This window comes from Phyllobates terribilis, unplaced genomic scaffold (genome assembly GCF_046119375.1).
Source record: "Phyllobates terribilis strain yellow unplaced genomic scaffold, ASM4611937v1 Scaffold_11__3_contigs__length_659146591, whole genome shotgun sequence".
In the NCBI taxonomy this organism is placed as follows: Eukaryota; Metazoa; Chordata; class Amphibia; order Anura; family Dendrobatidae; genus Phyllobates; species Phyllobates terribilis.
This window is the reverse complement of record NW_027362771.1, coordinates 281,522,703-281,643,334: the sequence shown is the minus strand read 5'-3', so window position 1 is coordinate 281,643,334 and position 120,632 is coordinate 281,522,703. Positions and strand designations below refer to the sequence as shown.

Below are 120,632 nucleotides of genomic sequence, written 5' to 3'. Positions count from 1 at the left end.
AAAGAAGGGAGGGAATTACCCATGCTGTCGTGGAGGGTCTTAGAAACCGAATTACCGATGCGTCTAATTCTATTCTCTCCAATCCTCTCCACGACAGCACCACCAGAGTAATACCAAAGAATGATTTTTTTAGGGAGGGACAATAGCCTGAATGACTTTCCTTCCAAAAGATAGGTCTCTATTTGACATAACATCTAGCCTATAATATTTAGCAACCTGACAGATGACCATGTAGCCGCCCTGCAGATTTGCTCGATGGAAGCACTGGCCTTTTCGGCTCAGTAGCCAGACATAGCTCTGGTAGAATGAGCTTTTAACAATCTTGGAGGAGATAAATCTTGAATCTTATATGCCTTACAAATTGTTTTCTTGATCCAATTTGCTAGTGTGTTTTTTTGACATTTTCTTCCTTTTGTTGGGACCTCCATATTGCACAAAAATATTCTGATCCTTGCTCCAGGTTTCAGTTTGACTGGATGTCGGAAGGATTATCCTCTATTACTTAAAAGTATGGAATTCCTCTTCTCCGCTATTTGACGGATTCTGACAAAAAGACAGGAGGATTATGGGCAGAGACATATGAAATGCTGTCGTGACCTTAGGAGGAAATGAAGGTTCCAACTGGAGGATGATCCTATCTTCCAGAATTCTTAAATATGGTTGGTTCTCTGATGGAAAGTGCTTGGATTTCACCTACTCTTCTGGCTGTAGTCACAGCTACTAAAAATGCTGCTTTCCATGACAGCTTATCTATGTATGCTTCAGATATTTTCTCAAAAGGTTGCATAGTAAGACCTTTAAGAACAATATTTAGGTCCCAAGGTGGAATTGTTTTTGTTCTTGTTGGATTTATCTGCGATGTTGCTGTCATGAATCTTTATCCATCTGTGTTGAGCTAGGTTCATATCAAAATCGGAGCTCAAGGCCGATATCTCGACCTCAAGTGTACTCTGTCTCAATCCCTTAGACAGCAAAACACTGGACTTTTTGCAAGACTGTCTATGTCTGGCCGAAAGGGATCTAATAAGTGAGATCCATACCATAGTCTGAAGGTTTTCCAGATTTTCCAAAATAGAGTTTGCAATCTGCTTCTCTGCAGGGTATGGATTACATCCTCTGAAAAGGCCTCTGGCTCTTAAGATGGAGGCTTCAGAAGCCAGGCTGCTAGAGATAGATTTTTTTTTTGGGGGGGGGGGGGGGGGGGGGGTCAGATGGTAAATTGGACCCTGATGCACTAGATTGCGGATTTGAGGAAGAATCAACGGACCTTCCACCTTCAGACTGTTCAATGTTCCAAACCATGCTCTCTTTGGCCACATTGGTGCTATGAGAATAGGTTTGACGCGTTCTGCTCTGATCGTTTCTAGCATTCTCGTCAGCAATGGAATTGGAGGAAATTTATACGAGAGTCTGACTTTCCATGGATGGGCGAACGCATCTACTCCTGCTGATGGATCTTTGGAATCCAGGGAGAAGAATATTCTTACTTTTGCATTATTGTGGTTCGCAAATAGATCCACTTCTGGATAGCCCCATTTCTGTACAATTATGCGGAATATTTCTAAGTTCAGACTCCATTCCCCAGGATGTATATCCTTTCTGCTCAAAAGATCTGCCTGAGAATTGTCAGGGCCCCTCAAGTGGAGCGCTGATAGGGACAGAAGATGCTCCGCCCAGTAGAAGATTCTTTCTGAGATTACTTGCAGCTTTTTGTTCCTCGTACTTCCCTGATGTCTCAGGTGGGCTACTTTGTCATATTGTCTGAATATTCTTTGACATGTGACTCCTGGAGTAGAGATTCGACTGCTCTGAGGGTCTCTTCTACCGCCTTTAATTCTCTGAGATTCGAGGATTGACTGGAAATTTCCTGTGACCAGATTCCCTGAAAGGCCACCTGGAAGATTACTGCTCCCCATCCTCTCTTGCTGGTGTTAGTCTTTACCGATATCAGTGGATGTTGAATCCATGGTGTTCCCCTCTACTAGCTTCTCTGGACATAGCCACCAACTTAAAGATGTTTTTACATGATCTGGCAGGTGGATTTTGTTGGCAAGAGAACCTAGAGATCTGTCCCAGCGGGAAAGAATATAGTTTTGCAGGACTCTTGTATGGGCTTGAGCCCATGGTTCGGCTTGAATGGAGGAAGTCATAGACTCGATGACTGACATGGCGATTTTATTGAGACCATGTTACGGTTCTTCAGAGCATAGATTTTTGACCTTAACAGAATTTGTTTTTGTTTAGGCGAAAATGAAGTCTGCTGTTAGGAGTCTAGAAGAATTCTTAAGAAGGTCTTCCTGGTGGGGGGAATTAGCTCTGATTTTTCATGATTTACCAGCCATCCAAAGGATCCTAGAATCTGGAGGGTCAGCTGCAGGTCTTTCTCCAGTATTGGAACTGAAAAGACGTTATTAGAAAATCATGTAAATAGGATGATACAGATATTTAGTCGTCTTAGGAAAGTTACCACAGCTTTATGAAGAGTCAAGGTGCCGATGAAATCCCAAAGGGAAGCACATTGAACTGGTAGTGTGACTCTTACAGCGAATAAAAGAAATTTCCTGTAGGCAGGATGAAATCGGCACGTGGTAGTTCGCCTCCTGAAGGTCTATCGTTGCCATGATGAAATTCTTCCCAATTAGCGGAATCGTAGATTTTATAGATTCCATCTTGAACCTTCTATATTTGACATTGATTTAGATGTTTCAGGTTGAGAATTATTCTGTAGGCTCCTGGAATACCCAAGAATAGTGACCTGCCCCGTGTTCCACGTAAGGTACTGGTGATATTACCTTTGAGTTTTGCAGATCTTGAAGACCCGATATTAGTATCTGTTGTAATTCTGGAGATGACAAGGTTGTTATCTCTAGCCTTTGTGGAGAGTAGGATGCAAAGACGATTTTTGATCCTATACTGACCATTTCCAGGATTTTCAAATCTGTTGCCACTGTGGAAGAAATTTTGCAATCCTGCCTCCTACACTTTTGGCGTCATTGTCTGTCTGGTCTCGTATTCTAGAAAATATTCTTTCCTCTCTCACCCTTGGGGTAACTCCAGCAACTGGCTTTACCCTTGCCTTTATACTGAAATGCTTGCTATTGCTGAGGTGGAAGAAATGGCCTTTTTTAAAAATTTGTAGGATTCTTGGGCTTCGGCAGTGACTTCTTATCAGATGCCTTCTCCAACAGATCATCCAAGGCTGATCCGAATACATATTCTCCTTTAAACAGGATGGAACAAAGTTTAGACTTTGGTTAAAAATATGGAGTTTCAGAGTGCTCTTCTCACCAAATTAGACAACACTGATGATCTGGCCACAATACTGGCTGACTCTACCGAAGCATCAGCCAGAAATCCTGTGGCTTTTTGAAGGGTAGAGATGTAAGCAGGTCTTCTCTAGGGGTACCTTTCCAGAGATGTTCTTCCAATTGCTGCAACCAACGGAACATGGATCTTGCTACGCTTGTTGAAGCTATGTTTGTCTTTAGAGAAGCTGCAGACGTCTCCCATGCCTTTCTTAGCAAACTGTTCATCATTCAATCCATTGGATTCTTTAGTTGAGAGGAATCTTCAAAAGGAAGAGTCATTTTTTTGCCACTTGTACATCCACTTCCGGAATTTCCTACCAACATCTAGTGGAAATATATCCTTCATCTCTCCCGAAATAACCAATCTTTTTATGGGTAATTCCTATTCGTCCATTATTAGACATTGAATATTGTCATGAACAGGGAATACTAGTTTTTTTATTTTTGTTTTATTTTACTCCCCCGAACATCTCGTCCTGCACGGTCTGGGTTTTCTTTTCTTCCTCCACCAGCATAGTACCTCTTACTTGAAATAAAATTCCTCATTTTCCGAGGAAAACTAATATTTTCTTATCTTCTTTCCCTTCCTGATTTGCCTTTAGTTCACCTTCTAACCACTCATCTGCAATAGATACACTCTCCTCTGAGTCAGAAGTATCCCTAAGGTTATGCTTCCTCTTCTTCGGGGAAGATGGACCTCCAACATTAGGATTATGAGGAGGTTAGGGAGGATTGTATCTCCTGCCGAACCATTCCCCTGACTTAAGTAAGGAAAGGCTGTTCCTCTTTAACAATGCTCTCTGTTCACTTCTGGCATAAAGGTTTTTTATGGACAGAAGCAAGCTTTTTGCTACAGATGGCACACTTGCATATTGTAGTATTTTCTCCCACTCTCGGTGCAGGATCCTTGTCTCCCTAAAAATTTAAGAAAGAGATGAGATTTTTAAAATTGGATCCCGCTCAAAGAGAGTGGGAAATTATGCCTGGAATGGGTTCTTACTGGGCCTGGGTTCGCGCTAGGCTCTGCAGATGCAGATTTAGAACCAATACCTTCCATAGTAAAAGATGTTTTTTGTTCTACCTTAATGAGGTCTTCTTATCTGGATCTTTTATACACAACTCAAAAAAATAAAGGGAACACTTAAACAGAATATAACCAAGTAAATCAAACTTCTGTGAAATCAAACTGTCCACTTAGGAAGCAACACTGATTGACAATCAATTTCACATGCTGTTGTGCAAATGGAATAGACAATAGATGGAAATTATTGGCAATTATCAAGACACCCTCAATAAAGTAGTGGTTCTGCAGGTGGGGACCACAGACCACATCTCAGTACAAATGCTTTCTGGCTGATGTTTTGGTCACTTTTGAATGTTGGTTGTGCTTTCACACTCGTGGTAGCACGAGATGGACTCTACAACCCACAGAAGTTGCTCAGGTAGTGCAGCTCATCCAGGATGGCACATCAATGCGAGCTGTGGCAAGACGGTTTGCTGTTTCTGTCAGCGTAGTGTCCAGAGGCTGGAGGTGCTACTAGGAGACAGGCCAGTACACCAGGAGACGGGAGGGGGCCGTAGGAGGGCAACAACCCAGCAGCAGGACTGCTACCTCTGCCTTTGTGCAAGGAGGAACAGGAGGAGCACTGGCAGAGCTCTGCAAAATGACCTCCAGCAGGCCACAAATGTGCATGTCTGCACAAACGGTTAGAAACAGACTCCATGAGGGTGGTATGAGGGCCCGACGTCCACAGATGGGGGTTGTGCTCACAGCCCAACACTGTGCAGGATGCTTGGCATTTGCCACAGAACACCAGGATTGGCAAAGTCACCACTGGCGCCCTGTGCTCTTCACAGATGAAAGCAGGTTCACACTGAGCACGTGACAAACGTGACAGTCTGGAGACGCTGTGGAGAGCGATCTGCTACCTGCAACATCCTTCAGTATGACCGGTTTGGCAGTGGGTCAGTAATGGTGTGGGGTGGCATTTCTTTGGAGGGCCGCACAGCCCTCCATGTGCTCGCCATTGGTAGCCTGACTGCCATTAGGTACCGAGATGAGATCCTCAGACCCCTTGTGAGACCATATGCTGGTGCGGTTGGCCCTGGGTTCCTCCTAATGCAGGACAATGCCAGACATCATGTGGCTGGAGTGTGTCCGCAGTTCCTGCAAGATGAAGGCATTGAAGCAATGTACTGGCCCGCCCGTTCCCCAGACCTGAATCCGATTGAGCACATCTGTGACATCATGTCTCGCTCCATCCACCAACATCACATTGCACCACAGACTGTCCAGAAGTTGGCGGATGCTTAAGTCCAGGTCTGGGAGGGGATCCCACAGGAGACCATCCGCAATCTCATTCTGAGCATGCCCAGGCGTTGTAGGGAGGTCATACAGGCACGTGGAGGCCACACACAATACTGAGCCTCATTTTGACTTGTTTTAAGGACATTACATCAAAGTTGGATCAGCCTGTAGTGCGTTTTTCCACTTTAATTTTGGGGGTGACTCCAAATCCAGGCCTCCATTGGTTAATAAGTTTGATTTCCATTGATGATTTTTGTGTGATTTTGTTGTCAGCACATTCAACTTTGTACAGAACAAAGTATTCAATGAGAATATTTCATTCATTCAGATCTAGGATGTGTTATTTGAGTGTTCCCTTTATTTTTTTGAGCAGTGTAGATGAGACCGAAATCCAGCGCGGATTCCACCAATCAGGTGGAAGATTCCGCCTTTTTGCCGGAAACCGGAAGTGAAGTCGTCGGCTGAAAATACTTGGACTTCCGGTGTGCCCTGCATGCGCTTCAGACGCGGCCATGGAGAATGGAGGAGACACAGGCTGGGGAGCTGTGGGAGGCCCCCAGCCTCCAACCCCACTCAGCTTTACCACCAGGCGCAGGAGAGTGGGGAGGTCCTGCTCCAGATGGAACGGGAGCTGTCAGAGAAGGAAAGCTGGAGGAGATTGATCTCTGCCGTCCGACTTCCAGGTATTTGCACAGGGAGCTGTTTGCCGGCCACAGTCACCTAAGATTTTCATGTCCCTATAGGAACATGAAAACACTGGGGATAGATGCGGAGGGGCTATTTAACCTCTTGTGTTTCCTGTCCCTAATTAGGATGGGGAGGCAACCTCCGGTAGTCCTGTTGTTTCTCCAATCGCCTTCACGCTAGGTAATCTGTGTGCCAGCTAATGCAATGACAATCCTGAAGTGCTGTGCGCATGATCAAGAATTTTTCTGTCAGGATTGTCATTGCGTTTAAATCCGCAGCATGTCAATTCTTTGTACGCTTATGCGGTGTTTGACTCAATTGAAGTCAATGGGTGAAAGTCAAATCCGCAGCAAAAACGCAGGTATAAAAATATTTGCGAATCTGCTGCGGATGTTTGCTGCGGATTTGACTGATTCAAATAAATAAGTCAAACACGCACAAAGAATTTCCCTTGAGGGGTACTCCTCCCATCATCCTACGGCTGCACCCGCTGACAATAGCGGGAGCAGTCGCGACTGAGGGGAGAAGTAGTCTCCTCAGCTAATGTCTGGGCGCAGTGAAAAAAAAAAAGTTCAAATAAATCAATATTAAAATAAAAAACACCTTATATTCACCTGTCCGTGGTAATCCTGAAGTCCCACAGCGATGCGATAACCCAGCAGCACACTATATACTGAAAGGAGTGCGATCGCTCTCGGCCGTGTATAGTGCTGTGCTGCCGAGAGTGAGGTCACTGGAGTTCATCAGCTGAAGATCAGCTTAGCGCTCCGGTGACCTCACGGCATCGGTGTTGCGTGAGAATTTTCCCACGCAACACTGATGCAGTAAGCGAGGTCACCGGAGCTCTCAAACTGATTGAACTCCAGTGACCTCAGTCCCAGCAGTGTTATACACTGACAGGAGTGTAATCACTCCTGTCAGTGTATACAGTGCTGTCCTGTACAACAGTCACATCAGTAATTGCGGGTGTGACTGCTGTAGAAGTGAACCAGATCGTCGTGGGACACTGGCTAGATTTTATAGGGGGGCCTTACGTCAATTTTTTTTCTGCGGTCCCCCTGTAATCTAGCCAGTAAAGGCTATGCAAACAGCTGTGGGCTGTTATTAATAGCCAGAGAACATTTTTGGATGATGGCCCCTTCCCCGGCTAGTAATATCAGCCCCCAGTGGTTGGCTTTCCCTCTGCTGGTTATGAAAATGACGCGGGAGCCCACGCCATTTTTTTAAATTTTAGGCCATGTGCCCATGACAAGGATATAGCAGCGCTTTGGACGCAGGATATTTTTGCTGGGTCCAAAACGTTGTGTTCTATTGAACGCAGGTAAATCCACGTGTTCACTGAACCATGTGGATTTACCGCATTCAATACATTCTAGTGGTCAAATTTCTGTTACGGACACTAGCGACTCCTCAAGTGAATTTCATATGCTGCGGTCCTGAAAGACGCGCCGCATGTCAGTGTCCGCGGGTGATCCGCAGCCTCAGATGCATGCATAGTGGACATGGGATTTCTAGAAATCTCATCCACTATGCTCTAACATCTGGCAGCTGCAGGTTAGACACTGCATAAACAAGCAGCGTCAAACCCACAGCATTTCCTGATCATGCGCACGTACCCAAACTCGCCTGCAGCATGTCAATTTCTGTAGTGGAGACGGTCCTTGTTTGACAAAGCCAACGTGAAACGCGCGTCACAAGGTTCTTTCCTCGGATCTCTGCAGCCGAATCTCACCATGGGTAGGTGGTTTACATCCTTTTGATAGTGTAATTTTATGCCGAGTACAGTGGTAACTGGGTTATACTTGCATTGTGCACAATGAGCTTTTTGCCTGTGTGTGTTTCTAGCCTGATATCTATGTGGATTGTACAGTGTTTGATCAACCTATTTCTTACCTTTGTAATACTGTGTTCATCAAAATAATAGTTATTTATTTCCACCATATACTTGTGTGTAGGTGGCAAACAGAATTTGTACTATTTAGTGGATGGACAGATCACAAGAATATACATTGTCATCCTTATACATTAGTGCTGCATAAACCTAGGGACTATATTTTGATTAATTCTTGGTTTTATCTCTGTACTTCTAGTACTCTATGTATTTTTTAATTGTATTGTATTTCTGAATAAAGTGAATAATTCTTATTGAGGGCATAGCTCCCAGTGTTTTTTGTAGGTTACTTTGCTGAAAAGCAGAGCAGACTGGCTGGTCTTGGAGCTAAACAGAGAGATGGGCCAGAGCCTCTCCCTGAGCTGAGTCTGCAGAGACTATATGCAGAGAACTGCAAGTATCTGTGGTAGTTATGGACAATTGCTGTTTCGTTCGATCGACCTGGGGCTAGCTCAGCTGTTGTTGAGTAGCCAGGGTCTGTCCTCTTTAGTTAGCACCTGGACAAGGCTAGGAATTTTATGCTCATGATCGCTGTGCAACCTGTGGAAAGCAATAAAACTGCACTTGTTTGGACCAAACCCGCATTGGATTGTGAGCCCCAATGGAGACAGTGCTTATGTTTGTAGATTGTCTGAATTGTAAAGCGCTGCGGAATATGTTGGCGCTATATAAATAAAAAGATTATTATTATTATTATTGGCTATATGTACACTACCTATTGCCTCCTACCTTTTGAGAGTGAATCCCTACAAGGTTTATTATTGACCTGAATGTTGCATCCAGAACTAAACAGAGGGGACAGTAGCACCTCTCTCTTTCTTGTTCTGGACCTCTATGATGACCAATTCTTCTTACATGATGGAAATGCTAAATTAGGGAAGCCCTCTTTGTCACCTGCTTTTCCCAAGATATCATCCAATACTGTTCCAACATTTGAGGATGAGGGTTAGAAAACCTGTTTTTTATGAGGGAGGAGAACTTTATCATTTACAGGAAGGGTTCACCACTCCTCCAGATAGTCCTATATATAAAAGACTGACATAACCTCTCTTTGCATTAAACGGAACCAGGGATTCCCAGCCAGTCTTCCAGGCTGGTACTCGCCCCACCTCAACTGCGTAGCGGCTACAATCTGACAAGGGCGGGTCCATTCAGTTTAGAATGGCTGTTGACCCCCTGAATTTGGTAACCTTGCCTTTCACTGTGAACATTCCCTGAACTTGCTTTTGTCAGACATTAACTAGTTATGCAACGGGTACTTTTACTATGAGGCACAGAGGAGCTATGAGGCACGAGACCAGACTCCAGACTTCCATTTAGGCCACGGTCCCACTATCAGTATTTGGTCAGTATTTTTTCTCAGGAGTGGGAGACAAAACCAGGAGTGGGTGATAAATGCAGAATTGGTGACTTGTTTCTATTATACCTTTTCTCTGATTGTTCCCCACCTGGTTTTGGCTCACACTCCTGAGAAAAAATACTGACCAAATACTGACCAAATACTGATAGTGGGGCCGTGGTCTTAAGACCGTGATCCATCTGAATTCAGGATAAACCTTCACTTTGAGTAGTACACCTCAATTGCCAGACTAGCCCCACCCAAAGGAGCCAATTAACCCCTTTCCGACGAGGTCAGTAATAGTACGTAGCTGCGCCCTGGGACTTATGGACCAGCTACGTACTATTACGCGTGCAGCGATCGCGCCCGCACACAAGCGGTGCGGGTAGATCGCCGCCGGGTGTCAGCTATTTGTCACATGTGCAGGGAGCGGATGTTACATGCAGCTGATCAGGCTGCAAAAAGTGAAAGTCCCATAGTAGGACAATGTGTAAGAGTAAAAAAAAAAAAAAGTGAAAAACAATCCCCAAAAAATGAAAATATATTGAACCTATAATATTTATTTATTATGAAAAAAAACAAAACAATAAAAGTACACGCCACGTCCTATAAAACGGTCCCACTAGTTAACCCCTGTAGTGAACACTGTATAAAAAAAAGCAAAAAAACAATGCTTTGTCATCATACCGCCAAAGAAAACATGGAATAACACGCGACCAAAAAGACAAATGTAAATAAAAATGGTACCGCTGAAAACGTCAACTTGTCCCGCAAAAAAAAAAGCTGCCATACAGCTCCATTATCCGAAAAATAAAAAACGCTATAGCTCTCAGAATAAAGCAATACAAAAAAATTATTTTTTCTAGAAAAAAAAAGTTTTTATTGTGCAAAAGCTCCAAAACATAAAAAAACTAAAAAGATGTGGTACCGCTGTAAACGTACTGACCTGAAGAATAAAGCTGCCTTATCAATTTTATCACACGCGGAACGGCATAAAAAAAAACCCCATAAAAACAATTCCGGAATTGCTGGTGTTTGTTTATTCTGCCTCCCAAAAATCGGAAAAGAAAGCGATCAAAAAATGTCACATGCCGAAAATGGTACCAATAAAAACGTCAACTTATTCTGCAAAAAACAAGCCATCACATGACTGTCGGACAAAATATGGAAAAATTATAGCTCTCAAAATATGGCGATGCAAAAACTAGTCTTTGCAAAAAAAGCGTCTTTTAGTGTGTCACGGCTGTCGGTCATAAAAACCCGATATGAATCTGGTATTGCTGTAATTGCACTGACCCGAAGAATAGTCTAATCACTTATACTGCACGAGGAACGGTGTAAAAAAATAAACTCTAGGGTTAGAGTTGTGTTAGGGTTGGGATTTTTTCAAAAGGAAAGAAAAAAAAATGACTATATGGCGACCAGTGTTGAGCGCAAGTACTCGCTACTTGAGTTTGCATCGGGTGCTCGTGTATGCATTGAGTATCGTGGGTGTTCGAGTGACATGCTCGAGTCTCTGCCCCATATGCTTCGCGGCCAAAAAAAACGTTGCTGGGATCGCCTGCCATGCACGAGCAATCGCCGCATGTTTTTTTTTGGGTGCCTAACAACTGCGAAACATGCAGGGCAGGGACTCGAGCATGTCACTCGAGCACCCGTGATACATGGTGCAAACCCGTGTACCCGATGCAAACTCAATTAGCGAGCACTTGCGCTCAAGACTAATGACAAGTTATTCAATATGATGACCTAATGTTATCAAATTCTGTGTTGTACCTCTGGGTTCAAAATGTTCACTATACCCCTTGATAAAATCCTTGAGGGGTCTAGTTTCCAAAATGGAGTCAATTGTGGGGGGTTTCCACTATTTAGGCTCATCAAGGGCTCCCGAAATGCATCATGGCATCCGGTCTTGATTCCAGCCAATTTTGCGTTCAAAAAGTCACACAGTGCTGCTTACCTTCTGAACCCTGACGTGTGCCCAAACAGTGTATTTTCCCCACATATAGGGTATTGGCATACTCAGGAGTAATTGCACAACAGTTTTTAGGTTCCATTTTCTCCTCTTACCCTTGTGAAACTAAAAAATTTGGGGCTAAAAGATCATTTTTGTGGAAAAAGTTATTTTTGTATTTTCATGGCTTCACGTTATAAACTTCTGTGAAGCACCTGAGGGTTAAGGGTGCTCACCACACATCTAGATAAGTTCCCTCCTAAGGGGTCTATTTTCCAAAATGGTGTCACTTGTGGAGGGTTTCCACTCTTTAGGCACATCAGGGGCTCTCCAAATGCAACATGGCGTCCACTAATTATTCAAGCAAATTTTACATTCAAAAAGTCAAATGGTGCTCCTTCCCTTCCGAACCCTGCCGTGCGCCCAAGCAGTGGTTTTCCCCCACATATGGGGTATCGGCTTACTCAGGAGAGATTGCACAAGTTGCATGGTGCAATTTCTCTTGTTACCCTTATGAAAATGCAAAACTGGGGGCTGAAAAACATTTTTGTGGGAAAAATGTGAAAATTTTATTTTCAAGGGTCTATGTTAGAAACTTCTGTGAAGCACCTGGGGGTTCAAGGTGCTCACCACACATCTAGATAAGTTCCCTGAGGGGTCTAGTTTCCAAAATGGTGTCACTTATGGGGGGTTTCCACTGTTTAGGCACATCAAAGGCTCTCTAAACGCAACATGGCGTCCGCTAATTATTCAAGCAAATTTTACATTCAAAAAGTCAAATGGCGCTCCTTCCCTTCTGAGCCAAACAGTGCACCCAAACAGTGTTTTTTCCCCACGTATGGAGTATCTGCGTGCTCAGGGGAAATTGCACAACAAATTTTGAGGTCCATTTTTTCCTGTTACCCCTGCAAAAATAAAAAAATTGGGGTCTAAAGTAACATTTTTTTGAAAAAAGTTAAATGTTCATTATTTTCTTCCCCATTCCAAAAATTCCTGTGAAGCACGTGAAGGGTTAATAAATTTCTTGAATGTGGTTTTGAGCACCTTGAGGGGTGCAGTTTTTAGAATGGTGTCACTTTTTGGGTATTTTCTGTCATAAATGCCCCTCAAAGTCACTTCAAATATGATGTGGTCCCTAAAAAAATGGTTTTGCAAATTCTGTTGTAAAAATTAAAATCGCTGGTCAACTTTTAACCCTTATAGCTCCCCAATAAAAAAAATGTTGGTTCCAAAATTGTGCTGATGTAAAGTAGACATGTGGGAAATGTTATTTATTAACTATTTTGTGTGATATCTCTCTGATTTAAGGGCATAAAAATTCAAACTTTGAAAATTGCGAAATTTTCAACATTTTTCACCAAATTTCCAATTTTTTCACAAATAAACGCAAAGTGATATCGAAGAAATTTTACCATTATCATGAAGTACAATATGTCACGAAAAAACAGTCTCAGAATCAGCGGGATCCGTTGAAGCGTTCCAGAGGTATTACCTCATAAAGTGACAGTGGTCAGAATTGTAAAAATTGGCCTGGTCATTAATGTGCAAATCACCATCGGTGTTAAAGGGGTTAATGAAGCAAAGCTGGAGGGCAGACTTCACAGAAATGTTATCATTTATTTATATAGCGCCATTGATTCCATGGTGCTGTACATAAGAAGGGGTTACATACAATACAGATATCACTTACAGTAAACAAACTAACAAGGACAGACTGGTACAGAGGGAAGAGGACCCTGCCCTTGCTGGCTTTAATTCTACATAATGTGCTGTATTAACACCATGTGCCCTCCTACGGATGGAGCAGTCAGATTGATACTGGTCTAGAGGACAACAGTGAAAACATCTGAGTGTCATTCAGCCAAAAATAAAAAAAAATGAGGATAAAACATGTTAAACTCTGAAGCCCAATCATAAGGCCCTGTGCTGCCAAGACATGCGGCTAACTTTAGCCTAGAGGTCCAAGGCCCAGCTTCTGTACCTGAAGCCAAGCAAGCACGAGGCCCTTGGCCCAGACGGGGTCTTGCAAAGCGCACACTCACTATTTTTGAGAAGTTTTGTGCTAACTTTTAGGCTTTTCCTAGTAAACAAAACAAGAAAAGGGCCCCATTAACAAGGTAAAGATTCACAAAGATCACTCACCACCAGCTGTTTTCTTAAGGGTACGAGATTCAGAGTCTGGACGAAATCACAAGACTGTTCCTCTCTGGAGGCTATGGACTCACGACCCACTGCTCCACTGGCTAGCCTTACTGTTGCTTATTCTGCCACTTGTGCAACTGCCACGGCTACACCCACTCTGACACTGCATCTGCTGCTATTCCGCTATTACACATGGGAAGGAAAGCCAAAGCAAAAACGCTCTTACTGCAGTCAGACCGGACCAGCTACAGCATCTCCTCCATCATAGACGCCTCCTCCAGACTCCCCCGGAAATGAACTTCTGGTTCGCTCGTTATCAAGGTGCGCCACTCCCAGCGTGCCCCACGTATGCGTAGCCCAGGACGACGTGGCAGACACATGGGAAAAAAGGCCTCCACCGCTCACATACGCACGAGCCCACACTGGACCAGCGCTGGCGCCTCCACAACCAGACACCGCTGCTACAGGCAAGTAAGCCGTTCTTTCAGGCAAACGGGTCAGACCTGGTTTGATCTCCATATCCCACGAGGATTCTTCTGCTGGACAACTGCAGGATGTAGGTTCCCTCTTCAAGGACAGGAAACCAAACTGATGTGGTGTAGAGGCGCCGCCCTTTTATTCAGCAGGTTTCTTGTCCTTGAAGTGCAGATCCCCTCTATCAGGTGATGCTGTCATGGGTGATAGAAAAAAAGAAAAAAAAAAAAAAAAAGACACCTTAAAAAGTGGTGAAAAAGGCACAAAAAATAGTAAAGCCACTAAAAAGGAGCAAATTACTGCAGAAAAGTGGAGAAACAGCAATAATGAATCCAGGCCTTAATTGGTGTTTGTACACTTACTGTATATGAAGCTAGGGAAAAAAATATACTGGAGACTGTTGCTTACCATTACACTAAAAGTGGTTGGAGGTCAGAACTCCTGTGGAGATCGGAGGTGAAGCTACAGGACTAGTAGTGGCATGTATGTATGGGGAAAGCCTTAGTTACTTACCGGTAACGGAATTTTTCGGAGCCCATGACAGCACCACGAGAGAGGATCCGCCCATCAACGTCAGGAAACCTACAGGTTAAAAAGGGCGGCACCTCTCTCCCACCTCAGTTTAGTTAACAGAGCATGAGAGGACCGCCAAGGTTAAATACAACAAAACAAATTCAATTTAAGCCAATTACTTTAAGTAACTTCCCCCGAAGGTGCAAAAAAGGAAAATAACTGTATGGGAGTGCAAAAACCCAGTGTAGGGAGGGAATATAAGGGTGCTGTCATGGGCTCCGAAAAATCCCGTTACCGGTAAGTAACTAAGGCTTTATTCGTACTCCCATGACAGCACCACGAGAGATTTACAGAGACGAAAGGAGATTAGGGAGGGACCACAACTTGAAGCACCCTTCTCCCAAAGGTGAGATCAGAAGAGTCACCCAAATCCGATCTATAATGCCTATAGAAGGTGGAGGGAGAAGACCAGGTGGCAGCCTTACATATGTCTTCTATTGAAACCCCCGTCTTCTCTGCCCAGGAAGTTGCTTCTTCTCTGGTGGAGTGTGCCCTCAACCCTTCCGGTACTTCCTTATCCCCCGAGGAGTAGGCGAGGGTGATTGCCTCCTTAATCCACCTCGCAATTGTAGATTTTGAAGCCTTACAACCCTTCCTAGCCCCCTGATGGCATATAAATAAGGAACTATCTTTCCTAAAACTCTGTGAAACCTCCAGATATTTAAGCACGCACCTTCTAACATCTAATGTATGTAGTTTCTCCTCTTTCTGATTTTTCGGGGGGAAACAAAAGGTTGGAAGATTTACCTCTCGAGTCCTATGAAAACGTGAAAAGCCGGATCAGGCTTTAACACAATTCTATCATCCATAATTTGGGTAAATGGTGGGGATATAGAAAAGGCCTGTATGTCACTTACTCTTCTGGCTGAAGTTAGGGCCACTAACAGGGCTGTTTTAAGAAGAATAATTTTATGGGTGACAATCTAGAGGTTCGAAGGGGGGGGGGTAGTCAAGGCATTTAAGACCAGGTTTCAATCCCAGGGAGAGGGTCTGGATTTAAAAATAGGTCTACATCTGAAAGAGGCCTTTATAAACCTTGCTACCCAATAACTAGCTGCTATATCAATAGCAAATAAGGCTCCTAAAGCCGAAACATGTACCTTCAAGGTGCTAGTGGTTAGGCCCTGTTCTAAACCCCGCTGTAGAAACTCTAGTATTCTCCCAATAGGGATCCCATCCTCTAATTTGAATTCTGCAAAGGACAGGAACTTTCTCCAAGTTCTGGCATAGATGCGGGTAGTAACAGGCTTTCTGCTACATAGTAGAGTGTTTACTAAATTTGAGGAAAACCCTTTGCTAGTTAACACTGCCCTTTCAAATTCCATGCCGTTAAATGGAGATTTGAGGCTGGAGGATGGGAAACCGGACCCTGAGTAAGAAGGTCCGGAATTTCCAGAAGGATCCAGGGGTCTGAAATCGACATTCTGCGGAGACAAGAGAACCATGGCCTCTTGGGCCAAAAGGGGCATATGAGGATCATTCTGGCCCCGTCTGCCCTGATCTTCCTTAAGACTGACGGAAGCAGGACCATGGGAGGGAATGCATATGCCAAAGGAAACTCCCAGGGAATCATGAAGGCGTCCACCGCCAGGGGCTTTTCTCTGGGGTTCAGAGAACAAAATGTTGTCACCCTCCGATTGGATTTCGTCGAACAAGTCCACTGCTGGACGACCCCACATTGCCACAATCTTGGAGAATATTTGAGTGTTCAAGGACCATTCTCCTTCTTTTAGGGAATTGCGGCTGAGAAAATCCGCTTTGATGTTTTATTTTCCTCTTAGGTGAACCGCAGAAAGGGAGAGAAAATGATCTTCTGCTTTCTGAAGAAGTCTGTCTGCTACTCTCATTAAGTCTTTTGAACGGGTTCCCCCTTGATGATTTATATAAGCTACTGAGACTTGATTGTCCGAGAGTATACGGACATCCTGGCCCTGTAAATATACAAGGAACTCATTGAGCGCATAATCAATTGCCAAAAGCTCCTTAACATTCGAGGAAAACTGTACCTCATTTTGTGACCAGGTTCCCTGAATTAAGCTATTTTCAAAATGAGCTCCCCAACCAGTAGTACTTGCATCTGTAGTCAAAACTGCAGTAGGTTTATTATCCCAAGGGACTCCCCTAGAAAGATTAGTGTATACCAACCACCAACGAAGGGATTGTAAGGAGCGAGGGCTTAAAGTAAACTCCTGGTCTAAACATCCATCTAGAATTGAGTCATTATATAATACATCCCATTGAAGAGTACTTGAGTGAAATTGGGACCAGCGCACCGGAGTAAAACTTGAGATCAGGGTCCCTAATAATGACATGGCTTTACGTAGTGTCATAGAGGGTCTATCCATACAATGTCTCACTAGTTCCTGGATCTTTGCAATCCTATCATCTGATAAATGGGATAACTGTTTTTCTGAATCTAAAATGACCCCCAGAAACTTGAGCTTTTTGTGGGGTCAACCTGGATTTTTCCAGATTTAGAAACCAACCCAGGCCTTGTAGGACAGAAATTGTTACCTTAAGGTGGGCCTCGCATTGTGCAAAGGAATTTCCTACTATCAGGAAGTCATCAAGGTAAGGGAATATTAAGATATTCTTTTCTCTTATATGGGCCATAACTTCTGCCACCAGTTTGGTAAAAACTCTCAGAGCTATAGCCAACCCAAAGGGAAGAGCGGTATACTGGAAGTGTTTTACTACCCCTTTTATTTTGATGGCTAATCTTAAATACTTCTGATAATCCCTATGAATGGGAACATGGTAATAAGCGTCTTTAAGATCCAGGACTACCATAAAACAGTGGGGGAAAAGTAATTTTATTATTGTTTTTAATGATTCCATCTTAAAGGTGTCTATTTTAAGAAACCTATTTAAGGATTTTAAATTTATGATGGTCCTGATACACCAGTCTGGTTTGGGGACCAGGAAGAGCGTGGAGTAGAATCCGTGTCCCTCTTCTGTTTTCGGAACCTCAGTCAGGACGTTTTTTCTTGTTAGGTCTTGAATTTCCGATATGAGGGCAGATTGCCGCTCTGGGGAGGAACTAGAGGGAATAATTACGAATCTTCTATAAGGAAGGGATCTGAATTGAAATTTAAGACCAAATTTAAATCAGGCTCAAAATCCAATTGCTATGTGAAATATTTTCCAAAGCCGGCAAGAACAATGACAATCTCCCTCCCACCTGGGCCGATTTGTGATTCCCCTGGCTTCTGCTCATCTCTGGAAGAAGAACCAAAGAGTAGGCCTCTACCTTTGCGCCCTCTTTCCTCGACTTTCTCCTGTGCTCTAAAGAATCTTCTTCGGATAAACTTCTTCTTCCGAAAAGATCTCTTAAAAGAGGGTAGAGGTACAGACGGAAAGCCCTTTTTTGGATCTCCAGCTTTCTCCAACAGATCATCCATGGTTTGGCCGAAAAGATATTCACCCTCACAGGGAATTGTACAAAGTCTAGATTTTGTTTGTACATCTCCAGGCCAGCACTTAAGCCAAGGGCTCGCCGAGCAGCATTTGAAAGAGCTGACGATTTTGCTGCTAGTCTGAGTCCGCAGATAATTAGAAACAAAGCTCAAACATCAACATTAAGGTGTAAGCGGGGAAACACACTTCCCCCAGACACCCCTATATACCGACTCACTAAAGTCATTTTTTATAAGAAAGAGAGAGTCATCATGGCTAGAAAAATGTACATATTTTATTAGAAATAAGTTCATGCAAGAAAACACAATACAACAAAGTGACTAATGACAAAACAGACCAGACCGTCCACAGCCCACAGAGTAAAGTGCTTAGTACATATTTAAATTGTGCAAAGTTGCAAAGAAATAGCACCAAAGATACCATAAAGGTAAGGCAAGACACACACACCCCTAGTCACTAGGTATCAGGTAGTCAATTAATCACTGCTGGAGTCAGAATATATCAGATAAAGTGCACCTGTGACTCCAACAGATTTTTGAGGGTGATAATGTTACCTAAGTTTAAAGGCTGAGGACAGGCTGGCCAGACAAAGGTCGCAATGGCATACCCCGACGCGCGTTTCGCGGCGTCCAAGGCCGCTTTCTCAAGGGGCAGTAATAGCTTCATCAATAAAGTCAGCGAGAAACGCCGCTGCACCCTGGACTAGAGGTAGAGAATAATCTTCCTGGAGACACCCTCCCTTAGTTGATTGTTTAGCTGTTCCAGCCAGACCATCAGGGCTCTGGAAGTGCAGGTGGCAGCCACTGCTGGCTTCAGGGCTCCTGTAGCTGTCTCCCAAGTACCTTTCAAAAAGGTATCTGCTCGTCTGTCCAGGGGGGTCTCTTAAAGCTCCCATGTAGTCGAAGGGGAGGGAAGCCTTTTTTGATGCCTTAGCAATGGCAACATCAAGCCTTGGTGCTTTTGACCAGGAGGAGCATGCGGTATCAAACGGGTACTTTCTTTTGAAAGAGGGAGAAATGCTGCCTTTCCTGTCTGGCTTCTGCCACTCTCTATTAATGAGATCCTTAATCTTTGAATTCATGAGGAAGCATTTTTTCTTTTTTTGACCTAATCCTCCGAACATTACATCCTCTAGGGACTTTTCTGGTCTAGTGTCCACAATGCCCATGGTAGAACGGACAGCTTTCACTAAGGCATCCACCTCATTTAGAGGGAAACATTGTCTCTCAGATTCGCTATCAGAGGAAGATAGGGAAGAGGAAGAAATGTCCGAGATATCGGAGTTTGAGCCCGGTCGAGGGTCCTGAGGAGAATGCCTGGCCTCAGAATCCCCTCGCAAAGCCTTGCCTACTTCTTCTTTAATTAAATTTTTTAGACCCAAAGAAAACCCTGGGGTTTCTTCCGTCATCACTTTCTCAATACAAGGCTGGCACATTTTTTTAATATATGCATCAGGGAGCGGGCTGCAGCATAGGGCACATTCCTTATGCTTTGATTTAAAAGAACATTTCTTGCTCTGAAAAAATTTCATAGACAGAAAAGTAAAAGAGAAAATTAGTAGAACTTTCACGAAGATTCCACTTACCCTCCCTGGCATATGCGGTACCGTAGAAGCAGAGGAATCCTTCTTAATCGGCGGAGGATCACGCCGAACGACAGGAACTTCCTTCCTGCTTTTAGCGGTGAATTTCTTAGTTGAACGGCTGGACCCGGTCCGGGAACGACGTTGCACCGCCTGTTGTGAGGGCTCCCCAGAGGGCTGCTCCTGCAGCAGTTGTTCTTGCTCAGGTGAAAGCTCCTGTGTATCTCCCATTGTCATGAAAAAACAAGGGGCTGGGAAGCACCTCTGTATGTAACCAGGTCTTTTTTATACTGGCCATACAGGTACCAGTGTGGAAAGGGGCCTCCCCCTCACCCCCCCGGGGTGGGCAGAACACCCCAGCAGCACTGGCGGGACGCCATCCTGATCAATGCTCCGGCGTCCCCCTCTGCTTGCATGCGGCCCGTACTTCCTGGCCGCGCGTGAGCTGAGCCCACTTCCGGTTGAGACCGGCGCACCGGAAATGTGTCACAGGGCCGCGCATGCACGTTCCCCGCCGGCGCGGCCCAGATCTCCGCATGCGGTCCCACCCATAGCGGACCATCCGGCTCCACCGAGGGGATATCACGTTGATCGCAACGCACACGGAGGTGCCCCAATGATCCCTGCCGTGGCGTCTCCAGAACGAACAGGACCGACCAGGGCAGGAACTTCACCGCTCCAGGCACCCTGTCTATCCATCTGGGCAAGAGACCGGTCTTCATTGCAGGTACCTGACAGGTCTCCCATCATGGACAGAAAACCTAAAACTGAGGCGGGAGAGAGGGGCCGCACTTTTTAACCTGTAGGTTTGCTGTCCTTGATGGATGGATCCTCTCTCTCGTGGTGCTGTCATGGGAGTACGAATAAATAATATCTATGTGTGTTACCAATCTTTAGCTTTGTCCTCAAAATCAGCGATTCTCCTGGGTTTTTGAAGGCAACAGGGTAGTTTGCAGAACTAGTGCTGAACCACTAGAATCCTAATGGAAACCTCACAGGTTCCATTCAAAGTAATTTTCAAAACAGATCCATCCTACCCCTCATGGACCACCTAAAGAGGTATTCCCACCTCAAAGATTTTTGGCATATGCAAGCACACTTGAAACCCACATCTAAATTTGAAATTGGGTAGCCCTGACCCCTTTCAATGGAAAAGTGGAAACACATCTCTATTCACTTCCATGGAATCCCAAAAATAGCTGAGCATCAGTGGCTGCGAGACAATAATCCAAGGACTCTTTTCTCAAGTGTGTATTGTCACATGACTGCCATAAATGTCTGAGATGAAAATAACTTTTTAAAGGGAATCTGTCACCAGGTTTTTCCCATGTAATCTAAAAACAGCATAATGTAGGGGCAGAGACTCTGATTCCAGTGAAGTGTCACTTACTTGGGTGGTTACAGTTTTATGCAATCACCGTTTTATCAGCAGGCAATTATCACTAGAAGACTACTAAACCTGCTATCATTAGCTCTGTATAACTCAACCCACACCACTGATTGGAAGTTTGCTGCCTACGCACAGTGTGCACAGAAAGCAGCCAATCAGTGGTGTGGGCGGGGTTATACAGAACTCCGCATCATGCTACTCTCAGATGGGGGTAACAAAAATTTAGCAACAGATTCCCTTTAAGATTGGAATCAATTTCAATGGCAAGAAAAGAAAAAACAAACACAGGTTGTACAAGAGCAATAAAAAAAATTAAATATTTATTTGAATAACAAGTTTGGAGTTTAAGCTGCAATGTTGGCAATGTCAATTTTCTTTTTATTAGATCACAAACTCATGCACCAAATTGGAAAAGGAAAGAGCTACCAACTACTTAACAGCTGCTGATTTATAAAGAAAAAAATATAAAGGCATGTAATCACTATACAAAATATAAAAATGTATGAAACACTATCAACCACAGAACAGAAAAGTTATTGATTATACTTAAAGTGTTGTGTACTTGCTGTATGTGTGCGCACATTTAGAATTACTGAAGTGACTTAAGTTACCTTTAGATTTCTTTGTATGTGGTCTGCAATAATGTTGTACTTTAAACAGATCTAACCACGCGGCAATTTTATGTGCTACTAATAAAAAAGAACTTTGTTAATATGGTAAATATGAGATTTACAGAGGAAAAAAAAAATCTTCTTAAACAGAAGTGCTTTAAGCTAATGGTGTACCCTTAAGACCATTCAACGCTGCAGTAAAAGGTGTACCTGGCGTAGAAATGATAAGAGAGCACTACATTAAGGAGGAGTGGAGGGTACAAGGCTATAAGAGCGCAAGCCTAAACAAGTCTAGTCTTTTTAATAATTAAAAAAAAAAAAATCATGCACCCTCCTGCTATGATCCACAGCCAATTTATTTATTGCCTCTCCATAATAACCTCCAAGCCATCCAACATTGTCAGATCAATAGTGATAAATACACATATATAAATGAAGACACCAACTGCTTCTTTGACACTACGAATGGCAATGTCTGTGCTGAGTGAAAGCACCTTTAAAAAAAGAGCCTATGCGGCAAGAGATAAGTGTCTATAGATTCAAAATGAATCAACTGTATCGGATAACAATTCTTCAACTTAGAAGCTGCCTCAACATTAGATGCATCTTCAGTTAATGTAACAGGAAGGAGGGAAAAACAGACAAGATTATAAAAAAAAAAAAAAATACAAACAAAAACAAACAAACAAAAGGCAATGATTTTTTTTTTTTTTACTTCTTAAATCCTACCCATTCGCATAACTGACTCAAGGCCACAAAATGGGCAGACACAATGATATATATTTATATATATATTTTTCTTTACAATTATTTAAATTGTATGATGGTAAAGTATAAGGTCTATTTAAAAACAAAACAAAAAAAAGCTAGGTAAACCTAAATTAAGAAGTGGCGCCAGGCGTTGGGTTTACATTTTGAGTAGCAACTTGGGGGGCAACTTCTATGATTCGTGGCTTATCTATGATTCTGGCAGTGCGGTTGCCCTTTTCTACAATTCCAATGATCCATGCTTGATGACCTTCTCCATACTTTGGTGACTTAATCTCAGCACAAAACCGTGCAGCCTGTTCTCGTGGTAGACAGATTAGGAGACCACCTGCAAATAGAAGAAATTGTGAATATTGCAGGGTAAACACTAATTGCATGGTTTTAAAAACGGACGCAAAAGAAAATAATAGATCATTGTTCCTGAATGAGCACATATTTCCCCTTTTATTACTGAAATTTATACATTCGAGAGATTACCAATGGATTCCAAGTGTGTTCTTTCCAACAAATCTAAATAAAATTATTATCAAGCATGCCAATATAATATCTGCCAAAATGTTAAGCCATCAGGCTACATTCTCAGCAGCTACCTAAGGGGTTGCCGGCCTTAGAGTGACTGCAGACCTGTGAATCCTCAGATTGCACACACTGGGTGCTGTGGGGACTCTCTGGTGCCGGAGCGGGCGGTTATGTGACCGCAAGCATGCAATTTGCATACTTCTGCCCACATTCTGACTAAACGTGTCTGGCCTTGCTAAATACGCTTACATTGAGAGAGGCCGCACGTCCAGTTGGCATGTGACCGCATGTATGTAAATCGCAAACTTAAGGTCAGGTACCTGGCGCCGTAGAATGCTCACTGTGCGCGCCATGAGAAAATTCACAAGTCTGCAGTCACACAGAGTGACAGCAGAATTGTACCCAAAGGTCGGGCAACCCCTTTAATCCCTTCACAACCTTGGACGTATCCATATCTCCAGGTCGCTGGTTACTTACCGACATTGGACGTATGGCTACATCCAGGCGATTTTGTGCACTCGGAGAGGCTGTGCACGCGAGATCGCCGCTGGGTGTCAGCTGATTCTGACAGCTGATACCCGGCACTCACTACTGCCAGAAGCGGTGCTTGCATCGCTTCTGGCACTTTAACCCCCTAAATGCTCTGATCGCTAGCGCTCCCAGCATTTAGAAGGCATGCAGAGGTAGGGAGCACCCTCTGCACTCCAATAATAAACACAAAAAAAACAATATTATATATTTGCATATAGCGGTGCAAATATTATAATATATTATTATAGTATATATATAATATATTTTGTACTCAAATATTTATATGAAAAAAAACACGAAAAACAAACACTACATATATTTGGTAACACTGCATCCAGAACAGCCTGACAAACTGTCCTGCCAGTTAACCCCTTCAGTGAACATCGTAAAAGAATATAAATAAAAAAGACAAAAAAAACAATGCTTTTTCATCATACCGCCAAACAAATAGTGAAATAATAGGCGATCAAAAAGACGAATGTAAATAAAAATGGTACCGCTGAAACATCATCTTGTCCCGCAAATAACGAGCCGCCATACAGCTCCATCAGCCAAAAAATAAGAGTTATAGCTCTCAGAATAAAGCGATGTAAAAATAATTATTTTTTCTATAATATAGTATTTATTGCGTAAAAGCGCCAAAACACACACAAATGTATCGCTGTAATCATACTGACCCGAAGAATAAAGCAAATTATCAATTTTACCACATGCGGAATGGCATTAAAAAAAAAAACAATTCCTGAAATTTTGGTTTTTGTTCATTCTGTCTCCCAAAAATTGGAATAGAAAGCGATAAAAAAAAGTCACGTGCACGAAAACGGTACCGATGAAAATGTCAACTCGTCCAACAAAAAAAACAAACAAGCCCTTACATGACTCTGTTCGCAGAAATATGGAAAAATTATAGCTCTCAAAATATGGCAATGTAAAAAAAAAAGTGTCTTTAACCCCTTAACAACATTTGACGTACTAATACGCGTCTGTGCCCTGGGACTTAAGAGCCAGACCCGTATTAGTAAGTCATGGCGATCGCGAGCGCACACAGGCTGTGCGGGCGCGATCGCCGCCGGGTGTCAGCTGATTGTCACAGCTGACACCCGATACTATGCGTAGGGAGCGGCCCTGCACCGCTCCCAGCACATTAACCCCCGCGATGCTGCGATCGAAGTCGATCGCAGCATTGTGGGGGCAAGGGGAGGTGATCGCAGATACTCACCTCCTCTTCCGGCTTCCAGCGCTGTCTGCAAAGGCTTCCCGGGTGTTGCCATGACGACCCGATGTCGTCATGACAACATCCGGGTCACCAGACAGCAGGAAGATTGTTTGGACATGCGCAGTGCGCAAGACACCTATCTAGATGCATAGTGAGCACTTGGAACCCCCAGGTGCTTCACAAATTGATTCATAAAAATGAAAAAGTGTTTTTTTTTTTCACTTTTTCATTTTTACGAATCAATTTGTGAAGCACCTGGGGGTTCCAAGTGCTCACTTATGCATCTAGATAGGTGCCTTGGGGGGTCTAGTTTCCAAAATGAGGTCACTTGTGGGGGAGCTCCAATGTTTGGGCACACAGGGGCTCTCCAAGCACAACATGGCGTCCGCTAATTATTCAAGCAAATTTTACAATCAAAAAGTCAAATGGCGCTCCTTCCCTTCCGAGCCCTGCCGTGCGCCCAAACAGTGTTTTTTCCCCACATATTGGGTATCTGCGTGCCCAGGGGAAATTGCACAACAAATTTTGGGGTCCATTTTATCTTGTTACCCCTGTGAAAATAAAAAAAAAAATGGGTCTAAAGTAACATTTTTGTGAAAAAAGTTAAATGTTCATTTTTTTCTTCCACATTCCAAAAATTCCTGTGAAGCCCCTGAAGGGTTAATAAAGTTCTTGAATGTGGTTTTGAGCACCTTGAGGGGTGCAGTTTTTAGAATGGTGTCACTTTTGGGTATTTTCTGTCATAAAGACCTCTCAAAGTGACTTCAAATGTGATGTGGTCCCTAAAAAAATGGTTTTGTAAATTTTGTTGGAAAAATGAGAAATCGCTGGTCAACTTTTAACCCTTATAGCTCCCTAACAAAAAAAAATTTTGGTTACAAAATTGTGCTGATGTAAAGTAGACATGTGGAAAATGTTATTTATTAACTCTTTTGTGTGACATATCTCTCTGATTTAAGGGCATAAAAATAGAAATTTTGAAAATTGCAAAATTTTCAAAATTTTCGCCAAATTTCCGTTTTTTTCACAAATAAACGCAAGTGATATCGAAGAATTTTTACCACAATCATGAAGTACAATATGTCACGAAAAAACAATCTGAGAATCAGGGGGATCCGTTGAAGCGTTCCAGAGTAATTACCTCATAAAGTGACAGTGGTCAGAATTGTAAAAATTGGCCTGGTCATTAACGTGCAAACCACCCTCGGGGCTTAAGGGGTTAATGTGTGACAGCAGCCAAACATTAAAAACGATATAAATCGGATATCGCTGTAATCACACCGACCCGAAGAATAAAGTCATTTAATCACTTATACCTCACAAGGAATGGTTTAAAAAATAAATAAATAAAACAAATTCTTCACCTGCTGTTGATTTGTTCATTCTGCCTCCCAAAGATCACAGTAAGGCTCTGCTCACATGTATCCTGCGCTCTGCGCTGAGCGCTTATTTCCGTGTAAATCTCTGAAATACGTGTTTCAGACGGAACCTCCGGCAGAAGATTCCCTATAATGAGGCAGATGGGGACACTGAACGCCACCTGACCTGTGATCCGGTGATGTCCATCTTTTTAATAGTGCATAAAAGTGCAGTCTTCCACAGTTTTGTGCACTTCTGAAAAGGACACCGCTGAACAGAGGCCAGATGGACTCCAGAGTAACTCTGCTGCTTCATTATAGTGAATGGATCTCTCGGGGGTTTCATCTGAATCACGTCACTCAGAGATTTAGATGGAAACCCTGAGTTAAGTGCTGGATAAATGTGATCCCAAACATTAATGTAAAATGTTCCTAACAAAAGCTTCAAATCAACCCACAATAAAAGCCCCCACTTGGGTCAGTCATCGGTCAATGGAAATATAGGGGGCTTCCACGTTACTGGTAGTACAAAGGATCAGGAAAAGCTAAATGGCTCCCCGAACCCAAAATAAATCCAGTAAAATTATGCGCTCCCAAATCCAAATGCATCTTCCTTTCTGAGCCCCAGTGTGCCTAAACCACATTTAGCGTCCACATGTTTGTCATTTGTCATTTCTGTAGCAATGATAGCCTGCCTAATTTACTGGTGGGTGTCTCCAGAATCAGGAGCTGGGCACAATATATGGGCCCTACAATGTACTGATCACTACAACGGCAGTTTGCAATTTTCACTTAGTAACATCCACTGCTGCTTGTTTCTGGAAAACATCCACGGAGTCAAACGTCACTTCACCTGTAAAATTCCCAAAGAGGTATAATTTCCAAAATGGGGTCACTTGAAGGGTGATTCTGCTCCTCTAGCATTTAGGGGCTCTGTATATGGAGTTTGCAAACCATTCAAGGAAAATCTGCGCTCCAGCAGACAAATGGCGCTCCATCCCCCAGAGTCTCGCCGTGTGGCTAAGCATTACTGTACAGCCACATATCACATATTTCTACATTCAGCAGAAATTGTGGGCCAAATTTTGGTGCCATTTCTATACATTTCCCAGTGTGAAAATGTAAAATCTGGGGCTACAACAAACTTTTGGTGGTAAAAATGTAATTATTTTTTTTCTTCACTGCCGAATGGTATAAAATTCTGTGAAACACCTGTGCTGTCAATATGATCACTACTAGTGTTGAGCGAACATGCTCGGGATGTTCGGCGAGCACCGAGCATTTCCGGGTTACTCGGGCGGGAGCTCGGGTCTCCGCCCTGCATGTTTGGCGCTCTTTACAAAGCCAATGAACATGCAGGGATTGCCAGCCAGTCACTGTAATGCCGCAGCCATGTTGGTTGTGGGCATTACATTGATTGACTGACCGCACAGCGTCACCTCGAGTATTTAAAACCGGGCGCCGCCATCTTGGACACAGTCGCTCCGGAATCAGCTAGTGTAGGGAAAGTGCTGCTGAGCTAGGGAGAGATGTATACTGCAAAATAGTTAGTGTAGGGTCTGTAAAGGCTGCCAAATCAAACAAACAGTCCTTCTCAGGACTAATATCCATCCCAAATATCAGGCAGGCAGGCTGTATAGGAGACGCAGTGGTTATACCAGCAAACGCTGCATTACAGTCCTGTGTGCTCCTGTTGCTGAAATTTCTGGACTTAGCTCCAGGTCCTGGGGGGCCAGGAATATTCCTTTTTTTTTTTCATCTAAATCCTCTCCCCCCCCCCCTTCGCACTGTACAAATACCCGTCTTATTAACCTTTTGGTTAATGCCCCCTCCTCTCAGTCTTCACTTGTTATGGCAGTTTCTCAAGAAACAGCATCAACGTCCACGTCCCACAGCAGCATTCAATTGTCCATATCCCAGACCTTTGAACGTAAGCGGAGATTCGCAGCCAACGCCCCACAGGCCATAGTCCTAAATTCGCACATTTCACGACTGCTTGCGTTGGAAATGCTGCCTTTTAGGCTGGTGGAGACGGAATCCTTCCGCAACCTTATGGCGGTGGCATTCCCTCGGTACTCTGTCCCCAGCAGACACTATTTTACCCGGTGTGCCATCCCCGCACTACACAAGCACGTGTCCCAAAACATCTGCCCTGCCCTCAACAACGCAGTTACTGGGAGAGTCCACCTGACAACGGACACGTGGACAAGTGCTTGTGGCCAGGGACGGTACATCTCCCTGACGGCACACTGGGTAAACATAGTGGAAGCCGGGACCCAGTCGGACCTTGGGACGGAACACATCCTCCCCACACCGAGGATTGCGGGCCCTATGTCAGTCATAGTTGCCCCCACAGTGTACAGCTCCTGCGCATCATCCTCCTCCTTCTCCTCATGTTCATCCTCCATCTCAGATATCACCACATCAGTTACAAGCTGGAAGCACTGAAGTACTGCCTCCGCCAAGCGGCAACAGGCTGTGCTGAAACTCATAAGCTTAGGTGAGAAACCTCACACTGCTTGTGAGTTGTGGACAGCTGTGAAAGAGCAGGCAGATCTGTGGCTGAGACCGCTGAACCTACATCCAGGCATGGTCATGTGTGACAATGGCCGTAACTTGGTGGCGGCTCTGAGGCGAGATCACACACGTACCATGGCTGGCTCATGTGCTTAACCTCGTGGTTCAGCGGTTTCTTAAAATCGTACCCCGAGTTGCCAGATCTGCTCGTCAAAGTACGCTGCCTGTCAGCTCATTTTCGCAAGTCGGCTACAGCTTCCGCCGCCCTTGCTGTGTTGCAGCAGCGTTTGCAGCTTCCGTCACACCGACTGGTGTGTGATGTCCCCACACATTGGAACTCTACCCTCCACATGTTGCAAAGCATTTGTGAGCAGAAGAGAGCAGTTGTGGAGTACCAGCTGCAACAAGGCCGTCAATATTCAGGTCAGACTCCACACATAAGACCTCAGGAGTGGACCTGGATGTCTGACATATGTACCATCTTGACAAACTTTGAGGAGTCCACCAAGCTGGTGAGTGGCGATGACGCCATCATTAGCATCAGCATTCCACTTGTCTGTCTTTTGCAAAGCTCTCTGCAGAGAATTAAAGAGGAGGCATTGCAGCCAGAGTATGGCGAGATGGATCAAGAAGCCGTAGCGGTCGATAACACCCAGCCCAGCCTCATCTCATCCCAACATGCATTGGGGGACAATGAGGGAGAGGAGGAGGAGGAGGAAGAACAGGAGCTTGTATCATGCGCTGTAGACGGTAGTACCTGTACAACTGTCATACCGTCGGTTCAGCGTGGATGGCCTGAGGACAGGGGGGAGGAGGAAGAGGAGGAGACAGTTAGGGTGATTAATGAGTGGAACAGGCTGCCACGAGAGGTGGTGAGTTCCCCTTCAATGGACGTCTTCAAACAGAGGCTGGACAGACATCTGTCTGAGATGATCTAGTGAATCCTGCTTTGAGCAGGGGGTTGGACCAGATGACCCAGGAGGTCCCTTCCAACTCAACCATTCTATGATTCTATGAGAGCATGGTCAGTCGTCATCTTGGTGAGGACACGGAAGTCTTGCCCGTTACCAGTCTGGCACGCATGGCTGACTTTATGTTACGCTGCCTTAACCGTGACCCTCGCGTTGTCAAAATGTTGGGTGACAGTCATTACTGGTTGGTGACACTTGTAGACCCCCGCTACAAGGAGAACTTTCACTCTTATTCCTGAGGTGGAGAGGTCTACAAAAATGGGGCAGTACCAGAAGGCCCTTGCTGCAGAACGGTTAAAAAAATTCCCCTCTGAACACGCTAGCGGCAGAGGTCACAGTTCGTTGCCCAACCAAGGCGTAAATGCGAGAGAGACGCAACTCCAATCCAGCAGAGGCAGGGGACCACTGTCAACGTTCTGGGACAGTTTTCTCAGACCCTCCCTTCGGACAGACCCTGAAGCGCGGGGTACTCTCACAAGGAGTGGAAAGTTTCAAAAGATGTTGAGGGAGTACCTTGCCGACCGTACCAGCGTCCTCCGTGATTCCTCTGTGCCTTTTAATTATTGGGTATCCAAGCTGGACACTTGGAATGAACTCGCTCTGTACGCCTTGGAGGTCCTGGCCTGCCCTGCCGCTAGAGTGTTATCGGAGCGTGTTTTTAGTGCCGCTGGGGGAATTATAACTGATAAGCGCACTCGCCTGTCAACTGACAATGCTGACAAGCTGACCCTTATCAAAATGAACAAGGGCTGGATTGGGCCAGACTTCTCATCACCACCAAATGACAGCAGAGTAACAAAGTCAAATCCACTGTGTTATTTCGGGAGGTGTATTCACATGCACCACTTCACACCCACACATGGGTATACGCTTCCTCATTTCGGCTGTTTTATGTTCTTCTCCTTATCCTCAGCCTCCACCACCACTATACCACCAGGGTGACCGTGGTCCGTGTTGCCATTATTGAAAGTTCCTCCATCCTTATTTTTGTCAGCTTTTGCTTGGAAGGCATAAGCAAAGACTGTGGGAGACCCACTCCCCAATAATGGGAATAATATTTTTCAAGATGCTGTATGGCTCTAGTAAGGGGCATTAAAACCATCTTGTTAAGCTACTGCGACCTCCACCACTTTTCCAAGGGGCATTAAAAACCGTCTTGTTAAGCTACTGGGACCTCCACCACTTTTCCAAAGGGCATTGAAATGTTGTTTTTAATTAACTCTAACCTCCACAACTCTTCGAACGGGCATTGCATTTCCTCCTAATTTTTGGCAGCTTTTGCTTGGAAGGCATAAGCAAAGACTATGGGAGACCCACTCCCCAATAATGGGAATAATGTTTGTAATATGCTGTACTGCATGGCTCTTGTAAGGGGCATTGCAAGTTCCTCTGTCCTAATTTTTGGCAGCTTTTGCTTGGCAGGCATAAGCAAAGCCTATGGGAGACCCACTCCCCAATAATGGGAATGTTTTTAATATGCTGTACTGCATGGCTCTTGTAAGGGGCATTGCAAGTTTCTCCGTCCTAATTTTTGGCAGCTTTTGCTTGGCAGGCATAGGCAAAGACTATGGGAGAACCACTGTTTTTAAGATGCTGTACTGTATGGCTCTTGTAAGGGGCATTAAAACAGTCTTGTTAAGCTACTGCGACCTCCATCACTTTTGCAAGGGGCATTCAAACCGTCTTGTTAACCCCTTAATAACATCTGACGTACTAATACGCGTCTGTGCCCTGGGACTTAAGAGCCAGACCCGTATTAGTACGTCATCGCGATCGCGCGCGCACACAGGCTGTGCGGGCGCGATCGCCGCCGGGTGTCAGCTGATTGTCACAGCTGACACCCGGTACTATGTGCAGGGAGCGGTCACGCACCGCTCCCAGCACATTAACCCCCGCGATGCTGCGATCGAAGTCGATCGCGGCATTGCGGGGGCAAGGGGAGGTGATCGGCGATACTCACCTCCTCTTCCAGCGCAGTCTGCAAAGGCTTCCCGGGTGTTGCCATGACGACCCGATGTCGTCATGACAACATCCGGGTCACCAGAGAGCAGGAAGATTGCTTGGACATGCGCAGTGCATCTCCAAGCAATCTTCACACTGTGCACTTCTGACAGCCTTCATGGCATAGGGATGGTGCTCCATTCCTGTGCCATGCAGGCGATCAGAAAAAAAAAAGTGAAAGTCCCAGAGTGGGACAAAGTAATAAAGTGTATAAACTGTGTGAAAGTGGAAAAAAAAAAAAAAAAAATGTGCAAAAATATTATAAAAAAATAAAAAAAATAATACACCAAAAATAAAAATATAATGTACCCATCAATAAATATTATTATAAAAAAAATTAAAAAAAACAATAAAAGTACACATATTTGGTATCGCCGCGTCCGGAACAACCTGACCTATAAAACTGTCCCACTAGTTAACCCCTTCAGTGAACACGGTAAAAAAAAAAAAAAAAAAAAACAAGCAAAAAACAATGCTTTATCACCATACCGCCAAACAAAAAGTGGAATAACACGCGATCAAAAAGACGCATATAAATAAAAATGATACCGCTGAAAACGTCATCTCGTCCCGCAAAAAACAAGCCGCCATATAGCTCCATCAGCCGAAAAATAAAAAAGTTATAGCTCTCAGAATAAAGCGATACTAAAAAATATTTTTTTCTATAAAATAGCTTTTATTGTGTATAAGCGCCAAAACATAGAAAAATGATACAAATGTGGTACCGCTGTAAACGTACTGACCCGAAGAGTAAAGCTGCCTCATCAATTTTACCACACGCGGAACAGAATAAAAAAAAAAAAAAAAAAAAAAATATCCTGAATTGTTGGTTTTTGTTTATTCTGCCTCCCAAAAATCGGAATAGAAAGCGATCAAAAAATGTCACGTGCCTGAAAATGGAACCAATAACAACGTCAAGTCATCCCGCAAAAAACGAGCCGTCACATGACTGTCTGCCAAAATCTGGAAAAATTATAGCTCTCAAAATATGGCGATGCAAAAACTAGATTTTACAAAAAATGCGTCTTTTAGTGTGTGACAGCTGTCAGTCATAAAAACCCCATATGATTCTGGCATTGCTGTAATCACACCGACCCGAAGAATAAAGTCGTCTAATCACTTATACCGCACAAGGAACGGCGTCAAAAATAAACTCTTGAGTTAGGATTGGGCTAGGGTTAGGGCTGGGTTTGGGGCTAGGGTTGTGCTGGGGCTAGGGTTGTGCTGGGGCTAGGGATGTGCTAGGGTTAGGGCTGGGGTTGGGATTTTTTTCAAAAGTAAGAAAAAAAGATGACGATATGGCGACTAGTGTTGAGAGCAAGTGCTCGCTACTTGAGTTTGCATCGGGTGCTCTGGTATGCATTTAGTATCGTGGGTATTTGAGTGACATGCTCGAGTCTCTGCCCCATATGCTTCGCGGCCAAAAAACTTTACGGGGATTGCCTGCCATGCACGAGCGATCCCCGCATGTTTTTTTTTGGGTGTATAATAACCGTGAAACATGCGGAGCAGGGACTCGAGCATGTCACTCGAGCACACGCTGTACATGGTGCATACCTGAGTACCCGATGCAAACTCAAGTAGCGAGCACTTGCGCTCAAGAATAATGACAACTTATTCAATATGATGACCTAATGTAAACAAATAATGTGCGGTACCTCTGGGTTCAAAATGTTCACTATACACCTTAATAAAATCTTTGAGGGGTATAGTTTCCAAAATGGGGACACTTGTGGGGGAGCTCCACTGTTTAGGCACATCACGGGCTCTCCAAACGCGACATGGTGTCCGCTAACAAATTGAATGGAAAATCGGCTCAAATTGTTAGCGGACGCCATGTTGCGTTTGGAGAGCCCCTCTGTGCCCAAACTTTGGAGCTCCCCCACAAGTGACCCCATTTTGGAAACTAGACCCCCCAAGGCACCTTTCTAGATGCATAGTGAGCACTTGGAACCCCCAGGTGCTTCACAAATTGATTCGTAAAAATGAAAAAGTGAAAAAAAAAACACTTTTTCATTTTTATGAATCAATTTGTGAAGCACCTGGGGTTCCAAGTGCTCACTATGAATCTAGATAGGTGCCTTGGGGGGGTCTAGTTTCCAAAATGGGGTCACTTGTGGGGGAGCTCCAATGTTTGGGCACACAGGGACTCTCCAAATGCAACATGATATCCGCTAACAAATTGTCGGCTCAAATTGTTAGCGGATATGTTGCATTTGGAGAGTCCCTGTGTGCCCAAACATTGGAGCTCCTCCACAAGTGACCCCATTTTGGAAACTAGACCCCCCAAGGCACCTATCTAGATGCATAGTGAGCACTTGGAATCCCTAGGTGCTTCACAAATTAATTCGTAAAAATGAAAAAGTGTTTTTTTTTTTCACTTTTTCATTATTACGAATCAATTTGTGAAGCACCTGGGGGTTCCAAGTGCTCACTATGCATCTAGAAAGGTGCCTTGCGGGGTCTAGTTTCCAAAATGGGGTCACTTGTGGGGGAGCTCCAAAGTTTGGGCACAGAGGGGCTCTCCAAACGCAATGTGGCGTCCGCTAACAATTTGAGCCGATTTTCCATTCAATTTGTTAGCGGATACCATGTTGCATTTAGAGAGTCCCTGTGTGCCCAAACATTGGAGCTCCCCCACAAGTGACCCCATTTTGGAAACTAGACCCCCCAAGGCACCTATCTAGATGCATTGTGAGCACTTGGAACCCTCAGGTGCTTCACAAATTGATTCATAAAAATGAAAAAGTGTTTTTTTTTTCACTTTTTCATTGTTACGAATCAATTTGTGAAGCACCTGGGGGTTCCAAGTGCTCACTATACATCTAGAAAGGTGCCTTGGGGGGTCTAGTTTCCAAAATGGGGTCACTTGTGGGGGAGCTCCAAAGTTTGGGCACACATGGGCTCTCCAAACACAACATGGCGTCCGCTAATTATTCAAGCAAATTTTACAATCAAAAACTCAAATGGCGCTCCTTCCCTTCCGAGCCCTGCCGTGCGCCCAAACAGTATTTTTTCCCCAAATATTGGGTATCTGCGTGCCCAGGGGAAATTGCACAACAAATTTTGGGGTCCATTTTTTCTTGTTACCCCTGTGAAAATAAAAAAAATTGGGTCTAAAGTAACATTTTTGTGAAAAAAGTTAAATGTTCATTTTTTTCTTCCACATTCAAAAAATTCCTGTGAAGCACCTGAAGGGTTAATAAAGTTCTTGAATGTGGTTTTCAGCACCTTGAGGGGTGCAGTTTTTAGAATGGTGTCACTTTTGGGTATTTTCTGTCATAAAGACCTCTCAAAGTGACTTCAAATGTGATGTGGTCTCTAAAAAAATGGTTTTGTAAATTTTGTTGGAAAAATGAGAAATCGCTGGTCAACTTTTAACCCTTATAGCTCCCTAACAAAAAAAAATTTTGGTTCCAAAATTGTGCTGATGTAAAGTAGACATGTGGGAAATGTTATTTATTAACTCTTTTGTGTGACATATCGCTCTGATTTCAGGGCTTAAAAATTCAAATTTTGAAAATTGCTAAATTTTCGCCAAATTTCCGTTTTTTTCACAAATAAACGCAAGTGATATCGAAGAAATTTTTCCACAATCATGAAGTACAATATGTCACGAAAAAACAATCTCAGAATCAGGGGGATCCGTTGAAGCGTTCCCGAGTAATTACCTCATAAAGTGACAGTGGTCAGAATTGTAAAAATTGGCCCGGTCATTAACGTGCAAACCACCCGCGGGGCTTAAGGGGTTAAGCTACTGTGACCTAGATCACTTTTCCAAGGGGCATTCAAACCGTCTTGTTAAGCTACTGCGACCTCCATCACTTTTCCAAGGGGCATTCAAACAGTCTTGTTAAGCTACTGCGACCTAGATCACTTTTCCAAGGGGCATTCAAACAGTCTTGTTAAGCTACTGTGACCTCCACCACTTTTGCTACACAAAGCCCAGCAAGCGCCGATGTTTATTTACCATCGGCGGACATGAAGGGGATAAATTGTTTTTCACTACTACAGAAAATTCTCAAATCAGAGCCACATTTTACTTTTAAATTCCCACATAGAAATTACATGAAGGGGGAAAAACAAAACCAAAAGCATGTTTGAGGAGATAAGCTAAAGCAATATTCAGGAGTATGGAAACATTTTCCTGTAAGTACTTTCAATCTGAAAATCTATTATATTCTTTGTACTTCTTTGCATCAGCCAACCTCTTATAGTGGAGTGGGGCTTTCAGAGACTTACCTGACGTCTCAGGGCAAGATCCATGCATAAGTCCAAACATATTCCCACAAGCCTTGCTAACAGCAGCCATTTTGGCTAAGACAGGAAGGTTATGGATAACAAAAGAAACTTCATTTCGCTGCTGTTTGGCCAAGTTTTGTGCATGTCCTAAAATCCCGAAACCTGTTATATCAGTAGCTGCATGTGCATTAAAAGTGTGCATTAGACCGGCAGCTAGAGAGAAGGAAAAGACAACAATATTAATAACGCGCGATCATTTAAAAGTGTAATTAGAAAAGAAACTGGAAATATTGACATAATAAAGATTAATACATACGAGTACGCCTTTTTTTTTTACAGTATAGTCTAATACAATACCAGTGATAATTCAGCATGAGGACCCATTGTGGAATTACCAATCTCCTTGAGAACTGCTTGGTTTTTCTGTGTAACTGGTTTACAACTAAAGCTTGGCAATAGAACACATTTTAGCAAGTGTTAGTAAAAGTATAACCTGTCCCATGTTTTTTTACTTATGGCCTGTGGTCTAAATAAATACGGCTTAGTGTAAGGCCTCCTTCACACGTCTGTATAAAAAACGGTATTGGTGTCATCAGTGTTTTCAATCAGTGTGTACCATCATTTGTTTTCCAGTATGGTTAAAGAAAGAATTAAATTACAAAGCTTTTCCTATACTTTGCAATGTTAAACACGGATGGCACATGGGTGACATGCAGATGCTATACGTGTTTTTCACGGACCCATAGACTTGTATTGGCCCTGGTCATCTGTGCTGCCGGAAAAAAAAACGGACATGTGCATAACTTAATAGGTTATAATGGTTACATGTGGCATCCGTGAAAAAAATGGATACCACATGTACTGGAACCACAGACATGTGAAGGAGGCCTTAGGTGTGTTCTCCACAGACGCTGCACCATTGCAGTAAAATAAGAACAGTATGTTCAACATAAAGGATAAACTGGATTTTCCAAGAGAATAATGTGCAGCATATTGCAGTAGCAGAAAAGTTTATGAGATTTTTCTATTTTGTGAAAAAAATCTGGATGGAAATAGACCTACGGTGTGGATTTTTATTTCACATTATATTTAAGCAGCAGCGCGATGGCTTAGTGGTTAGCTCAGTTGATTTTCAGTGCTGGGGTCAAATCCCACCAAGGATAACATCTGCAAGGAGTGGGTATGAGTTTCCCCCATGTTTGGTTGGGTTTCCTCTAGGTGCTCAGATTTCCTCCCACACTCCAAAGACATATTGGTAGGGAATTTAGATTGTGAGCCCCAAAAGGGACAGTGATTAGAAAGTCTGTAAAGCGCTGCACATATGATGGCGCTATATAAGCAAGAATAATAAATAATAATGTATGTTGTGGATTTTGATGCAGATTACTCATAGATCAGCAAAAAAACAAGAGGAAGGAAAAAAAAAAAGACACTTTGTAAAGTTTAAAATAAGAAAACCTGCCATGTTTACCCTACCGATCTGTGTAACCCAGCCTCAGGGGCCATGGAACAAGACATTATTGCAGGAGAATGGTTTATACAGCGACATGTAGAGGAAGGCACGGAAGTGCCTATCTGCAGAAGAAAGTTCACAGAGCGCTCCGCACTAAAATCTGCATTTGTGAATTCTCCGCTGTGAATCTTTTGCCAGTATCTGATAGAATTGCTCCAGAATTATTTTTAAACAATTTTGCTTTGTATAAAATTCCTATTTCCATGAACATTTCAGAATTTATTTATAATTCTCAAGTTGGTGACAAACTGCCACAGTAATTTGTCATTTTACTGCACACATAACTTGCCATGGAGCCCTAGGCTTAGTGGATATTGCCAATGTACATCCACTACAACAACAATGTTATGTTCAACAAATATAAAATAAAATCAGCATTTAAAAACATAATAATCTACAGTCATCACCCCCACCCAAAGCACTGATAAGATTAAGTATCTTTATTACCCCACGTAACTAGAGTAAAGGTTAGCTGTTAAAACTGATCTTTATACATACAGTAGAAAAATACTTAATCATTAAACCATTACATAAACAGTTGCTTATTGATTGCTGGAAAGACTACAAAATAATACTGTAAGGTAGACACATAATTAAAAATTTTGCTTAAAAAGTGATTGTTCTCCTTTGGACGCTACTTTTGAGTTCACTGTTGCCACTATGGTCATTTGTCCACTATGATGGTCCAGACTGGTCACTAGTGTGTTAAACCATTCAGCTCAAGGGACAGATAGAAATGAACAACTCATGGATCCTGCTATCAGAGAACTGGTATTCTCTACAGGTATTAGATTGCAAGAAAATTGTACAGAAAGACATGAGATCTCACATGTACAGTTAGGTCCATATATATTTGGACAGAGACAACATTTTTCTAATTTTGGTTCTAGACATTACCACAATGAATTTTAAACAAAACAATTCAGATGCAGTTGAAGTTCAGACTTTCAGCTTTCATTTGAGGGTATCCACATTAAAATTGGATGAAGGGTTTAGGAGTTTCAGCTCCTTAACATGTGCCACCCTGTTTTTAAAGGGACCAAAAGTAATTGGACAATTGACTCCAAGGCTATTTCATGGACAGGTGTGGGCAATCCCTTCACTATGTCATTCTCAATTAAGCAGATAAAAGGCCTGGAGTTGATTTGAGGCATGGTGCTTGCATTTGGAAGGTTTTGCTGTGAAGTAAACATGCGGTCAAAGGAGCTCTCCATGCAGGTGAAACAAGCCATCCTTAAGCTGCAAAAACAGAAAAAAACCATCCGAGAAATTGCTACAATATTAGGAGTGGCAAAATCTACAGTTTGGTACATCCTGTGAAAGAAAGAAAGCACTGGTGAACTCATCAATGCAAAAAGACGTGGGTGCCCCTGAAAGACAACAGTGGTGGTTGATCGCAGAATAATCTACATGGTGAAGAGAAACCCCTTCACAACAGCCAACCAAGTGAACAACACTCTCCAGGAGGTAGGCGTATGAATATCCAAATCTACCATAAAGAGAAGACTGCATGAAAGTAAATACAGAGGGTTCACTGCACGGTGCAAGCCACTCATAAGCATCAAGAATAAAAAGGCTAGACTGGACTTTGCTAAAAAAACATCTAAAAAAGCCAGCACAGTTCTGGAAGAACATTCTTTGGACAGATGAAACAAAGATCAACCTCTACCAGAATGATGGAAAGAGAAAAGTATGGCGAAGGCGTGGTATAGCTCATGATCCAAAGCATACCACATCATCTGTAAAACACGGCGGAGGCAGTGTGATGGCTTGGGCATGCATGGCTGCCAGTGGCACTGGGTCACTAGCGTTTATTGATGATGTGACACAGAACAGAAGCAGCCAAATGAATTCTGATGTATTCAGAGCCATACTGTGTGCTCAGATCCAGCCAAACTAATTGGTTGTCGTTTCATACTACAGATGGACAATGACCCAAAACATAAAGCCAAAGCAACCCAGGAGTTTATTAAAGCAAAGAAGTGGAATATTCTTGAATGGCCAAGTCAGTCACCTGATCTCAACCCAATTGAGCATGCATTTCACTTGTTAAAGACTAAACTTCACACAGAAAGGCCCAGAAACAAACAGCAACTGAAAACCACCGCAGTGAAGGCCTGGCAGAGCATCAAAAAGGAGGAAACACAGCGTCTGGTGATGTCCATGAGTTCAAGACTTCAGGCAGTCATTGCCAACAAAGGGTTTTCAACCAAGTACTAGAAATGAACATTTTATTTACAATTATTTAATCTGTCCAATTACTTTTGGTCCCTTTAAAAACAGGGTGGCACATGTTAAGGAGCTGAAACTCCTAAACCCTTCATCCAATTTTAATGTGGATACCCTCAAATGAAAGCTGAAAGTCGGAACTTCAACTGCATCTGAATTGTTTTGTTTAAAATTCATTGTGGTAATGTCTAGAACCAAAATTAGAAAAATGTTGTCTCTGTCCAAATATATATGGACATAACTGTATGTCATATGCAGGTCAATGACAAACTCACAAGGAACCTTTCACATGTAAGCATCTTAGAATGCTGTATACAGTATGTCCCCAATGCGCTCTGTATAGCACACTAAAAAGCTTTGATTATACTCACCTAAGGCACGGTCCGGTCCGATGGGCGTCTGTTGATCCAGCGCCTCCTCTCTTCTTGCTTTGCCTGGATGACGCATCTTACGTCTGCCACACCGTGTTAATTGCGCTCCTGAACAGGCGTACTTCCTTATGCCCTGAAGAGGGCAGCACAAAGTATTGTAGTGTGCATGCGCCGGCACTCTTTACCCTTTCCCAGTGCATGAGCATTACAGTACTTTGTTCTGCACTTAGCAGGGCAGAGAGAAGGGCATCTGTGCAGGAGCGTGATGGGCGTAGGACACGTCATCCACACGAAGCAAGAAGAGAGGATCAGGGGCGTGGCCTGGCCGGGCATGTGAGAAGACGTGAGGCAGAAGAGCTCCTATAACCCTGTCCTATAATCCTTCCTGCCCGAGGGAATCATTGCTTCTAAAAGATCTCACCAGGTGGCCTGGGGTCTCAGGAGTGCGGGGGAGCAGTCGGTGGTGCAGAACGAGATGACCCGGCGAGATAGCAAGCAGAGGCAGGCGACTGGCTCATCACAGCACGAGGGCCAAAATGGAGCCGTGGCCTCTGAGGCGGGAGCTGAAACTCCAAGACAGCGGGAGAAGCGCATGGAGGTGGTGAACAGGCTCTCCAAATATGCGCATGGCGGAGGAGCTGAGGAGCTTACACCCGACCGGAATGTGCAGACATTGAAGAGCACGGTAACTGAAGGGGATGTGGAGAGGGCAGCGGGGGAGACACATGAGAGGAATGTGCAGGCTGCTAAAACAACAACTCCCCCCAGCAGAGAGGCTCAGGTTACCAGTGGTGCTGACTCACTGGCAGAGGATGATGAGCCTACTTTAAAAGACGTGCTGCTGGCCATCTCACATAGTAAGGCAGATCTTACTGAACACATAGGGTCTGTGAAAGTGGACATATCTCATATACGCCATGACATGCAGAAAATGAGGGAGCGCCTCACTGCAACAGAAGGCAGAGTGGGGGATTTGGAGGATACTGTGTCTCCTATGACTAAAACGCTTAAAACAGCTACTGATTATTAACTATTTACTCAATAAAGCGGATGATCTTGAAAATCGTCTGAGAAGAAATAACTTGCGTATTGTGGGTGTGCCTGAGAAGGCGGAGGGCAGGGAGATGGTGGACTTTTTTGAGAAATGGCTGCTGCAATCCTTTGGAAAGGATAAATTCTCTAGAATGTTCGCTATTGAGAGGGCACACAGGGTCCCCACCAGACCTCCGCCGCCTGGGGCAATGCCGCGTACAGTTCTAATCAAAATGCTGCATTTTCGTGACAGAGATAAAATCCTACAATTGGCGCGGTCTGCTAATGACTTATGTATAGAGGGGGCGAGAGTGTCCTTTTATTCTGATTTTTCTGTGGAGGTTCAAAGGAGACGCGCCCAATTTCAAGATATCAAGCGCAGACTGAGAGCACTTCAAGTACCCTATGCAATGCTATATCCTGCACGGCTGCGGGTCACAGCACTGGGTGAAACTCATTTCTTTGATTCACCAAAGGAGGCTGCAAAGTGGATGGACTTAAAAGAGACAAATCCAGGCGGGCTGACACCAATTTTGAGAAGATTCTTGACAGATTATAATATAATAATTCAAGAAATTTGAATTCTAGTGGATAATACTCCGCTGTTGGCTAATGAATCTCTGTTTATAAATGTTATGATTATTATTTTTCAGTTTTTGTATACTGCTTATAACCTGGCTTTCATATATACCTCGGGCAGGCCAATATACTTATATGGTTGTTGAGGTGCTGGTTTCACCTACAATGTATAGGCAGGGTTAAGACATTCTGCTGTTTGAATGTTCTGGGAACGTTGTGTAAGGGGGAAAGTGAGGGAGTCTGTGATGCAACTTATGTCGGGGCGCCTCGTGTGCTTAAGGCCTACTAGGCTGCATGAGGCTAAACACCAGACTCTTCATGTTAGGGCTGTTGGTATTCATTTGATTAAGGGGGGGGGGGTGTTAAATGAGGTAGTGAAGGGGGGTAAAAGAACAGAATTTACTTTGATTGGTGCAGACTGTGTATTATTACAATACCATAATCTTGATGATCAGACACACGTGTGGGTACAGAGGGGGGCATGTGACAGTTCATCTTCAATCGTTAAAACATGGTTAAGCAGATTAATGTAGTATCCTGGAATATTAGAGGTATGGGAGATCACAACAAAAGATTTGCGGCACTTAAATATCTTAAGGAATATCGGGAGTCGATAATCAGTCTGCAAGAAACGCATTGCAATACGGAGGCCGCTGCGGCACTGAGCAAGCTTTGGAGGGGGCCGGCCTATCATTCTATACATAGTACTTACTCTAGAGGGGTTAGTATATTGATTCATCCAAATTTACCCTTTGAATGTGAAAGAAGTATTTGTGACAGGGAGGGTAGGTATGTATGTCTAGTGTGCAGAGTGGCTGGGCTTAGAATTTGCCTAATTGCTCTATATGTTCCTCCACCTTTCTCTATACAGACTCTGCGACAACTATTCCCGTGGATAACGGAATTTGCTACCATACCCCTGTTAGTTATCGGTGATTTTAATATGTATCTACACGCTGAGCTTGATAAGTATAGGGGTAATGTGGGGGGAGGGGCTGCTCAAGAGACATCGTTGGCAAGGGTCCTACAGGAAATCAATCTGGTGGATGTGTGGCGGGTTCGTTTCCCTAATGTTAAACAGTATTCGTGTTATTCAGCATCCTATTCCTCTCTGTCCAGAATTGACCTGGCTCTGGGAAATAGTCATCTGGTCCCTCTAGTCACTAAAGTAGAATACTGCACAAGATTGTTATCTGATCATTCTCCATTATTGGTTGTTCTGGGGATAGATCCTGGCATCATAAACAGAAGGGCACTGTGGCGGTTTAATCCCTACTGGCTGGACGTATTTGGGGAACAGTTAGATTTAGCAGGTAAATTGGAGCATTTCTTTAAAGACAATATAGGCTCTGCTCCTTTAGATACGGTATGGGAAGCCATGAAGGCGTTCTTAAGGGGGATCCTGATTAAGGAAATTTCCGTGATCAAATCCAAAAATAGGGCTCGTACTCAGGAGTTGCGGAGGGAAGTAGACATATTGGAACAGAGGTATGTTGAGTCTCCAATCATACAGAATAGGGAACACTGGACACGGGCACAGGCTACACTAAATGACCATATATTGAAACAAGCGGAACATAAACGATTCTTTCTTAAACAACAGTTTTATGTGGAGGGAGAGAGTGCAGGGCACTTGCTGACCACTATAGCCAAGGCCCAAACTGGGGCTCCTATGATTGCAGCTATCAGGGATACTAAGGGTGCGGTAATTACTGATTCAAAGGATATAATGGAAGAATTTTTTCAGTTCTATAGACAATTATATGCGTCCAAACTGAGTAAGGCGCAAAGGGACATATCTATACCTTCATGATATGCAAATACCATGCCTAACAGATAGCCAGAGAGAACAACTAGATGCACCAATCACCCTGGAGGAGATGCAGGAAGCTTTAAAAGATTTTCAAAATAACAAAGCCCCTGGTGCTGACGGGATCCCCGCGGAAATTTATAAGGAGGCTGGGGGGGTTTTACTTCCCAGGTTACTGGAAGTGTTTAAGGAAGCGAGGGAGGGGGGGGCCTTGCCGACTTCAATGAGGGAGGCTAACATAGTTCTTTTGCCAAAACCTGGAAAGGATGCACTAAACCCCGAATCATATAGGCCAATATCCTTACTCTCGGTAGATGTTAAAATTTTAGCTAAGGTCTTGGCTACCAGATTGGTGGCGGTTATTACACATCTGGTTGCAGAAGACCAAACTGGGTTTATACCGGCCAAGTCGACGGCAATTAACTTGCGTCGGCTTTTTCTTAATCTACAAATGCAGTCACAAAATACGGGTGGTAGGGCAGTACTATCACTTGATGCCGCTAAGGCTTTTGATAGTGTCGAATGGGAGTATTTATGGGCTGTTTTGCGAAAAATGGGGTTCGGTACTGGATTTCGGGCCTGGGTACGGCTTCTATATAACAATCCGCTAGCTCGGATTAGAATTAATGGTAGTCTTTCTGGTAGCATCGAAATGGGCAGGGGCACGCGTCAAGGCTGCCCGTTGTCTCCCCTACTGTTCGCCCTGGCTGTGGAGCCATTGGCTGTTAAGCTTCGTTCCAGCAGTGAAATTCAGGGTTTCCGCTACAAAACACTGGAGGAGCGGGTGGCCCTATATGCTGACAGACCTTCTGTTGTTTTTGGGTGACACGGAGCAATCTCTGACGACAGCTATGAATTTAATAAGGAAGTTTGGAGATCATTCCGGCTTACGGATTAATTGGGACAAATCAGTTCTTATGCCGGTTGATGGTTTGTCTCAGAATACTAGGGTAGGGAGTACTTGCTTGAAGGTGGTGCGAGAATTTAAATATCTCGGAGTTAAGAGTGACCGCATCTATCGGAGATTATATTTCTTTAAATTTACTTGAACTGCTTACTAAATTTCAACAAAAGGCCAATACTTGGAGCAAACTTCCCCTATCAATGGTAGGTCGAACTAACTTAATTAAAATGGTGTTAATGCCCCAATTATTATATATCCTTCATAATTCACCGGTTTGGATCCCCATGAGAATATTTTATAAATTTCAGGCACTGTTTCGGGAATTGATCTGGAAAAAAGGGGTGGCCAGAATCAGCTTGGATACACTTCAAAGGCCCAAAGATCAGGGGGGACTAGCCGCACCTAATCCATGGATATATTTTCTAGCTTCTCAAATGCAACAGCTCTGGTTAATCCAGGGGAACCTAGATAAACTGATACGTCTATTATCACACAATCTGCCAATTACCTCCTTTCTAGAAACAGGAATCTCGGGGTGGGATGCTAGGAGACACCTCCCGACCCTAACACTTATGGGGAAAACGTGGCAGAAAATCAAATTGTTGTTGGGAATAAAAGGCTTTACCCAGTTTACTCCGCTGTGGCATAATGCGGGCCTTCCAGAGATCCATAAACTGAAAGGATTTGGAATATGGGAAAAATTGGGAATAACTAATGTGGCGCAAATATTAGAGGGGGAAATATTTAAATCGTTCCAACAGATAAAAGAAGAATATTGTATTCCACAAACTAGTTTTTATTTTTATCTCCAATTGAGGCATGCATGGTTTGTACAGCCGCGACATATGCAAAGTAAAATCCAACATCATCTACTGTTTAACACATTATTATGCCATAGAGGTGGGAAGGGATTAATTTCCAGAATTTACGGGATACTTATGCAGCAATTTCAGTGGGACAGACCCTTAAATGTTAAGGAGAGGTGGGAACGCGACATCGGTACTATATCCTCAGAGGAGTGGGAAGATGTGGTGGGGAGCGTTCCGATTCTATCTACATGTGAGGCACATAGACTTTCACAGTTGTATTTATTACATAGGGTATATAGAACCCCCAAATTTCTACAGCGCATTGGGGCAAGGAATGACAGTGCGTGTCCAAAATGTGGAGAGGAAGGAGCAGATCTTATGCATATGATGTGGACGTGTAGAAGGGTCGCTGTATTCTGGAATGAGTGTGTGCAATACATTAATGATGTGTTTGAGTGTAATTTACCCCTATATTCTAAAGTGTGTGTATTAGGCCTTGTAGAAATAATAGGATGTGAAGAGGATGAAATAATAGCTGTTAAGAGGACTCTATACCAGGTCAGAAAGCTTATAGCTGCACATTGGTTGGATCCCTCCCCTCTCAGGCTCCAGGAATTTTTGGATAGAATGCGCCTTTTATTGAGATTAGAAGAGGGAGTGTACAAAAAGCGGAAGGCTATACGTAAATTCGATAAAATCTGGGGTAAATGGAATATGTTTCATGGTTATCATATTAGGTCTATTTTAAATATCACTTGAATTTAAAATGTTGTGGTCTCTCATGTTCTGTATAACTAATTACTGATTATCAGACACTAAGCTCTGTACCCATGGATCAAACTAGTAATGCTTTAACAGACGGATAAGCTTTATGATGGTATACGGTTTGTAACAAAATTTGTTTTTTGCCATATGGTTCTTGGGGCTGTTATGGGTGGGGGGAAGGGGAACGGGTGGGTCTTGAGAGGCACTGCTAGTTTAGTGATGCTTCACTGTTGTTCATGTATAATGTTATAAAAAGTCTTTTAATAAAAAATATCTGATTTAAAAAAGAAGAGAGGATCAAAAACAGACGCCCATCGGAACAAACCGCGCCGTAGGGGAGTATAATAAAAGCTCTTTTTTTGTGTTATCTAGAGAGCATTAGGAACATATATATAGCATTCTAGAATGCTGTATATGAAGGCTTACAGGTGCTGGCCCTACTTTATATGGGAAAAACCTGGTGAAAGGTTCCTTTTAAAACAAACTTGGTAGATTGGTAAAATGAAATAAATCACTAATATCACTAATCCCCGACAATTATGTACAAGAGCTACATGTGTACACCACGGTGGATCAGCGGATGATGGCTCTATATAGGAGAGTAAAATAAATAAGTTTCATCTTTGAGGAGTCAAATAGTTTCCAACAATATTTCGCAGAAAATAACTGGTGTTTTTTTTTGTTTTTTTTTTAAGAATGATCTGTCTCGAAACCCAGTTATTTAGCTAGCGCATAGGGATTACCCAATATATATGCCAATAACAAACAATGTAAGCACTTTGTTCGCAGGGACAGCAATGTCTGGTTTGCTGGGAGGTTTGGCTTAGGATGAACCCTCTTTTCTGATTGGTTGATGAGTGACATTGGTCTAATAAAAGTGATTGAAATGTTCTGTATACACAACTAAATCAGGTTAGTATAACCTTATTTAAACACCTTTATCTCCCTTGGATAAAAGCCTGTTGCGCTGTTTTTCCTCCTAGCTTTACTCCATTTTTTTTTTTTGCAATTGTTAAAATGTAAAGCATTTTTTTTTTGCCTAAAATATGAAGAAAATGTGTCACCTTTAACTTTAGCCCTTCTAGAGATCATTTCATCTTCAACTTGCCTGTTCACAATAACAGTAATTTTAACCGGGATACCCAAACTTTTACATGCCACTGTATTTTACTAAGCTACATTGCTACTCCCCTCCCTTTCTTTCAATTATAGGTGAAAGGCGTAACAGAAAGAGTAGAGTAGTAGTAACTCATTTCAGGACAGCAGCTTAAACTAATGGTTACAATAGGGTAATGGACTGTTTAATTCTGTTTCTGGGATAGCAGTTGTTTCCACTATACATAGAGCTCAAATTCTGGAAAGACAGGGAAATAAGTATACAATTTAAAGAAGGCCTATCACCTCCTGAAAAACATCATGAAATAAAAGACCAAAAAAAGAAAAACAAAAAAAAAAACCTCTCTTAAATAAATATAGTTAGGAAAGCTAATAAAACCCTGTCCTAAATTAAAAATCTCTCTCTTAAAAAAAAAAAAAAAAAAAAAAAAAAAAAGGAAACTGAAGTAGCCCACTCCAATCTCACCATTTTGAGAGCTGTGTGAGACTTTACGCTTCTGGACTGGAAGATTCAAGTTCTGTCTCCTTCTCCATGCGGATTGTCATTATAAAGAAGCAATAGAAGATGGATTCCTGTGTATCATAGATCAGCAGGAGGCAGCTAGAACAGTAACTGTGGTAGATCCTGTCACAGACTCCTATGGCTGTCTGTCTACAGAATATAGTGAGAGACTGAGTAAACCTTTACAGGCTGCTGATTTTTTCTTTTGCAGATTAACAATTTACAATCAGCCATGTCCTCTTATTACAGAATAACCCTTCAGATGCAGCCATGTCTTCCTTTTGCAGATTAACCCTTTAGAAGCAGCTGCATCTTCCTCCTTTATCTGAGCTGTGTAATGCACAGGGATATGTTATTGTAAATAACAATATTCAGTGTGAAGTAAAGTTCTGGCTCCAAGCAGGGGGTGAGGAAAAAAATATCAGCCAACTCACTGCCCATTGAAATGCATTAGGGAATTAATTAAACCATTTTTGGGAGTTTGAGAAAAATAAGGAAATAGATTCTCTCACTGTATTCTATGGACCAGCAAGTTGACAAAACTGCCAGACCCTAACGCAAAGGTCCACTTTGCCATTCAGGTGCTGTATAGAGTCAGCTTCCCCCTTACAGTTGGGAGCATCTCACCAGATTTTGAGCTGTAGACAAATTAAAGTAAATGTCCACTCCTGTAATACTGAAAGAAGTCTTCTAATTTGCTAAAGATATACAGTACAGACCAAAAGTTTGGACACACCTTCTCATTTAAAGATTTTTCTGTATTTTCATGACTTTGAAAATTGTACATTCACACTGAAGGCATCAAAACTATGAATTACCACATGTGGAATTATATATTTAACAAAAAAGTGTGAAACACTGAAAATATGTCTTATATTCTAGGTTCTTCAAAGTAGCCACCTTTTGCTTTGATGACTGCTTTGCACACTCTTGGCATTCTCTTGATGAGCTTCAAGAGGTAGTCACTGGAAATGGTCTTCCAACAATCTTGAAGGAGTTCCCAGAGATGCTTAGCACTTGTTGGCCCTTTTGCCTTCACTCTGTGGCCAGCTCACCCCAAACCATCTCGATTGGGTTCAGGTCTGGTGACTGTGGAGGCCAGGTCATCTGGCGTAGCACCCCATCACTCTCCTTCTTGGTCAAATAGCCCTTACACAGCCTGGAGGTATGTTTGGGGTCATAGTCCTATTGAAAAATAAATAATGGTCCAACTAAACGGAAACCGGATGGAATAGCATGCCGCTGCAAGATGCTGTGGTAGCCATGCTGGTTCAGTATGCCTTCAATTTTGAATAAATCCCCAACAGTGTCACCAGCAAAGCCCCCCCACACCATCACACCTCCTCCTCCATGCTTCACGGTGGGAACCAGGCATGTAGAGTCCATTTGTTCACCTTTTCTGCGTCACACAAAGACACGGTGGTTGGAACCAAAGATCTCAAATTTGGACTCATCAGACCAAAACACAGATTTCCACTAGTCTGATGTCCATTCCTTGTGTTCTTTAGCCCAAACAAGTCTCTTCTGCTTGTTGCCTGTCCTTAGCAGTGGTTTCCTAGCAGCTATTTTACCATGAAGGCCTGCTGCACAAAGTCTCCTCTTAACAGTTGTTGAAGAGATGTGTCTGCTGCTAGAAATCTGTGTGGCAATGACCTGGTCTCTACTCTGAGCTGCTGTTAACCTGCAATTTCTGAGGCTGGTGACTTGGATAAACTTATCCTCAGAAGCAGAGGTGACTCTTGGTCTTCCTTTCCTGGGGCGGTCCTCATGTGAACCAGTTTCTTTGTAGCGCTTGATGGTTTTTGCAACTGCACTTGGGGACACTTTCAAAGTTTGCCCAATTTTTCGGACTGACTGACCTTCAATTCTTAAAGTAATGATGGCCACTCGTTTTTCTTTACTTAGCTGCTTTTTTCTTGCCATAATACAAATTCTAACAGTCTATTCAGTAGGACTATCAGCTGTGTATCCACCAGAGTTCTGCACAACACAACTGATGGTCCCAACCCCATTTATAAGGCAAGAAATCCCACTTATTAAACCTGACAGAGCACACCTGTGAAGTGAAAACCATTTCCGGTGACTACCTCTTGAAGCTCATCAAGAGAATGGCAAGAGTGTGCAAAGCCGTCATCAAAGCAAAAGGTGGCTACTTTGAAGAACCTAGAATATAAGACATATTTTCAGTTGTTTCACACTTTTTTGTTAAGTATATAATTCCACATGTGTTAATTCATAGTTTCGATGCCTTCAGTGTGAATGTACAATTTTCAAAGTTATGAAAATACAGAAAAATCTTTAAATGAGAAGGTGTGTCCAAACTTTTGGTCTGTACTGTATATTCTTATAATTTAATTTACTGTCACTTATTTTGCTGCAAACAGACTAGCGTATGGCATCCGTTGCAAAAGCATCGGATAAGATATGCTAATGACACTCAGCTCCAGCTCTGCTGCAAGGGTGAACAGGGTGTCATGAGACTGTGCTCCCATCCTCTCGCATTAAATAATCGCAGCACAGCTGCAGAGGAGAAAATAATTTCTCCATCTGATTCATGGCCTGTCTCGGGCTGCACTGGGATGACATCTGAGTGCAGCCCCAGTGTTTCACTAGCACCCATAGACTTGTATGGGTGCGAGTGAAGAGAGTCTCACTGCAAATCGCAGCATGCTGTGATTGCTCTGTCATGCTGAATCGGCATGAGAAAATAATCGCTGATCTGAGCTGCCCCATAGAATAACACTAGGCAGAGTGCTATGTGATGTTTTATCACACAGCACTCGGCCATGTTATACGTTAGTGTGACTCCGGCCTTAAGTCTACGGCGTCAGTTAGCATGGTTGCTTCACAAGTTGTTTTTTTTTTTATCCAGTTTTATATTAAGTGCAAGTTTGGAGATTAGGAATATTTATATCTTTTAAAGCACACAAATATAAGCTATAATTTATTTTCATTTTTCTCTGGGTTCTCATCTTGTCAATGTTAAATTTAGAAAACAGATTGGGAACACATAAAATAAGCCGTACCTGTTCGGTTAAGCCGTGCCATGTTCATCATTGCCTCCTGATATGCCAACTCCACATCTTCTTGTGTAACGACAAGCTTTATTTTATTCCATTTTTCTGGCTGGTAGTATTGAAAAAAAAAATATAATTAGAAAATTCATGCAAAATATAAAATATTACATTGTGTCTCAATTTTTGCATGTTTCACATAGAACAGTAAGTTGGTGGGAAATTACTTGTAATGTAAATTATACAGACCGTGGGAACCCTCAGTATCTGGTGTTTGTCTCTTTAGAGCTCTACTTGAATGGAGCATAGATGCCCATGTTTGGCTTCGGCTGCATTGTCAATGGGATTGTCGGAGTTAGCAGAGATCTGTACTCTGTTTACTCTAAGGCTGTGTTCACACGATGCGTATTTCATGCGTTTCCGCGGCGTTTTTGCAGTTGCGTAAACGCCGCGGAAACGCATGAAAAACGCATGGTAGAAGGGAAGCAATGTTCCCCAATGGAAATCCGCATGTGCTGTGCCCATGATGCGGATTTTTCCGCAGCGTTAACGCTGCGGTCAAAAATCCGCAGCATGTCAATTAATTTTGCGGAAACGCGGCGATTTCGCCGCCATTGACTTGCATTAGAACGCGCCAATTCCGCAAGACAGCATTTGTACTTGCGTAATTGGTGCGTTCTAATGTGCGGATGGTACCCGGGTGTGGAGGAGAGGAGAGTCTCATCCACACCCAGGTACCATTAAAAAAGCTGTAAAAGAAGAATAAAATAAAAAATAAATGTATTCTTACCTTCTGTCGGCCCGCGCACCGCTCCCGCTTGATTCCCGGCACTTGCAGTGAGTTGTAGGACCTGCGGTGACGTCAGAGTCATGTGACGGGTCACGTGACGCTGACGTCGGCAGGTCTTTCAATTCAAAGTTGCCGGCAGCCGGGAGAACGGAGTGTAAAGCAGGACAGCGCGGGCCATCGGAGGTAAGTATATACACTCTCTCGGTTCACACTGTATAAATCCATGCTGTTTGCATGGATTTATATAGTGTGACCTAGTTATCAAGCACTTTCCAGGTGATGCTAACATCGCCTGGAAAGCGCTTGGCAATCTGCATGCGGAAACGCATGTGAATCTGCATGTGGATCCGCATGTATTCTGCAGGAAAAACGCATGCACAATCTGCATGCGTTTTTTCTGCCAGGGAGATGCAGAAATGATGCAGAAATTTTCTGCTTCATTTCTGCATCGTGTGCACATACCCTAACAGTCTCGTAGACAATGAATGGACTGGAGGGCAAGCATGCGCACTTATGCTCTATTTAAGATCAGGCAGTTTTGGGGTCCTGGATCGCAGTTCTCAGGATCATTGGTGGGACCAGCTGTTTGGCCAGCAATCAGAAAGGTATCCCTTATAAGATGAATAGGGTATAAATTAGAATCTTGGGAACATCCCTTTAATGTGATGGTCACTTTTATTTAAGGTATGGAGAGTTAGTACTAATATATCCTGTATTGGTCCTATAGTTTAATTTAAAAATGGAATAGTTCTTTAGTAGCGCAGCAGTATACAGAGATCAATATCATACTACATAGTCCTGTGTCTTAGCAGGGCAGTGAAATGGACTGACTGACCACAGTAATATAACACCTAGAAATTATTATTATTTTGCATAAGAATGAGGATATAGAGAAGCTTACTTACAATATCTAGCCATTGATGAACTGCTACTGCAACTTGGGTCCCCAAAGGCTTGGTCAATACAAGGACATCCCCGGGTACTGCATTGTCTGGCCTGTGTGGATACACGAGCAGACAATGACCATGCATATAAATGTATCTGTCAAATTCTAAATTTGTATCCTGCTTGTTAGCGCAGTTTTGCTTACACATCCTACAGCAATCCGGTCTCAAAAATGCCTTCTGATGGAGGACCATGCGAGGGGACCTGTCCATCAGTCTCCTCAAACAGACAGAAAAGCTGGATTTCAATTGGAGGAGGCTGATGGACAGGTCTGGTCACATGCTCCTCTATCGGCAGCCATTATGAGAGCAGAAGAACTGTACTGCCTGTGAAGAAGACTCCACTGACAAGTCCAGGAGGAGAACCTGTAATACTAATATATTAGAATAATATATACCCGTTAAAGTTCCTTATTAAAAGGTTCCTTGCTAATGAAAAGAAATGTTTCTTGTTATCAGCACAACACTTCGTAACATTTTGTGTGATTCTATGGGTTAAGATTCCGTTTCTATAAACAGTTCACGCGCTGTGTGATCCGATGCATGAATGTGCCCAAGTCTACTGAAACAAGCCAGTCCACGGGGCAATCCACAAGGACAGACCCGTGGCTCTCTGCAAGCAACATGGGCAGGCAGCTGTCAAAAGGCACAATATTAAAGGGAACTTGTCATGTCCCAAAACGCTGTTAACCTGCAGATATAGGGTTAATCTGCAGGTTAATGGAGTTCTAAAGCCATGCTGCCTCAGCACTGAAAGAACCTCTGCTGGGAGGAAATGAACTCCATTCCTCCTGGCAGCATAGAGACGCCGCTTCAGTTACTGATCAGTACATGGTGAACGGCAGCTGTAACCATATCCTGGGATTGACTGACAGCAAACTTTACAGTGATGCACTGTGGTTACAGCGGCCGTTCACCATGTACAGAGCAGTGACTGAAGCTGCGCCTCTATGACTGAAAGCCCGATGCTGCCGGTAGCCAGGCTTTCAGTGCAGCAGCCACACAGCTTTAGAACAATATTAACCTATAGATTAACCCCATATCTGCAGGTTAAGTGTTTTTTGACATGACCGTTCCCTTTAACACAAGCTATATAATGTGCTGACACTTCACATTAGTACAACGCCCTTGTTTGATAACAATAAATGCAATCAACATATTCTTCCAGTAAGACCTATAAAGCACCATTTGTTTGTTTTCTAAATATATTGTGAAAAATTATGGATGATACCAAACAAATTATTCTAAATTTTTTACAAAAAAAAAATACATGGTGACTCAGTGGATAGCACTGCAGCCTTGCAGAGCTGGGTTCCTGGGTTCAAATCCAACGAAGGACAACATCTGCAAGGAGTTTGTATGTTCTCCCCGTGTTTGCGTGCTTTTTCTCTGGGTTCTCCGGTTTTTCTCCCACACTCCAAAGTTATACTGATAGGGAATCTAGATTGTGAGCCCCAATGTGGACAGTGCCAATAATGTCTGTAAAGCGCTGTGGAATTAATGGTGCTATAGAAGAGAGTAAAATAAATACAAATAAATATGTAATGTGCTATGAGAGATCTATGGTCCTATACTTGGTACAACATCTTTCAAGAGCAATTTGATAAGAATAGTATGCTGGGACAGTATTATGAGGGAACCTTTTCAGGTCATTTCTCCTTTTGGCTTGATTGCGGTTATGTGTGTAAATGTATCAGTCTCGCATGATGTAGGATTTTGGAAAAAAGTTGCAATTCATAAATCTAACCTGCAGCTCATTTACAAAGCTAACTGGACACACTTTTCCCAAAAGTGTCCAAGTGGCGTAAAATTGAGAAAAAAATGCAAATTGATCCTCAAAAAAAAGGTCATGTATCAAAATGCGAGACTTTGATGCCAGAAAACTGATGCAAAAGCCTTTACACATTTTTCCCTTTCTGTTGTGTTTTTTCAAATACCTAGATATGGATGTATTAAACTAGTCACAGGTGAGCACCTTATACTTTCACAGATTCCCTTTTCTTCTCTAAACATAGATGCAAGATACTTATTTATTTTGTTACAGCAGTATAACTCATTGCCTAACTTACAGTTTGTGTCTGACCAATGCATATCTACAAAAGATACAAAGGTAAAAAGTGCAAAGGTAAAGGAACTACTTTCCTCTCTACTCAAAGCCAAGTGCTGGTAATAAAAATTATGAAGCTGATAATGTTTTACAACATTACATGTGTCTGTAACTTTTAAGCACATATCTGACTTTATCCTTATTCTGTGCTTCTCACATAAAAGTTTTTTATGAGCAAACAGAGAAAGAAAAAGTGAACCAATAGGAGAATGCAAATTCTACTTAGAATTAAGGTATTTTTAAAGTCTGCTACACTGCCCTCTACTGGTAATGAATTCGTACATACACTTCTATTTAAATGCTGTTTTTACACCTTCAATAAACCTCAATTCAAAATTTGGGAACATTTTATTTGTCTTTTTAAAGTGTTTCTTTTTTCATAAAAGTACTATTTCAGCCAGTAAACTATAAAGTCGGTACAATTCCTGATGCTTGTAATGCCAATATATTAGGATGCAGAGTACACAGTTCTGTCCCAAATGGGGCTCACATTAGTTTCAAACACACCCATACACTAGGGCCAATATATTAAAGGGACTTTGTACACTAATGAACAACCCCTGCTTAATCTCTTCAGGGCCCCATGTAAAACAAAAACAATAGATACTCTCCTCCCACAGCGGTGCCATTCTAGTGATGTCAGCATCGCTATTTCCATTATTGTTTCATCTGACCACTGCCGACAATCAGCAGAAAACGACCAGCTGCAGCCTTTAAAATTTCGTCACAGTGGACACCCTAGACTGACGGAATATTGATGATATTGATACAGTTGATCAGAGACCGCTGATTGGCTGCTGCAGTCACGTGACAACAACCAGCTGTAACTCATTAATATTCCATCAGCTCAGATGTTGTCTCTGATGAAATAGTAAAGGCTGGAGCTGGTCACCTGCCACTGATTGGCTGCAGATGCAGAATAGCAGTAACACCACCATGGGAACAGCGCCGCTGTGGGAGGTGAGCATCCATAGCTTTTAATTTACATGGAGCCCTGAAGTGATTAATCATAGGTTGTCCAGTAGTTTTAATGTTTTTGAACCCCGGGTGAGACCACCTGGAGAAAATTCACGCAAACATGGGAAGACCATATAAAGCTCCATGCAGATGTTGTCCTTGATTGGTTTCAAGCTCAGGACCCCAGTGCTTAAAAGCAACATTGGGGAAAAAAATAGATTGTGTGTACACAGCAATTGTTAGTAATTACGCTAAACTAAGTCACAAGTAAATGATTACAGATTTTTAGTTCTGGGTCCTTCCCATTAAAAGGTTTGTCCCTCGATCAAAAGTTCATTTTAATCAATAGATCTTGGAACAATGATAAATACATCCAATTGTGGAAGTTAAATAAAATATTCCTGTGATGAGATAATCTTATAAATGTTCCTCTGTGTAATGGCTGTGTCTGACCGTGCAGGAACATGGTCTGATCATACCACATCTCCTGGACAGGGGGAGAAGAAAAAGAGTATACAGACAGGATAGCTGGGGATTACAGCTGATTTTTTCTTTGAAGTAAAACAATCTTTAAAAACAGGCAGGGAAATGTTTTACCTCACAAAAAGAATCAGATGTGATCCCCTGATGTAATGTCTGTATACTCTCTTGCTTCCTCCCCTGCCCAGGAGATGTGGTATGATCAGACTATGTTCCTGTACGGTCAGACACAGCCATTACACAGTACACAGCCGGGGTACATTTATAAGATTATCTCAGCACAGGAACATTTTATTTAAACACATTCAATTGTGGAAATTATTATTCCAAGATCTATTGATTAAAATGAACTTTCGTTTGTGGGAAAATCACTGTAAGGACAAGAAATGAATATGTGCTAAGCCTTGGAATTTGATGGCGCTGTAAATACACCTGATTTCATCTTGGCACAGGGTACTGAATATACAGTCCTGTAATACCGTATGTTTCGCAACTCACATTATGAACTCATTAGGCTGACATACAGTTGTGGCAACTCCTCCTAGAACTACCCAAGGATTTAATACAGTCTGTCCTCCCGTAACAGAAGTCCCAGCTTCTTCTGCAGCATCCTTGAATCCCTGAATGATGAGGGGCATTACCTTGTCTCTTTCCTACAAAACAAAATATGCAAAGTATGTTACTAAAATGAATACAGCTCCTTAGACGATACTGCATGCAAATCAATATTCATAGTATATACAGATGCTGAACTGATTGTTTCCTCCAGGTTTCACCTTCTACCCATAGTGGTAAACCTATCCTTTTTTCCCCATGTCCCTATGTTTGTCCAGTCTCCTCTTTTTCACAAATTTCTCTTCTCTTTTTCCCTCACTTTATCATCAGTTAAGGAACACACAGAGTTAATCTTTGAGGTGGACGAATTTGACATGGTTATGAGAAATTCATGTCAGAAATCCATGCAGTTTTGCAAGGCAATTTTCAGGGTTGTTTTTTTTTTTTAAAGGAGGAAAAGTTCCAGTTTCCGGTAAAATATTGACGATCAGTCCACCTTTATTTAATAAAAAGTCCATATCAAAATTGGCATAGTGCCGTAGACAGAACAGGCGATGTGCTTCGAACGCAATCCAGCATTCTGTGTCAAAGCTTTGACAATACGGTTTTAAGACCTCAGTAATGTAGTTTTTCAATTTAAATCAATAGGAACTTTATATAAAGAGTACAGTCAAGGCCGAAAGTGTTGGAACCCTTCAAACTGTTCCAGAAAATGAAGTATTTCTCCCAGAAAATTATTGAAATTATACATGTTTTGTTATACACATGTTTATTTCCTTTGTGTGTGTTGAAACACCACAAAAAAAAGAGAAAAAAGGCAAATTGGACATAATTTCACACAAAACCCCAAAAATGGGCTGGATAAAATTGTTGACACTCTTAACTTAAATATTGGTTGCACACCCTTTGGAATAAATAACTGCAACCAATCGCTTCCTATAACCATCAACAAGGTTCTTACACATCTCAACTGGTATTTTGGACCACGCTTCTTTTGCAAACTGCTCCAGGTCTCAGGGACAGCGCCAGAGTGGGAGGTGAGTACATGGGATTTTATTTTAAATGTGTCCCAGTTGCATTCTTGAAGGTTTTATCCACATAGTGGACACCCCCTAAAAGAACGTGGCTAGCAGTTGTTAAAAGACTATATCTTTTTCTGCGTCTTTATTAGATACTATATGTGCAGAATTATGTATCAAACTAAATGGCTTATGGTGTACCATTTAGTTAGCTTTTTTAACTTTAAAACTTTTTTTGGGCTGTTAGGTAAAGGTACAGCAGGCCATCCATATAAGAGAGCTGTCTCTCCAAAACAGGAGGGTTGCACTCACCAGAACCTGCCAGACGTGTAGCCTCAGGCCCAATGTCTATAGCCTTAAAGCGATAGTATACAGACAAAAAAGACATTCATCAATTTCTTTAGATAGATTTCCTTTGCAGTTATTTTGGCATGTTCATATTGCCCACGAATTCTTCTCAGGACAAATACTAGGCATAAACGTTTGCATGTGCTAAGTAATACGTACCCGATCGGTCAGCTTATTACTAACACCAAGAAGCATCAGCATGTTGTCACATTCAGTTACTCCCATTGCATATAGGTCACTCAATACATTTGCACAAGCTATTCGTCCCTGTAAAAAAAAAAATTAAAAAGCACATTATTATTATTTCCTTTTAGAGCACCACTGATCCCATAGTACTCTATATGCGAAAAGGGGCTCACATACAAAATACAGATATAAATTACAATGAAGAAACTAACAATGACTGACTGGAACAAACGGCAGAGGGCCCTAAAGTAATATGACAAGTTTTATTTTATTTCATTTGCCATTTTTATAGCTGGAATACATAAACTAATAAGCATTTCTTGTTATTATTATCATACTTCATAGACTGGAGAATTCATTAAAAAAAAAAAAGTAAATAAATCAGAAAGTGTGTTCGCGTATTGTTGTTACACATGACAACATAAGTTTTATATAGAATAATGCTACTTTTTTAACATTGGAGTGTATGGGTGATCGATGCCACAGTATCACAGCTAAGCATTCATCAGAGGCCCAAATACATTGGGAACTAGTCTCTCCATATACACCAAACTCAGCCATGTAACACGGTATGAACAGAGCTTAATGTAATTAGACAACAGAATTAAGGCGGTCTAGAAGAGAAAAATGGTTGGTTGCCAATAGCACAGGACTGTGATTGGCTATTTTGGGCAGCAAATTCAGTTATTCTTTTGGACAGTTTTTAATATTCGCCTCCAATAGGTCGATAAATATATGTGCACACAGCCTACCATCATGTAAGGGTCATCTACGATAGGATATATGTAGTCTGTAGTTTGTACCAGAGAAAGGCCACCATGTCTTAATGGGATGACGCATGTGTCCATACCAATACCTACAAAAAAAAGAGAAAACCGATGTTACATTATTAAATATATTTGCTTCTAGAAGAGACATTTTCTTATGTTTTCAATGTCCATATTCACTAATTGGATATATCTTTTGCCAAAGTCTATACAAAGATACCTGCGCCCCCACCACACATTGATATTACATCATACAGAATGATTTTAAGTTTACATTATGTACACCACTTATACCAGGAAATGACAACTTCATTTCCTTTCACAGATTGCTAAGGAAGGGGAGCTGGTATTGGGTTTAGACCTGCTGTTATCCCTTGTAGAAGGGGAACCTAATGTTTATGGGGCTGCTGTGACTTATATAACTGGGGTGAAGGTGCAGTGATAATGAGGGAAAATGAGGAGCCATAGAAAAGAGAACATGGTCACACTGCTATGTACACACGTGGTCAAAATTGTTGGTACCCCTCGTTTAATGAAAGAAAAACCCACAATGGTCACAGAAATAACTTGAATCTGACAAAAGTAATAAATTAAAAATCAATGAAAATGAACAAATGAAAGTCAGACATTGCTTTTCAACCCTGCTTCCACAGAATTAAAAAAAAATTAAACTCGTGAAATAGGCCTGGACAGAAATTATGGTAACCCTGAAAATAATGTGACAAAAGGGACATGTTAAATCAAGTTGTGTCCACTAATTAGCATCACAGGTGTCTACAATCTTGTAATCCGTCAGTGGGCCTGTATATAGGGCTACAGATAATCACTGTGCTGTCTGGTCACATGGTGTGTACCACACTCAACATGGACCAGAGGAAGCAAAGGAAAGAGTTGTCTCAGGAGATTAGAAAGAAAATTATAGACAAGCATGTTAAAGGTAAAGGTTATAAGACCATCTCCAAGCAGCCTGATGTTCCTGTGACTACAGCTGCACATATTATTCAGAAATTTAAGATCAATGGGACTGTAGCCAACCTCCCTGGACGTGACCGCAGGAGGAAAATTGATGACAAATCAAAGAGACGGATAATATGAATGGTAACAAAAGAGCCCAGGAAAACTTCTAAAGAGATTAAAGGTGAACTTCAAGGTCAAGGCACATCAGTGTCAGATCGCACCATCCGTCGTTGTTTGATTCAAAGTGGACTTCATGGGACAAGACCAAGGAAAACACCATTGTTGAAAAAAAAAAAAATCAAAAAAGCCAGACTGGAATTTTCCAAACTACATGTTGACAAGCCACAAAGCTTCTGGGAGAATGTCCTATGGACAGAGGAGACAAAAATGGAAGTTTCTGGCAAGGCACATCAGCTCTATGTTCACAGACGGAAAAATGAAGCATATCAAGAAAATTACACTGTCCCTACTGTGAAACACTGAGGAGGCTCTGTAATGTTCTTGGGCTGCTTTGCTGCATCTGGCACAGGGTGTCTTGAATCTGTGCAGGGTACAATGAAATCTCAAAACTAAGGGATTCTAGAGAGAAATGTGCTGCCCAGTGTCAGAAAGCTTGGTCTCAGTCGCAGGTCATGGGTCTTTCAACAGGATAATGTTTTAGCTGTGTAACCCAAAACACACAGCTAAAAACACCCAAGAATGGCTAAGAGGAAAACATTGGACTATTCTGAAATGGCCTTCTATGAGCCCTGACCTAAATCCTACTGAGCATCTTTGGAAAGAGCTGAAACATGCCATCAGGAAAAGGCAACCTTCAAATACGAGACAACTGGAGCAGTTTGCTCATGAGGAGTGGGCCAAAATGCCTGTCGAGAGGTGCAGAAGTCTCATTGACAGTTACAGGAATCGTTTGATTGCAGTGATTGCCTCAAAAGGTTGTTCAACAAAATATTAAGCTAAGAGTACCATCATTTCTGTCCAGGCCTATTTCAGAAGTTTAATTTTTTTTTTAATTCTGTGGAAGCAGGGTTGAAAAGAAATGTCTGACTTTCATTTGTTCATTTTCATAGATTTTAAATTTTTTATTACTTTTGTGAGGTTCAAGTTATTTCTGTTACCATTGTGGGCTTTTCTTTCATTAAACGAGGGGTACCAACAATTTTGACCATGTGTGTATGTTATTAAAGGGATTAGCTTAGCCATTTATTATTTTTATAGCACACTTGGTCTTGATTCCATGGTGAAGGAAAGAACCGAAATGCATGTCGGGGTGAGCGCCACACCAGTGATAGGACTATCCAGCCCAGGGCATGTGCAATACGCTTCTGTCTCACAAACTACAGTGGTGGCCAAAAGTATTGGCACCCCTGCAATTCTGTCAGATAATACTCAGTTTCTTCCTGAAAATGATTGCAATCACAAATTCTTTGGTATTATTATCTTCATTTAATTTGTCTTCAATGAAAAAACACAAAAAGAATTGTCCTAAAGCCAAATTGGATATAATTCCACACCAAACCTAAAAAAGGGGGTGGACAAAAGTATTGGCACTGTTTGAAAAATCATGTGATGCTTCTCTAATTTGTGTAATTAACAGCACCTGTAACTTACCTGTGGCACCTAACAGGTGTTGGCAATAACTAAATCACACTTGCAGCCAGTTAACATGGATTAAAATTGACTCAAACTCTGTCCTGTGTCCTTGTGTGTACCACATTGAGCATGGAGAAAAGAAAGAAGACCAAAGAACTGTCTGAGGACTTGAGAAACCAAATTGTGAGGAAGCATGAGCAATCTCAAGGCTACAAGTCCATCTCCAAAGACCTGAATGTTCCTGTGTCTTCCGTGCGCAGTGTCATCAAGAAGTTTAACGTCCAGGGCACTGTGGCTAACCTCCCTAGATGTGGACGGAAAAGAAAAATTGACCAGAGATTTAAACGCAAGATTGTGTGGATGGTGGATAAAGAACCTCGACTAACATCCAAACAAGTTCAAGCTGCCCTGCAGTCCGAGGGTACAACAGTGTCAACCCGTACTATCCGTCGGCGTCTGAATGAAAAGGGACTGTATGGTAGGATACCCAAGAAGACCCCACTTCTTACCCCGAGACATAAAAAAGCCAGGCTGGAGTTTGCCAAAACTTACCTGAGAAAGCCTAAAACATTTTGGAAGAATGTTCTCTGGTCAGATGAGACAAAAGTAGAGCTTTTTGGGAAAAAGCATCAACATAGAGTGTAGAGGAAAAAAAAAATGCATTCAAAGAAAAGAAGAAGGTCCCTAGAGTCAAACATGGCGGAGGTTCCCTGATGTTTTGGGGTTGCTTTGCTGCCTCTGGCACTGGACTGCATGACCGTGTGCATGGCATTATGAAGTCTGAAGACTACCAACAATTTTTGCAGCATAATGTAGGGCCCAGTGTGAGAAAGCTAGGTCTCCCTCAGAGGTCATGGGTCTTCCAGCAGGACAATGACCCAAAACACACTTCCAAAAGCACTATAAAATGGTTTGAGAGAAAGCACTGGAGACTTCTAAGGTGGCCAGCAATGAGTCCAGACGTGAATACCATAGAACACCTGTGGAGAGATCTCAAAATGACAGTTTGGAGAAGGCACCCTTCAAATATCAGGGACCTGGAGCAGTTTGCCAAAGAAGAATGGTCTACAATTCCAGCAGAGCATTGTAAGAAACTCATTGATGGTTACCAGAAGCGGTTGTTCGCAGTTATTTTGGCTAAAGATTTTGCAACCAAGTATTAGGCTGAGGGTGCCAATACTTTTGTCTGGCCCATTTTTGGAGTTTTGTGTGAAATGATAAATGATTTGATTTTTGCTTCATTCTCTTTTGTGTTTTTTCCTTGCAAGCAAATTAAATGAAGATAATAATACCAAAGAATTTGTGATTGCAATCATTTTCAGGAAGAAACTGAGTATTATCTGACAGAATTGCAGGGGTGCCAATACTTTTGGCCACCACTGTAGGTATGAATTACTATTAGACTATATACTGTTAAAGTATATACTATACATTAATATACATGTGTATAGTCAGCATACAGCATGACTAGTGATCAATTATAGATGCTATTGTTATATCATTTTATATTTCTGGATATATATCTATATACTGCTCAAAAAAATAAAAGGAACACTTAAACAACAGAATATAACTCCAAGTAAGGCTAAGTGCCCACGATGCAGAAATGCTGCATATTTTTTCCGCTTCTCCCTGGCAGGAAAAACGCATGCGGATTTTACATGCGTTTTTCCCGCCAGGTAGAAGCGTTTGTCAAGCGTTTTTGCATGCATTTCCGCATGCGGGTTATCAAGCGCTTTTCCAAGAGATTTTAGCGGCACTTGGAAAAGTGCTTGACAACTTGTTCACACTATATCAATCCATGCAACCCGCATGGATTTATAGTAATATGACCAAGTTAGTTAAAAAAAAAAAATAAAATAAAAATGAATAAGAATGGTAAAAAATAAAGATTATACTTACCTTCCGATGTCCTCCCGCTGTTTTCTCCACTCAGTCTGGTCTGCTGTATGGCTCGCGGTGGTGTGAAGGACCTGCGGTGACGTCATTGAGTCATGTGTCAGGTCACATGACTCAATGACGTCATGGCAGGTCCTTCACAACACTGCGCACTGCGACCCATACAGCAGACCAGACGGAGCGGAGAAAACACCGGGAGGACATTGGAAGGTAAGTATAATCTTTATTTTTTATTTTAAATTCTATTTTTTACAGGTTCTATGGTACCCAGGTCTGGATGAGTTCTCCAGACCTGGGTACCATCCGCACATTGAACCGTGTGATATCCGCATGTGCAGATGCATTGGACCGCGTGACATCCGCAAGTCAATGGCGGCGATTACACTGCGTGTCCGCAAAATTAATGGGCATGCTGCGTATTTTTCCGCAATGATAATCTGCAGCGGAAATTTCCGCAGCATGTGCACAGCACATGCAGATTATCATTGGGGACCATGGGGCACGTATTACCAAGTGTTTTTTAAGCGTTTTTGCTGCGGAAATTCAGCTGCATAGTGGGCACGCAGCCTAAATCAAACTTCTGTGAAATCAAACTGTCCACTTAGGAAGCAACACTGATTGACAATCAATTTCACATGCTGTTGTGCAAATGGAATAGACAATAGATGGAAATTATTGGCAATTATCATAACCCACTCAATAAAGGAGTGGTTCTGCAGGTGGGGACCACAAACCACATCTCAGTACCAATGCTTTTTGGCTGATGTTTTGGTCACTTTTGAATGTTGGTTGTGCTTGCACACTCGTGGTAGCACGAGATGGACTCTACAACCCACAGAAGTTGCTCAGGTAGTGCAGCTCATCCAGGATAGCACATCAATGCGAACTGTGGCAAGAAGGTTTGCTGTGTGTCAGCATAGTGTCCAGAGGCTGGAGGCGCTACCAAGAGACAGGCCAGTACACCAGGAGACGTGGAGGGGGCCATAGGAAGGCAACAACCCAGCAGCAGGACCGCTACCTCCGCCTCTGTGCAAGGAAGAACAGGAGGAGCACTGCCAGAGCCCTACAAAATGACCTCAAGCAGGCCACAAATGTGCATGTGTATGCACAAACGGTTAGAAACCGACTCCATGAGGATGGTATGAGGGCCCGACGTCCACAGATGGGGGTTGTGCTCACAGCCCAACACCGTGCAGGACGCTTGGCATTTGCCACAGAACACCAGGATTGGCAAAGTCGCCACTGGCGCCCTGTGTGAAAGCAGGTTCACACTGAGCACATGTGACAGACATGACAGAGTCTGGAGACGCCGTGGAGAGCAATCTGCTGCATGCAACATCCTTCAGCATGACCAGTTTGGCCGTGGGTCAGTAATTGTGTCAGGTGGCATTTCTTTGGAGGGAAGCACAGCCCTCCATGTGCTCACTAGAGGTAGCCTGACTGCCATTAGGTACCGAGATGAGATCCTTAGACCCATTGTGAGACCATATGCTGGTGTGGTTGGCCCTGGTTTCCTCCTAATGCAGGACAATGCCAGACCTCATGTGGCTGGAATGTGTCAGCAGTTCCTGCAAGATGAAGACATTGAAGCTATGGACTGGCCCGCTCGTTCCCCAGACCTGAATCCGATTGAGCACATCTGGGACATCATGTCTCGCTCCATCCACCAACGTCACGTTGCACCACAGACTGTCCAGGAGTTGACAGATGCTTTAATCCAGGTCTGGGAGGAGATCCCACAGGAGACCATCCGCAACCTCATCAGGAGCATGCCCAGGCGTTGTACTGAACAAAAGTATTCAATGAGAATATTTCATTCAAATCTAGTATGTGTTATTTGAGCGTTCCCTTTATTTTTTTGAGCAGAGTGAGTGAGAGAGTGAGAGTGAGTGAGTGAGTGAGTGAGTGAGTGAGTGAGTGAGTGAGTGAGTGAGAGAGAGAGAGAGAGAGAGAGTGTGTGTGTGTGTGTGTGTGCGCGACACACACACAGCTCAAAAAAATAAAGGGAACACTCAAATAACACATCCTAGATCTGATTGAATTCATTGAATACTTTGTTCTGTACAAAGTTGAATGTGCTGACCTCAACATCACCCAAAAATCATCAATGGAAATCAAATGCATTAACCAATGGAGGCCTGGATTTAGAGTCACCCCCAAAATTAAAGTGGAAAAACACACTAAAGGATGATCCAACTTTGATGTAATGTCCTTAAAACAAGTCAAAATGAGGCTCAGTATTGTGTGTGGCCTCCACGTGCCTGTATGACCTCCCTACAACGCCTGGGCATGCTCCTGATGAGGTTGCGGATGGTCTCCTGTGAGATCTCCTCCCAGACGTGGACTAAAGCATCCTGGTGTGCATGGCACCCCTCATCCTGGTGTGCATGGCACCCCTCATCCCTCTTCCTTGTATGCATGGCACCACTCATCCCTCTTCCAGGTATGCATGGCACCCTCATGCCCATCACACTATACACAAAAAAAACAACAACTATACACTACTAATTTTCCTTGTCTCTGCTCCAGCGCTACTTCCCATTCTGGGCCAGCACTCATTTCACAGTGTGAGCCGCGCATAACGTCACTGCCATGCGCCCTCACACGGTGAGATGAGCTGCCGGAATAGTCACTGCTCCCCATGCCAGGACTATGGACGTGGGGAGTAATGACTATTCAATCACCTTAATGGCACATACAGTGTAAGCCCAGCCACGGTTCCTGACACTGGGCGTGGAGAGGGGTGAATATTCATGCTCTTTAATAGCAGGCACGAGTGGCCGCCGGGCAGCTGCAGGAGCCGCGGCCGCTGCTGACACTGTGCGCCCGCTATTAAGGAAAGTGAATATTCTAAATATTTAGGCATCAATATATCGGCAAAAATAAATGATTATGAGAAGTTGAATCTTGATCCAGTCTTAATTAAATTTAGAGGTAAACTAGGCGCCTGGTCTAAGTTACCGTTGTCGGTTGTGGGCCGTGCTAACCTGGTCAAAATTATCTGGATGCCACAATTGCTGTATGTTCTACACAACTCCAAAATATGGATAAATGAGATGTTTTTCTTTAAAGTCAGTCAGGAGTTTAGAAAATTAATATGGGGCAAACAGACTCCGAGAATTAAACTGGAAACATTGCAAAGAAAACAATGGGAGGGCTTGCAGTTCCTAACCCATGGGTATATTATGTGGCATCTCCGCTTCAATATATCTGGGGATGGGACGACCCTGGGGGAGGGGGAGCTCAGCGTATGATGCTACAGCATTATTTCCAATCAGATAAATTATGAGGTATTGGAGGCGCATAAGTTTGGGACACTTGGAGGCAAAATACCGACTATGCTTTTATGTCACAAACTTTGGGGGACGGTGAAAAAGGAATAGAAGGTGTTTCGCAATTTACTTCATTATGGAACACTCCATGGCTTCCAAATCTATACCAACTGGTGGGATTTGGCTCCTGGAACGCCATGGGTTTAAACAGACTTAATCAAGTGCTGATAGGTGATGTGATTAAGGAATTCTCACAGCAACAAAACGAATATGGGTTACCTCCCTCTGAATTCTACAAATACTTACAATTTAGGCACGAATATCGGGCGAAAGGCATTGTTTTGGAAGGAGGGGTACCCCGAAACTCAATAATACAGAGAATAGCTAATCTACACCGTTCTCGTGGACTGATCTCATTACTTTATAACATTCTCTTAGACATTATATTGACAAACCAGCCGATGCGATCAAAAGAGAAATGGGAGAGTAATGGGACCCATAGAGGAAAATCACTGGTCAGATATACTGGAAAGAGTTCCACAGCTGTCTTTAAGTGAATCCCATAGACTGTCCCATATATATGTGATACACCAGGTATACAGGACACCTCAATTCTTATTTAACATAGGATTTTGTTCAAGTCCCCACTGTCCTAGATGCAAAACTAACATAGCAGATATGCTTCATATGATGTGGAACTGTCCTAACTTGGTGTCCTTTTGGAGTGTTGTAGCAATGATTAACAGGGTTTATTCAATTGACGTAGAGCTTTCACCATTAGTATGTATACTGGGATATGTTGAAGATCTGACTATTGATGAGTACGGCAAAATTGCTGCGGCACGCATGTTATATATGGCAAGAAAATTGATAGCCCAAAAATGGATAGCAGATCAGGAGCCTAGGATATCAGAATCTATTAATAAAGTTAACGGGCTAGTAAATTTGGAAAAAGGCATATACCTAAAAAGATGCTGCTATCTCTTAGGCTGCGTGCCCACTATGCGTTTTTGAAGCGTTTTTTGCCGCGGAATTTCCGCAGCAAAAACGCTTGGTAATACGTGCCCCATGGTCCCCAATGATAATCCGCATGTGCTATGCACATGCTGCGGAAATTTCCGCTACGGATTATCATTGCGGAAAAATCCGCAGCATGTCCATTATTTTTGCGGACACGCAGCGTAATTGCCGCCATTGACTTGCTTTGAATCGCTTAATATCCACATGACTACATGTGAACATGCGGATATTAAGCGATTCAATGTGCGGATTGTACCTGGGTTTGGAGAAGAGGAGACTCTCCTCCAGACCCGGGTACCATAGTACCTGTTAAAAAAAGAATTTAAAATAAAAAATAAACATTATACTTACCTTCCAATGGCCCCCGGTCTCCTGTACGGCTCGTGATGGTCTAAAAGGACCTTCCATGACGTCATTTAGTCATGTGACAGGTGAAGCGACTGCTGACGTCGGCGTTGCTGCAGGGTGTCAGCTCTCATATAGCTGACATCTGCATTTGATAGAAGGGCACAATCAAATGCTGGCACTAAGTCATCAATATGGGCATGTAGGTCACAGAAATTGAATAAAAGGATACCTTGAGATCTGCAATCCAATGTCTACAAAGAAATTCACGTTTTTCTTAATATGTTAAGATCTATGTGCTCAATATAGTTCTCTCCAAGAATCTACCTCCAAAGCTTATTTTAAATGAAAGGGGTCATTACCAGTATGAGACATGTAATGACTGACAGTCAGCTCTCCTGATCTGCATGTATCACACCTCCCTTAATAATAAGAACAATAATTTTTATTTTTATAGAGCCAACATATTCCGCAGCACTTTACAAATTTTAGGGGGGACTTATACAAACAATACAGAATAAACATATCTCATATCGAAAGGAGTGAGGGCCCTGCTCGCAAGCTTACAGTCTATGAGGAAATGGGGGAGACAAAAGGTAGAATGTACATATATTGTATAATGCAGCCTTGATATACTATATAGGATAAATAATACATGGACTGGTCGCCTGCCAGTATGTGTGCAGTCCTGACCGAGGCTATTATGTGCATGGTTGGTATGAACTTGAAATTGAAGAAGATTTTAATATGGTGGAAAACTGGGACGGACAACTGGGATGGACAGATAGTGTGTGGAGGCGATACGCCAGTCTAAAGAAATGGGTTTTTAGGGTCCGCTTGAAACTGTGGGTATTGGGAATTAATCGAACTGTCCTGGGCAGTGCATTCCAAAGAATTGGCGCAGTACGCGAGAAATCTTGGAGACGGGAGTGGGAAGTTCGGATTATGGAGGATTTTATAGTTTTAAATCACTGGCAGAACGGAGGGCACGTGTAGGGTGGTAGACAGACAAGGGAGGAGATGTAGGGGGGTACTGAAGCATGAAGCGCTTTGTGGGTAAGCGTGATAAGTTTAAATTGAACTCTATATTGGATGGGTAACCAATGCAATGACTGGCACAGGGAAGAGGCATCGGTGTAGAGGTTGGCGAGGAATATGATCCTGGCTGCTGCGTTAAGGACGGATTGGAGAGGGGAGAGTTTAGTAAGAGGGAGCCCGATAAGTAGAGAGTTGCAGTAGTCCAGACGAGAATGAATAAGAGCTACAGTAAGAGTTTTTGCCGAGTCAAAGGTGAGAAAGGTCCTGATTCTTGAGATGTTTTTGAGGTGTAGATGACATGAACAAGCGAGTGATTTGATGTGAGGAGTGAAGGAAAGATCAGAGTCAAAAATTACCCCAAGACAGCGGGCTTGTTGCTTGGGAGCAATGGTTGAGCCACAAACGGAAATGGCAATATCAGGCACAGGTAGGTTAGTGGAGGGAGGAAATACGAGTAGTTCAGTTTTTGACAGATTCAGTTTTAGACAGAGGGAGGACATAATGTTAGACACAGCAGAAAGACAATTACTGGTCTTTTGTAGTAATGCAGGGGTGATGTCCGGACCAGAGGTGTATAATTGGGTGTCATCAGCATAGAGATGGTACTGAAAACCGAATCTGCTGATTGTTTGTCCAATGGGAGCGGTGTATAAGGAGAAAAGAAGGGGGCCTAGGACTGAACCTTGAGGAACCCCTACAGTAAGGGGAAGGAGAGAGGAGACACAGAGAAGGAGCGGTCAGAGAGATAGGCGGAGAACCAGGAGAGAACAGTGTCCTTGAGGCCAATAGTGCGGAGCATAGTGAGGAGGAGCTGGTGATCCACAGTATCGAATGCTGCAGAGAGATCCAGGAGAATCAGCAGGGAATAGTGACCATTAGATTTAGCTGTTAGTAGATCATTAGAGACTTTAGTGAGGGCAGTTTCAGTAGAATGTAAAGAGCGGAAACCAGATTGTAAAGGGTCAAGAAGAGAGTTGTCTGAGAGATAGCGGATTAGGCGGGAATGGACCAGGCGTTCCAGGAGTTTAGAGATAAAGGGAAGATTGAAACAGGTCTGTAGTTGGCCGTGCAGTTCTGGTCAAGGGATGTTTTTTTAAGTAATGGATGTATGCTGGCGTGTTTAAAAGAAGAGGGAAAGATACCAGATGAGGGGGAGAGGTTGAAAATTTTAGTTAGGTGAGTGGTGACAGCTGGAGCAAGGAAACTGAAGGAGATGTGAGGGAATAGGGTCACTGATGCAGGTGGTAGGGCGAGAAGATGCAAGGAGCCTGATCACTTCATCTTCCGTGACTGGTTCGAAATCAGAAAGTGAGCAAGATACAAAGTGGCGGGGGAGAGCATGCATAACATTTAGGGATTGGGAGAAAATTTCCTGTCGGATATGGTCAATTTTTTCTTTGAAATAATTGGCCAGATAGTCTGCGCTGAGGTCGGTGATCGGGGCCTGAGCTGTTTGATTGAGGAGAGAATGAAACGTGTCAAAGAGTCGTTTAGGATTATTGGAAAGTGAGATTATGAGTGTAATGCACACGCCCGGGCTGAGCGGCGTGTGCGTGTGATTCCACTGGACCGTGCCGGAGAGTGAATGCCTGGAGGGGCGTAACTAGGTATTCACCCGATCCGACCAGGGTCGCACGATGGCATACCAAGTGCACCAAGGAGGAACCGAGCAGAGGGACCAGGTGCTACTCCAGGACAGACCCCGGACACGGTTGTTGACCCACACAGGGGAATACAGGAACAGACAGGTTAGGCTGGCACACAGACTGGTGGGTATAGGCAGGCACGACTGGTATGCAGGCAGGGGGGTACAGGCGAGCACGGCTAGAGTGCAGACAGGGAGGCACTAGCAGGTAGGAACACAGGCGGGATAGGACCCAGTACACACTGGGACTCAGGAACAGAACTACAGATGTGGCGGACAAACAGCAGAGTAAGGCCGCCCAGAGTGGTGAGCGAGAGTAGAGCAGGACGAGGCCGCCTGGAGCGGTGAGCGAGAGTAGAGCAGGACAAGGCCGCCTGGAGCAGTGAGCAAAGGGTCAGAGCGGAGCGAGACTGCCGGAGCAGTGAGCAAAGGGTCAGAGCGGAGCGAGACTGCCGGAGCAGTGAGCAAAGGGTCAGAGCGGAGCGAGACTGCCGGAGCAGTGAGCAAAGGGTCAGAGCGGAGCGAGACTGCCGGAGCAGTGAGCAAAGGGTCAGAGCGGAGCGAGACTGCCGGAGCAGTGAGCAAAGGGTCAGAGCGGAGCGAGACTGCCGGAGCAGTGAGCAAAGGGTCAGAGCGGAGCGAGACTGCCGGAACAGTGAGCAAAGGGTCAGAGCGGAGCGAGACTGCCGGAACAGTGAGCAAAGGGTCAGAGCGGAGCGAGACTGCCGGAACAGTGAGCAAAGGGTCAGAGCGGAGCGAGACTGCCGGAACAGTGAGCAAAGGGTCAGAGCGGAGCGAGACTGCCGGAACAGTGAGCAAAGGGTCAGAGCGGAGCGAGACTGCCGGAACAGTGAGCAAAGGGTCAGAGCGGAGCGAGACTGCCGGAGCAGTGAGCAAAGGGTCAGAGCGGAGCGAGACTGCCGGAGCAGTGAGCAAAGGGTCAGAGCGGAGCGAGACTGCCGGAACAGTGAGCAAAGGGTCAGAGCGGAGCGAGACTGCCGGAACAGTGAGCATAGGGTCAGAGCGGAGCGAGACTGCCGGAACAGTGAGCATAGGGTCAGAGCGGAGCGAGACTGCCGGAACAGTGAGCAAAGGGTCAGAGCGGAACGAGACTGCCGGAGCGGTGAGCAAAGGGTCAGAGCGGAGCGAGACTGCCGGAACAGTGAGCAAAGGGTCAGAGCGGAGCGAGACTGCCGGAACAGTGAGCATAGGGTCAGAGCGGAGCGAGACTGCCGGAACAGTGAGCATAGGGTCAGAGCGGAGCGAGACTGCCGGAACAGTGAGCAAAGGGTCAGAGCGGAGCGAGACTGCCGGAGCGGTGAGCAAAGGGTCAGAGCGGAGCGAGACTGCCGGAACAGTGAGCAAAGGGTCAGAGCGGAGCGAGACTGCCGGAGCGGTGAGCAAAGGGTCAGAGCAGGCTAGAACCGCCGGAGCGGTGAGCAAGGCAGAGCAGGCTAGAACCGCCGGAGCGGTGAGCAAGGCAGAGCAGGCTAGAACCGCCGGAGCGGTGAGCAAGGCAGAGCAGGCTAGAACCGCCGGAGCGGTGAGCAAGGCAGAGCAGGCTAGAACCGCCGGAGCGGTGAGCAAGGCAGAGCAGGCTAGAACCGCCGGAGCGGTGAGCAAGGCAGAGCAGGCTAGAACCGCCGGAGCGGTGAGCAAGGCAGAGCAGGCTAGAACCGCCGGAGCGGTGAGCAAGGCAGAGCAGGCTAGAACCGCCGGAGCGGTGAGCAAGGCAGAGCAGGCTAGAACCGCCGGAGCGGTGAGCAAGGCAGAGCAGGCTAGAACCGCCGGAGCGGTGAGCAAGGCAGAGCAGGCTAGAACCGCCGGAGCGGTGAGCAAGGCAGAGCAGGCTAGAACCGCCGGAGCGGTGAGCAAGGCAGAGCAGGCTAGAACCGCCGGAGCGGTGAGCAAGGCAGAGCAGGCTAGAACCGCCGGAGCGCTGAGCAAGGCAGAGCAGGCTAGAACCGCCGGAGCGGTGAGCAAGGCAGAGCAGGCTAGAACCGCCGGAGCGGTGAGCAAGGCAGAGCAGGCTAGAACCGCCGGAGCGGTGAGCAAGGCAGAGCAGGGGGGACAGGGCTCTGTACACACGGAACAGGCAGGAAGGGAAAGGCAGAACCAGATACCCACAGGGTACTTGCAGTGAAGTAGCGAGTGGACCACAAACTCACAAACGGAAGTACAGTGACAACGAGCAGGAGTTAGGTACGAGTTCAGACTCTGCAGAAAAAGGAAAGGTACGGACATGGAGAAACACAGGAAACAGGCTAGAAGAGTATACAGACAAGAACAGACACAGTAGCAAGATACAGGAGCGGGTCTAGGTATGCAGCTCCTAGAAGGCGGGAGGAACAGGCTAGGAGCGTGTTCAGACAGGACAGACAAGATACAGGAGCGGGTCTAGGTATGCGGCCCCTAGAAGGCGGAACGAACAGGCAAGGAGCGTGTTCAGACAGGCCTGGAAATACAGCCTCCAGGAAGGGCAGGCAAGCAAACACAGAAAGGGACCTGGCACATTCAGAGTGAAAGAGCACACTGAATGAAACACAATGCTCCAGCAGGGATTCATTGGAGCAGCTGGGTTAAATACCAGGTGACAGACAGCAATAGGCTGAGGACGCACAAGGGGTGTGCCCGCAGCAGGTACAAGAAACAGGAAGTGATCGGGCGCCGCCCTTAAGCAGCAGACACAGAGGCAAGCAGACAGCATGGAGGGAAGCCAGGCTAGCAGACTGGACTGGAGATCAAGTGCGCGCTCTTGCACAGTGGGAGATGGACCACTATGCAAGGACGCCGCCAGGTATGTTACAATGAGGTTGTTAAAGTAGGTTTGTTTGGAGAGGTGAAGCGCAGAGTTATATGTTTTCAGCATAAATTTATAATGGAGGAAATCTTCGGGCAGATTAGATTTTCTCCACAGCCTTTCAGCACACCTGGAACACTGCTGGAGAAGACGTGTTTGAGGTGTGTGCCAGGGTTGTCGCCATCCCTTCATTTAAATTGAGTTCTGAAGGCAGATTCTCAGGGAAAACTGACCATCCCAAAGATCTTAACAGCCATTTACATATTTCAAAGAAATGGAAAATTTTCTTAAGACATCAGATCGCAGATATCAAGGTATCATTTTAATCAACTTTCTATGATCTGCATGCACATATAGATGGCTTAGGAGGGTTGATCCTACTGATAGATTCCCTTTAAGGTTTAACATTAAAAAACATGAAACCTTTCCATTTTCATTGGCTTTCAAATCTTAGTTGATTACTTGGCATAAGTAGCTTTTCATCCGTTTTAAAGGCAATCTATTTTATCTTAACCTTTATTTATAAAATCCACGGCTCTAATCCATATGCATTTTTCAGCTATTTTATAAAAGTTACAAATTGGCTTATCTTTCAAAGAGCTACATTACCACACAAGTGGTTTGGGAGAGTTTATCATCATGACAGATTCCCTTTAAAATTGGTATAAATAAAGCCTTCGTTAAGGCAAACTAAGAAAGACATATTTTGACTTGATAACGCATGCTACTGTGGTCACTGCATTCTGAGTCTTCTATCCTTTGGATTACGATATCGGAGAGAGAGTGAGACACAGGACAGGATGTGTGTCAAACAAGCTCTAAACTTTATTACAAAGCATGGGTTTTATATTCACTCTGAAGGCAGGAAACAGATTTACCATATATGGTTTGATTATATAATTTTAGCACACAAAGACTAACTTCTATTCTCGCGCTTGTGTTGAAACATTCAATCGGACACATTGAATTAGACACATTAAATCAGATACATTCTGATGACTGGCAAGGACGCATTATTGATTCAAGAAGGAACATTCATAGCTGGTGTTTTTCTTTTGACCTAAAGTAACTTTCAGACTTCTATAGCATAGATGGGGCTTTTGACTTGAGAGGCCTAATCTTCTGCTATAACACTACCAAATAAAATAAACCTACACATTGTAAATGAAGTGCTTTATTTAGTATATTTACCTGTCTAGCACCTACTAAAAGAGCTTCCTTGTAAAGTGATCTCTTTTCGATCTGTCATCACTGTTTTGTAAATTATGTTATCCTAAACGCAAGCTTTAATCTACACTTCCAAGCAATTCTCAGCCTGTATCTAGTGCTGAGAATTCACTTTCAATAGGTCTACAAAGTTTCCTCCAAATACTGGTTTCCTGCCTTCATAATAATTGCAGGTTAAAGGGTTTTTCCCACAAACAAAGTACATATTAATCAATAGATCTTGGAATAATAATAATTTCCACAATTGGATGTGTTAAATAAAATGTTCCTGTGCTGAGATAATCTTATCAATGTGCCCCTGCTGTGTACTGTGTAATGGCTGTGTCTGACCGTACAGGAACACGGTCTGATCATACCACAGCTCCTGGGCAGGTGGGGTTTATCTCAGCACAGGAATATTTTTTTTTAACACATCCAATTGTGGAAGTTATTATTACAAGGTCTATTAATTTAAATACAAGTTGTTTGTGGGACAATACTTTAATGGCTTAAAGGGAAACTCTAACCAGATTTTTGCCACCTAATCTGAGAGCACCATAATGTAGAGGCAGAGACCCTGATTCCAGTGATGTATCACTTACTGTGCTGCTTTTGATAAATTCACTTTTAATCAGCAGGAGGTTATCACTAGAGGACTAGTGGACTTGCTACTATATAGTCCTCCATATTCATGAGCTCTTTATAACCTCGCCTCTGTTACGGATTGGCAGCTTTCTGTGTAAACTGTGCATGGGCAGAAAGCTGCCAATCAGTTATGTGGGCGGGATTATACACAGCTCAGCATTCAAAGAACAGGTAAATATGCTGCAGATAAAATAGTGATTTTATCAAAACTGCAGCAAGCAGCCCAGTGACACACAGACATCATGGTCTCTGCCCCTACATCATACTGCTCTCTGATGGGTTAGCAAAAACCCAATAAATTAATTATTTTAATGGACTTAACATTGGTACATTAAATAGGTTGTCCTCCTCTTTGATATTGATGACCAATCTTTAGGATAAGTCATCAATATCAGATTGATGGGGGTCCGACACCTGGCACCCACATCGATCAGCTGTTAGCTTCTCCAGTGGACTGATGTACAGAACAGAATGCATACACAGTATAGTTACTGTTGCAATGGACTGCAGATTACCTATTCAAGTATACAGGGTATATACCGTATTTTTCGGACTATAAGACGCACTTTTTTCCTCTAAAATTTTGGAGGAAAGTGGGGGGTGCATCTTATAGTCCGATATACATAAATACTGTGGCTGTGGGTGGTGGAGGATGTGGGGGGGGGGGGGGGGGGAGAGACAGTGGCGGACTAGCGGCAGCAGCCACCTGCTGCAGCCTACACTGTGCCTGCTACTAAAGAAAATGAATATTCACTGCTCCCCACGCCCATGGGTGTGGTGAATATTCATGGCCTTTAATAACGGGCACACCGACAGCAGAGCGCAGCAGCAGGAGCCGCGCTGCAGCTAAAGTGTGCACGCTATTAGGGAGAATGAATGGTCACTGCTCCCCACACACGCAGTCCAGGCTTGGGGAGCAGTGACTATTCCGGCACAGAGCGGAACACAGCGTTGGAGGAGAGAGGAGGAGAGTATGATTGTCTATTTTTTTTTTTCTGTGCAGCGTGACGGGGATCAGGAGGTACCAAGCATACCAGGATGAGGGGGCCATACATACAGGGATGAGGCATGAGGGGGGGTATACATACAGGGATGAGGAATGAAGATACCATACATACGAGGAAGAGGGATGAAGGTGCCATACATACCAGGATAGGTGTGAGGGGGAACATACATACCAGGAAGGGGTATTGGGGTGCCATGCATACCAGGAAGGGGATGAGGGCCACGTATAACAGGAAGGAGGGGGCCATATATACCAGGATGGGGGACATTACCCCTATAACCGTGTCAGCAGCAGACCCTCTCCACCTTAACAGGGCATCATGACCACATTTTTTGCTTAATTTTTTTTTTATATTTTCCTCCTCGAAAACCTAGGTGCGTCTTATGGTCCGGTGCGTCTTATAGTCCGAAAAATACGGTACTTTTTTCTTCAAACAGAAAAGCCCATTTAAACTAGTACACTGGAAGTTTATGTTAAAGTGAAACTGTCAGGCGAGTCATGCTGCTTGAACAACAGAGAATCAGAGACTGGTCCGTTATTGCAAAGATGTATGGTTCAGGTTGAACCGTTGTGACATTTCAAAGTAAACAAACAGCAAAACAGGGGGGTGAGGACAAGGTAACTAGAAGAAACTTGCTAATCACGTAATGCAGAGGAGAAGCTGTCTGGGACATACGTCCAAGACTAGTCTTATTCACCTCATCCCTGTGCAACGAAGCTGGTCCCTGATACATGAATGAATCATCTGACAGGTTCCCTATACCATTAAGTGTACCAGTTCAAAGGGGTTTTCCAATTTAAAAAACAAAACATTTTTTGTATAGCCGAATTATGAGTTAACAGAAGAGGAAGCATCATAGACTATAGAGGACCTGTTTTGTCCACATTCAGCCAGCCAATGTGAACGAGAATACTGTAATGCTTAAAGGGGTTTTCCACTTTTATAAAAAAAAAGTGGACCCCAAGTGTTCTGGTCATCAGATAGTACTCTCCCTCCCCAGTTCCTGTGCCGATTCTCCACTGCTGTTCCAGTCTAAGTGTTTTGGCAGCAGTGTTGACAATTAACATCCCCATGGCAGCCAATCACTGAACTCCGTTACTCTGCTAATGTAGATGGTACGAGCTGCTCAGTTAAGTGATTGGCTGCAGTGGTAATGTGTGATATCGACATGGTATCACCCACCCCCGAAGCCCAAACACAGACAAAAAAGTGGCAGAGAGCCGGCACAGAACCAAAGGTTGGGCTTACAAACGAAATGTAGAGTAAACTAGAGCATAAAAAGGGTTAAACCTACAAGATAGGTGATAACTTGCTGATTGTAGGGGGTGGCAGCTGGGGACCCCACAGATTCTGAGAATGGGGCTCTGCAATGCAGTGTGCTCCAGTCTATGACACTGCCGGAATGCCAAATAAAGAGCTTGGCAGTCCCATAAACAAGGATTACAGCTGTAGGGATTGTACTCACTCAGGTGCAATGTGAGGCAAACAGGAGGCATGTTCCTTAAAATGTCCAGAACGGTTTATTGGCTTCTCATAAACCGGTCAGAAAGTAAAATGCAAACAAACAGCCTTTATTGCAGGCAAAAACAAAGAAAACAGTCCTTTAAGCAAAGTCTCTGGTAAACCGGACTTGTGGTCACACAGGCTGGTAAGCATCCAACACATGGCTCAGTCTGGAGATAACCCACAGGAGGCCTTCTCCCTCCAAACACAGACCATGTGCCAAACAACAGCCTCCATTATATAGGCTGTTAACCACACCCAGAGGTGAGGTTTGTGGGTAGCTGGACCCGCCCATCTCTCTAAACTACCCTTAACCCGGCTCCCGGGTGCACCAAACAATCCTCTTAGTGCTACATGCACTAGAGAAACACTCCAGGTTACATCAGAGACCAGCCATCTCTTTAAAAAAAATCACATATAATCACCATGTGTATGAGAGACTTTACAGAAATTAGAGAATGGTGACTAAAATCAGAATACCATTTCCTTAGGCTATGTTCTCACCACATGTGGTGTATACCCTGGGAAAATCTGGGGAAAATGTGCCAGACTTCTATGGACCGGATAAATACTATTTGCCTCCTTCTGGTATATGTCTGACCATGTGTGTTGATGCATCAATATTCAACTGTATTGGAAAGCATACAAATGACTACTTCTGGTAACACTAGATTTACAAACCAAGCGTGGCATAAACAAGACCTTAAAAGGGATAAACCTACAAGATAGGTGATAGTTTGCTGTTTGTGGGAGGCCATTGAGACCCTACGATCCGGAGAATGGCGCTGTGCTTAGGTCTATGACAGTGCAGGAGGTAGCCAGACACAGAGCTCAGCAGTCCATTAGACAATGAATAGAGCCACTGCTCCATTCTAACAAGAGATTTTAGCACCCTATTTTCTAGCAACAAACATTTGCCAAGATGGATATAACCCTCTAATGGGATTTTCCGATACGGTGGCCTAAGCCAAACTTTTCCCAATTAGACTAGGTTCATACTAATACAGTGCCCTCCGCAGAACACTATGTTGGGGTTTCTGTCAGAATCCCCAAAAAACTGAACTCACACAGGAACAGCTACAAAGTCATTCACATGAATGAAGCCAACAAGAGTCAATGTGTACACTGTTCAGCCTTCGTCCAAGCAGTATGCGTCTTTTCCAGGCATGCACATATACGGTATGTGGCACATCACAAATACTGCCAGGATGGAGAGATCCGTGTCCACAGTGGTGCCTAATTCATGTGATTGGCTCTGTTGACATTTGCGTAAGAATAGTTTAAGGGTTCTGCCAACCCCCTGACGTAGTGCTAGGTGGAGAACACCATACAAGCATGAACCCAGGCTTACTCGGATCTTTAAAATTGGCTCAGAGCAGAGGGTAGAAAGAGGACAACGGTGTTGGCAAGACTTAAAATACAGCATTCTCCATCTCGTTTGTAGTAAACATATTTGTATAAAAATACATTTAACCGGAGAACTTCTTTAACTATGTTGGTTTCTGGCTTTTGTACATGGAGTACACGGATGAACAGGTTCTCTAATCCACATCAGGCTGCGCTAACCTCTTGGCATGAAGCCACACATATCCTGTTTCTTTTCAAGACTGCTAGTCAGGTAATCTTTACTTTGTTTGCATCACTGTGCAAATACCTCGCAGAGGTCTGACCTGCATAAAGTTCCTACATAGACAGATGGTTCTCATTTCTGCTGACAAAGACACACAAGGCAAATCAAAATTATATCCTCATACAGTACCAAAGCGATGTTTTTTACCTGACTCACTAAAAAATTGTATATACATATGTATATTATACACACACACACGTCCATAGGATCTGTCATAGTCTGGCTCTAACCCAGAGACATTGGGCCTCAAACATAAAAACTCATGGCAACTTATTATACTTCCAAATTCATTCCTGCGGAGTAAAGGTGGAAATGCAAGGCGAGATAGCACTGGTTGCTACTAACACTAATTAGAACAGTATACGTTTTCAGAGACGATTATAAAGCTGAAACACAAGTTATGAAGAGTGATGCAAATACTAAATTTTTTAAAAAGGTAGAATTTCTCTAAGGGTCTTTTGGTCTAGGATATCCGCATATACAAATTTTCCTTTGAAGTAGGATTGCAGATCTTGAAAGGAGATTGTGATGGCTTAAAGCCTGGCAACAAGAACAAGATGATAGAGTAAAAGCTGAAATTCCTTCGTTCAGTTGTGCACATCAGGCATAATTACAGAGGAATCATTCTTGAGTTGCAATTCCTCTATACTCCATCATAACAGGAACTTCAGGCTGCAGAGTAAAAAAAAAACTGTATTGTCTGCAAGACCTTGTAGAAGCTCCTGAAAGGTCTTATCTAGTAGAGATCTGTAGAGTTAAAGGGATTGTCTGGGACCCCCATCCCCCACAATCTACTCTTCAGTGTCAAGACCTAGGCTTACCAATGCTCCTGGACCCCTGAATGTGACATATCCTTGTTTTATTGAAATAACCAAATATTCTACAACCAGAAACACACATTGGGTAATTAGGATCGCAAACAAAATAAACAGAGGTACAGAATTAAAAGGACATAAAAATTATAGAAAACACCAAATGTAAAGTCACAAAATACATTTTGGGGAGCAGATCACCCTTCACAGCACAAAGCCAGCAAACAAAGTTCATCAGCAACAGAAAAGTTTTCTATTGCTCAACACTCAATAGGAGGCTGCCAAAATGAGGTCCCAAGTAAAAAAAAAAAAAAACAAACAAAAAAAAACCCACTAGATAACAGTGTCCATCTCAGACAACGCCTTCGGGAATACATTTTAGAAACCACCCAATCATCGGGATTTCTAAGTTGAAAGGCATTCAGTCCACATCTTATTAAAGGAGTTGTCCAGTACTTTAGCACTTTTTATTATCTCCCCAATGTATTCACCCTGTGCCCATAAGCGTTTTTATAAATACCTTTTGGTTGTCCTTCTTGCCTGTTAGCGGCACTATCACTGACAGCTCACAGGCATCACGTGACCCCTGGCGGTAGCCGGCTTTTTCTTCCGCTGATGTCACCTCAATTGCGGTGTGACATCAGTGACGCTGTCCCTCCGGTGGATGCTGGGCTGTGGGCGGGGTTACCCTGCGTGTCACACCCACCGCACGCTTTTCCAATGAATGAGGAAAGGGAAAGCGTGCGGTGGATGCTGAGTGTGACGCGCAGGGTAACCCCGCCCACAGCCCAGCAACCACCGGAGGGACAGAGTCACTGATGTCACACCTCAATTGAGGTGACATCAGCGGAAGAAAAAGCCGGCTACCGCCAGGGGTCACGTGATGTCTGTGAGCTGTCAGCGATAGCGCCACTCACAGGCAAGAAGGACAACCAAAAGGTATTTACAAAAACACTTAGGCTATGTGCCCACGATGCAGAAATGAAGCAGAAAATTTCTGCAGCATTTCTGCATCTCCCTGGCATAAAAAACGCATGCAGATTGTGCATGCGTTTTTCCTGCAGAATACATGCGGATCCACATGCGGATTAACATGCGTTTCCGCATGCAGATTGACAAGCACTTTCCAGGCAATTAGCATCACTTGGAAAGTGCTTGACAACTAGGTCACACTGTATAAATCCATGCAAACAGCATGGATTTATATAGTGTGAAAAGTAAAAATTAGAACAAATAAAGCTATACTCACCCCCGAGGCCCCGGTGTGTGCTGCAGCGCTCGTTCCTGTTTGGTTCCTGGCTGCCGGCATATCGCGAGAGAGCGGTGAAGGGCCTGCGGTCACATGACTGTGACGTCACCGCAGGTCCTCAAGCGATGCCGGCATTCAGAGAGAAGCCGCCGGACAGGTGAATATAAACTTTGTTATTTTATTCTTTTTTTACAGGTACAATGGTACCCAGGTCTGGATGAGAGTCTCCTCTCCTCCAGAACTGGGTACCATCCGCACATAGAAACGCATAGAAGCCGCTTGTAGAAATGTGCAGTCGCGGTTTCTATGCGTTTCAATGCAAGTCAATGGCGGGAGTTCCGCTGCGCTACCGCAAAATTAAATGACATGCTGCGGATTTTTGTACGCAGCATAAACGCTGCGGAAAAATCCGCAGCATGTGCATAGAACATGCGGAATCCCCTTGGGGACCATGGGGTGCGGATTACCTAGCGTTTCACAAGCGTTTACGCTGCGGAAATTCCGCAGCATAAACGCTTGAAAAACGCTACGTGGGCACGCAGCCTTATGGGCACAGGGTGAATACATTGGGCAGATAATAAAAAGTACTGGACAACTTCTTTAAGTGTTAGGCTATGTGCCCACGATGCAGAAATGAAGCAGAAAATTTCTGCAGCATTTCGGCATCTCCCTGGCAGAAAAAAAACGCATGCGGATTGTACATGCGTTTTTCCTGCAGAATACATGCGGATTCACATGCGTTTCCGCATGCAGATTGACAAGCGCTTTCCAGGCGATTAGCATCACTTGGAAAGTGCTTGACAACTAGGTCACACTATATAAATCCATGCAAACGGCATGGATTTATATAGTGTGACCGTAAAAATAAAAAAATAAAGCTATACTTACCGCCGATGCCCCGGCGTGTGCTGTCGCGCTCGTCCTGGCTTCTTCCGGGTTGCCGGCATCTCGCGAGACAGCCTGCGGTCACATGACCGCAATGTCATCTCAGGTCCTGGAAGATAAGCGCTGCAGGGGCCGCCGGACAAGTGAAGATAAACTTTATTTATTATTTTATTCTTTTTTTTACAGGTACAATGGTACCCAGGTCTGGAGGAGAGTCTTCTCTCCTCCAGAACTGGGTACCATACGCACATTGAAACGCATATAATCCGCGTGTACAAATGTACAGACACGGATTCTATGCGTCTCAATGCAAGTCAATGGCGGCAATTCCGCTGCGCTTCCGCAAAATTAATGAACATGCTGCGAATTTATGAGCGCTGCAGAAACGCTGCGGAAAAATCCGCAGCATGTGCTTTGACATTGCGGAATGCCATTGGGGACCATGGGGTGCGGATTACCAAGCGTTTTTGATGCGTTTCCGCTGCGGAAATTCCGCAGCGGAAACGCATGAAAAACGCATCGTGGGCACGCAGCCTTATGGGGTTACTTTTAAAAATGTATCAAGTTGACTACTTATTCCTGAATTTTTATTTTTCACATGGAGTAATGCTATTAGACAGCATGATGGAAACTACTATGTGACCATACACAAGATACATGAAACCTGAAACATTTAAACTTAAAGGGGGTTTCCACTTCTTAGTTACTGAGGGCCAATACTTAGGATTGATGGGGGTTCGACACCCAGGACCACAACCCATCAACTGTTATTATCTGAGCAACTTGATGTACCCACAGATAGTACAACATGAAATTAATCAAAAAAAGCACTTAAGAGGATATAAAACACATACCATCACTACTTACCCAATCTTGGCATAACTGCCCCAAGAAATTGCTCATCTTCCTGAAAGTGATTCTCTTGCAAGGACTCCAGCAATTTTTGCAAAACATCTTGGGGGACTTTGCAACCGGTGCCTTTAAGCTCTGCAAAGCGAGTCAGGCGGAAGTTTTTATCAAGCTCATAACTCTCTGGATTGAAGGACTCCCGGACAGACATGTTTTACAGACTGATTAATGTCAGTTTCTGTTTAGTGAACAAATGGGTTGGCTCCGTTCTGGATTAACCTATAAAAAAGAAATTGAGAAGAAATTTAATGTAAAACTGCTATTGTTCTAGAATTCAAAAAGCAAGACAAGCATTCACCTGGCTGAAAATATATAATTATTGATAAAAAATTACAACATTCACAGATATTTCGGTATTCTGTCCAAAATGAATTCCACATTACTTGCACAAAATCGCTGTAGGAAATGTGTTACTACAGATCCTTTGGTAGTTGCAAGTTTTTAAAGGAATCTAGATCTCTGATAGGGCCAATTTGCACTTACTTGCTGCATGTTTGGCCAAATACTCTCAGGCAGTGTTCCAACACAATGTAAAATCTGTGCTTTTTCAGCTGCATTTTTTTTTGCAGAAACTCTGCTATATTTAATTGTGCAAGGAAAGTGAATGTGATTTCATAAAAACTTGTGCATTTTTTTGGGGGGGGGGGGTTTTTGCAATTTTTTTTATATACTCTGCTGTATGGACCCTGAAAAAAAGAAATGCAACTGCTTTTTTTTTTTGGGTCATCTGTTTAGACTGCACAATTATCATGAAACGAGCATTCCTAGGAACAATTGTTCATGATGATCGAACAGTGTAAATGCTACTGTACTTTACACCTCCGTCCCTCCAGAATCTCTTCCACAAATATACAGAGGGTGAAGTAAGTATTGAACATGTCATCAATTGTCTAAGTAAATATATTTTTAAAGGTGCTATTGACATGAAATTCTCTCCAGATGTCAGTAATAACCCAACCCAATCCACACAGGCAAATAAATCAAATTATAGATGTCCATAAATTAAGTTATGTGTAATAATGAGAAATGACATTGACATTGCTGTGCATTATTTTCATTTTATGGGGCGCTTTTTCAGGCCGATTATGGGTGGACTTCCTCATGAAAGACGCCGAGTGCACATAGCCTTATAGAAGCCATGATATAACCATCATGATGTGTTTTGTAAGGGATATCTAGGAATCTCATTAAAGAACAGATCAGGTTTCTGTTTTCTCAATAGAATGGTGCAGTATATTACGTTATGTCAAGAGGAACGTAACCCTGGCCGCTGAAGAGAGAACAGCTGCTGATATTTTCTTCTAATCTGTTTTTGATGGGAGGTTTCCTAATTTTATTTTCTGTGAACAAGTGTTGCGGCATCCACCTTACCTGGGCAGCTGTTAACAGCATTTAGAGAAATGCTTTACAGCAACCACATTGGGGCATGGAAACCTGTATGCTGGAGAGGATTCATCGAGCAGTATCAGAGAGTGCTCTGTCATCTGTGCAGAAGACCCTATACAGGGAAGGGAGCTGCGACCATTTCCTATTGTCAATAGTGCACCTTTTTACGATCTGTTCAACTTTACAATGAATATTTCCATGTTCAGTTTTTTTATGCAGTTTTTGAAGCCAAGTTTATTTCAGGAGTTAAAGATGTTGTCGCTTTCAGAAAATCATAGTCCCCGGACAGTTTATTGTAAAAAAAACAAAAACAAACTGTGCTTTACTCAACGTCCCAGGGTCCATTACGGAGCCTCCACCACTGCTCCTGGTGCCTGGTATTGGCTGCAGTGCTGACATATCAACAGTGCAGCAGCCAAACACCGAGCTCAGCATCTCTGCCCAAGATGATGAAATGCCCCGCTCAGAGCCACTAAGCTCATCAATTGGCTAACACACTGTCAACGTGACGTCAGCGTTGCAGCCAATTCTTGAAAGCAGGAGAAGCGGTGCTGGTGGACCTCTTTATTAGTGTTGAGCGAGTATGAATTGTTAACCCCTTCAGCGATCACGCTCGGTGAAAAGGTTAACCGAGCACGCTCAATCACCACTATTGTGAACCCTTCAGAATTTTCCATGGTTTTGTATAAATTTAACCTAAAACTACTTCAGATTTTTACACAAAGTCCAAAAAGTAGGCCGCTTTTTATTTAGTATGCAGATACAAATTTCTGAATTTTTTTCATCGCCTAAATAAAAAAAAAAATCTATATACATGTTTGGTAATAAAAAATTATTGCATTTTCCGAGACCCGTAATGTTTTCATTTTTCGGGTTTGGGGCTGGGTGAGGGCTTATTTTTTGCGGCTTGAGCTGATGTTTTTATTGATCACATTTTGGAGTAGATAAAGTGTTTTGATCGCCTCTTATTGCAATGTTGTGGTGGCCAAAAAAAGTAATTCTGGAGTTTGGATTTTCTTTGCTATGCAGTTTACCGATCGGATTAATTTACTTTATATTTTAATAGATCAAACATTTCTGAACGCAGCAATACCAAATGTGTATTTTTATGGTTTTATTTTGAATGGGGCAAAAGGGGGGTGATTTGAACTTTTGTGAGTGCGCAAGTGATGCACGCCTGTCTTCCCGGTGGGCGCGGTGACCCTCAGCCGCTCCAGAGCATGCACATAGGATATGAAGCTGGGATGTACACCCAGTTTCTGTGCACATGCCCAGAAAGCTGAGTGTCAATGCGCAAGTGCTGGATTTCCTGGGATACTGCGGTGACATAGGGAGCTGACTGGAAGGAATGCTAATGGACTTCAAAACACAGTGACTGAAAACTTAGAGCTGCCCACTCCTATGAATGAATCTAGAGGTACAGTTGAAACCAGAAGTTTATATACACTATATAAAAAAGACACATATGCATGTTTTTCTCAATATCGAACATGAAATCAGAATAAACCTTTCCCGTTTTAATTCAATTAGGATTACCATAATTTTTAATAATATTTGCCAAATGCCAGAATAATGAGAGAGAGAGAATGAGAGAGAGAGAGAGAGAATGAGAGAGAGAGAGAGAGAGAATGAGAGAGAATGAGAGAGAGAGAATGAGAGAGAATGAGAGAGAATGAGAATGAGAGAATGAGAATGAGAGAGAGAGAATGAGAGAGAGAGAGAGAGAGAATGAGAGAGAATGAGAATGAGAGAGAGAGAGAGAGAGAATGAGAGAGAATGAGAATGAGAGAGAATGAGAATGAGAGAGAGAGAATGAGAATGAGAGAGAGAGAGAATGAGAATGAGAGAGAGAGAGAATGAGAGAGAGAATGAGAGAGAATGAGAGAGAATGAGAGAGAATGAGAGAGAGAGAATGAGAGAGAGAGAATGAGAGAGAGAGAATGAGAGAGAGAGAATGAGAGAGAGAGAATGAGAGAGAGAGAGAGAATGAGAGAGAGAGAGAGAATGAGAGAGAGAGAGAGAATGAGAGAGAGAGAATGAGAGAGAGAGAAAGAGAGAGAGAGAGAGAGAGAATGAAAGAGAGAGAATGAAAGAGAGAGAGAATGAAAGAGAGAGAGAATGAAAGAGAGAGAGAGAATGAAAGAGAGAATAAGAGAGAGAGAGAATGAGAGAGAGAGAGAATGAGAGAAAAAGAGAGAGAGAGAGAATGAGAGAATGAGAGAAAGAGAGAGAGAGAGAGAGAGAGAGAGAGAGAATGAGAGAGAGAATGAATGTGTCAGCATTTTTATTATCTACTACAAAGTCAAAAGTCTACATACACTAAGATTGCTATGCCTTTAAACAATTCTGGACTGCCCATATGATGAGGTCATGTGTATGGAAGCTTCTGACACACCTGTGGATGTATTTTAATGCACACCTAAAACACTCTGCTTCTTTTTGTAGCATCATGGGAAAGTCTAAAGAAATCAGCCAAGATATCAGGAAGAAAATTGTAGACTTGCACAAGTACAATTTCAAGATACCTGAAGGTGCCTCGTTTATCTGTACAAACAATTATACGCAAGTACAAACAAGATGGGAATGTCCAGCCATCATACCGCTCTGGAAGGAGACAGGTTCTGTGTCCCAGAGATGAACATGCTTTGATACGACATATGCATATCAACCCACGGACAAAAGCAAAAGACCTTGTGAAGATGATGCGGAAGCTGGTAGGATTGTGTCAATATCAACAGTGAACCTAGTACTGTATCAACATGGGCTGAAAGGCCACTCTGCCAGGAAGAAGCCATTACTCCAAGACAAACATAAAAAAGCCAGATTAATGTTTCCAAAAGCAAGCAGGAACAAAGACCTTAATTTTTGGAGACATGTCCTGTGGTCTGATTAAGCTAAAATTGAACTTTTTGGGCTTAATGACCATCGTTATGTTTGGAGGAAAAAGGGAAAAGCTTGGAAGCCTAAGGACACCATCCCAACTGTGAAACACGAGGGTGGCAGCATCATGTTGTGGGGTTGTTCTGCTGCAGGAGGTACTGGTGCACTTCACAAAATAGATGAAATCATGAGGAAAGAAGATTATGTGGCAATACTGAAGCAACATCTCAAGACATCAGCCAGGTAGTTAAAGCTTGGGTGGAAATGGGTTTTCCAAATGAACAATGACCCGAAGCATACTGCCAAAATGGTAACAAAGTGGCTTAAGGATAACAAAGTCAATGTTTTGGAGTGGCCATCACAAAGCCCTGATCTCAATCCTATTGAAAATGTATTGGCAAAGCTGAAAAGGCAGGTGCGAGCAAGGCAACCTGACAAAACTGGTGTAACTGATCCAGGTTTGTAGGAGGAATGGGTCCAAATTCCAACCAAATATTGTGAGAAGCTTGTGGAAGGATATCCCCAACGTTTGACCCAAGTCATTCAGTTTAAGGGGAATGGTACTAAATACTAATGAAATGTATGTAAACTTTTGACTTTGCAGGAAGTAATAACAATGCCTTAAAACATTCTCCTTCATTATTCTGCCATTTAGCAAATATTAAAAATTATGGTAATCCTAATTGACCTAAAACGGGAAAGGTTTATTCTGATTTCATGTCAGATATTGAGGAAAAACATGCATATGTCTTTTTATATAGTGTATGTTAACTTTTGGTTTCAACTGTATGGGGGGCACTCAAAGTGTAAAGTTATTTGTGCGCTAAATACTGGGACATTTTGCTTGAGACAAACACGTTAGTGATGCATTTTGCATCACTAACAAGACACTGGGGACAGTTTAATAGCCATAAAGGACGTGACAGGTTCCCTTTAACATTTTCAACATGTTTAAAAAATGATGCAGATGTAAAGTAGACATTTTTTTGAGGCACAGTGTAAAGCTCAGAAGGGAAGAAGGCCATATTAGAGTTCAGATTTTGCTGGACTGGTTTGACGGTGCCTTGTCACATTGGCAGAGCCCCTGATGTGCCATAGCAGCAGAACCCCCAATAAGTGACCCCATTTTACAAACTACACCCCCCAATGAATTCATCTAGGGGTGCAGTAATCATATGGACACCACAGATGGGTCACAGAATTTTATACCATTGGGCAGTGAAGAAAAAAAAATTATTACATTATTTATTACCACCAAAATTTTATTTTAGCCCCAGATTTTACATTTTCACAAGGGGAAATATGTAAAAAATGGCACCAAAATTTGTCACACAATTTCTGCTGAACGTTGAAATATCCCATATGTGGCTGTACAGTACTGCTTAGCCACATGGCGAGACTAGGGAGGAACAGAGCGCTGATTTTCCTAGAATACTTTGCAGACTCCATATACAAAGTCCATAAGTGCTAGAAGAGCAGAATTTCCCATTTTGGAAATTATACCCCTTTGGGATCACATTTATCCGATGCTCTACACTGAGCCCTTATATTGGGGTTTCCATCTAAATATGAGTGACGTGATTGAGATAAAACATCAGAGTGATCCATTCACTAATGAGGCAGCAGAGTTACTGTGGACTTCATCTGGCCTCTGTTCAGCGGTGTCTTTCTTTTCAGAAGTGCACAAAACTGAGGCAGACCGCGCTTTTATGCACGCCTAAAAAGACAGACACAGACGAATCACAGGTCAGACGGCATCCACAGTGCCTCCATCTGCCTCATTATAGGGAATCTTCCGCTGGGGGATCAGTCTGAATCACATATTTCAGAGATTTAGGGTATGTGCCCACGTAGCGTTTTTCAAGCGTATATGCTGCGGAATTTACGCAGCGTAAACGCTTGTGAAACGCTATGTAATCCGCCCCCCCATGGTCCCCAAGGGGATTCCGCAAGTTCAATGCTCATGCTGCGGAGTTTTCCGCAGCGTTTATGAGGCGTGGAAAAATCCGCAGCATGTCCATTAATTTTGCGTCTCCGCAAGCGGAATTGCCTTTGCAATGCAATAAAAAACGCAAGGCAATTCCGCATGTGGAAATCGCGCGATAAACGCGTGCGGAATTCCACATGCGTTTATCCGGGAGAGAACATGCAGAAATGAAGCAAAAAATTTCGGCAGCGTGGGCACATAGCCTTACACGGAAACTCCGGTGTAAGCGCTCAGCGCAGGATAAATGTGAGCCTAGCCTTACTGCGATCTTTGGGAGTCGGAATGAACAAATCAACAGGAGGTGAAGAATTGGTTTTATTTATTTTTTACGCTGTTCCTTGTGCGGTATAAGTGATTAGACAACTTTATTCTTCGGGTTGGTGTGATTACAGTGATACCAGATTTATATAGTTTTTTTTGTTTGGCTGCTGTCACACACTAAAAGACGCTTTTTTTTCCTGCAAAAACTAGTTTTTGCATCGCCATATTTTGAGAGCTATAATTTTTCATTTCTGCCGACAGTCATGCGACAGCTTGTTTTTTGTGGGACGAGTTGACGTTTTTATTGTTACCATTTTCGGTCACAACTAGTGTTGAGCGAGTATGTTCTATTAACCCTTTCTGCGAGTATGCTCGGGCCGAGCTCCGAGTATTTATAGCTGCTCGGTGATATGGTTGAATCGCTCCCGTGTGCATGATTTGCAACTGTTTGACAGTTTTATTACATGTGAGGAATGTCTAACAGTTGCAAATCATGCACACGGGGAGCGACAGAACATACTCGCTCAACCCTAGTCACAACGTTTTTAATCGCTTTTTATTCTGATTTTTGGGAGACAGGCTAAACAAAAACCAACAATTCAGGAATTGGTGGTTTTTTTTTGGGGGGGGGGGGGGTTCTTTATGCCATTCCACGTGTGGCAAGATTGATAAGGCCACTTTATTCTTTGTGTCAGTACATTTACAGCGATACCTCATTCATATTTTTTATGTTTTGGTGCTTTTACACAAACTATTTTATAGAAAAAAAAATTTGCAGCGCTTTATTCTGAAACCTATAATTTTTTTTTTTTATCAAGATGTTTTCAGCGGTACCATTTTTACTTACATTCGTCTTTTTGATCGCGTTTTATTCCACTTTTTGTTCGTTGGTATGATGAAATAGCATAATTTGCCTTGTTTTATCCTTTTTACGGTGTTCACTGAATGGGTTGACTAGTGGGGCAGTTTCGGACACGGCGATTCCAAAATGTGTGTATTTTTTTAAACACCTAAAAATACTTATTTATGGGTACAATATATTTTGTAATTTATTTTTTTTTACTTTTTTTACTTAGTTCCTCTATACTTTCACTTTCAGCAGTCTGATCGCTAGGGTCACCATGGCAACAATTGGGCCCTTGCGATGAAGTCATGGGAGAGGCGATCAGAGGAGGCGCCTTCCCTTTCCATGCTTTTTAAATACTGCAATCGATATTAATCACAGCATTTAGGGGGTTAAACTGCCGGAAGTGCTCCTGGCAGTGAGAGCCGGATGTCAGCTGTGATGTACGTTGAACATCTTGCAGCAATCACGTGCACAGCTCCTGTGCGCGATCGCCATGATGTATATAGGCGAATTATATAGAATTATAAGGCATCTTGTTTTCATCAGGGAAAATGGGCCAAAAAAGAGATTTAACTGACTCTGAAAAGTAAAAAGTTGTTACAAGTCTTACACAGGGATGCAGCACTCTTGAAATGTTTAAGTTATTGGGGCGTGATTACACAACCAGCAAAAGATATCTGGCAAATAGTCAACTGGGTTGCAAAAAACGAGTGGAGAAAAAAAAAAGATGCACATTAACTGCCAAAGATTTGAGAAGAATCAAATGTGAAATGACCAGGAACCCACTATCCTCCATATTCCAGAATTGTAACCTCCCTGGAGGCCAAGAAGAGCAAGGTTTTCAGTGTGCAGAGACACGGCCAAGGAAAGGAAAGCTGAAACCCGACCACCATTGAACAAGTTAGGTGAAATGTCAAGACTGGGCCAAGAATTATCTGAAGTCAGATTTTTCAAATGTTTTATGGACTGATGAGATGAGGGGGACTCTTGATGGACCAGATGGATGGGCCAATGGCTGGATCAGTAACGGGCACAGAACTCTGCTTCAACTCAAACATTAGCAAGGTGGAGGTGAGGTACTGCTATGAGCAGCTCCACTGCTTGGCTACCAGTAAAGGCCTTATAAATTAAAGAATAATTGCCCCCTTCCTCCCACACCTTAACCCTATTGAGAACTCATGGGCCCTGTTTAAATGAGATTTACAAGGAAGAAAAACAGTACTTCTCTGTGAACAGTGTTTGGGAGGTTGTGGTTGATGCTGCACAAAAAGTTGATTGGCAACAGATTAAAAAAACGACTACATGGATGAAGGTTTATGACTGTTATTGAAAGAAAGGGTGGTGATATTGGGCACTAGCTTTTTTTATATGTCAAAAATGGAATTTTGTACATTGAGTCGTTTGATTAATTTAATCTGTTAAAGTCAGAATAATAAACAAATGAGATGGGAAAATGTACGCTCAACAACAAGTCAATAATTCAAAGTAATAGTTGCCCAATAATTTTGCACACAGATATTCTCCTAGGAAAGACAAAACCTCACTTTTACTTTCTTACATATTCAAGTTTATTAACCTTTTGGAGTGACCAACAGCTCTGGAGTTGATCAATAATAAAATTAATCATTAAAAATTCAAATTGCCTAATAATTGTGCACGCAGAGTATATGACATTGAAAAACAGCAGAAAAACAATAGGCTTTTCTTAAGGACTTAAAGAGGTTTCCTCACAAAGTTAATTTTAATCAACAGATCTTTGAATAATAAGTTCAACAATAGGATGTGTTTAAATAAAAATGTTACTGTGGTGAGATAATCTTATATACTGACCAGCAAAAGGGTAACAATGTTTTGAACATTTGAATTTTCGGCTCCATATCTCACCATCCACTACTGCTTCTAAAGTGAGACTACCATCATTTTATAGACAATCTTGGCTCTCTCATTAATAAATTTGACTGGCAACTACCTGGCATATGATTAGTTATGCAGATTCTTGTCCTATTTGTTATTATTATAGCACCATTTATTCCATGGCGCTTTACATGTGAATCACTGCTGTTTTGCTCCTAAAAATCTAAATTTTCATTTTTATTACTTTGTAAATCCACCTTTTGGCTTTCAGCACGGCCTGGATCCTTCTGGCCATGCTCTCGATCAGATTCAAGCAAGTCTCGACCAAAATCTTCTACATCTTCCCAAACTTGGTGCATACTGGTCGACTCACTTGGGTATGTATACAGCTTTTTCTTCAACTCTAACCACAAGTGTCTGATTGTGTTGAGGTCTGGGGACTGTGGGGGCCAATCCAGCACCTCTACTTCACTGTCACTGAACTATTTCTTCACCAATCTCAATGTATGCTTCAAGTTGTTGTTCTACTGGATCACTAGGTCGTCTGATCTTACCACATCTCTTGGGCAGGGGAGGACACAAAAGAGTATACAGACAGGACAGCATAGCATCACAGCTGATTCTTTCTTTGAGGTAAAACATTGCTTGAAAACAAGGGAAATGTTTTACCTCACAAAAAGAATCAGCCACAATCTCCATGCTGTGCTATCTGTACTCTCTTTTCCTTCCTCCCTGCCCAGGAGATGTGGTATGATCAGACACCACCATTACAGTACACAGCAGGGGCACATTTATAATATTATCTCCGCACATGAAAATGTATTTTTTTTTAAAAACACATCCATTTAGGGAACTTATTTTTATTCCAAGATCTATTCATTAAAATATACTTTATTGGTGGGAATACCCATTTAAAGGAGTTGTCTAGTGTAAAAAATAGAATTAGACTTACCGGTAATTCGGTTTCTAATAACCCACCACAACAGCACACAGGAGGATGTAACCCCACCCTAATAGGGACAGGAAATACAAAAAGGTTTAAATAGCCCCTCCCACATCCTCCCTCCAGTGTTATTACAAAGGACCACAAGAGTATAGATGCTTCACATTATTTTTTATTTCTACTGATCAAGCTGTCGTAGAAACAATAAGCGAGGGGTAGGGAATTACCCGTGAAGTCGTGGTGGGTTATTAGAAACCGAATTACCGGTAAGTCTAATTCTATTTTCTCTAATAACCCCCCACGACAGCACACAGGAGGTATACCAAAGATATACTAGGGAGGGACAATAGCCTGAAGGACCTTCCTTCCGAAGCTAAATCGCCAACAGACATTAGGTCTAATCTGTAGGGTTTGGTGAAAGTATGAATTGAGGACCATGTGGCAGCTCTGCAAATCTGTTCGATGGATGCACTGGCTTTTTCAGCCCAGGAGACAGATATCGCCCTTGTAGAATGGGCCTTGAGCTTTGCTGGAGGAGGTAGATCCTGGATCTGGTAAGCCTCCGTAATCGCCCTCTTAATCCAGTTGGCTATTCTGGATTTTGCGGCTTTCTTCCCTCTGTTTGGACCTTGTGTATGGACAAATAGGTTCTTGTCTTTCCTTCCTTCTTCTGTTTCCTGAAGATAGTGCAGTACTATTCTCCGAACGTCCAGAGTGTGGAATTCCATCTCTTTTTTGTCTTTTGGGTTGTCACAAAAAGATGGAAGGATTATCTCCTGAGATCTGTGGAAATTTGAGACCACCTTAGGTAGAAATGAAGGGTCAAGTTGGAAAATTAGACGATTTTCCAGGATCCTCAGGTAGGGTTTGTAGACCGAAAGGGCCTGTAGTTCACACACTCTTCTGGCTGTAGTTATTGCCACCAGAAAAGCAGTTTTCCAGGTCAGCCTGTCCAGTCTTATGGTTGATAAGGGTTAACCCTTTCAGAACAATGTTAAGGTCCCAGGGGGGAACCAGGTCTGTTACTCTAGGGTGGATGCAGGTGGCTGCTACAATAAATCTTCTCACCCACTGATGTTCCGCTAGTCTTTGATCGAAGTATGAACTTAACGTCGCTACCTGGACCTTAAGAGTACTAGGTCTGAGACCTTCTTGTAAAAAGTCTAGAATCTGAGCCACATCAGCTCTATGAGGGTCTGGGCGAGTGGGTGCACACCACCTTAAGAAGGTTTTCCAGATCTTATGGTAAATGGTGTTCGTTACAGGTTTCCTGCTCTTCTGGAGAGTTTTGATGACTTTCTCTGAGAGGCCTCTTGTTTTTAATATCAGGAATTCAGAAGCCTGGCAGTTAGGTGTAGTCTCTCGGGATCCGCATGGTGAATCGGTCCCTGGAGAAGGAGAGCCTTGATGGGAGGAAGGATTAGAGGGCTCTCCACACTCAGACTGGTTAACGTTCCGAACCAACTTTTTTGGCCAGTGTGGGGCCACTACGATTACTCTGGTCCCTTCAGTCCTTATCTTCTGTAAGGTTTTTGAAAGGATAAGTAGTGGGGGAAAGGCATACGCTAGTTTGAATTCCCATTTGTAAGCGAATGCGTCCACGCCCAGGCAAGGGCCGTTTGGATCCAGGGAGAAATAGAGGTACTTTTGCGTTCTGGTGTCCGGCAAAGAGATCTACCTCTGGATAGCCCCATCTCTCGACTATCTGGAAGACATCTGGGTTTAGGCGCCACTCTCCTGGATGAATCTTTGTTCTGCTTAAGAAGTCGGCCTGGATATTGACTGAACCTTTGATATGAAGAGCCGACAAGGATAGATTATGTTCTTCGGCCCAGGAGAATGTTCTTGCCGAGATTGCTTTTAAGCTTTCGTATCTTGTGCCCCCTTGATGACGAAGGTGGGCTACCGTGATGATATGGTCTAAAAATATCTGAATGAGATTTCTGGACCAGAGGCTCTGCTGCTCTGAGGACTTCCTCTATGGCTTTTAGTTCTCTGAAATTTGATGAGCGTTGGCTCACCTCTTTGGTCCATATACCCGGGAATAGCTCTTGGGAGACCATGGCTCCCCATCCCTTTTCGCTGGCATCCACCTTTATGGTTACCAGCGGATTCTGGATCCATGGTACTCCTCTGTTCAGATTTTTTCCGGTCAGCCACCAGAATAGCGAGGTCCTTACTCGTGGTGGTATAGGGATTTTCCTGCTCAGAGACCATGGGGATCCAACCCAATTCGTAAGGATGTGGGTCTGTAATGTTCGGGTATGCGCCTGAGATGTCATAGACCCGAGGACCGACATGGCATCTCTTAATGATACTAATCTTCTGCTCCTTAGGACATTGATTTTTGCTTTTATCATGATGACCTGTTTTTGTTTAGGCAGGAATGACATCTGGCTGTGGGAATCCAATAGTACTCCTAGAAATGTTTTTGTCATGGAGGGAACCATATTTGATTTTTTCTGGTTCACTACCCAGCCCAGAGACGATAGGATCTGAGTGGTCAACTGTAGATGTTCTCGGAGTACTGGTACTGAGGGCCCGATTAATAACAGGTCGTCGAGGTATGGTACTATTGAAATGTTTTGACCATTGATATAAGCCATGACTTTTGTAAATATTCGCGGGGCTGATGAAATTCCAAATGGGAGAACATTGAATTGATAGTGGACTATTTGATCCCCCCTGAGCCTCCTGTGAAGTGGATGTGGTAATATGTATCCTGGAGGTCGATTGTAGCCATGACATGGTCCTGTCCTATCAGGGGGACCATCGACCTGATTGATTCCATCTTGAATCGTTGGTAGTGGATATACTGATTCAGTGGCCTTAGATTAATTATAACTCGGTGTGAGCCAGTTGGTTTTTTTATTAGGAAGAGTCTGGAATAATGTCCTGTGCCTATCTCTCTTGTAGGAACCAGGGATATCACCCCTGAGGACAATAGGTCTGCAAGACTGGATATCAGGGTGGCCTGACGACTCTGAGAGGAGAGCAGTGTTAACCTTCTCCTATCCTCCAGAGAGGATGAGAAATTTATTTTTACTCCGAACTCGACAACCCTCAGGACTCATAGGTCTGAGCAGATTTCTTACCACTGAGGGAGAAAACTCTAGATGCGGCACCCGACTGTCCTGACGTCATGGTCTGTTCTGACGTTGGTTTTGGAAGAGAAAAAGATTTTTGCCTCCTCTACCTTTTGGGTAGCTCCATCGTCTTGTTTTGCCTTTACCCCTATATTGAGGGGTCTACTCTTGGGAGGGACGAAAAGGCCTCTTCCTCACATTCCTAGGTTCCGTTAAGGGCCTTCTTCTTGTCTGAGGCCTTTTCTAGAAGATCATCTAGGGCTGGCCCGAACATGTATTTCCCCTTAAAGGGGATGGAACACAACTTAATTTTTGATGCCACGTCGCCGTTCCAAGATTTCAACCATAGGGCCCTTCTTACAGAGTTTGATAGCCCAGATGCTCTTGCCGCCACTCTCACGGATTCTGCAGAGGCGTCTGCTAAAAACCCCGTAGCTTTCTGTAGAAGCTGTAGGGATGCCAAGATGTCTTCTCTGGGGGTCCCTGAAACTAGGTGTTCCTCCAGTTGATCTAGCCAACGAGCCATTGATCGAGCTACGCCCGTAGAGACTGCGTTGGTGCTTAATAGTGTTGCTGAGGTCTCCCAGGATTTTCTAAGTAGTCCCTCCATTTTGCGTTCCAAGGGGTCTTTTAATTGAGAGGAATCTTCAAAGGGCAGTGTGGTTTCCTTTGCTACTCGTGCAATTTGGATATCCACTCTTGGGACTTCAGACCAGCATTCTGCTGTCTCATTGTCTACAGGAAATCTATCCTTAACTCTGTAGGGGTATTTAATCTCTTTTCTGGAGATTCCCACTCCTCTAAGACTAAAGGCCCCGTCACACATAACGAGATCGCTAGCGAGATCGTTGATACGTCACGGTTTTTGTGATGCAATAGATATCTTGCTAGCGATCTCGTTATGTCTGACAGGTAGCAGCGATCAGGCCCCTGCTGTGAGATCGCTGATCGTTACAAAGCTTCCTGGACCATTCCTGGGTCGTTGCGCTCCCGCTGGGCAGTGTGCATCGCTGTATTTGACACCTTATCAACGACCTCATTAGCGATTCAGAACTGAGACACATAGGCGTGCATAAATTGGACTTTTCCGCGCCCCTCGTCCCTGATTGGTGGTCGCTACAGCGTTCTCATTTTCCGCCGTGCATAAAGAAGGCAACAGAATAGCGATTCCATCCTTTGTTTCTGACCTCGTGCTGGATTGCAGATCCTAGCAGAATTCTCCAGGCTGTTGACATCCGTTCATTCGACTGAGTCCTGATTTTGCAGATCGTTGTAGCGACCAAGGCTGCCCAATCAGAACGCAGTAGCGTCCACCAATCGGAGATGAGGGGGCGCGGAAAAGTAATTTTATGCACGCCTTTGTGACACAGTACAGTCCCTATCAAGGTGTGGATCGTTGAAATAGCTGCTGTGTGAAAGCGTCCCAACGACCGCCGAGATAGTTACTTAGATAGCTGGGGCGGCCGAAATCGTTGGGAAGTTCTGCATGTTTGACAGCTCCCCAGCGATCCCAAAACCGTGACGTAATAACGATCTCCCTTGCGATCTCGTTATGTGTGACGGGGCCTTAAGTCCCTAATACTCTGGTGTATAGGGAACACTAATTTTTTCCTGGAACGTAGCCCCCCAAACATCAGATCCTGTACTGTTTCGGGCACTTTTTCTTCCTCGACCTCCATAGTTCTCCTTACTGCCATGAGGAGTTCCTCCAAGCTATCTGATGGAAAGTAATATCTCTCTCGTTGGGAGTTATCAGGGATTGGACTTCGTTCACCTTCCTCTGGAAGATCTTCCGACATATATCTCCTCTTGAGAGTCTTCCTCCCCTCCCTCTGGCGGGCTAATTTTCCTCTTTTTGGCTGCTGAGGGAGTAGATGTAGAACCCTGACTAGGTGAGGGCATAGGGAGAGTGACCGAGGCTAAGGAGGATTTGATCTCCTGAAGTATAATCCCCTTTATCTCCTCCATTAAGGAAGGTTGTTCCTGTCTGATAATCTTCTCCGTACAGTCCTTGCATAGGGGCTTTCTATGGGAGGACGATAGTTTTTTTGTACAGATGGGACATCTGCGTGACAGTTTAACTTTTTCTCCAGATGCAGGTTCCTTGTCCCCCTACAAGAGAGGGGAGAAGGGGAGGGGAGCTATAATCACCAATTCCTGCATCTGGGAGATGGACTACCAGTGCCATACTTACTGGGAACGGACAGGCGCTGGGCTCTACAGATGCAGAGCGAGAAGCTTCAACAGACATGGTTTTGTCCTACCTGTAGATGTCTTCCTGTCCAGGGCTCCTTTTATGGACGACCGGACCAGCGCCTCCCTCTGTTTAGAGGGCTCCTCCCCTGGTGTCCAGGTGAAGATTTCTGATCACCTGCAGCTTTCGGCTCTCTTTCCCACATAGCTTTTTGATGCGGCCCACAGTGGAACGCAAACTGCCGGAAGTGACGTCATCATCCACCGCCCGGCGTCACTTCGGGCGCCGCAGCGTGCGCTCCACATCCTGGAGCCGGCGTCACCGGCGCATCCAGCGGGGGAGAGGAGGAGGAGATGGACCGGAGAGCTCAGAGAGGCCTCCAGTCAGAAGATCCTGTAGACCTTGCCCGAGAGCGCAGACTACAGGAGGGGGTCCCGAATCCGGAGGAGACGGGAGCAGCGCCTTGAGGAGAGGTAAAGACCGCTCGATCCTCCGCTGCCCGGCTAGTAGCTTTCCCCCAGTGCCTGTCGCCGGCCCAGCACACCAGGGATGAGCTCTTCATCCCTGATAGGGACAATAAATCACACCAGAGGGAGGATGTGGGAGGGGCTATTTAAAACTCTTTGTATTTCCTGTCCCTATTAGGGTGGGGTTACATCCTCCTGTGTGCTGTCGTGGGGGGTTATTAGAGAAATAAAAGGTTACTACGTGACTGCAGACTGCTGAATCCTGGCAGTGTGCAATGCAGTCATGATTTCCTTGTATTCCACATGCAGGTGGGCATTCACGTGATTGCATTTATGCGATTTGCATACGTGCATTCACATGCGGAATAAACTCTCCGTAGCTAAAACACTGAAAAACGGAGAAGAGTCTAGTCGGCATGTGACTGCAAGTATGCAAATTGCATACACATTGCTATGGTTAATGATTAAATAAAAAGCTAATATAACCTGGCAGCATCTTCTCTGTAATAATTAAATTAGCAAGGCGTCAGACAGTTTACAGGAACACCAAATGCTCTCTGCATGTTTCCTTACTAGTTAAGAGTTGCTAATATATGCAGGACAGATAATTACCCCTAAGAGACTGGATGTCTCCAGTCCATACTATGGACATCACATGGCACAATAGAAATGCAATATTGATAACGTTAACACAACCCACAGATTGGGGGACATTTGCTTCAGTGGTTCTAATCACCAATATTTTCAGCAAAGGGAAGCCATAAAAATGCTATATCAATCCAAATTGTGGATATATCATAGTAGTGTTTGGTGTGTGTAGAATAGTGAAAGTATGCTCAGAAATATGGTGGCCATATTATTCCCCTAAGAGGTTCCTGTGAGAAAATATAACAAGTTAGAATAATGTCATGCACCCATCTTTTGTACCATACAATCAGTCATCCTCTTTTCACCTGATCAAGAGGAGGGGGTGACGATTGTGGAAGGAACCCTATTTAACACCTCATCCAAAAAACTCATTGTCAGCTCCAATGATAACAACTAAGATTGTAGATCTGTCCAAATTTCTTCAGTGACTCGGCTGCAGAGAATCGCTCACTGATCTAAATCTGTAAGAGCTTCCTTTATTAATCCATTTTTGCTTTATACAATTTTGCCTTGTGTGTAGGTGTTTAAATTATTTTAACTATTTTTGTAAGCACTGTACTGTTTTCGTGCATTAAAACTAAAATTTTATACGCTTCTTCCTTGCTGCTATAAACGTACCCACAACCTCAAGAAGGTAAAATATAGCCTGGCTGTATGTCCCTGTGTATGTCAGAGTGTAAGCAGTGTACCTGTCTGGTGCTTGGGAAAGCTGAGTGAGCGTGTGTACTAACTAGTGTGTTACCAGGGCAGGCGTCTTGTTGGGCTGGATGGTAGCAGCAAGCACTGTGGTGTTGATGTGTGAAGTGGTTGTGGGCTGCGATTAGCTCATTGTCAGGCTATTGCAATAGGCGAGTGTGAGACGGGATGTCCCCCTTTACAATCACATCCGAGACATGTGCAGTGCGTGCACGGTGTGACAGTCTGCAATCACTGTGACTGCTACTTTTTTCTTAGGGCACGTGCAACCAGCGTCTTTCAGGCTGACAGCATCTATAATCTGCAGGAAAAAGCGCTCAATCAATATTAAAAATAATTAACTTACACACAGCAATGGCAAAATGACTTGCTGTGTATATGTTCAGCCTTTCTTAAACAGCTCCAGGGTTAAAAAGCCATGAGGCAGCTAAAAGAGACCTGACAACTCCTTAGGCACTGTGAGAATGACGGGAAAAAAAAAATAAAACAAAGAAGAGTGTCAGGAAAACGAAAATGCTGTGTGCATATGCCCTTAGACTGCACAACCCCTTTAAAACACACCATAGAAAATTGCAAATTCCATACGTAATGAACTGAAAATATGTCTCCAAAAATACTTCAGAAGCTCTTAGTTTCCTTAATTCCTCTGGAAGTAAAAGAGCAGCATGGTAGGAGCATGCACGACACAGCTTCATTTACTGTACATATGCATTACCTCTTACTTTAAAGGGAACCTGACAGGTGATGCATGCTGTCTGTGGTTTGGGCAACAAGTTTCAACCACTAGCTTTAGTATCCCAGCCATGTATGTTTGTCTCTGAAATGCTGTGGTGTTTTAGAGTCAAAACGTACATGACTGGGATAGTACATGATTTGGGCAGCATGTATCAGCTAATAGGTTCCCTTTAACAGTGACGCAAGAAGAACATTTTTCGCACCTGGGACCAGCACCCAGCAGACATTTGTGGCACTAGTTTTGGAGATATGATTCCCCCTTTAAGGCCCGAAACCATGTTGAAAAATCATCTGTCATTTTACGTTAATTCTATTGTTTTCCGCCAACACGGCTTTGAAGGATTTTACCAAGTCACTGCTAATAAGTTGCAAGAAATCTGTAAAGTGACCCAAAAATTATTGAGACAGGACCCTCAATGTAAATTAGCTTTAATGCAATTACCTCCATTTCCTGTGATACCTGAATCCTGATTATCCCCAAAAAAGTGAGAAATGGGATGCGGCCGGACGTGCATACAGACTATTCAAAGTAACTGTATTTCCTGGAAAATAAGATGTATAGCTTTGTACACTAGGAGGGTCTTTACATAAATCATACATGTTAAAGGAGAAACTACACATTCTGACCAAATAACCAAGCCAGCTCAGACCCTCCTTATCTAGCCTATAATTTGAAACAGATTTGGGGAAAGATTTCAGATGAATTATTAAGCAGAAACGGAAAGAAAAAGGAGAGAAGTGGACAAAAACAGGAACACCTTAAATTTCAGACCGTGCTTTTAATGCAGCAAACAGGCCTTGATTGTGTGGGAGCGCCAGGCTTTGTGTGCACCAGTGACAGCACACGGGTACCTGCATCTGCACACTGCCAGGTCTGCAGAAAGAGAATAACTCTTCAGTAACCAAGCTGATGCCACCGCAGCCCTAACAAAGGCAAATCACATTGCTCACAGCCGAGTTATTAATGACCACGTCACAATAGGAGTCAGTACACATTTACATGGATTCCAAGAGTCAACATTGTACAACACCTTCATCTAAATGTGAAGACACTTTACAGAGGACCTGTCAAAGTGCACATGCTGCCCGCCAGCTTCCACTAGTGATCAGCGCTTCGGTTTAGAATCATTAGCAGTCTTCTCAGCAACTCCTTATCGGTCAAGTCAGCCTCAGATAAGGTGGCATTTACACCTGATCGGCCCTCCACTACAAGAAAATTCTTACTTCTGTCACCCAAATTTTCGTGTGAATAGAATCCAACCACCAGCACCCCCCACCATCCAGTAAAGCCTATATTGAATAAATTGATATAGAAACAGGGTAACCATCTCATGGAGGCTCTCTACCCTATCAGAAAGTGTTCTCCCACTAGAAATGGGATGTGAGATGAAAAGAAACATTAGCCAATTGCTTACAATGTAAGCAAAAGTGATTTCGGTCACTTCTCTTTCCTGTTCAATGAAATGTGCACTAGTATAAGGCAATGTTCACACATTCAGGATTTGAGGCCACAACACAAATCTAGTCTGGTCTGTCACGTTTTTTGTGCATGTTTAAAAGATGAATATCGCCAGGACAGAAGCAAGACAGTGACCATCTGCCTCATAACAGTGAATGGCTGCATCGGAATCCTGTTTGTTTTGCGAATTTCATCGCAATGCTCAGCTAAAAACACTGTATATGTGTGACCCTAGTGTTACCAATGAAAGGCTAGAAGGAAAAATGCTATGAAAGAAAAATCTAGTCAACGCAATGCAACACAAGCCCAATTTAAAAAAAAATAAAAAAATAAAACACGTGTATAAAGTAGGCCTGAGTTAGTTTACATTCACACATCTGTGTGGTGCCCGTTTTTTTTCTCGGATCGGACATGGACCCAAAGAGGGTCATTGATCCATACACACACCTGGTGTCTCCGGTCCGTCAGACTCAGAGCAGGTCCTATTGTCATCTGGCTTGCGCTTTAGACTAAGCCATTAAAGTCTATGGAGATCTGTATAAAACAGATTACACATGGAAGTCATACTTTGTACTTCAAGGTTCCATCCGTGTTTATTGTTCACTGGTCCACTGTTAAGAATCAATAGCTACATACAGTGCCTACAAGTAGTATTCAACCCCCTGCAGATTTAGCTGGTTTGATAAGATGCAATTAAGTTAGAGCCTTCAAACTGCAAACGAGAGTAGGTTTTATGAACAGAGGCATAAATCTTACAAACCAAAAAGTTATGTTGCTCAGTTGAATTTTATTAAATTTTAAACATAAAAGTGTGGGTCAATTATTATTCAACCCCTATGTTTAATATTTTGTGGAATAACCCTTGTTTGCAATTACAGCTAATAATCGTCTTTTATAAGACCTGATCAGGCCAGCACAGGTCTGTGGAGTTATCTTGGCCCACTCCTCCATGCAGATCTTCTCCAAGTTATCTAGGTTCTTTGGGTGTCTCATGTGGACTTTATTCTTGAGCTCCTTCCACAAGTTTTCAATTGGGTTAAGGTCAGGAAACTGACTAGGCCACTCCAACACCTTGACGTTTTCACTCGAACCAGGCCTTGGTTTTCTTGGCTGTGTGCTTTGGGTCGTTGTCTTGTTGGAAGATGAAATTACGACCCATCTTAAGATCCTTGATGGAGGAACGGAGGTTCTTGGCCAAAATCTCCAGGTAGGCCGTGCTATCCATCTTCCCATGGATGCGGACCAGATGGCCAGGCCCCTTGGCAGAGAAACAGACCCACAGCATGATGCTGCCACCACCATGCTTGACTGTAGGGATGGTATTCTTGGGGTCGTATGCAGTGCCATCCAGTCTCCAAACGTCAAGTGTGTGGTTGGCACCAAAGATCTCGATCTTGGTCTCATCAGACCATAGAACCTTCAACCAGTCTGTCTCAGAGTCCTCCAAGTGATCATGAGCAAACTGTAGACGAGCCTTGACATGACGATTTGAAAGTAAAGGTACCTTACGGGCTCGTCTGGAACGGAGACCATTGCGGTGGAGTACGTTACTTATGGTATTGACTGAAACCAATGTCCCCACTGCCATGAGATCTTCCCGGAGCTCCTTCCTTGTTGTCCTTGGGTTAGCCTTGACTCTTCGGACAAGCCTGGCCTCGGCACGGGAGGACACTTTCAAAGGCTGTCCTGGCCGTGGAAGGCTAACAGTAGTTCCATAAGCCTTCCACTTATGGATGATGCTCCCAACAGTGGAGACAGGTAGGCCCAACTCCTTGGAAAGGGTTTTGTACCCATTGCCAGCCTTGTGACCCTCCACGATCTTGTCTCTGATGGCCTTGGAATGCTCCTTTGTCTTTCCCATGTTGACCATGTCTGAGTGCTGTTCACAAGTTTGGGGAGGGTCTTAAATAGTCAGAAAAGGCTGGCAAAAGAGATATTTAATCCACACATGTGAAGCTCATTATTCTTGGTGCCTGAACTACTTCTTAATACTTTAGGGGGACCAAACAGAATTCTTGTGGTTTGAGGGGTTGAATAATAAATGACACTCTGAATTAACTTTTAACGTTAAAAAAAAAAAAAAAAAAAAAAAAAAAATTTGCTGCAGTGCATTTCCCACTTCCAGGCTGATCTACAGTACAAATGTCACAATGCCAAGTTAATTCCGCATGTGTCAACCAGCTAAATCTGCAGGGGGTTGAATACTACTTGTAGGCACTGTAAATACTTAAAGGTAATCTGTCACCCCATGGCACTTATCTGACCTCTAATATGGGCATACAGCTTCATATTAGAGGTCTTGTTGCTGTGAAATGTCAAGATTCTGATGCGTTCCCGCCCCGGGGCCAGGAGGAAATCTCCGCCTCCTGTGTAAATTATAATGTTTCCCCCCTCCCCTGAATGTCATAGTGCCCTGTGACAGGCAGTTGCGGTGGCCAAATCCCACGCACTTCACCTTTTACACAAGGCACACTTCTTCCTGCCATCTATGTTCATTGTACTGCAGGGATCTTGTGTGCAGGTGCCTGCAAGTTAGAGTGACTTGCCTGCGCACAAAATCCCTGCTCGGGATTTGGCCGCGGCAGCTGCATGTCACAGGGCACTGTGACGTACAGGGGAGGGAGGAAACATTATAATTCACACAGGAGGCAGGGATTTCTTGCCTGGGACAGGAACTCATCAGAAACTTTTAGGAATAAAAAGACATTTCACAGCAACAAGACTTCTAATATGAGGCATACAGGTAGGTATAGATTTACATTTCTATAACCTGTATGCCCTTTTTAGAAATCAGATAAGTGCCAGGGGGTGACAGATTCCCTTTAAGACAATCCATCTGCTTCAGTTTTTATAAATGAATGTAAAAAAAAAAACAGATGCAACATGGAGTCAAAGTGGATGGCAAGAGATAAAAATGGTCCGTTTCTCACAAATGCAAGAACTGACAGATGTATGAATGCAGGCTAAAGCTTTCAGGAGGTTATCAGACATTGAGAATGTGCGAATGTCTGACCCATGATTATTACTTTTAATCAGCAACTTCCCCACCTATTATTAAAATGCAATAGGGTCCTATTGGGTCTATCCAATAGGGCCAACATAGGCTGAACCTGCTGATAACAAGGATGTATTCAGACACCTATGCAAATCGGTCTGAGATGACACCGCAACGCACGGACTGGCCATGGGTCCCCGTCCAGAGCAGGACAGCCTCATGGCAGCAGCTGTTTCAGAGCACAGGAGTGCCCCTGTGTATGGGAGAGTTGGGCAAGATATCTGCTGACAGCTAAAGGGTATGGGGGCGGCGTAAGGTGGGCCTCTGACTAGTCTGAAATCAGGCTGATGACAGGGAACAATAGATTGCAGTGGACAGAGAAATACACACTGTAGTATGCCATCAGCTACTACCACCATCATCAATGTTCACCTCCAAACCAAGGCCAGTCACCCCAGAGACAGAACATGTCACTAGTTATGATACAGAATTTTGCACCAGCACAAAGTGCACGTCAGCGCGGGATCATTTCCTCCTGACCTCATGTTAACCCCAACAGTAAGGTTACCTGAGGTCACAAGACAGACTGCTGCCACTAAGTGACATGACAGCTCAGCACTACATGTGTGCAGGGCTGCAGGCAGAACATGGGCTGCATGTACATGGCAGGCCTGGCACTGGGGGTATACCCAGCAGGCAGCATTGTGGGGCCAGGTGCTGCTCCCTGCAGCGCCCCCTGATGCAGGTAACGGGGTGACCAGTGTCAGTGATTCACCAACCATCACTACTAGGCTGGGGGCCACAGACACAATGAGCTGCAGAGCTGGGAGGCCGGCACAGCACAGACGGGCTCCTGGAGCAGGCCACTGCTGGCCATACATGCACAGTCTCCTCGGTGGTGTCTCTGGGCCCCAAGCCCCGGGCTGCTCCCTCCTCCCCACCCGCCTTAAAGGCGCAGGGAGCCAGCAGCCGGCCGGACCGCCTCGTCCCGTCTTCCAGGCCTACGGTACAGGCTGCTAGGAGTGAAGATGTCGCCACTTGGCGAGCATTAACCCCGCCGCTGCCAGTCCTCCCGTCCCTTAAGGAAGCACGGCCTGCTCCCCTCCACAGCCCACCGGCCGGACACGCGAGTCACGTGTGGGGGGGCGAGCCGACCCTACTCACCAGATCTAGATTCTTTACTTAACGGTTCCCCTTTAAGCGGCGGTGGCGGGCGCCCTCCCCTGTGATTCCTCCGCTCCTCCTCCCTCCCTCTCACTTACCGGTTCTCCATCCGCCTCCCTCCGCAGGCTCCCGCACACCCACAATGCACCGCGCCGCCTGCACACATGCACTCTCTTATACGTTATTATAATGCTGCGGTGCACGGCTCTGCTGCCCAGCCTGTGTATGTGCCATGGTGCACTGAGCGGCACAGGGCTATGACCTTACAGATGGGGCGCTGGGCATATAATGCAATAGCCAGCTGCGCTCTACATGCCAGAACTTTATATACTGCTGCTATCATGGAGCAAACCTGGCAGCCAATAAGATCTCTGCTTTCAAGTTTACAGTACATATTACAAAATAAGAGAAGCAATCTGATTAATTGCTGAGCTGCACCAATCGTCTGTGCTTGTGAGGATGCAGATGGTTAAATCCAAATGAACTTACTCCAGACAAGGAGGAAAACCTCGCTATAGAGATAAAGTCTAAAAAAATGCAAAATCTGTACTTTATGAGGCTAAATTCAGCCAAAGTTTGCAAATCTTGATCCAGTCACATCTGTAAGTTACGGCCATTACTAGGTCCTTGTGTTTCTCCCTCATCACTCATCTGCATCACAGACAGGTGCAAGAGCTAAGAGCTGTGGGAACCAGCATTGGTTGTCCCGAAACCCCCAAACATGAGACTAGTGGCTGCCTTTCCTAAACAGAAGATCACTCGCGTGCACTAAGGCCACATTCACACTATCAGTCTGTGGTCAGTATTTTACCTCAGTATTTGTAAGCCAAAACCAGGAGTGGAACAATCAGAGTAAAAGTATAATAGAAACACGTCACCAATTCTGTATTTAACACACACTCCTGGCATTGGTCTACAAATACTGAGGTAAAATACAGGCAAATATTCAAGGTGTGCTGGTTTGTGCACACTACGTCTTTTAGATGGTGGAGGACCTGCCAAGTTTTTCAAGTAGAAAAATGCCGACACTGTTTTTCCTGAAGTGTCTCTCTGGTTGTTTTTTGCAGTGTCTTTGCTGCCTGCAGTTTTTTTCTTTAAATGTACAGTGGCATGTAAAAGTGTTAGCACCCCTGATCAAATTTACTGTTATTGTGAAGTTAAGCAAGTTGAAGATGAAATGGTCTCTGAAAGGCCTAAAGTTAAAGATGACACATTTCCTTTGCATTTTAGGCAATATATATATATATATATATATATATATATATATATATATATATATATGATTTTTTTTTTTTCATTTTAAAAATTACAAAAAGGAAAATGGGCTGATGCAAAAGTTTGTGCACCCTTGGGAGATTTGTGTGCGTCTGCAGCTCACATGCGGAAACGGAGAAGCGGCGCGTCTTTCCAGACCGAGTCTCTAAACAGCCTGAGGTACACGTGTGGTGGTAGTAGGGCATTTTCCTAGGCTTTATTTATTTATGACATTTAATACTTATACTACCCTCGTGTATTATTGTCTCTTTTTGAGCTTTTTTTCCGTGTTTAAGGGAATCTGTCACCCCTGGGAGATATCAGACCTCTACTATGGGCATACAGGTGATAGAAAAGTAAATCTATACTCACTTGTATGGCCCATAGTAGAGGTCTCATTGCAGAGAAATCTGGTTTTATAAAGTCTTGGCATCCAGGGGGACGCCAAGCAAACCCCTCCTAACTGCTTACTATTCCCCTAAATCACCGCCTCTGTGCTAAATTACCTGCCCCTGCCCCTGCATAAAACCAAATTTCTCTGCAATCAGACCTCTACTATGGGCCACACAGGTAAGTATAGATTTACTTTTCTATCAACTGTATGCCCGTAGTAGAGCTCTGATATCACGCAGGGGGGTGACACATTCCCTTTAAGTGCCCAAACTTTTGCATCTGCCTATTTTCCTTTTTAAAATGTAAAAGCTTTTTTTTTGTCTAAAATACAAAGAAAAATGTGTCATCTTTAACTTTATCCCTTTTAGAGATCATTTCATCTTCAATTTGCTTAACTGTTCACAATAACAGTATTTTTTACCAGGGGAGCCCAAACTTTTACATGTCACTGTTTGTAATTAGTGAGCTTGGAAGCCACCTGAAAAATGGACAGGTCACTCTTAACAGCATGGTGTCTTGGAACTCTATAGCACATAAGAGAACATATGAACAGAAAGTCATTTTTAGATTGCAGCGCATATGGTCCTTCTTTTTAGGCTACGTTCCCACTGTGAGTTTTTGACGCTGTATACTTTTGTTGTGCAAAAAAAATAAAAAAGCAGCATATAGCAATTCTAGCAAATTGGATGAGATTTAAAGAAATCTCGTGCCCACTGTGCTTCTTTTTTCTACGCTGCGCTAACTCACCTGTGGTGCGTTTTTTAAATCTGCAACAGGTCAATTTCTCCTGCTGTGCAAATGCGTTTTCTTTGCAGATTTTCCCTATAGACATGAATGAGATGAGAAAGATCTACAGGTAAAAAACACATGTTCTAATAATACTTAACATACCAAAGGTAGACAAAAATGGCTTTTTTTTCCCTAAAGAGGTTTTGAAAAGCTGAAAAAAAAAATAAGAAAATTCTTGTCACTACTTTAATGCGGATTCTGAAGGAAATTTTCAAACTAAACTCTGCCCAATCAAGTTTCTACTTGAAAAATTCATGCCTTTTGGATGCATATACCCAAATTCTATGGTCAAGATAAGTTTTTTTTAAGAAAGTGCATGCCACCCTAGCGACCAAATCGGTATGGGAGCCCTTTGAAACTCTTCCTACCTGCTGGCATCCCTATTTTCACACTGAGTTTTTAACCCCTTAGTGACCGGACCAATTTGTTGAAATCTGGCATGTCACTTTATGTAGTAATAACGCTGGAATACTTCAACATATCCCATTGATTTTGTGATACATTATACTTTATAATAACGGTAAATTTAGGTTGATATATTTTGCGTTTATTTATACAAAATATCAGAAATTTGTCAAAAATGTGAAAAAAATTGCAATTTTCAAACTTTGAATGATTATCCCTTTTATCCACATAGTCATGCCACACAAAAACATTAATAAATAACATTTCCCTCATGTCTGTCTTACATCAGCACCATTTGTCAAATGTTTTATTTTGTAAGTATTTTAGAAAGTTTAATAATGTAGTAGTAATTTTTCATTTTTTCAAGGAAATTTACAAAACTTATTTTTATAGGTGCCTGTTCCGTTTTGAAGTGACTTTGGGGGTCCTATATATTAGAAACCACTCAAAAGTGATACCATTTTAAAAGCTGCACCCTCAACATATTCAAAATTGCTTTCAGGTAGTTCATTAACCCTTCAGGCACTTTTCAGGAATTAAAGTGACATGACAGGAATGAAAAAATAAATTTTTACCACCTAAATTTTGATAACTTCTGAACAGGTCGCTATAACCGGCAGACTCTAAGGCCGTTATTTGGCTGTTAATTGCCATGGCAAACATAAGGACCACACAAACAAGATCACAGGGTGCCAATGGGGTTAAAGAGGGAGCCCCCCCTACTCTGTTAACCATTTAGATGTTTTGGTCACTATTGACAGCAGCATCTAAGAGGTTAAACGGCGATGGTCGGTACTAACACTGATCATGACTGATGCAGCAAGTTTTCAGCTACAGTGTCCACTGGACAGCTACAGGATTGCCACCTGTCAAGAGGATGCTAGTCTCTTATATCACAGGTCAGTAAAAAGACGTATTGGTGGTCACTAAGGGGTTAAAAACGTTTTGGCTATGTGCACGCAGAGTATTTCAAGGAGGTTTTGGAGCAGAAACCAAGCGGAAACTCTCAAAATTATTCTCCAAAACTACTAAAAAAACTTGTAGATCTGCTAGGTTTCTGCTCTAAAAACTCTGCTCAAAGATTCCGTGTGCACATATCCTTAACAAATCCTCAGTGAAAAAGCCTCCTCAAAAAAATGCTTCAAAAACTCTTGGAAAACTTCCATTTCATTTATCTGGATAATCCACTTTGCTGTTCATATGAGGAGTTTTTTTAAACCTTTTTTTCATGAAGAGGTTTTGAACAATGTGTGGCAGAAAAGAGAAAGTGCACGTCACTTCTTTAAAGACAATCCTGGAGGAAAGCTCTCTAAACTAGGCACTGTCCAATCAAAAGGCTGCGAAGAATGCATTAGAAAAAAATTCTTCAAAAGCCTACTCCAAAAACTTGCCAAAAATGAGTGCCCTAAAATTGTTTCATCTTGAAAAACTCATATTTTTTTAACTAAAAATTTCAGTGTAAACAGTGCATACAACGTCTTTTTCAAGTGGATTCCATCTGGAACTCGCCTGAAAAAGTGATGCAAAACCGCTGCAACAGATAGATGAAAACAGAGCGCAGCAATGTAAAAACAACATTGTTGTGCACATGTGTAATCTTGTGATACTTCTTTTAACTGGTTCAGGGTTCAGAAACCTTGGAGCACTTAAAAGAAGTATCATGTTCACTCTTCAGGCAGCTTCTGCTAGGAAGTCGCCTACTAGTCATAGCGTAAAATTAAGTATGCGGCCGACAGCAGAGCTGCCGCAAAAGCAATGGCATAACCTCCGCATCACTGCATCTGTACATGCGGAATCCAAGCGTTTCAATGTGCGGATGGTACCCGGGTCTGGAGAAGAGGAGACTCTCCTCCGGACCCGGGTACCATAGTACCTGTCAAAAAAAGAATAAAATAAAAAATAAATATTATACTTACCTTCTGATGGCCTCCGGAGTCCTTGTCTCTGCTTGCTGGCAGCTCGCGGTAGACTAAAGGACCTGCGCTGACGTCATTTAGTCATGTGACGGGTCACGCGACGCTGACGTCGGCAGGTCCTTAAATCTACCGTGAGCTGCCGGCAAGCAGACACAAGCACACCGCGGGCCATCAGAAGGTAAGTATAATATTTATTTTGTTCCATTCTTTATGGTCACACTATATAAATCCATGCTGTTTGCATGGATTTATATAGTGTGACCAAGTTGTCAAGCACTTTCCATGCTAAAATCACTTGGAAAGCGCTTGACCACCCACATGCGGAAATGCATGTGAAGAACGCTTCACTTTCGCTTGTCCCTGGCAGGAAAAACGCATGTACAATCCGCATGCGTTTTTTCTGCCAGGGAGATGCAGAAACGCTCAGGAAAAATCCGAAGCATTTCTGCATCGTGGGCACATAGCCTAAGACATGCTCTAAATCTCATAAATCTGACACACGGATCCGTAATATAGATGTGTGTATGGATCAATGAAACTCTATGTGTCCATGTGCTGTCCAAGGAAAACACAGACAGCACAAGGACGTGCCACACAGATGTGTGAATGCTGCCTTTTCTTTAGGGTTCGTTCACAAGACTGTACTTTCGGTCCGAGTACTGTCCGTAAAATAACAGACCATACTCGGACCAATGTTATTCAATGGGGCAGTGCAGACGAGGGTTTTTTTTCGCTGACTAAATCTGCATGTGAAAAAAATCCCAGCATGCTCAAATTTTTTCCTTAAATCGGATCAGACAAACCCATTTAAGACTATGGTTGAGCAAAAAATATCGGATGCTACAGTATAGCATCTGTTTTTTTTACAGATATATTACAATCCTGTAACGTTGGAAACTATAAATGGTCTTGAAAATAATTAACACTTTGACAACCTTGGACGTATAGCTACGTCCAAGGTCATGTCCCTGCCTTTGATGCTGGCTCCTGTGCTGAGCCCACATTTTTCCCTGCACATGACAGCTGATCTGATCAGCTGTCATGTACCTCTTTCGAGATGCACCTGCGTCTGTTAACCAGTTAAATGCCGCCGTCAATCACTGACAGTGGCATTTAACACGCACCGTCCGGAAGCGCGTCACAAGTTGTGGCCAGCGTTCATAGGAGATTGTGATTTCTGCTTCACATAGCAGAGCTGAAGCCCTGCTATGTGTAGCACAGGTTAATCACAGGTTCAAGTCTCCTAAAAAGACTATTGAAGCCAGTAAAAAGTAAAAAAAAGAGGTAGTCACCGGAAATGGTCTTCCAACAATCTTGAAGGAGTTCCCAGAGATGCTTTGCACTTGTTGGCCCTTTTGCCTTCACTCTGCGGTCCAGCTCACCCCAAACCATCTCGATTGGGTTCAGGTCTGGTGACTGTGGAGGCCAGGTCATCTGGCGTAGCACCCATCACTCTCCTTCTTGGTCAAATAGCCCTTACACAGCCTGGAGGTGTGTTTGGGGTCATTGTCCTGTTGAAAAATAAATGATGGTCCAACTAAACGCAAACCGGATGGAATAGCATGCCGCTGCAAGATGCTGTGGTAGCCATGCTGGTTCAGTATGCCTTCAATTTTGAATAAATCCCCAACAGCGTCACCAGCAAAGCACCCCCACGCCATCACACCTCCTCCTCCATGCTTCACGGTGGGAACCAGGCATGTAGAGTCCATCCGTTCACCTTTTCTGCGTCGCACAAAGACACGGTGGTTGGAACCAAAGATCTCAAATTTGGACTCATCAGACCAAAGCACAGATTTCCACTGGTCTAATGTCCATTCCTTGTGTTCTTTAGCCCAAACAAGTCTCTTCTGCTTGTTGCCTGTCCTTAGCAGTGGTTTCCTAGCAGCTATTTTACCATGAAGGCCTGCTGCACAAAGTCTCCTCTTAACAGTTGTTAAAGAGATGTCTGCTGCTAGAACTCTGTGTGGCATTGACCTTGTCTCTAGTCTGAGCTGCTGTTAACCTGCGATTTCTGAGGCTGGTGACTCGGATAAACTTATCCTCAGAAGCAGAGGTGACTCTTGGTCTTCCTTTCCTGGGGTGGTCCTCATGTGAGCCAGTTTCTTTGTAGCGCTTGATGGTTTTGCAACTGCACTTGGGGACACATTCAAAGTTTGCCCAATTTTTCGGACTGACTGACCTTCATTTCTTAAAGTAATGATGGCCACTCGTTTTTCTTTACTTAGCTGTTTTTTCTTGCCATAATACAAATTCTAACAGTCTATTCAGTAGGACTATCAGCTGTGTATTCACCAGACTTCTGCACAACACAACTGATAGTCCCAACCCCATTTATAAGGCAAGAAATCCCACTTATTAAACCTGACAGGGCACACCTGTGAAGTGAAAACCATCTCCGGTGACTACCTCTTGAAGCTCATCAAGAGAATGCCAAGAGTGTGCAAAGCAGTCACCAAAGCAAAAGGTGGCTACTTTGAAGAACCTAGAATATAAGACATATTTTCAGTTGTTTCACACTTTTTTGTTAAGTATATAATTCCACATGTGTTAATTCATAGTTTTGATCCCTTCAGTGTGAATGTACAATTTTCATAGTCATGAAAATACAGAAAAATCTTTAAATGAGGTGTGTCCAAACTTTTGGTCTGTACTGTGTGTGTGTATATATATATATATATATATAACACAATGGTTCAAATCACCCTCCTTTTGCCCCAATCAAAATAAAACAGTAAAACAATAAAAAATACACGTTTGGTATTGCTGCGTTCAGAAATGTCTGATCTATTAAAATATAAAGTTAATTAATCCGATCTGTAAACTGCTTAACAAGAGAGAAAATCTAAACGCCAGAATTTAAGTTTTTTGGCCGCCGCAACATTTCAATAAAATGCAATAACAGGCAATCAAAACATTGTATGTATGCCAATATGGCATCAATATAAACATCAGCTCGGGGAGCAAAAAATAAGCCCTCACCCAGCCCAAGATCACGAAAAATGGAGATGCTATGGGTCTCAGAAAATGGTGACATAAGCAAATTTTTTTTTTCACCACTTAAACAAAAAAATAACCTATACATGTTTGGTATCTGCGTACTCGTACTGACCTGGGGACTCATACTGCCAGGTCAGTTTTAGCATTTAGTGAACATGGTAAATAAAAAACCCAATAAATAATTGTGGAATAGCACTTTTTTTTGCAATTTCATCGCACTTGGATTTTTTTTCCAGTACGCTATATGGTAAAGTCAATGGTATCAGTCAAAAGTACAACTTATCCCACAAAAAACAAGCCTTTATACTGCTATATTGATGGAAAAATAAAAAAGCTATGGCTCTGGGAAGAAGATGAGCAAAAAACGAAAGTGCAAAAATCGCAAGATGGTGAAGGGGTTAATAGCTGCTGTAAAGAAACAGTTTGCATATCAATGACAAGTGAGAAAAAAAATTGTTTGAGTTTTCTTGATGAAATTTGATGATTTTTTTATACATTCTCATGAACCTAATCTTAGTCTGTGTGCCCACGATGCTTTTTTTAAGCGTTTCCGCTGGGGCAAAAACGCTGCAGAAACGCTTAAAAACGCATGGAAGAAGGCCTGCCATGTTCCCCAATGATAATCCGCATGTGCTGTGCACATGCTGCGGAAATTTCCGCTGCGGGTTATCAGTGCCGAAAAAAACGCAGCAGTACCTATTATTTTGCGGAAGCGCAGCGTTTTCGCCGCCATTGACTTGCATTGGAACGCATGGATTCCGCATCACTGCATCTGTAGATGCGCATTCCATGCGTTTAAATGTGCGGATGGTACCCCGGTGTGGAGGAGAGGAGACTCTCCTCCGGACCCGGGTACCATAGTACCTGTAAAAAAATATATATATTATATTTACCTTCTGATGGCCCCGTCTCCTTGTCTTCACTTGCCGGCAACTCGCGGTGGACTGAAGGACCTGCGGTGACGTCATAGTCATGTGACGGCAGGTCCTTCAGTGTAGTGTACCGCGAGCTGCCGGCAAGCCAGGACGGAGCGAAGCAAGACTGCGGGGGCCATCGGAAGGTAAGTATAGATTTATTTTTTTATTTTTTGCCATTCTTTCGGTCACACTATATAAATCCATGCCGTTTGCATGGATTTATATAGTGTGACCAAGTTGACAAGCACTTTACAAGTGATGCTAAAATCGCTTGGAAAGCGCTTGACAACCCGCATGTGGAAATGCAAGTGAAGAACGCTTCACTTCCGCTTGTTCCTGGCAGGAAAAATGCATGTACAATCCGCATGCGTTTTTTCTGCCAGGGAGATGCAGAAACGCTCAGGAAAAATCCGGAGCATTTCTGCATCGTGGGCACATAGCCTCACAGTATAACGTGATCTCTCGTGGATTGCCGCTGTAAGCAAAACACTAAGGGGAAATTACTAAGATTTCATATGCCAGGTTTAAACCAAAGCATTTTGAAATAATATTAGCACAATGTATTTAAGGGTTTGTCCACTGCTCGGACAACCCCTTCTGAATCCCAGAAAAAAATAATAACACTTATACTTACCTACAGTGCTGGCACCGTTACAGTGATATCGGCACTGGCTCTCCTGGGTATCGTGTGACATTGGTATTGATCCCCCTTTAAACTTTTCAACATTTGTTTATGTTACACCCCACAAACTTAAATGTATTTTATTGGGGTTTTACGTGATATACCAACACTAAGTTACAGGTGTTTGTGAAGTATAAAGGAAATGATACATGGTTTTCTAAATATTTAAAAAATATAAATCCTTAAATATAAATCTTAAAATCGTGCCGTGGATTTGTATTCAGCTGCCCTGAGTCAATACTTTGTATGACCAACTTTCGCTGCAATTAGTGCTGCAAGTCTTTTGGGGTATGTCTCTACCAGCTTTGCACTTCTAGACGCTGAATTTTTTGCCAGTTCTTCTTTGCAAAATAGCAGTAGCTCAGTGAGATTGGATGGAGAGCGTCTGTGAACAGCAATTTTCAACTCTGATTGGAGTAGTTTATTCTCTTCTCCACTGGCACTAGAGATTCCTGATGATTTCTCCCAACCACGACTTCTCTCTGCAAAGCTTGCTTAGTTAGCCACTGTGCCTGATAAATATAAAATGAAGCAATCTGTCCCTGACAATATAATTAGCCATTGTGCCCCCCTGAATATAATAAAAGTAAGCCACTGTGCCCCCTTAATTAAAATGAGCCCACTGTACTCCCTGAATTGAAATGTATCCACTATGTCACCTGAATGTAAAGCCCCCCGTCACACTAAGCGAGATCGCTAGCTCGATCGCTGCTGAGTCACAAGTTTTGTGACGCAACAGCGACCTCAGTAGCGATCTCGCTACGTTTGACACTTAGCAGCGACCAGGCCCCTGCTGTGAGATCGCTGGTCGTGTCGGAATGGTCTGGACATTTCTTTGATCGTTGAAGCCCCGCTGGGTAGCATGCATCGGTGTGTTTGACACCTTACCAACGACCTTGTTAACGACTCAGACACAGAAACACATAGGCGTGCATCGTTATACAGATCGTTACGGGTCGCCGCATCGTTGCTGCGTCGTTGGGAAGATCTGACTGTTTGACATCTCACCAGCGACTACATAGCGACGCAGCAACGATCCCTGTCAGGTCGTATCGTTGTCGGGATCGCTGTAGCATCGCTTAGTGTGACCGGGCCTTAAAGCAAAGCTACTGTGCCACCATGGAATAGGTAAAAAAGCATAAACAGTCACCTCCCTTCTGACATTCATGGAATGCATTGCATTGTCATATGACACACTGCCCTGCTCCCCTGCAGCATGTTGCAGTAACTGTGTAAATGGACAGTTCCAGATCTCATGGAAAATCTCCCAATGTATGCAGCGGACGTAAAGGCCCAACACTGCATGTTTTACAGTGGCATATGCAGCCCATAGGCTGCAATGTAAAAAAAATGGTATAGTTCATGGAATAGGTTTTTTGCAGTGGCTCACTGTATAGGAAAATACAAAATAGTGAAAAACAGCACTCTCTTTGAAGTATTCAATTGGAAATAGTTTATTTAAATCCAAAAGTTATGCAGTGAATAACTTGTGTTATTGAACAAAAGGGTATTGTGTCTTCACACACAAAATATGACTATCCAAACGTTGACGTTTCGGCTCCTCCCGAGCCTTGTTCACATTTAGTCACTAAAAACAAAGATGAAAATATTAGAAACATATGGTATACAAAGTTATTCAAGAAAAAAGTAAAAAACAGCAGATTACCTTTTCTTATACAGTGAATAAAAAGGAATGACATTGCTTGCCAGCCAAACTGAGGTCAAGAGGACACTCCTTTGGCCTCCATCAGGTGATGAGTTTGACATATGTCCTGGAAACCTGCCTGATATATATGCTAAACATGAATGGAAAACACCATATGAATGGAAACCTAAATTAGATTCTTGGATTTACTGGACATGCAGTTATGTAGCCAATTGAAGGATGCATAAAGCTGCCTATTTAGGCCACGTTCACATGTTCAGTATTTGGTCAGTATTTTACCTTTAATATTTGTAAGACAAAATCAGGAATTGGTGAAAAATCAGAAGTGGTGACATGTTTCTATTATACTTTTTCTCAGATTGTTCCTTTCAAACTTTGGCTTACAAATACTGATGTAAAATACTGACCAAATACTGAACGTGTTAACGTGGATTTACCATGTACAAATTAAGATGAAGTCCAAAAAGCCACAAAGACAAAAGCAAATGGCAGATAACAAAAATCCCCTCTGAAGCCCATCTAGACAATGAGGTGCTAAAATAATGACAAATACCAATGACTCATTCTTCATTCCTGTCTGCTTCACTATGATCTGTCTGTGAACCTCTCTGTGATTGTGCTAATGTTACTAATGATTTGTGAAATTTTATACAACCCCTTCTTCCTTTCTTGTGCACTTTAACTCAATAAATTATATAATGTTAAATGTCACACCAGAAAATACAGTAAAATAAGCAGATTAAGCTCTATTCTTACCACTTATCAATGTTTTATAGCAGACATACAGTACATATCGATCAGCCATGGCATTAAAACCATTGACAGGTGAACTAATTTAGGGCTCATTGACATACTATTTTTTCACGTACAGTACAGACCAAAAGTTTGGACACACCTTCTCATTTAAAGATTTTTCTGTATTTTCATGACTATGAAAATTGTACATTCACATTGAAGGCATCAAAACTATGAATTAACACATGTGAAATTATATACTTAACAAAAAAGTGTGAAACAACTGAAAATATGTCTTATATTCTAGGTTCTTCAAAGTAGCCACCTTTTGCTTTGATGACTGCTTTGCACGCTCTTGGCATTCTCTTGATGAGCTTCAAGAGGTAGTCACCGGAAATGGTTTTCACTTCACAGGTGTGCCCTGTCAGGTTTAATAAGTGGGATTTTTTGCCTTATAAATGGGGTTGGGACCATCAGTTGTGTTGTGCAGAAGTCTGGTGGATACACAGCTGATAGTCCTACTGAATAGACTGTTAGAATTTGTATTATGGAAAGAAAAAAGCAGCTAAGTAAAGCCATCATTACTTTAAGAAACACAGCACACTGATTAGCCCGTTTCTTTGAATAAAATTACGTATGAATTCAACCTGATATTGATTTACTCACTTATAAAGGATCATTAATTTCCACAACACTTTACAGACATAATCACTGTCCCCAATGGGGCTCACAATTCCTTATTACTGTCTTTGGAGTGTGGGAGGAAACTGTAGCGTCCGGAGGAAACTCACACAAATACGGGGAGAACATACAAACTCCGTGCAGATGTTGTCCTGGGTGGGATTTGAACCCAGGACCCCAGCGCTGCAAAAGAATACCATTCCAACTGTGTCAGCACTGGTACACCCGGGAGTCGGAAGACATTGTTAGGTGACGTGATCAATGCGGCCAATCAGCCCTGGCTTCACTCTCCCCTCCTTCGGACAAACCAAGATATGTGGAGGAAGTGAGAGAGCAACCGCAGCTCTGACTTCCTCGGATGTCAATTACAGTGACTTGAAAAAGCATTCATACCCCATGAACTTTCCCACTTTTTTTTACGTTACACCCACAAACTTAAATGTATTTTGTTATTGGGGTCCCTCAGGGGTCAGTCCTTGGTCCCCTTCTCTTCTCTCTCTACATAGTCCCAATTGGACAGACCATCAGAAAATTTGGCTTTCAGTACCATCTTTATGCTGATGACACACAACTATGCACTTCATCACCTGGCCTTACCCCCACTGTGACTGTCTGGCCGCAGTTTCCAACATCATGTCCGCTCTCTATCTGAAACTCAACCTTTCCAAAACTGAACAACTTCTGCTCCAACCGTCTACTTACCTCACTAAATCTGACATCTCCATCTCCGTGTGTGGCAACACAATAATGCCGAGCCAGCAAGCTTGCTGTCTGGGTGTTATGTTTAACACCAATCTTTCCTTCACCTCCCACATACAATCTCTTCCCCGCTCTTGTCGCTTGCACCTGAAGAACATCTTTAGAATCCGCCACTTTTTCACCATGGAAACAACAAAAACACTCACTACGCCCTGATCCACTCCCGCCTTGACTACTGTAACTCTCTATTAATTGGCCTCCCCCTCACTTGACTTTCCCCTTTCCCCTCTCTAGTTCATCCTTAATGCTGCAGCCAGGGTTATCTATCTGGATAATCGTTACTCGGATGTTACTCTGTGCCAGTCATTGCACTGGCTGCCCATACATTATAGAATCCAATTTGATTGTTCTCACCCACAAAGCTCTCCACAGTGCGGCACCCGCCTACATCTCCTCCCTCATTTCTGTTTATTGGCCTACCCGTTCTCTACGCTCCTCCATTTTCAGCTAACATCCGCACTAATCCGTACCTCCTGTTCCTGGCTCCAAGACTTCTCCCGAGTTGCACTTATTTTCTGGAATGCTCTACCCCAAGAAATTTGAATGAACCACAACTTACATAGTTTTAAGCGCTCCCTAAAATAGATCTGTTTAGGGCAGCCTATTACTTTCCCTAATCAAAGTCCTTTTTATATATAGCCCATTCAATATTTCTCTGAGCGTAATTCTCCATTGCACCCAAAACCACTAGAAATATTGGCTGGTGACTAGCTCATGTAGCCTTTATCTATCCCCCAATCTCTCACGATGGCTGGACCATCATTGTTAATAAGCACCTGTACTTTGTGTCACCCCCACCTCATTGTAGATTGTAAGCTCTTA

The 120,632-nt window shown here is 43.3% G+C and overlaps 1 protein-coding gene across 2 annotated transcripts; it reads right to left on the bottom strand.

Moving 5' to 3' along the window:
• Positions 1 to 21,354: 21,354 nt before the first annotated feature.
• SEPHS1 (selenophosphate synthetase 1) lies at positions 21,355 to 106,932 on the bottom strand. Of its 2 annotated transcripts, none has more exons than XM_073652373.1 (9): positions 106,614 to 106,932; positions 82,970 to 83,230; positions 58,582 to 58,685; positions 57,803 to 57,910; positions 56,220 to 56,374; positions 52,139 to 52,229; positions 50,456 to 50,555; positions 35,800 to 36,012; positions 21,355 to 22,772 (listed from the first exon to the last, which is right to left on the bottom strand). In XM_073652373.1, the coding sequence occupies exons 2-9, from the start codon at positions 83,160 to 83,162 to the stop codon at positions 22,558 to 22,560; spliced, it is 1,179 nt and encodes a 392-aa protein (XP_073508474.1). In that variant the 5' UTR covers positions 83,163 to 83,230; positions 106,614 to 106,932; the 3' UTR covers positions 21,355 to 22,557. The 2 variants fall into 2 exon arrangements, with proteins under 2 accessions (XP_073508474.1, XP_073508475.1); XM_073652374.1 differs by having other exon boundaries at positions 106,712 to 106,932.
• Positions 106,933 to 120,632: the final 13,700 nt, after the last annotated feature.

Excerpts from the sequence above, each read along its gene's own strand:
- SEPHS1 (XM_073652373.1), bottom strand. The coding sequence starts at position 83,162 with ATGTCTGTCCGGGAGTCCTTCAATCCAGAGAGTTATGAGCTTGATAAA. Across the intron at positions 56,375-57,802 it reads GTAATAAGCTGACCGATCGG|GAAAGAGACAAGGTAATGCC; the intron begins GTACGTATTACT and ends TTTGTTTTGTAG. Across the intron at positions 22,773-35,799 it reads ATCTTGCCCTGAGACGTCAG|GTGGTCTCCTAATCTGTCTA; the intron begins GTAAGTCTCTGA and ends TTCTATTTGCAG.